The 144179-nt window shown below is 37.8% G+C and overlaps 1 protein-coding gene across 1 annotated transcript; it reads right to left on the bottom strand.

The window, feature by feature from the left end:
- Positions 1 to 30942: 30942 nt before the first annotated feature.
- Positions 30943 to 137608, bottom strand: HSD17B4 (hydroxysteroid 17-beta dehydrogenase 4). The gene is made up of 25 exons (XM_012519350.2): positions 137449 to 137608; positions 137286 to 137351; positions 132100 to 132153; positions 117924 to 118031; positions 111985 to 112044; positions 110311 to 110332; positions 110158 to 110204; positions 107654 to 107738; positions 105997 to 106184; positions 100230 to 100321; positions 96538 to 96562; positions 95281 to 95409; positions 92922 to 93025; positions 89038 to 89274; positions 86602 to 86653; positions 81870 to 81941; positions 78954 to 79057; positions 74901 to 74966; positions 59666 to 59735; positions 58640 to 58746; positions 57481 to 57567; positions 55031 to 55117; positions 53725 to 53863; positions 38692 to 38819; positions 30943 to 31643 (listed from the first exon to the last, which is right to left on the bottom strand). Exons 1-25 carry the CDS (start codon positions 137591 to 137593, stop codon positions 31554 to 31556), a joined length of 2364 nt encoding a protein of 787 aa, XP_012374804.1. The 5' UTR covers positions 137594 to 137608; the 3' UTR covers positions 30943 to 31553.
- Between the last annotated feature and the right edge of the window lie 6571 nt (positions 137609 to 144179).

The following is a 144179-nucleotide window of genomic DNA, read 5'->3' as shown; positions in this document are numbered from 1 at the left end:
TGGAAAGAGAAGGGATATGATATGTAAGAGCCACACGCCGTAGGAAAATAACTCCCCACAAACAGAGACTTGGGGCTTAGAGCCCCTCCAACCCCAGCGAGTGTATCCCAGGTTTCACACAGCCTAAGCCTGAGCACAGAGTGCTCCTCTCCTTTCCACTGCAGCCCACCTTCTGCCTCCCTGACTCCTCGGATGCCAAGGCCCTGGCCCATCACAGGGGGTCGTTCTGGTTGCCATAAGAGCTGGACAGCAGCCCAGGCCCCCTTGCTCACCTTGACGAGCTAGGAGGGTATAGGTGGCCTTTATCAGTGGCCTTCATTGGACCCCACGAGTACCCAGGGATTTTCCTAAATCAGAGCCATGTACTAAGCAAAATTGGAAAACACAGTGTTGGTCTCTTACCTCACACTGCCCTGTCCAGGAAGTTAGTGTGTTGGGGAAAAGAATACTGTCATTGAGGGCATCAAGAGCTATGGACAAGGCAGATCCCTGAGATGGCGGTGTGGGTGAAGCAGCCATGATTGTCGACCTTCCTGCAGTGACATAGTCAGAATCCTGCTACTTGGGGGACTGGCTCCAGTAGCTTTGCACCATAGCATGCCTATGTATGGGGGTTAACTTTTTATTGTAAAATGTTGAAATATGCACAAAAAGAGAAAAAATTAACTGTCGTATGACTACAAACTTCAGTGTGCATTTCTATAACATAAGGACATTTTATTGCATAACCAGAACACCATTAGTATACTTAATGAGATCCCTTGATACCAGCTAATATCATATTCAAATCCTGAAGTACAGAGGTTTTTATTTTGCATGAATATCAAGAAAACAGATAATACTGAAGAAATGACTACAGTAGCACTTAATACATATACTGTACAACAAAGAGGAACAAACCTATGGACATTTGGTTTACCTGTGTAAACATAATAATTAAAACAATTTATTCAATTGCTTACTATTCATCTTGAATGACCACAGATCACAATAACAATTATGCTTGCCATTAAAAAAATGCGCAAAAGATTAGAGCTGTTAATATAGCCTGTGCATAAATTCAAACTTATCTTATATCTAAATATGCCTAGAAAGCCAATTGAGAAGTATAAACTCTATAGGCTTTGGATACTCAGGAAGGATGCAAGCCAAATGTGTCAAGCTTACCTGGAATGTGGGGGATATGTGTTAAATCAAACTTACCTGGAGGAAATAACCTATTTAATACTCAGATAAAACACATGAAGAAACTAACAAAAAGTCCTTTTGCATACAAGCACCATTTGACTCCCCCTCTTATATCTTCTGTATAAAAGGGACCGAAAAATTCTATTCAGGGCTTGGTTTTTATCAGGACAAGAGTCCACTAAGTCCAGCCAGCCAAAATAAATCATCTTCCTTCTCAGAATTCTCACATCCTGGCCTTCAATACTGCATACACCCGACTTCTCTCTGCCACTGCATTTATGGGGGCTCTCCTGGGATTACGCTGAGAAGGCCAGAGGCAGTAATGGTTTTTTGCCCCTCCCAGACGTGTCCAAGGAGGCTGGGAGGGCCCAGGCAAAACCCAGCCTTGGGCGCCCCTGGACTCCCCATTTTAGTACAGAAAGAGGTTGTGGACTTCACCAGAGCCGTCCCAGAAGAACTGGGGCCACCAGAAGGTTTAAGAGACCCTGAGAACGAAGCAAGAAGCACCACACGTCAGAAGGGTAAGCCCCACAGGGGCATAGCACAGGAAAAGCCTAGTTCTAAAATTAGGAGGGAGCCTGATCAGCTCTCTAGAGGAGGAGACCCCAGCGTTCCTGAGAATATGGGAGGAAGCCGTCTCCTCTCTAGGTCCGAGAAAAGGAAAGGGGGGTGGTTGTGTGCGTATGATTGTGGAGACTAAGTGAGACGCAGAAAATCACTTCTGTGGGGTGAGTGAGGATTCCCGATCCATGGTTCCTTGGTGACCTCAAACGATTAAGGGTGATCTGGGGGACCTCCCTGCAAAGGCACCCTCTTCCGAGTTGGAGGTTTATACCAACCCACTAAGGTCAAGAGACGCCATAAGCTCCCGCGAGGGACATGGTGGGCAATAGAAGAAGCATGAGGCCTGAGTGAGTGTTGTGTAGTGTGGGCACAGGGTGGAAACATGGGAAACATACAAAAGTAGTAGAACCCTGATTGGTTGTATGCTGAAAAACTTCCCCCGTGCATCCATGGGGAAGTATACAGCACAAGGTTCCAGCCAGGAAGACTTAGAATGCTTTGTGAATTAAAATGGCCAACTTTCAGCATGGCCTGGCCCCAGGAGGGCATTTTAGATTCCCAGATCATCTGTAAAGTCCACAACATAGTAACTGGAAAACCAGGGCACCCAGACCAGTTCCCCTGCATCAATGCCTGGCAAAATGCTGTGAGTCAAAGTCCACCCTGGTTAGGGAAGTACATGACTAAAGAAGCCAGGATTTGCCTAAAACAAAAGCCACGGAGTGCTGTCCCAAGAACCAGACCAAACAAGCACCGTGCAGGAGCCCAGAGAAATTGTGCCCCAAATCCAGTGCTGACCCACCCGTTTTAGAAGGGCTAAACAAATGACCTCCCGCTGCCTTGTGCGATTGCTCCTACTATGGCAGTGCTAAGGAATGAGAATGACCAAATATCCCAAAGCAGAGCTCCGACATCGTCATCCACTAGGAGAAGTGCAACGCCCACACCATCCCCGTAACTGCCTTTATCACCATCTGCACCAGAGAGGGAGAAGGCACCTATGCCATCCCCACAGCTGCTTTTATCACCATCCACATCAGAGAGGGCACCTATACCATCCCACAGCAGTCACCTTCTACATCGAAAAATGCAGACCAGCTGCTTTCACAACCAGTTGTCCCTGACAACACAGCACCAATCATCAGACCGGAAGGAGATGCTGAAAAATGGCAACTCAGACCACAGGGAGCCCCGGAGGCAGAGGGAGCAGGGAGAAAGGGGGCCTTACACTTACCTCTCCATGAAGCCCGGGCCCCAATTTATTACAGTGCAGATGACCAGATTCAGGGGGGACCAGACATTTATCTACCGGCCCTTTACTACAACAGACCTTTTTAACTGTAAAAGCCACACCCCACCATTCTTGGAGAAGCATCAAGCCATGACTGACCTTTTCCAGTCCATCAGACCCACAAACCCACCTGGGCTGATGGTAAACAACTCGTAATGACTTTATTAAACTTTGAAGAAAGAATGCAAGTCACGCAGGGAGCTTTAACCTGGCTTAGAGAGCACCCACCTGAGGGAACTCTGGACAGTGACCAACATGCCCGCTTGCAATTCCCAGATGAAGATCCCCTATGGGATCCAAACAACGCAACCGGGCTCAACCCACTAGAAACCTTCCATAGGGCCTCAGTTGAAGGACTCAGGGCAGGGAGCCAGAAAGCAGTAAACATGGCAAAAACCTCCCAAATCCTACAGGCTCTCAATGAGCGTCCGGCTCAATTCTATGAGAGACGATGCGAAGCATTCCATGTATATATGCCCCTTTGACCTAGACGCTTCCGAAAGCCAAACAATGGTCAGTGCAGCGTTCATTGCCCAATCACAGGCTGACATCTGAAGAAAGCTGCAGAAGTTGGATGGGTTCACTGGTATGACTATCTCTCAGCACATGGAAATAGCCACTAAGGTTTATGTCAACTGCGATGTAGAGACAAGGAGGGAAGAAAATTGGAAGATGAAAAAGAAGGCAGATCTTCTGGCAGCAGCAATAGCTGAAAAATCCAATCCTGTGTCAAGGAAAGTAAACTGGGAAGCCCCTGCCCCAAGGAGGGGGAAGGGCCCACCCCTATGGCAAAATCAGTGCACGTAAAACAAGGAGGACAGGCATTGGAAGCGAGAGTGTCCCAGCGGGCCATTCAACCCCTTCACTGCAGCCAAAACATTAGCCAGGGAAACTAGTGGTATGTCACAAACCAAATCCTGGGTTCATAAAAATTCAAGGAAAAAAACCTGCAAATCAGATCATTGAACTGGCAGGAATAGAGGACTCTGATAGAGATTATTAGGACAAACCGGGCTCTATTCTCTCAGCCTGCGGAGCCTGTGGTTGGAGTCCAAATTGGGGACCGCACTATACATATGATGGTCGACACTGGGGCTCAACACTCTGTAATGACCAAGCCAGTCAGGCCTCTATCAAAAAGACAAGCCACTATCATAGGGACAACTGGCAAAAGTACCCAACGGCCCTTCCTCCAAGCCAGGACCTGCAACATTGGGGATAAGGAGGGCACATAAATTCCTTTATCTTTCAGAGTGCCCAGTCCCCCTCCTGGGTTGAGACCTGTTGTCTAAACTGCAGGTCCAAATTACCTTTAACACCACGGCCATCCACGCTGACACTGGGATCACAAGACCCTCCGAAAATAGCACTAACCCTCCCTCTACAGGAGGAATGGAGACTGTTTTGCCTCAGTGAAGCTGGCCAATCTATGGCCACACAGCTCCCCTTCAAAGATGTGCCCAAACTATGGGCAGAGGGCAACCCAACAGGGATGGCACATGACATTCCTCAAATTATTATTGAAATAAAGCCCACAGCCAGTCCAGTAAGCATAAAGCAATATCCAGTTCCACGCGAAATGCAAGAAAAAGTCCAGCTACATATTCAGAGATTCCTGAATGAGGACATATTAAAGCCATGCCAGTCTCCGTGGAATACACCACTCTTTCCAGTTAAAAAAAGCTGATGGGGATTACTGCCCAGTCCAGCACTTATAAGCAGTTAATTTGGCAGTAATAACTCTCCATTCTGCAGTTTCTAATCCATATACTCTTCTCCGCTTAATACACTCATCAGCCATCGGCTTTTCATGCTTAGATCTTAAGGATGCCTTCTTCTGCATTCAGGTAGTGCCCCAGAGCCAACCGATTTTCTATAAACTCTATAGGCCTATAAACTCTATAGGCTTTGGATATTCAGGGAGGATACAAGCCAAATGTGTCACGCTTACCTGGAATGTGGGGGGTTCATGCTAAAAGCTTACCTGGAATGTGGGGGATATGTGTTAACTCCAGCTTACCTGGAATGTGGAGGATATGTGTTGAATCAAGCTTCCCTGGAGGAAATAACCTATCTAATACTCAGATAAAAACTTGAAGAAACTAACAAAAAGTCCTTTTGCATACAAGCACCATTTGACTCCCCACTCTTATATCTTCCGTAAAAAAGGGACCCAAAAATTCTATTTGGGGCTCAGTTTTTATCAGGACAAGAGTCCACCAAGCCTGGTCGGTCAAAATAAATCATCTTCCTCCTCAGAATTCTTGTGTCGTGCCCTTCGATACGCGTACACCAACTTCTCTCTGCCACTACACTGGAATCAAATAAAATGTACACAGATAGTACAGAAATCTGCTTGCTACTTTAAGAACAAATTGTTTGCTTCCCAAGAAATAGAATTGCTCTAGATCATCTATGTTCAGATCTAGGAAAGCGTAGTTGATATCAAGAGTACAAAAAAATTTGGACTCCCTCAAACCCCCAGTTACCTTCTCTTATGACTTTTGCAATGATAGATGACGCTATTTGCTAGGTGAGAAAACGCTGACATGAAACTTCCCTGTTGATCACAGAAAAGGTCATTGTTCTGGGACCTCTGAGGAGGAGCTCTTTTCATATGAAAATGTTGCGGCCTGAAGTACCAGTTTGCACACTGTAGCTATTTAATAATTCATCCTCTCCTCCTTCTCCTGCTTCCTATACCCATGTCACTTTGTAGGACTGCACACAGGCAGGGCTTAGAAAACCAAGATTCTATTCCAATTTCAGCAGTTTTCTGTGTGACCTTGAGCAAATTGCATTTTGTGACTCAATTTGTCATTTGGGAAACACCGATGGTTATATCAGAAGGCTTTCTACATTATTGTACTAATCTCATAACAAATTTGCATAAATTCCTTCCTAAATTTAGAAGTTAAAAAGGATGTACTTGGGTCTACCATTCTGACAACCAGGTTTTTCCCAGTAAGGCATTCCCAGACCCTTATTCTTGTCTTCTTCAGGTCTTGGGCCTCTTAACCCTTTGGTCATAGAATCTGCTAAACTCAAGGACCCCTGCCCACCCTGCGGACCTGCCCCAGGGCCACTCAGACTGGCTAGAAAACTAACCTCGGACATGTTGACTGCACTGGTGACACACACCTTGGCAGCTTGAAGTTCACATGAAGTTCAGCCTACTGCAGATAAGGAGGAAGGAAGGAAAGCAGGGAGGGATGGAGGAAGAAAGAAGGAGGGAAAGGAGGAAGAGAGACAGAGCTGTGCTTGGAAATGGGCCCTGAAACCACAGCACTGGTGAGCGCCTTAAAGAGTTGAAGTCTGACAGCCCAAAGTCCCAAACCTTGGCCGCATAAGGGAATGAATTCTACTTAACCGAAACCACCTATATTTTGAAGCAGTCCTAAATTTAAAACTCTTGGGAAACTTAATTAAATTTAATGAAAACCATGGCTGCTAAACAAAAATGTATGGTAACTCCACTTAATTATTCCTGAGGATATTAAGTAGCAATCATAAAGACCTCCCTCAGCATTCGTATTTAACCCTCCAGACACTAACACACAAAGCCTGTAAATAAGGTTATTCTCTCTTCTTTTATTAGCTAATAACGTTGTCACACTATTCGCCTTTTCCTTTAGGATGAAAGAAAAACAGAACTGGAAATACAAGAGGAGAAAAGAAGCAAGCACAAGAAAGTTATGCTGAGTGCCGAAGACCGTATTATTCAGACTCCCTATCGCTTGAGACCTCCCCCCACCTCACCCGCCCCTCAGTGGCACTTCTTTGTTTTTAAAAGAGTATCATGTGAGTAGTCAATGCAGAATGAGTGACCAATAAATTCAGATGAGGCTGGATGCCTGTAAATAATAGCATCGGAGTTGGGGCTCACTGTGCCCCCAGTGGTAACCTTCTCAACCTTGATATGTGGAGACAGTGCTGATACTTTTGAGGGATTTTAGCAAAAGGGACTGGAAAAGCTGCAGTGAACACTGACACCTGGCAGAAATCCTTCCTAGGACTAGTATTGGGTGAAGGAGTGAATTGGCCTTAACTGCCTTCCCAGAGAATAATCAGACCCACAAAGACAGAGCTCTCACGCATTCCTGCACTTCAGAAAGCCCTGGAGGGCTGGTTAAAACACAGATTTCAGGGTCCTACTCTCAGAGTTTCTGATTCAGTAGGTCTGTATTTATAACAAGTTCCCAGGTTGGTGTAGACGTCTAGAGAGGTTCAATTATTTGCACATGAAAAGGCAAGGACTCAGTAATAATTTGGGGAAGAAAAAAGGAATTTATTTATGGCCAGCCAGACTCGGGAGCTTTCCGTTCAACACCCGAACCCCAAATAAGATTTTTGAGTTCTTTTTATACAGAAGAAGAGTTAAATGGTTCTTTGTTCCAGTGCTCAATAACATATCCCCCACATTCTAGGTAGGTTTTTAGCATGGACTTCATACATTCTAGGTAAGCTTTTAGCATGAACTTCATACATTCCATGTAAGCTTTTAACACATTTGGTTTGCATTTTCCCTGAATATTTAAAGTTTATAGAGTTTGCATTGCTAAACTGTTTTTCCAGGACTGGAGTTGTTGCCATGATTTACCAAGGGCAGGGCTGCAGCTCTCACTGTTCCACACACACAGCTCTGGGACACGAACAACTCAGGTTATCTATGAAGAGACAAACAGCCCCCCCCAGCCTACTTCCAGTGATGTTGATATTATTGGTCCAGGGACCACTACACCATTGGTCTAAGACATAGAGTGCCAAGAGGTTAGAAAACTCAGGCAGTATTTCAGAAATGGTTTGGCATTAGGTGAATCCAATCCAAGAAGCAGAGCATGGTGTTGAGAAAACTAAGGCACCAGTGATAGGAAGGGAGCAGATAATGGCCAGGTCCCAGAAATCTGCCCCATAAGTGCAGAGCCTTCATCGAAAGGGTGAAGGAGTAAAGTCTCACCCTGGAATAATTGGATGGAGCTGCTTAGGCAGGGTCCTCTCCCACCAGCCACCAGCTGGAATCAGACCAAGGCCAGTCGGTGAGGGAGCCAGGCAAGATAGAGATCAGAAAATAGTGTAGATTATTAAACAGCTTTTGAACATTTGGAAAATGGGCTGCCTAAGATTGCGATACCAAACAAACTTCATTTCTATTATTAACTGATTTTATTAGTCAATAAAATTGCCATAATTTATATTGATTTCAACAAAGCAAGGTGTGTCTGAAACAGGAATAAATGATAATATTATCAGGAGACTTTGCAGCTGCTCACACTCTTGGAATCTAATGACAGCTTCTGTACGTGTATATCATCAGCCCTGATGTCTCCAAAGAAACTCTATCTCAACTTTTCTACCATGGGAAAAAACACAAAAATCCTTATTCCAGTACCTCCTCAAAATTTCTACTTTTAACTTCATTTCTCTTGTTAGGATCACAGAATCTGTCATCTCCTCTGAGGCTCTAATCTAGACCTTCCTTGCCTTTCAATCAGCTGCCCATCCTGTTACTATCCCTGATAATTTTTCATTGTTTCTTTTAAATGCATCCTTTCTATTCCTGACTGTGGCCACCTCATCTCAGGCTCTTATCACCCACACCTAGAAAATGCCCTCCTTAAAGTTCCCTTGTTTCCAGGCCCTCTGAGCCACACTGTGATAAAAATGCAAATCTGTTGTGGACCACTTACTTTTGTAAAATTTAATAAAAAGGAATTTTTATGTCAATTGCCTAACCTTAACCATGCACTATGGGAAAGGGAGAGAGAAGGGCTTCGGATGTTGAGCAGAGATTCTTGGGCAACTCAGAGAGTATTTTGAGACTCTTTCTGTCATGGTTCTTAGTAGCCAACTTATTCTACTCTGAGCAGGGTTTGAAATGAGATTTCTTAATTTTTGCAAGAGTAATCTAGCCTGTAGCTTTCTAGAGCCACCTGAAGTAGTCATTTTTGACATGGAGCTGTCAGTCTTTTCAGACCAAGTGCGTTTCATGTAGGAGAATCTGCTACGGGCCCCAAAATGTGCTTAGCCAGGGGAGTGAAGGGTTCATGACTTCACGGCTGGGCTGGGCTGGCCTCTAGGCCACCATTCCAGCAGGGTCCTCTGTTCAAAAGGGAAAAATGGATGCAAAATAAATAAAAACAAGATGAAAAAAAACAAAGGCAAACATAAAAACAGCAAAGCAGAACTAAAATGAAAATCAGACCAGTCAGGAATCACTTCCATTTTTGGAGCCATTCAGTATTTTAAAATATAATTTCTTAAAAGGGTTACAAAAATTGTGGAATATTTTAAATGTTCACATATACCAAACTAAAACTTTCATTGAAAATATTTTATGCAATACAGTTTCCCTAGCCAAGATTTATAAACATTAGTTCATCATGCAATATAACAGTATGTTCCCAAATTTAAACTTCGGAAACATGTTTCAAATTGGATGAGGAGTATCTTTTAAATTGCCTTAATGTATCACTGAGCCTGGACTTTTCATCAGATTTTCAAATGAAGTAAAAAAATCTAAACCTGAAGCTTTTCATGGTGAAGCCCCAACCTAGTTGCTTCCCAGTTCCTTGCAATAGAATCTGCAGAAATACAAATCCCAACTAGGTAACACCACCAGGTCTTTTGTCTGAATTCCAAATAGGACCAGTTCTGAGTGGTAAGTCCAAGACCTAGAGCAGTACAGTGTCTTAAAGCAGAAATGGAGAAGGTCCCCAGAGGCTGGGGAATTAATCTGGGGCCTAGGACTTCAGGGCAGGAAAGCTGGGTGCATCTCCTAATTGCAAGATGTATCTAGCCCACCTGCACGTACACCAGAACTGTGTTCCTGCTCCAGCACAGGACCTTTGATAATCAGAACCCACCTGCCCATACAAACTAATGCTGTCAAGTGACAGTTCCTATGTAAGTTAGCAAAGTATCTGAAACAGTAAACTCTACACTCATCAGCCCATACGTAGAGAATCGTCTCAGCAATTTTGTCAACCAGAAAGCACATAACTATAAAGCAGTCTTAATGAAAACACTCTCATGTTCATTCTCATTTGACTCTTAACTCCATGGAAAGGGCCAAGAAGAATCCTAAGAATGGATACTCAGACATCACACAACTTGCCCTCAGACCCACAATTCTACATGTGAAGTCAAGGCTAGTCCCCTAATTCCAAAACTGGCTGCCTGATTCCAGGTTAATGTTCTTTCCTTTAGACCACATTCTCTTACTTTTAAAAAGGATTTAAACCAACACTGCAGAACAGGAACCAGAACCTGGTTCATTAAGCAAAAACCAAAATCAGCAGATTATACAAGAAAGCATATTTCATCACAGCACTGAATTTCCTAGCAATTAGGAAAACCCACAAATGCCTTCATGAGCCTTAGGGAAAACAGAGTTCTCCATCAGCAGAGGTCAAAAACCAAAGACTGTACAGCCACTTGCCAAGTACATTTTTTAAAAAAGGAGAATTCAAGCATCCAGTGGGGTAGACCCGATGCTACTGATTCTATTGTTTCAAAGTCCTCTTGATTTGTCTGTTGAACTATTCATTAAAAGGTGATCTAAATTTCCTAGTACATTTCCTGAAAAATTTTTTGCGTTTTTCAGAGAAGTTGTAGGTTTACAGAACAAACATGCATAAAATACAGGATACCTACATAGCACCCCATCACTAACACCTTGCATTGGTGTGGAACATTTGTAACAATTGATGATAGCTCATTTTTATAATTGTACAATTAATTAAAGTTCATGGCTTAACTTAGGGTTTCCTGTTCTTTTTCTTGCCTAATTGCTCTAGCAGGATGTTGAATAACAGGGGTGACACTGGGCATCCTTGTCTTGTTCCTGATCTTAGAGGGAAAGCTTTCTAAACTTTCACATTTAAGTAGGATGCTAACTGTGGGCTTTTCATATATGCCCCTTATCATGTTGAGGAAGTTTCCTTCTATTCCTAGCATTCTAAGTGTTTTTATCATGAAAGAGTTTGTATTCTGTCCCCCGCTCCCACCCTGCTTTTCGCTTCCTTAAACTTTACCCGCCTGTTCCTTGTAACCTCTCTGTATTATGGCCCTTCTCAGCAGCAGCTTATGCTGCTGCCTCCCTCCGCCCCTCCTCCCAGCCACTGTTATCTTCCCCCTCCCAGCCGTTGCTGTTCTCCCCGCCTCATTCCAATCGCCCTCATCCCGCATCCGCCCCGGCACAACCTCTGAAACAACCTCCTCTGCCATCAACTGCTTACGGCCTAAACCGCAGGTCCGCCCTTGCCTCTGCAGCCAATCCTCAGCTGCCCCGTGGACCTGCCCCTCCCACAACCTCCCCGCCTCCACGAGGCTATAAAACCCCATGTACTTCCTCAGTAAACCAGACCTGCGCATAGACCTCGTCTCCGTGGTTTTCTTCCACCAAACCGCGCGTCCCCACCAAGCCTTGAGCCGCCCGCTGCCGCCCCAGTCCGGCTGTGGGCTCGGCCCGACTCCTGGCAGCGACCCGCCCGCGCGGCAGCGACCCGCCCGCGGTACCGCAGCAGCGGCCACAGTATTTTATCAAATGCCTTTTTTGAATCAATTGAGATGATCATGTGTGCTTTTTTTTTAACCTTAGTTTTGTTAATGTGGTGTATTACATTAATTAATTTTCTTATATTGGACAAACCTTGCATATCAGGGGTAACACTAGATCATAGTGTATAATTCTTTCAATATGCCATTGGATTCAGTTTGCCAGTTTTTGTTGAGGATTTTAGCAACTATATTCATAAAAGATATTGGTCTGAAATTTTCTCTTCTTGTAGTAACTTTATCCAGCTTTGGTATAAGAGTGATGTTTGCCTCATAGAATGAATAAGGGAGTTTTCCCTCATCAATTATTTGGAAGAGTTTGATCAAAATTGGAGTTAAGTTTTCTTGGAATATTTGTTAGAATTCCCCTGTGAAGCATCTGGTCTGGGCTTTTCTTTGTCAGGAGGTTTCTGATGACTGAGTCAATCTCTTTACTACTCATTGGTTTGTTGAGATATTCTATTTCTTCTTCAGTCACTGTAGGTAGTTTGTGTGATTTTAAGAATGTGTCCAGTTCATCTGGGTTATCTAATTTGTTGGCACACAGTAGTTTATAGTATATTTTATAGTCCTTTTTATTTCAGTGGCTGTTTCCCTCCAGCACTTTAAGTATTTCAACCCACTGCCTTGTTCCCCCAAGGTTTCTGATGAGAAATTGACACTCAGTCTAATTGGGACTCCATTGTACATAACACATTGTTTTTCTCTTGCAGTTTTCAGAACTCTCTCCTTGTCCTTTGCATTTAATAGTTTAATCAGTCTATGATGGGGTGTATTTTTCTTCATGTTTATCCTGGTTGACATTCTCTGAACTTCTTGGATGTATGTATTCATGTTTTTTGCTAAATTTTGGAATTTCTCTTTCATATTTCTTTGTGTATTCTTTCTGCCCCTTTCTCTCTTTTCCTTCTAGGACTCCCATAACACCACAGTAGTGTGCTTGATGGTGTCCTATAGTGGTCTTGGGCTTTTTTCACTTTTAATATTTCTTTTTTCTTTTGTTCTTCAGCCTAACTCATTTCAAGTGTCTTATCTTCAAGTTCACTGATTCTGTCTTCTTCCAGCTCCAATCTATTCTTGAAACTCTCCTGGGCCTTTTTCATTTCAGTTATTTTGCTCTTCGTCTTCCACTAGGTCTGTTTTGTTCCTTTTTAAAAATATATCTCTTTACTTAGACTCTCATATTTTTCATTCATTGTCTTTCTGATTCCTTTATTTCTTTCCTTGTACTTTCATTAATCTCCTTCACCATTTTTAAGATTGTTTTTAGGAAGTACTAGGGATTGAATCCAGGACCTCACACATGCAAGGCAGGCACTCATCCACTGAGTTACACCCACTCTGCTTAAGATCATTTTAAAAGATTGTTTGGTATGTCCATATTCTTGCCTTCTTCATTCCAGTTTTTTGTTTGTTTTTTTTTTTATCCTCTTCCTTTGTATAGGCAACATTTCCTATTTCTTTGTTTATCTTGTGCTCTTTTGTTGCACACTATACAATTTAATATCTTAAGGTATTAACTCTGGGATTTATTCCTTGGGATTTTTGCTACCTGGTTTTGTAACCAGTTGGTAATAAGTCAGAGATTTTCTTAAGCTTCAGCCCTACTATCAGGAAGGTCTGCCTGAGATGCATGCAGGGTGCAGGGTTTCCCATCTTACTGTGACTCAGTCTTGTCCTGTGCTTTTACATTGTAGTTGTTTTGAAGTTCCCCTGTTTACAGGAATTTAGTTGTGCTCCCTGTTATCAAGTTGACATACCTCCCTCTCCCAGGTATTTGAAGAAAGCTTTTGCCTGTAGGACAAATTCTGAGAGGAAAGTCACCACATAAAGAACTTTACCAAGTCAGTCTTTCCCAGCCAAAACAGGCCAGGGATTCACAAAGGGGATGCAGACCATCTCCAAAATACCCTGTGGAAAGGATCAGGCAGGGCATGAAAATATTCTCCAATACCTCCCCCAAAACTGAGCTTTCCTGGTCTACCCTGCAAATGTAGCCCTTCAGCTAACTGTCCTCGCACAGCCCTGAGGAAGTGCTGCATCTTTAAATCTCCATCTCTGCTGCCCCTGTCAAGGGAGGGTTGAAGCAGTGGCTCTGTCCAGGACCAGTTGAAACAGTAGCTGCCTCAGAGCCAGGATCCAGCAATCCAGATTCACTAATCAAAGCCAGTGATCAGTGATTGGCCATGCCCACACCTGTTCTGGGGGAAGAGAATTTTTATGTCCCTTTCTGCCACCAGCAGCTAGCCAGGGGTTGTACCCTGCAGTGACCTACCATGAAAGTGGAGGATGGTGCCAGGAGCTTTGTTATGGGGAGAGAAATTTAAAGTTCTTTATTATAATTTATTAGCCTCTTCCTCCTGCTATTCCCTGGATGTTGTACAGTGTTCCTTTGGGATCTGGAGTTCCAAAATAGTTGTTTCAGACACAGTCTGTCTGTTTAATAGTTATTTGGGTGGAAGGACTGACTTTGGAACTCCCTACTACACCATATTCCCTGGAAGTTCGACCTATTCTATTTCTGCAATTTGTATGTGAAAAATGTTCCTGTGGGCACTGTAACTTCAAAAGACAATGAAAACTCAGTATTAATAAATTGCAATGTGTTTTTTAATATCTGCCAGTTAATTTATTTTCAACAAGTTGAAGCACATAGTAAGATGTTTCTTACCGGAATTCATGTGCTTCATATTCCAAAATTAGCACAATACTAGTACCTCACAACTCATTTCTTGCCCAATGGTATCTTTATTATCTAAAAGTATTTTCCGCAATTTTCTTCAAAGGACTCTTTTCTTTCTGATGCTCTAACTGCAAACTTTTAAAACAGATTGTCTTAAGAATTAACTCTGTGATGTTATAAAAATTTGCAAAATTTTAATAGAATCGTGATAAATTTGGCTTTTAAATTCAAGCATTAGCATGTTAAATGAAAATTCCATCAAGGTAACATGCCATACAGACTCAGGGTTGAATGAGCAGGGTTTGACTCCTGATGTCACCACTACGTATAATTCTGAGACTTTGGGAAAGTTTTCTTTTTGGAAAAAGTAATGAAAATTACACATACTTCACAGGAATAAAATGCAATAATGTATGTGGGGCATGAGCTTCATGGGTAAGACAGCATATTACAGTGATTAAGCATAAAGACAGTCTATACCCAAGTCCCAGATCTGCCACTTAACAGCAATGTGACTTTGAGTAAGTTATTTAACCTTATTAAACCTGTTTCTTCACTGTTACAATGAGGGTAATTGTATTATCTGCCTCATAGGCTTGTCATGTTGATTAACCTGGATAAAACTTACAAACACTTAGCAAATGGTACTGCAGGGGGTGGGCAACTCAATGAATGCTAGTTTCTTCTCCTGACTTCCTTGTTCCCAAGTCACCTCCATGATTTGGAGGTGACTTTGTTGATTCTCCCTTGCCCAGATGGAAAAAACAATATGCAGCCTAGAGGCAGAATTCCTCATAAGGAGATAAATGACTTTGTTTAAGCATATAAGTTGAAACGCTTTAGCAATGAAAATAAAAATTCCAATGGGCTGATTGGTACGGATTAATAAGAAACAAAGAGACATACGCTGTTATATATAATAAAATAGGAGGAGTTTGATTTTCTGGGGAAGAGGTGAGAGGAATTAGCCTGTTAGGAACTTCTCGGTGGTGGGACTGGCCAAGGTATATCTAAAAACTAGAGGTCTAGTATATTCCAAAAATAACCTGTTGAGCTAAATATTATGTGAACCCTCTTTTAATCCTAACATTAGATTAATGGTTCACTACACATAATTGTCTTGAGTGTGTGTAGTTAGTGGAAAGAGATCAATGAAAAGGAATTCTGTTCCACATTTAGATTCAATGCATAATGAAAGAAGGGAGTAGCTGAGCAAATTGAAATGAGAGTGATACTGATAATTCAATGAAATCAGAACATCATATCAGAAGGAATTTACAAAAGTCATTAAAACACCCAAGAACACTTGGAAATGTTGGTACTAAATTTCTTACTGCAATCAGGATGGGGTCTGAAGATTTTTTGTCTGTTTGTTTTACAATTTTTTTGTCTGTGGATTTACAGAACAATCATGCATAAAATATAGGATTCTCATATAGAACCCCATCACCAACAACTTGCATTGGTATGGAACATTTGTAACAACAGATGAAAGCACATTTTTATAATTACACAATTAATTAAAATCCATGGTTTAAATTAGGGTTCACTGTGTGTGTAGTGTAGTTTCATGGATTTTTTTTAAAATTTTTAATTCTGTTATCATATATACAGTATAAGACTTCCCTCTTTAATCAGATATGTATTTCTATGCATAATGGGTAAGGCAGCATATTACAGTGATTAAGCATAAAGACAGCATTTACAATGTTGTACTACCAGTGCCACCATCTATTATCAAAACATTTCCATAACTCCAAATAGGAACCCTGTATATTTCAAGCCTTAACCTTCCATTCCCTGGCCCCACCCCATTCCCTGATAACCTATATTCTAGACTCAGACACTATAAATTTGCTTATTCTAATTGTTTCTAATCAGTGAGATCATACAATATTTGCTTTTTGTGTCTGGCTTATTTCACTCCACATGATGACTTCAGGGTTCATCCATGTTGTCACATGCCTCAGGACTTCATTTATTTTTATGACTGAATAATATTCCATTGTATGTATACCACATTTTATTTATCTATGCATTGGTTGATGGACACTTGGGTTACTTCCATCTTTTGGCAATTGTGAATAATGCTGCTATGAACATCAGTATGAAAATATCTGTTCCACTCCCTGCTTTCAATTCTTTTGGGTATACACCTAGTAATGGTATTGCTGGATCATAGGGCACTTCTATACTTAACTTTCTGAAGAACTGCCAAGCTGTCTTCCACAGTGGCTGCATCATTTTACATTGCCACCAGAAATGAATGTGTTCCTATTTCTTTGCATACTCCCCAATACTTGTTATTTTCCATTTTTTAATAGCAGCCATTCTAATGGGTATGAAATGGTATCTCATTGTAGTTTAATTTTCATTTCCCTGATGGCTAATGATGTTGAACATCTTTTCGTGTGCTTTCTGGCCATTAATACATCATTTTGGAAAGATGTCTGTTCAAGTCTTTTGCCCATTTTCTGGTTAGGTAACTTGTCTTTTTATTGTTAATTTAAGTTGAAGGATTTCTTTATATATATTCTGGATATTACTCCTTTATTGTGTAGGTGGATTCCAAATATTTGGGACTGGGGGTTTTTTTTTAATTTAAATGTTAAATGAGACATGATGAAAAGGGCCATAAAACTTGGGCTCCCTGTGTGGTGATTCAGAGTGCCTGTGGTGAGCCAAGTGCCGGCGTGAGTACCCGTATGGCAAGCCAGTGCCTGCACAAGTGAGTCATGCAGCAAAATGATCACACAACAAAAGAGAGACAAAGGGGAGAGCCAAGGTGCAGCACAGCAGAAACCAGGAACTGAGGTGGCACAGCTGACAGGGAGCCTCTCTCCACATCAGAGATCCCCAGAATCAAATACCAGTGAATTCTAGAGGAGAAAAATGAGAAAAGAAGGCAAAAAGAGGCGGCAGACTTGGCCCAGTGGTTGGGGCGTCCGTCTACCACATGGGAGGTACGCGGTGCAAACCCCGGACCTCCTTGACCCATGTGGAGCTGGCCCATGCGCAGTGCTGATGCGTGCAAGGAGTGCCCTGCCACCCCCCGCGTAGGGGAGCCCCCCTTGCAAGGAGTGTGCCCCATGTGGAGAGCTGCCCAGTGCGAAAGAAAGTGCAGCCTGCCCAGGAATGGTGCTGCACACACGGAGAGCTGACACAACAAGATGACACAACAAAAAGAAACACAGATTCCCATGCCGCTGACAACAACAGGAGCAGACAAAGAAGATACAGAAAATAGACACAAAGAACAGACAATCGGGGTGGGGGAGTGGGAGGGGGTGAGGGGGAGAGAAATAAATAAATAAATCTTTAAAAAAAAAAGAAGGCAAAAAGAGAAACAGATACAGAAGATCACACAGTGAATGGACACAGACAGCAAAAACAGCAGGGCAAGGAGAGGGGGAGGGGAGAAATAAATAAATAAATCTTTAAAAAAACAAACTTGGGCTCCCCTTACCTTCACCCCATCAAGGCTGCTGACATCTAGATTACAGTATTTTCTTCCTTTTCACCATTTGCTTTACATTGGATATGCATGTACAGTATAATTCATACAGTATAAAATATGCAAACATTTGCTTTCATGTATCTTGAGCTGATCTTTGGGTGAGTTGAATTAAAATGAACACTATGTAGAAAATCTAAACCCTTTACTAAAAATAAGACTTTGAATAATTTATTTTTGTTATTGTGTAATTATTGGAATAAGTGATTAAATTAATCCTCACTGAATTTAGGAAATGAAAATCAACTAAACATTTTAACTAACCTAATTGGGAGTTTTGAAATGTGTAATGTTTTTAATGACTGAATAGTCACAGTTCTACAACAATTCAATATGTTTAAAATGGTGATGATTTCACTTTTAAGAAATACAAAGAAAATAAAGATGAGCTACAGTACAGAAATTGATGGTAATAGACCATGTCTTCAGCCTGTAGGTAACTACTCTTTTATGAATGGTATAGTTATAAACTTAAATTCAAGAGAGAATTTGTCTTTGTCAACTACTAGATTTTGTTTGTAAAAATCAAAAGACTTTGGTTTCCAAATGTGAGGGGAGAAAGAGTAATGGTCCAGAAGAGATGAGTCCTTGAGGTGTTGTAAAAAGGCACTTACTGATAGGAAGGAACCACAATACATACATAAGGGGCACATTTTCAATTCTGCAAGGACAGTCAGAAACAGAAGACATCAAAGATAAAAGGGTTTCTCTGGTCCAAGTAAAAACTATCCAGCTCTCTCTTATTTCTTCTTCAGTTACAGAATTTTCTACAATTCCAAAGTTAGAGTAAAAGAACTGCAAGTATTATAGAAACAGTCCCTTTCACATTAATTAAATCAACTTTAAGGCAACTCGTATCATCCTTAAAAGATAAGGATGGGAAAATACATTTAGAGGTACCACTTGAAATGCATAGTAAACAAAACTAGAGACCCATAACCTATTTTCTTGGCCTGATTCTGTTTCCTCTCCCAGTGTGACCTTGAACAATTTGCTTAACTTTTCTAGTTTCACAGGCGTCTGTCAAACGAGATTTTTAAAAATTATCAAATCTAAGGAATAGAAATTGACGATTCATGCTTAGGAAATACATATTTCTTAAACAACTCATGTGAAAATGTTTATTCTCTTAAATAATTTTTTAAAATGCAACTTAAATCAAATTGGAGAAACCATTGAATATCTGCCAAAGAATAAGTCTTTAAATTATAACAATCTTTAAAATGGGACTATAAAATTGAATTCACTCATTTATTGCAATCAGCTTAAAGTCAGCTATTCTGTCTTCCTTATTCACATCTAAATCCCCAGTGCCCCTTACACATTATGGATTCGATAAATTCTCATTGACCATTACTGGTGGTCTTGAAAATGGTTATTTGGCAATCAGTATAGTCATATGTAGCAAAAGCTGGAACAGCCCCAAAATTAAGCTGAAGGGTTAAGAGGTAAGGGAAATTATTTGTTCCAATCTGTCCTAATCCATCCACAGAGGCCAAAATGAGCACTCTTATCAGGCACAAGTGAAAGAAGAGGGGTCTATTTTACAGGGTACAGTGGCAAGAAGTAGTAGTACCAATCACCTTCTCTCCAATCTCCTGATCAGAAATCTAAGGTGGAATACTCTCATTGTCCAGGGGTCCTCCCTTGGGACAAGGGCAAATGTGGTGACTCACTTTGGACTGAGGCTTGGTTGCCATTGAGCCATCTTCTATCATACTGTATTGTATCTAAGAAGCCATTAAGTATAAGATGCAAACTGACTTCAGAGATGTTAGAATGTGAAAAAAATGGACACCTTAAAAAATGATACATGTAAATAGAAGAAACTGCCATTTCCTTTTTTTTTTTTTTTTTAATGAGTCAAATAGAAATGATATGGGAGGCTATTTGGGAAAACAGAAGGAGGAGCTGGCTAGAAAGAAGAAGCCAGCTACTGTTCTTGGAGGTGTAGCCTCTCCCCATTTCCACTCACCTTTTGAACATATTCCCTATGGACCATTATTTTTTTAATACTTTAAAAAAGTTTTAAATACTTTATATTATATAAAAGTTACATAAAAAAATTTAGGGGATTCCTATATGCCCCACTCCCTACCCCTCCCACAGTTTCTTACATTAACAGCATCCTTCATTAGTGTGGTACATTTATTACAATTGGTGAACACATATTGGAGCATTGCCATTAAGTGTGGATTGTAGTTTACATTATAGTTTACACTCTGTCCTGCACAATTTTTTAAGTTATTACAAAATCCATCATTGTGGCGGCGGACTTGGCCCAGTGGTTAGGGCATCTGTCTACCACATGGGAGGTCCGTGGTTCAAACCCCGGGCCTCCTTGACCCGTGTGCAGCCGGCCCATGTGCAGTGCTGATGCGTGCAAGGAGTGCCATGCCACACAGGGGTGTCCCCCGCATAGGGGAGCCCCACATGTAAGGAGTGCACCCCGTAAGGAGAGCCGCCCAGCATGAAAGAAAGCGCAGCCTGCCCAAGAATGGTGCCGCACACATAGAGAGCTGACACAAGATGACACAACAAAAAGAAACACAGATTGCCGTGCCGCTAACAACAACATAAGCGGACGAAGAAGACACAGCAAATAGACACAGAGAACAGACAACTAGGGTGGGGGGGGGGGGGGAGGGGAGGGAAATAAATAAATAAATCTTAAAAAAAAAAATCCATCATTGCAATGTCATTCAGGACAAGTCCAGTGTCCTGAAAACGTCCCCATATTACATGTTTTTCCCTCTCTCCCTTCAGAATCTCCAGTGACCACTGCCTCCACATCAATGATAAAAGTTCTTCCATTGTTTGAATAACAATAAATCTATAATAGAATAACTGTAAGTCTACTCTAGCCCATCATTTATTCCCCAATCCTGGGGATTATGAGATGGCAAGGCTCATTCCACCTCTAACTGAGAGGAGGCTTAGTTCCCATGGGGCTGATGGATGGGACTATCTTGCCTACGTTGCAGACTCTCTCTGTTCCTTGGGACATCTTTTTTTTTTTTTAAGATCTATTTTATTTATTTCTCTCCCCTTCCCCCATTGTCTGCTCTCTGTATCCATTCACTGTGTTTTTCTGTGTCCGCTTGCATTATCCAGAGGCACTGGGAAACTACATCTCTTTTTTGGTGCGTCATCTTGCTGCATTTCAGCTCTCTGTGTGTGCAGCACCACTCCTGGACAGGCTGTGCTTTTTTTCACACCCTGCTCCTTGCAGGGCATACACCTTACACGTGGGGCACCCCAACATGGGAGCGCCCCTGCGTGGCATGGCACTCCTTGTGCACAGCAGCACTGCGCGTGGGCCAGCTTACCACAAAGGTCAGAATGCCCTGGAGCTCAAACCCTGGACCCTCCACATGGTAGATGGATGCTCTATTAGTTCATCCATGTCTGCTTCCCAAAGGGAAATCTTCTTGATAGTTGTCCTGGGTGAGTCCAAAGAACTGGGGAATAGGTGTTGCAACTCTATTGAGATTCAGGGCCCAATTGGCATATAACCATGCAAAGATTTAAGTCTCTTGGACATATGAAGGTTCAAATAGAAGGGGCAGAAGGGCCATGTGTAGGGAATCTACAAATGAGTCTAACTCTGTCACTGGGAAGCATAAATTCCAAGGTTTAGGCCCATTGGCAGGGTGCCAAACTCCTAAGCTGTCAGCTCTGCCTATAGTGTCTGGATGTCTCTAGAACCCTCAGGATCCCCACTATTTGAGGCACTATTTACTATGGCAGTCAATTAGATCCTGCTGAGAAGTACATAAGCGTAACCTCTGTAATGACCTCCCAACTCACTTTGAAATCTCTTAGCCATAAAATCTCATTTGTATTCATCCTTTCCCCCTTTTGGTCAAGGTCTTTTTCCAGGTGCATTGCTAGTTGGTGCTTGGTAATAATCCTTTGGTGCCAGAAAGGCTCACCCCTGGGAATCATGTTCCATGCTGGGGGGGGGGGGGGGGATGAGGGTGAAGATAATGCATTTATATGCTGAGTTTGGCTTAGAAAGAGGCCACATTTGAGCAACAGAAGGTAACTCTGAGGCAACATATAATACTAGGCTCAGTTTCAATTTCTAAAAAAAGGTTATAAGTACAATCATCAATATCAAGGGCCTGTCGCAATGGCTCATCCTCACTAGTCACTGCCCCTGTACTTGGAGGATTCTTGCTTTCCCATTAGAGAATATGGCAGAGTTCCCCAGGATGGGAATTCAATAATCTTTTGGTTATTATGTGGATCTCCACCCACCATGATAATGCCCCATGAACACTTGAATACATTTGCATACCTTAGCAGTATGGCCCAGGTCAACCTCCTCCCATGCATTCCCCATCACTGACACCCCACACCAATGATCATCCCCTGCCACAGTTGTGACCCTTCTGTGATCAAAAACTTCTTAAAAAATGAAACCAAAAAAATAACCAATTAAAATTAATGAGGATGAAATAGTGATAGTTTTAAAAATAAATAAAATACAAAAATTGAAAAAATTTGAAATAAAAAGTATTTTTTACATTGTGTCTTTCATTGCTGTAAGTTTGGTTGTCTTGTATGTACAGTGACATTTTCTTCTGTATATTCCCCTAGTATCTCTTTTTTTTCATTTTTTCTTCAAAGAAGCTTTAGATTACAGAAAAGTCACCTACAGAATATAGGGGATTCCCATATACCCAACATACTACCCCTTTCCCCCTCTCCCCTATTAATAACAATTTACATGTGAATGTACATTTGTTACAATTGATGTACAAATATTGAAGCATTGCTACTAACCATGGCTGTGGACCATTATTAAGTTTATATATATTGAAGTGAGAATTTATCCAACTTAGATTAGACATAGCAGGATTAAGATTCTAAATGAAATGGGAATAAAGGCTTAGATGGGGAAAATAAAAAATGAAATTGAAGCAAAGATGTTAAACCAATGGACACATTTTAGATAAAGAAAATAAAATCTTACAGATACAATGAAGTTGTCTTCAGTACCTTCCATAGTCCAATGCCCCAGGGGCAACCACTCTCACGAAGTCAGTGTGAATTCTTTCCAGTTCATACTATGTACCAAAAAACAGTCTTGTTTTATGTATGTGCTAAGTCTGAACCATGTACCCCAATGAAAAATGTGTTCTTAATATTTAATCTGTGTTCCCGTAGGTGTGAATCCTTTTGTAAGGATGCTTGGAAGAGATATTATCAGTTAGGTTGTGGACTCATTTGTGAAAAACATCTTTGGAGACCCTATTTAGGTGTGACCAAACTGAATCAGGGTGGGCTTTACTCTATATTTCTTATAAAGAGAAGCCAGAGAAAGCCACAGGAAGAAGCAGGAAGTCAGTGGAAACTGGAAGAGCAGATGCAGGAGGAGATCAAGGACACTGCCATATGACAGAGGATGACCATCACCAGAATGCTACAGACTTCAGGGAGACAGCATGTTGAACTTCTAATTTCCTAAACTGAGAGCCAAGAAATTCTTTGTTAAGCCAACTAGTATGTGGTATTTGTTATGGCAGCTTGGAAAACTAAAACACATTTTTAATTTTTATATAAATTTTATCATACTGCAAATTTCAAGAGTGCTTTTCCCCCCCAGTTTTTGCCAACGGTAGGACTTTAGGTGGGCTACATATTTGGTAGGCAGAGGCCACAAATATACCTCCTACAAAATACAAATATTTATCATTTCATTAGAAAAGAGTATCATATTGTATCAGGATCAGAGTGTACACATAGGACAGGAGCAGATGCAATTGCTTGCCTTGGATTCTTCCCCAGTGTCTAGTTCCCTAAGGTAGGCACCATATCCAGGGACATAGGATGGGTCCTGATATCTGAGAAAACAGTCACGTTCTTGCCATGCTGCTGCTCTTTTAACAACTTCTAAGAGAATGTTTACAAACAAAGATCCCCTGGTTCTTGAAACTCTACCAGCAAGGACACATCCTCACTCAGCTGGAGAAATCCAACTCAGTGTCTTATGGTTCCTGAACCGTATCTCTGATTCCACCTTTCCAGCATGCTTATTTCTGCTTAGTCCAGGCCCTGACTCTGATGTTAATATACTTTTTTTAAAAATACACTTTTATGTATATATCTTGTGTTTCTCTTGCCCAAATGAATGAACTAGTGCTGCCAGAACAATGTTAAATAGTAATGGTGATAAATGGATTTATCTAGTTCTTGCCTGTAATGGGAATAATTCTTGTGTTTCATCATTAAGGGACAACAGAAAGAGAGAGCAATCACTCATCTTAGATTAAGGGAATATCAATTTATTATTTTTATTATTAAATATTTATCAAGAAAAGCTGAATTTTATCAAATGTCTTTTGAGACTCTATGGCATCAATAATATAAACTTTTCATCTTTAATCTATTAATCTTATATTCTGAGGTTATATTTTTAGATGCTCACTTGATCATGATTGTTATACCTTCTTGGTGAATGTTTCCTTTCACTATTACATCTTATAATAATGCTTTTTGCCTTAAATGCTTCTTGCACTAAGAGCTATCAAAACTGCTTACTAGATTTCTTTAGTCAGTATTAATATTTGCCTGGTATATTTTTCTTCATTTCTTTTCCTTTGATCTTTCTCTGCCATTGTGCTTTATATATTTATAGTTTTATGGTACATACCTGGATTTTCTTTACTTAAAACCAATTATTGTATTTTTTCCAGCATTTAATTATAAAAATGTTTTAAAATGCACTAAACTTGAAAGAATTTTACATTGAATACCTATGTACCCATACCCCTAGATTTCATATTTTATTATGTTACAGTATCATAGAGCTGTCTATCCCTTTGTCCATCCATCTTATTTTTTTAGGTGTTTCAAAGTAAGTTCCAGTTATCTTTTAACACTTCAGTATGCATATCATTCATTAGCATTTAATATTTGTTAACAGTTGTTTTGAGAAAAAAATTTACATACAATCATGTGTAGAATTCAATGAGTTTTGATAACTGTATATACCTGGGTAATTCAAAACCCTATAAAGATATAAAACTACCAGAAAATTCTCTCATGTGCCTTTCCAATCAATCCAAATTTCCTCTCCATAGTAACCACTGTTCAGAATTTTTCCACTATATATTAATTCACCTATTCTAGAATGTCATATACATTCAGCATAATGGGCATACATTCACATAATGATGACATTAGTCATCCATGTTACTAAGTGTATAAGTAGTTCATTTTTTCAAATTGCTAAGTAGTATTCCATTATACAATGAGCTGTTTATTCCTTAACTGATAAGACATTTGGGTAATATGAATAAATCTGCTATGAAAATTATTGTATAAGCCTTTTTGTGATATGTTTTCATTTTTCTTGGTAAATAGCTAGGAGTTGGACACTTATAAGGTATAGGTATATTAGTTTTATAAGAAATTGCTATCACTTTTTCTAAAGAGGTTCTACCATTTGACATTCCTACAACCACTGTGTAAGAGTTTCAGTTGATCCACATACTTAGTAACATTTGGTATTGTCAGTTCTAAATTTAGCCATTCTGGTTGGTGGATAGCAGTATCTTATTATGGCTTTAACTTGTATTTCCCTGATTACCAATGATGTTGAGCACTTTTCAAATGCTTATTGGCCATTAGCATATCTTCATTTGTGAAGTTTTTGTTCCAATCTTTTGCCCATTTAAAAAATTGAATTATTTTATTAATGAAAGCAACTTTTTTAATATTTGAAAAATAAATGTTTGGGGGGATGGGGTGAATTGTGTGTAAGCAAATTCCAACATCTTGGCAGGAATCTCAAATGGTTACATGCTAACCATTCTGTTTTATTCACATGCTTTATTTGATTTAAAGACTAATAGCTTTCTTTGGTTGAGGTTATGAGGTAGAAAGAATCTTAAAGGAGCAGAAAGCATATGAAAACATGAGTTAGATGATAATCAAATTAACTTAAAATAAATATTCTAAAACATTAAAATTTATATGCAGCCAATTTAAAAAAGAACAGCAAAAGATAAAGTGCCATTAAAACGCAAAATATACGGGGGGTGGGAGTAGGTTATATGGGAACCTCTTACGTTTTTTAACATAACATTTTGTGTGATCTATTTATCTTTATACAAAAAGACATTAAAAATTTACTTGCAAAAAAAAAGACAAAATATAAATAAGCAATTTCACAAGTATTTTTGTCTTTTGACCCTAGTTGTCCATTGCCATTCATTATTGACAGACATTTTACTTAAATGACATTCATACTTTCATAATTATTAAAGCAGAAAAAGATAACTTAACATTTTGTTTTCTAATGGGTGGTTCTCAACACCGATGCTCAGGTTCTACCCTCCAAAATTCTGATTTAAGCCAGGGGTCAGCAAACTACAACTTGCAGTCAATTCAGCCTGAAGCCTGCTTTTGTAGTCAGCAAGAATGTTTTTTACATTTTTACAGCTGTTTTTTGTTTGTTTTTGCTTTGTTTTTTTTTTTTTAAGAATATGCTACAGAGGTCATATGTGGTCTGCAAAGCTAAAAATACTTATTTTCTGGTCCTTTACTGAAAATGTTTGCTGACCCTGAATTAGCCTGTCGTTATTCCTTACTGACACACTTGTAACTTCCAACAGAGATTAAAGTTGATAGAGTTGTTCGATCTCACTTCAAATGACACGAGTCTTACTTTTTAGTCTGTGTTTTCCAGTTTAATTTTATGTCCTTCATAATGCTTTCGAAAACTTCTTCCAACTAATCCTCCTCCCAATACATGGTTCTCTCCTTTTCTCTATTTTGTAATTCTGGTCAGCTATGGGCTCAAAAATTATGTAAACAAGTTTCTTAAAAGATTGGTGCTGAATGAGGCTATAAAGACCTCTTATATGAGTTAAACTTTGAATTTTAATGCCTTAACGTTTTGTCAGCTCAAGTATCTTTTTATTTTTTAAATCTATGTTAGCTCTGGTATCTAGATGTCACTTACAGGCAACTTAAGCCAACACTTTGGATATATGTAATATAAATCTAGATTCATTTTTTAGTCAAGGCTTGCAGTTTTTCTATTTTGCCTATGTACAGATTTTAAAACAGATTTTCTCTCCTCTCCCACTTAAATAAATAGCGTACGTCACAACGACCTAAAATGTTCTGCGCTTTAGAAAATCACTGTCCATAATTTTCGGTTTTTGAGGCTTCCCAGCTTCATAATTCAGAGGAATTGGATTATCATTTACACTTTTGCTGCTTTTTTTTGTTGTTGTTGACCTAAAGAACAAAATGGAAATATTGGGTAATATTATTCAAATCTATTTCTCTTCAATATAAAAATCAGCATTCTCAGATTGCTTTAAAATGTACACACAAAACTTTGTGACAAGTCAGAGAATGTTCTACCAGTGTTCACTGAGAACAGCTTCACAGAGATTTGGGAAGCTTAAGGTTATATAGGAACTTACCAGGTGATGAGATTAAAAAAAACAATTTAGGAGAGCTAAAGGGCCTTTGGGGCAGATGTTTGTTAACTTGGGCCCCCAGGTTCCTCTTTTCCTGGGACCAGTACTCTATTTTGCCTGATTTACTCGTTTGGGTCCTATCAGCACAGAAGAGTTAACATAACAGGCCTAAGCATGCTATCCTTAGAAAGGCTTCTTTGCAGGGTTGGCCTTTGGCTGGCATCTGGGAACTTAGATTTCAGGAAGGTTCCCACCATTTCCTAATGAAAAGTAGCTCACTGTGCCTAATTTGTTTGTATAAACAATGTGGTTTATGGCATGTGTCCCTTCTGGGAGTCTGGAACTTTGGTACATAACAGGCAAAGGGTACTTAACATGAGTAGACCAACCCTGGGCACTGAGTCTCTAATATGACTAGTACACAACACTTCACATGTGCTATCACAATTCAATGTTGGAAGAATTAAAGCACATCTTTGTGAGAGAGAGCTTGTACCTGGTTTCCTCTGGACTTCATCCCATGCTGAGTTTTCCTTTTGCTGATTTTGCTTTGCATACTTTCACTATAATAAATCAGTCCTGAGTATTGTATTAGTTCCTAGAGATATTATAATAAATTACTATAAACTTGGTGGCTTAAAACAACAGAAATTTCTCTTTTGGAGGCCAGAAGTCCAAAATCAAGGTGTCAAGTGCCATGTGCCCTCTGATGGCTTCTGAGGGAGAATTTTTGCTTGCCTCTCTTGGGAAAATCCAGTGTTCTCTTCTGCCAGCTGACTTGGGATAATTCTGTGAGGCTGTAGCTGTTACTGTCTTCTTGTGACCACAACAGGAATAGCCTAGACCTGCAGGGTGTGTGTGTGTCAGGAGGGCAGGAATTCTTCTTTAAAACTGGCCATGACCCCTGGACCTCCCCTCCCCACTGCCCTCAGAGCCCATCCAGCACTCTCTCAGGCCAAGGTTTCGTGCTGCCCGGGCAGAGCTTCTAGACTGACGACCTCAGCCTTCACCTGCAAATCTCCTCTGGCCTCGCCCTCCCTCTCCCATTCCTGTGGCCCCCCCAAGGCCTGGCCCAAAGGTGCCATTCCGGGAATAGCAGGTCCCACTCCCCCCCACCAGGAGCAGGTGGGGTCCCTCCCCAGCTTCTCCCCTTCAATATGGCGAATACCAGGACGAGAGACTTCTACCAGGTTCTGACCTTGTGTTCCCAACTGGGCCCTGCCTTGGTGCCGGGACGACCCCACAGGTCCCCACGATCTGTGGAGCTGATCCACTGTCCTTTTGGGCAGTACCCCTTGAGTGTCTTGAGAACTTGTCACATAGGATGATGACAGGTTTATGTCCCCGCAAGGGTTGAAGTAGGCGTCCAGCTCCTTAGTTGTTGCCTTGTAGTCCACATTGCCCACGTAGATGCATCTGTGGCTGGCCGCCATGTTCTCAGGGGTCCAAGGGAAGAGGCAGCATGGCTGCGGAGAGTGCCGCCTTGGGGCCCTTCCTCTTCCTCATCTGAGCCTGTTCCATGACCCACCAGCTTCCACTTGAGAGCCTCCAGCTCCTGGTCAGACACAGCACCCTCGGCCAAGTTCTCTTTCTCCAAAAGAGAAAGGGAAGCCTGTGTCTTTCTCGTCTTCCTTTGCCTCCTCCTCCTCATCCCTACCCCTGGAAACTAGGAAGGGCACCCTTCCTGGAGCCTAAGGATGAAGCAGGCAGACAAATGCCAAGGAACTGGACCTGGGTGATATTGAATTGCTTGATCAATCCCCTTTTGAAGCCAGTACTACTCTTCCAAATGTTTTCAGTTATGCAGAAAAGTTTTGTTCAATTTGAACTGTGATTTTATGACTTGCAACTGAAAGAATCCCAAGCGATATAACCTTGAATCATGCTAAGAAGTCTGAAAGTAAGATGACCAAGTAGGAACTAACTTAGGTTTCTAAGTTGGGAAGTCACATGTTCAGAACTGTGTTTTAGTAAGGTCCTTTTGGGGGCTACAGGGAATTGGCTGGTGAGAAGGTGGAAAGGTGGATGGTGAGAGGTTACAGACCAGTTAGAAAGCTACTGAAATGACTTATCATGTATGAGGGCTCAAACTAGGATAGTGGTGACAGAGGAATATCCTTAAATATTTAGGAAGTAGAAGTGATGAGTTGGTCAAGGATTGACGTGGGGTACGAGAAAAAGTCAAAGATGACTCAGCAGAAGATGTTCTCAACTAAGACAAGAATCAGGATAAATGCAGATTTAGGGGTAAAGAGGATATCCAGTGTTTATTTTGGACTTTTGAGTTTGCAGTATCTGTATGACCTGTCTAGTAATAATCTGGAACTGTGGTGGAACTGTGGAATTATGGAGACGTCAGAGCTGAAGATACAGATTCAGAGTCACCAGCATAAAGATCTGAGAGATGATGAGATCATCCAGGAAGAAAAGGTCTACCAAAAAGAGGAGAGGGCTGAAACTTGGATCAAAAATCCTTAAAAGATAGGTAGACAGAGGAACCACAAGAGACAAGTAGAAGTCAGAGAGATTATAGGTTCATGAAGAAGTTTTGTAGTCTCATTAGAGGTTAAAAAGTAAAGAATTAAGGATAGTATAGTCAATAATATTAAGTATTACATAAAGGTTAAGGAACATAAGACTAATAAGATGCTATAAATCTGGTCACTAGTAGCTCCCTGACCTTTAAGAATTGACAGAGATGGGTTAGTGGAATAATTAAAACATCCCTTTATTAATATAAGTTTTAAGTATCTAAGTATATATTTAGCATTTTCATTCATCTATGGTGACATTTGGTTTATTTTAACATGCTATTTCTGTTTGGAAGGACACTAAGCTTTCCAAAGCTCAAGAGGAACAGTAGCTATTTAGTATAACCAAAAAAACATCAAAAGATTGCCTGTGTTTAAATTTAATCGACATAACAATAAATGACTGAGTTCAAGTAAATTTTATGACACCATACAATGTTCATGAGTCAAAGGCATTAACTGCCAAATATGTGACTTTTCTTCTATGTCTTCTCCTGCTCATCATTAAATCATCAATACCAAATTGAAGTCCTCTATTATATTCCATCACTGTGGTATTAGCATTCCAAAAAAGTCTGACATTATCCCCTTTCCTAAACTAATTCCTGCATAGTGCACTCTTGTTATCTGAAGTAAAGTAGGGATACTGTGCTGAGATGCCCGGAAGCTCTACTCAGGATTGAAGAACATATTCTCCAGCTGCTGATAAATTGCTGTTGTCAAGCAACTGAGCTCTAGGTCCGCTCCAGGAATTGCTCTACTGCTTCACTCAAGGTCACCTCCAATGACTAGTTGACAAAAGACAATTCTGAAGAGTTATCTCAGTTTCAGAGCTCCCCAAAGAATTGGCTGAGGTCCTGTGGTAACAGTACCATGGTGCAACTTCTCTCTCAGCCCAGCTTTCCCTCCTCTGCTTCTCCTGACAGGTGTTGATCATAAGAGCACTCCCTAATAAACACTCAGTACATGAATCTCTACATCAAATTTTGTTTACCAAGGAAACCCAGCCTGCAACATCCACCAGACTATGAAACTTACTCCTCCATCCATGACCTTGGCATACATTCCATTTGTTGCCAGCCACTTCTGCAGTTTACCTCATCAAAAGAGCATTTCCTCATCATGCTTATCTGAGATGAAGTGACGCTGAGAAAAACAGTGATATGACATTATGTGCAAATAACTATTTTTATTATTTAAAACTACTGATTAAGCAAGAAAGCTATACACTTTGCAGATTTATGAACATTATATGAAAGTAAAGAATTTCCAGCAAAGGGGAAGGGGAAAGAGAGAAAACTATTTGGGAGCATGAAGTTCTTTTTCTTGCCTTAAAGAAGAACATTATCTATCACAGTAAAGTATGAAAAATGAGTATATATTTGAATTTTCATGTTAAAACTGGGTATAAGTAAATTAGAGAACAGAAAATGAATTAAAGAACAAAAGGTATTAAAGCAGCTTTTATTCATTTAATTTTCCTTTCAACTTATAAATGTTACCATAAATTCTAAAGAGACTGGATTTGGGTGACAATTTTTCATTATGCAGATACAGATCTAAGAACAGAAGCATAATTACATGCTAGCTTACAGTTAATTATAAAAATAATACATGAAAATTAGTAGAAAATAAAAATCTGAAAAGTTATCTGAAATCTGAAAATGTTATACAATTCCTCCTATATTTTAGTTTCCATCACTTTTGCTGAATAACCAAGCATATTTTGGTGAAGAAAGTACTTAATTCTTCTATTTTTATTATTAATATAGTGTGCTCTTCAGAGTTTGGCATAGTCTTTAAGAATCATCTGAAGCTTCTGGCTCAGCATGATGTTCCCTCTGGCTTTCAGTCTGCCACTAAAGAATGCCTGGAAAGGAGAGAGGGAGAAAGACTACCGACATTTATCATGTTATATTGTATTTTTTTTTAAAAAGATCATTGTTCAGACTAAATGCAATTAAGTTAATAACTCTGGAAAACAAAGAAAACTTTAGTAATGACAATTTAATGATTATAGATAGCACCCACATTTTTAGTTAGCTAAGAAAAGAGAAATAGACATCTCCTTGTATACTTTAGAAAACCACAGAAAAATTTATCTGAACTGACAGCTCTAGGAGTTCTGCTTCAACCTACTCTTCTGGCTTTACTATTTATTCTCACACATGAACCTGAGGACATACGAATAAATAGTTTTAATGTGTTCCTAACTGAATAAAAGTATTCAATTCTGAACTTTTAAAGGCAGATTAAAAATATTTATTACATCTTAATGAAATAAGAAACCATATAATGATAAAATAAGACAGTATACATTGTGGTGAATAGATTATGGGCTCCACCAGAATGCCTGGGTTAAAATCTGGGTTCTGCCACTTACTAGCATTGAACTTGGGTAAATCACTTTGCCACTCTGAGTTCCAGTCTCCTCATCTAGAAAAGGGGAAGACAGCAGTACCTAATGACAGAGCTCTGTAGTGTGAGTTATATGAAATAATGTGTAAAGTGTTTGGTTTAAGGTTTGACACAGTAAGGGAATATTAAGCTCATCATTACTGCCAAGAAAATGGCTGGCATGTTAAAAGATTAAAAGCTCCTGTACCTCTGCTATACTTGACCCAATACTTGTTCAAGTTCCTTAAGTTCTCTTTCAGTGTTAATTTTAGTGAAATAAAAATAATAATCACAATTTTTATATATTATTGAGAAAATAACATACAGAATATGAAGTAAAAAAAAAAGGCCATGAATCTTTAGCTAGGTGGGAAAAACAGTAATATTCATATATACTGAAAATTATAAAGCAGCTCCACAAATATTACCTTACTTGAGAATCATAGCCATCAATTTCAAGTAGGTACACCAGCAATTCTTAACCCCACTGACAGATAAGAAAAATGACGTTCAGAGTTTAAATAAACTACTCAAGGACATAGAGCCAGCAAGGCGTGGGGCTTGGATTTGGACTCAAGCGTTCTTTGCCCTACTCTGTCTCTTGCTTGTCAGCCAGCAGTAACAATCTCAAAAGCAAATCCCCATCAATTGGAGGGAAAGCGAAAACTACCTGCTGCTTAATCCTCCTATCCCAGAAATAACAGGGGAGAACTTATTCACCCAGTATAAAATGTTAGGTATTCAAATAGAATACTAATTTCAAAACTACAACTGCTGTCACTGCACAGTTCCAAAATGATGGCCTGCAATCCCTGTAGAAAAGGAGTCTATACTTAGACCTGCCTGCCAGGTGGTAAGGTCTGAGAGGGACTTACAACCTAATACAAGAACACCTAATTATTTGAAGTAAATATGCCAGCATTTGGTGGGCATTATGACTGGAAGGATTTTATTCATAAATCTTTTTTCCTATCTGACCATTACTTTAGGAATAATTCCTAGAAGAATTATTGGATGTTAACATTTCTTAACCATGCTTCCATAGTGCCACAGTTAACAAGCTGTGTGCAGTTGTGTACCAGGGCATCACAGCAAATTCACAGGGGCACTTGGGAATATTTTAAATTTTTGAGGGAAATACAAGGATATGTGTCAAACACAACGTGAAAAACTACTCTTGTTTGGACCGAACTACTTAATCAATGACCCTGTTAGGTATTTCTTTTGATATAGGAGTGCCATGTAAAAAATACTGAGACAATTAAGGGTGCCACGAACAAAAAAGTCTGGGAACCTATGCCACAGTGCTTTCCAGAAAGACTATAAAAATTTCATATTCCCACCAACAGTATGTGAATTCTCTTACCCCGATCTTAAATCTCTGAAAGTCTGAGGCAAAAAAGACATGTTTAAATTTGTATTTTGGGGTACCAAGAAGAATAACTTTTCTTGTATATGTTAGTCATTTGTACTTTTTTCATTATTTATTGGTTCATATCTTTTGCCCACTTTTTCTATTGAGGACTCATGCTTTCCAGAATTTTTTTATTAGTGATACCAACACAGTGTTTATCATTTTATTTTTCCAAGGCTTAAGGGAACACTTTATAGAGTTGGTTATGTAGAAGTTTCATTTTCTACATAACCTAAATTATTGCTATTGTGTTTATGTTCCTTATTTTCTTCCTTGCTATCATCTACTCAACAAGTACTAATTGTCTCACATTTACTAGGCAATATTCTAGGCACTGGGAAGAGACATCTGTCCCTATTCTCAATTAATTAGCATTAAAGTAGGAGAATAAAAAATGTAAACAAATAACTAAAGCTGGTTATAAATGCTATGAGGGAGAAAAGAGAATACCATGAGAAACTATAATAGGAAGGAATTACATTATAAGAATTGGCTAGGAAAGGCCTTCTCAAAGGTGGCCTGAAGGATGAAATGAAGCCAGCCATGCAAAGAGGTAGGGAGAGAGAACATGACAGGGCGTTAGAAAGAGCAATTGCACAGCCACTAAAAGACTAAAAAGTTGATGGGAAATAACTGAGAGGAAGGACAGGTAGCTGTAATTAGCATTATAAGTGATGGGCATGTGGTATGGATTGAAGCTAGATGTGTAGGCAAGGGACACATCACATAGGACATGGTAATAAGTAGTTTGGATTTTATCTAAGTGCAAAAGGAAATATTGAGGCTTTCTTTTATTAGGTGGAATGACCTATAATCTGATCTACATTTTTAAAGTCTTACTCTTGCTAGTGTGTGGAGACAAGATTGTATGGAGAGGTACGGATCAGAAGCAATAAGACCTATCAGGAAGCTATTACAATAAACCAGGAAAGAAAAGATGGCAGCTTGGATCATGGTGATATCCCTAGAGATGAAAATGAATTTTAGATATGTTTGGGAGAAAGATCAGGCAGGACTTAAAGATGAAAAGGAATATGTATAGGAGGAATCTAAGACAATTCTTACATGCCTCTGTTTATTAATTTAGATAGAGAGATGATGGGGCCATTGACTGGGGAGGAAAAGACTGAAGGAGAAAAATAAAACAAGGGTTCTGTATTAGAGGACCAGATGTACTCAAGTGGTTGAACACCTGCTTCCCACGTAGGAGGTTCTGGCTTCGATCGCTGATACCTTCTTAAAAAAAAATGAAAAAACCAACTCTCATTGAAGAGCAGATGTAGCTCAGTGGTTGAGCACCTGCTTCCCATGTAGGAGGTCCTGGGGTTCAATCCCCACTACCTACTAAAAAAAAAAAAGAGTGCTATATTGGACATGGAAAGTTTGAGATGCCAGTGAGACACCCAATCAGAAGGATCAAGCAAGTAGAGAGTTGGTTATATCACTATGGAGCTCAGAGAAGAGTTGTTAACATAGAGATGGCTTTAAATACCATGGGATAAATGAACACATTTTTATAGAGAAAAGCCCTGAAATGAGCCTTGAGGAACACCAAAATTTAATGGTTGGAGGCAGAAGAAGATACCAGAGGAGACTGGGGATGGCCAGAGGTAGAGAGAATATATACTTGAGAATAAGGAGTCAAGAAAGCCAAGAAATGAAAATACTTCAAGAAGTTGGTAGTTAGCTGAATTAAATGCTACTGAAAGGTTGAAAAGAGAAATGTTCTTTGGATTTGGCAAAGTAGAAGTCATTAGTGCCTTTCACAAGAATGGTACAGTCAAGTGGTAGATGTAAAAGCCAGATAAGAGAAGGCAAAATAAGGAAACAAATATGAAGCAGTTATCTCAGACAACAGGAATGGAGACATACTGGAAAACCATAGTAAGACTGCTAGAGACTGCTTAAAAACTATTTGAAGCACTCAAATTTTTAATTAAAAAAATTTTTTTAAATCTAAAAGGGAGCCAGTTCGTCTTCTTGTAAGAAGACTCTTCTGCCATGTTCATCTCCTCAGGCGCAGATGCAAAGACGACAGAAGTGGGGTTAAAATAGGGTAGAGTTTTCCAGGCAAGTAAGATGAGAGAGAGACAAGGGAGTTGAGGATATTTTCAAGAGAAAGTTTATTAAGGATGGATCATGGATTCTAAGCTAAACAAGGACAAAAGAAAAAATAGAAGGGAGTTGGCAGATAGACAGTAGTGATGTCAGTGACCTGGAGGCCTCAATGAAGTTTAGCTATAGTAGGAATAACAAAAGTTAATAGAACTGTAGGTGATGGTGTTAGAAAATAGAGATGTTTTGAAATAGATACTGGAAGCTATATACTTTATGCTGCTAATAAGGACTAAAGTTGAGTAGGATGGAGTAAATAATTAGAAGTGAAACCAATGAAGTAAGTCTCCATTTTGTGAGGAAGTCATTTTTATGAATCTTGAAGGAAACCACTAAAGTTGTTGTCAAGAGCTAGAAGCAGAAAAAGAAAGACTGTATACCTGGAAATAAGGCCTTTGATAACTGAAGAATAATTAAGACAGATAACATTAAGTTGGAGGAGAAGTTAACAAAACCAAATGAGTTTAGACAAACGCTGATATTAATTAGAATTTTTTCTAAGGATCACCATTAAGAATCATATTCCCTTAATTTTCACTGAGTTTTTCCTTTTGTTTTTATTTTTTACATTTAATTCTACTCCATATGGTTTTGTCTTAGGTATATAGAATGAAGTAAAGCACTAACATTTCCTAAATAGTTATGCAACTGTCCCAATGCCATTTACTGCATGATCCACTCACCCCCAAAGGCCTGTTATTTCTAGAAATTATATACAGATATTTTCCTACTCCTACATTTAATCTTTATATATAGGCATCTCAAATATATCTAGAAAAGCACTCTTGATTACCCACTTTTTGCCCAAAGTCAATTTTCCATGCAGCAACAAGAATGACTTTTTAAAAAATCAGATGTCGTCATTCCACTGTTTAATGGTTTCCTATCATACTCAATAAAATCCAAACTCCTTTCAGAGATCTACAAGATTCAGTTGATCTCACTTCTGCCTCCCTCTCCCACCTCACCTCCAACCACTCTCCCTCCTGTTCATTTTAACCAGCCTTACTGACCTTCCCACTGTTGTAGTACTCCAATTACCCAAGATATTCCTGCTGCAGCCCTTTGCACTAGTTGTTTCCTTAGCCTCATGGCTCATCCCCTCACTTTTTTTTCAGATCTCTGTCAGGCCGTTATTGACAACTTTAAATAAATTAGTTCTCCCACCCATCACACTCCAACCCTGGGTTGACAAAGTAAAGCCCATGAGTTAAATCCAGTCTGCTGCCTGTTTTTGTAAATAAAGCTTTATTGGAACATAGCCACACCCATTTATTTATTTTCTATGGCTGCTTTAACACAACAATAGCAGAGCTGAACAGCTGCAACAGAGACCATCTGGCCTAGAATATTTACTATCTGACTCTTTCCTGAAAAAGTTTGTCAATACCTGCTCTGACCCATTACTCTGCCATACTTTTCCTCATACCTGGAATTATATTTCTTTTCCATCATCCCTTCTAGAACTAAGACCCAAAACAGAAGAGACACTGTCTATCCATAAAACACCTAGAACAAACCCTGATTCAGAGTAGGTATTAAGTAACTCCTGAGAAGAAATTAACTGTGAGTTCACTCTATGGCAAGAAGCAATATATAAAAAAATATATGTAATATATAATATATATACACACACACACACATATATATAAAATCAGATTTACTTCTCATAACAGTCCTTTTTGTCATTACTATTAGCATATTTTTCATTTTTGCAAATGATAAAATTGGGACTCAGAAATTATGTGGCAGAGCCAGGACTCAAACCAGCTATATCTGACGCCAAAGATCATATTTTTAACCACTATATTGCTTTGTTATTTGTTTTAAATTAGTCTTTCTAGCCAGGAAATTAATACATTTATTCAAATAGTTTCTATTCCTTATAAAGTTATATAGTTTTCTTCAATAAGCACTGTGTTTTTCTCATTATTTTGTAGTTTTGGTTGCTATTTATAAAGTGTATTTTTCCAATTGTGTCTTCTAGTTGGGTTTTTTTTCCTTTCTCCTGTTAATAGACATTTATTTCCAATATGTTAGCTACAATGAATAAAGCTTCTACAACCATTCATGAACAAGTCTTTGCGTGGATACATGTTTTCATTTTTCTTCGGAGAATTACACCTGGCAGTATGAGTGGGTCTTATGTTAAGTGAATATTTAACTTTATAAGAATCTGCCAAATTGTTTGTCATGACGATTTTACCATTTTATTTCCCCATCAGCAACATATGAGAGTTCTACTTCCTTACCAGTACTTGGAATTGTCTTTTTAGTCTTATAATTCAAATGGATGCATAGTGGTATCTCTAGTTGGTTTTGTTGTCATGTAAAAGCTATTTTTCAATAAATGTGCATTCCATCACTTGTTTTTGAATGCATTCATCCTAAAAATCCATCAGTTCATTCTCTTGGGATTTCCTGCTACATAATTATTACAATTTAAAAATAACAAATTTTTCTCTTCTCTTTATATTGTTACCACAGTTACTATTGTTGCATGTTTGCTGACTGGCCAAAAGTTCCAGAACAATATTAAGTAATAACAGTCAGACAAGACACTTTTGCATTATGATTTTCAATTGAAATGCTTCTAGATTTTTCACCATTAAAACACTGGCTGCTATATTAAAATATTCTTCTATTTCCAGTTTACAATGAGTTCTTAATCTTACCTAATAGGAATGCATGTCTAATTTCACTAGTATTTATTAATATCAGATGGATTTTCATCTTTAAACTAACGATACATTAAAAAGTCTTGATGTAGATTTTATATTGTTTTATTGTATGCCGAAGAAGAATCTCAACCAAAAATTCATTTTTAAGTGCCAGCTGAAAACTACATTTATAAAACATGATCTAAAAGCCAGAATATTGATATCCATTGAGTCTTCTTCAGAACAGTAAGAATTTGAAAGTTGGCTCCAAAACTGCAATTGTCAAATAGGAAGCAATAATGAAGAATAAATGAACCTTTTGAGAACATTACCTTCTGAGGATCAAGCTTCCCCAGGACTACCTCCATGAAATCTTCATCTGAAAGTATGATGGTTGTATCAGCAGAGCCTTTTGCAGGGCCTTTATATAACGTTCCAGAACCATTTTTCAGGTCAATAGCTAAGAAATATAGGAAGAAACCAATGAGTATAATTTTTTTCTTCACAATATGAGGATAAAATAAAAATGCAGACATTTTTACACTTTCCAGGTTCATATATGGTACTTTATCTATAAATTATATATTATACAATTTAGAATAAATTAGAAAATTCTATATTTTTCAAAATTTCCTTTTATAAATAAGTTCTTCAAAATAGTCAAATCAATAATGGTTTTTTTTCTCAATGAAGAAGTTTATACAACATAGATATTTTAAATGTGAATTAGGGGAAACATGTGGCTTAAGTAATTTGGCTCCCATCTACATATCCAGGGTTCGATACCCAGGGTCTCCTGATGAAGGCAAGCTGGCCTGTGTGGTAAACTGGCTCACACAGAGTGCTGCCCCACGTGGAAAGCTGGCACAGGAAGATAACGCAACAAAAAGAGGCACAGACAACAGACAATAAGAGACTTAGCAGACCAGGGAGCTGGGGTGGCGCAAAAGAATGATCACCTCTCTCTCACTCCAGAAGGTCCCAGGATCTGTTCTCAGAGCTGCTTAATGAGAATGCAAGCAGACACAGAAAAACACACAGTGAATGGACACAGAGAGCAGACAATGGAGGGAGGGGGGAGAAATAAATAAATAATAAAATCTTAAAAAAAAAAAATTAATGTAGAATTATATAAGAACACTGTTGGAGATTGTATGGATTAGGCCTACAGATGCAAATAAAGACTAAGTCAACAAAGGAGGAAAGTCATTTGCATGTTGGATAGATGGGGGAGGAAGAGGAAGAAATACACAATATCCTTTAGTCATATCTCCAATACCTGAATTCATCAAAGGTTCTGTCATATAGATAGAATAATCAAAATGGATTTGAAAAATATTCTAATTGGTTTCTTATATAGAAATTATGATTTGTTTATAAAATATTTACTGTCCTATTTCTTGTGAGTAAACATTAAAATTAACTTGTTTTCCCTTAAAACAGTTTTTAGAAGAAGGATTCAGTATCCCAAAAAAGGCTGAGTAGCTGTGAAAATATTAAAAATTTACCTTCTTTGCTCTCTAACATTTATAGAGCTTTATGCCAAAGTCACACTTTAGAAAGTTTTAACTGCTTCATTTATGACTAAGACCAATCATCCAAGAAGCCCAATTCCACTCATCCATCTTCAGCCTCATGAACATGCTTTCTCATGCTGCAGTAAGGGAGCAAGAGAAAAAGGTTCATAGAGAAGAAAAAGTCTAAAAGGTTCTTAGCAAGAACACAGAAATTTGTAGTAACGTTGTAAAACTTGCAATTCTGCAGTAGCTCAGGTCACGGCCCATAGCATGGTTCATGCTTCACTATGCATCATCACTCAACATTATCACTATCATTGAGTTTTAAAGAAGCCTGTTAGGTCATGGCTAATTTTATTGAAGGCATGAAGAAACAGATTGTATTCCATTTCTTTTAGTGGCAGAATTTATTTTAAAAGTTTTATGAACAATTTTATTATGTATGATGTCCTGGGTTCAATCCCTGGTACCTTAAGAAACAAAACACAAAGGCCTACTATAGAAGAAAGAAGAAGTTATTTTTATTAAGGCCTCCTTCCCCTAAGATTATAAGGTCCTTGCTGAAACAGACACGCCTTGTCTTTGTATCCCCTACATTTCCTTGAACAGAAAGTGCCCAATAACTATTTGTTAAAAGGATGAAAATAAACACATTTGAAACAAAGGTCTCTACAAAGAATAATTTTAACAAAAGAAAACCTTAAGGTTAAAAATTAAGATTTTAAAAATAATCACACTGAGAAGTACATATAACTTTTGTGTTATTCCTGCCAAAAATTAATAAACTCAATCTAATCATGAAGAAACATCAAATAAACACAAACTGAAGTACATGTGAGGAAACTAAAAGTAAATAATAGATGCTTTTTTTGACCTTTACAGCATCCCTCCCCAAGGTCCTTGGAAGCAAGTCTGCAACCCGTTACTGGGTCCATGGCCCAGACTTGGGCAACTAACAGGGACAGTCCTAAAGACCTAGAACAAGTTGAACCAAAAGTCAAAGAACAGCAGTAACACAGCCTCCTAACATTAAATTTATGAAAGAGAGAGAATTGAGCAGTAGCGTAAACTCACCATCATAATCTGATGCCTAAACAGCAACAAAAAATTATAAGCCATACTAAGAAAATGGAAGAAATGCCCTAAGCAAAGGAATATATCAAAGCTCCAGATGAGACACAGGATTTGAGAAAACTAATCAACAAGGATCATACAAATCTCTAAAATCAAATTAATGAGTTAAAGGACAATACGGCTAAAGAGATAAGGGGACATCAAGAAGACAGAGGGTAAGAACAAAGAAGAATTTGAAACCTGGATAAAAAATAACAGAGGTTATGGGAATGAAAGATACAATAGGTAAAATCAAAATCACATTAGAGGCATACAACAGCAGATTTGAAATTATAGAAGAAAGAATAAATGATGCAGAAGACAGAACATTTGAAATTGAAGAAAGAAAAGAAGGCAAAAAACTAAGCAAGGGCTTAGGAAGTTGAATGATAACATGAAACACAACAACCTATGTGCCATGGGAGTTTCAGAAGGAAAAGAGAAAAAGAGCAGAAAGAAGTATTTGAGGAAATAATGGCTGAAAATTCCCAACTCTCAAGAAAGAAATGTATTTACATGTCCAAGAAGCACAGCATACCACAATCAGAATCTGAATCAACATACTACAAGACACAAACTACTCAGAATGTCAAACATCAAAAGTAAAAAGAAGATTCTGAGAGCAGCAAGGGAGAAGCAAACCATCACATACAAGGGACATTCAGTAAGACTTGGTGTGGATTTCTCATCAGAACTGTGGAGGCAAGAAGACAAGGGTATGATATAATTAGGATACTGGAAGAGAAAAAATGCCAGCTGTGAATTCTTTATCCAACAAAATTGTCCTTAAAATATGAAAGTGAGTTTAAAATACTCACAAGTAAAAAGAAACTAAGAGGGTTTGCAAAAAAGAATCTGCCTTTGCAAGACGTATTAAGGGGAGTCTTTTACAGCCTGAAAGAAAAAGGAGAGAGAGGGTTGGAGAAGAGTGTAGAAGGCAAAACTAGCAAAATGGATAGCCAAAAGAGTAAAAGGACAATGAAAATAAGTTATGACATATGAAAGTCAAACAATAAAAATGGTAGAAGTAAATAATGCATTTACAGAAATATCACTGAATGCAAATGGTTTAAATTCCACAATCAAAAGATACAGGCTGGGAAGCAGCTGTGGCTCAATTGATTGGGTTCCCATCTACAATATGGGAGGCCCTGGGTTTGCATCCCAGTGCCTCCTTGTGAAGGCAAACTGGCCCACGTCTGTGGAGGGCTGGCACAGCAAGATGACATAACAAAAAGGGAGGCAAGGAGACACAGAATAATGCGCAGCGAATGGACACAGCAGACAGCAAGCAAGCAAGCTGCGGGGGTTGGGGGGGCGGTAAATAAATAAATAAAAGGTATAGTCTGAGAGAATAGATAAAAAAACATGAGCCATCCATATGCTGCCTACAAGAGACTTACCTTAGACCCAGGGATACAAACCAGCTGAAAGTGAAAAGTTAGAAAAAGATAATTCCAAGCAAACTAACCAAAAAAGAGTAAGGGTAGCTATACTAATATTGGACAAAAGAGATTTTAAATGCAAAAAGTTTATAAAAGATATCTAAGGCAATTATAAAAGGGATAATTCAACAGGAAGAAATAACAACCATAAATATCTATGCTTCTAACCAGGGTGCCCAAAATACATGAGGGAAACTCTGGCAAAACTGAAGGGATCAATAGACATCTCTACAATAATGATTGGCAACTTCAGCACATCACTCACATAATTATAACTACCAGAGAGAAGATCAATAAGGCAACAGAGAACATGAACAATATAATTAAGCTAAACTTAACAGACATGTAGAGAACACCGTATCCCAAGTGGTCATGGATCATGCAATAAAATCAGATAAAAGGGGAGAAGTTATGACTAAACCACAGAAATAAAAAGGATAAGAGAATATCATGAAAAACTGTATGCCAACAAACTAGACAACCTAGATGTAATAGGAAAATTCCTAGAAATGCACAACCTACTTTGACTCTACAAAAAATAAAAGAAACTCAACAGACCAATCATACTTAAGGAAATTCAACAAGCCACAAAAAATCATCCAAAAAAGTCCAGGACCAGATGGCTTTACAGGTGAATTCTACCAGACATTTTGAGGAGCATTAACACCAATACTGTTTAAACTCTTCCAAAAAATTGAAGAGAAGGGAAAACTACTCAACACATTTTATGAAGCCAACCCAACACATTTTATGAAGCTAACATCACCCTAATACCAAAGCCAAATAAAGATACCACAAGAAAAGAAAATTACAGACCAATCACTCCAATGAACATAGATGCAAGAACTCTCCACAAAATACCTGCAAATAGAATCCAATTCCAATCAAAATAATTATATACTATGACAAACTGGGATTTATTCCTGGTATGCAAGGGTGATTCAACATGAGAAAATCAAATTAACATAATACACCACATTAACAAATTGAAGGAAAATCAACGCGTGATCATCTTGATCAATGAAGGAAAGGCATTTGGTAAAACGCAACATCCTTTCTTGACAAAAACACTTTGAAAGATAGGAAAATTCCTCAATATGATAAAGTGCCCATATATAAAACCCACATCCAACATTGTATTCAATGGGGAAAGGTTGAAAGCTTTCCCTCTAAGATGGGGAAGAAGACAAGGATGCTCACTGTCACCAATGTGACAACGTTGTGCTATATATACGTTCTAGAACTCTCACTATCTGCAGGTGACATGATCCTAGATTTAGGAAATTCTGAAATGTCTACAACAAAGCTACTTGAGCTAATAAACAGTTCCGAAAGTGGCAAAAGACAAGATCAACATGCAAAAATCAGTAATGTTTCTATACACCAGTATTGCACAATCCGAGGAGGATATCAGGGAAAGAATTCCATTTACATTAGCAAAAAGACTCAAATGCCTAGAAATTAATTTAACCAAAGACATACAGGACCTAAAATCAGAAAACTACAAAACAATCCTAAATGAAATCAAAGAAGACCTAAATAAATGGTAAGACATTACTTGTTCATGGATTGGAAGACTAAATATTGTGAATATGCCAATCCTACCCAGACTGACTTACAGATTCAATGCAATACCAATCAAAATTCCAACAGCGTACTTCAGCTTACAGAAATAGAAAAGGCAATTATCAAATTTATTTGGGAAAGAAAGTACACCTAAATAGCCAAAAGCATCCTAAAAAAAAAGTGATGAATAACATAGTGAACCCAGAGGTGGATGAGAATTGTGGTTAATAATACAAATAAAATAATGTCCTTCTATGAACTATAACAAATGTACATCACTATTGCAAAGTGGTAAGAATGTGGAGAAACACAGGAAAAACACAATTAATGTAACCTATGGACTATTAACAGCAATACTGCAAAATTCTTCCATCAACACCAAAGATATACTGTGTTAATCATAGGGGTTATGGAAACAAATACCAAATGTATGCTATAAACCATAGTTAGTGGTAAAAGTCTGCAGGCAGCGGCGGGCCTCCGGGAGGGTCGGCGGTTGCCCGGGCGGGCTCTCTGGACAGGAATGCGGGCAGCGGCGGGCCTCCGGGAGGGTCAGCGGTTAGCCGGGTGGGCTCTCCGGACGGGGGCTGCCTCGCGGTCGAAGGAGAGGAGGGGGTTCGGCACGAAGCCGTTGGGCCCTCGCTCTCTCCGCTCAGGCACGGGGGACACGCGGTACAAGCAAGAACACCACGGAGACAAGGTCTGGGCACAAGTCTGCTTTATTGTTGAAGGGGACATGGTTTTATAGGGTCTAGGGATACGTAAAGGGACTTGATTGGTGCCGGCGGGTGCTGTTGCTTGCGTAGACGGTTACTGGACAGTAGGCGGTTACTGGACAGTAGGCGGTTACTGGACAGTAAGCTGGCTAAGAGGTTAGGAGCAAGGGAGGGGAAGGGGAAAGTGTGGGCTGTCTAGATAATGGCTAGGCGGAAGACGGAGAAGGGGAGAAGGAGGGGCAGCGCCGGCTGCCAATACTGGGCGGGAAGGAGACGGGGACAAAAGTCTGATGATATTATTTCATAATCTGTAACAAATGTTCCACAACAATGTAGTGTGTTGGTAGAGGGGTGCTGTATGGGAATTCCACACATGTGGAATGTTTGTGTTTCTCTGCTGGAGAGGTCCAACACTTGTTTTCTTGTTCTCTACTTTTTTTAATGATAGTCATTCTGTGCATTGTGGGGTGGTGTCTTGTTGTTTTGATTTGCATTTCCCTGGTGGCTACTGGTGCTGAACATTTTTTTGTTAAGTTCACAACTTTTCTAATAAAAATATATTTTAAAAAAGAGCACTGTCTTTTTTACTGCCTGACCTTGAAACATATTGCAAAGCTACAGTGGTCCAAACAGCTTGGTACTGGCATAAAGGTAGACACACTGATCAGTAAAACAGAATAGAGTCCAGAAATAAACCCTCACTTCATGGGTTTTTGGCAAACCTACCAAATCCATGTTACCAGGACAAAACAGTCTCTTCAACATATGGTGCTGGAAGAATTGGATATCCATAATCAAAAGAATGAAAAAAGACCCCTTTCTCACTCCCTATATAAGAATTAACTCAAAATGGATCAAAGACCTAAATATAGAAGCCAGGATAATAAAGGAACTAGAAGAAAAAGTAGGAAAACATCTTCAAGAATTTCTGAGAGGCAGTAGTTTTCTTAAACTTTATACCCAGAGTACAAGCAACAAAGGAGAAAAATAGATAAATGGGGCGTCCTCAAAATTCAACACTTTTGCACCTCAAAGTACTTTGTCAAAAAGGTGAAAAGGCAGCCTACTCAATGAGAAAAAACATTGGCAATCACATATCCGGTAATGGTTTAATATCCATGGTATACAAAGAGATCACACAAAACTCAACAATAAAGACTAAACTACTCAATTAAAAAATGGGCAAGACTTGAAAAGACAATTGTCCAAAGAAGAAATACAAATGGCGAAGAAGCACATGTATACTGTTCAACATCATAGCCATTAGGAAATGTAAATCAAAACTACAATGAGATACCATTTCATACTGATTAGACTAGATGCTACTAAAATGTCAGAAAACTGTAAAAGTTGGAGAGGATATGGAGAGATAGGAATGCTTATTCATTGTTGGTGAGAATGTGGAATGGTACAGCCACTGTGGAGGAATGTTTGGCAGTTCCTAAGGAAGGTGAATATAAATTTGCCATGTGACCCAGCAATACCTTTACTAGGTCTATACCCAGAAGAACTGAGAGCAGAGACACGAACAGACATCTGCACACTGATGTTCACAGCGGCATTGTTCATGACCACTGAAAGTTGGAAACAACCCAGGTGTCCATCCACTGATGAACAGATAAACAAATTGTAGCGTATACACATGATCAAATATTATGCAGAAGAAGTAATGAAGTCGTGAAGCATATGACAACAAGGATGAACCTGGAGGACATTATGTTGAGTGAAGCAAGCTAAAACCAAAAGGACAAATACTGTATGGTTGCGCTATTATGAACAAAATATATTATTATGTAAACTCATGGAGTTAATAACTAGAATATACATCACCAGAAAACAGAATGATGTTAGAGAATGGAAAGCTGAGTGTCAATGTGTGCAAAATTGGTAAAAAGATTGTTTGTTGAGAGCAGATGTAGCTCAGTGGTTGAGCTCCTGCCTCCCACGTATGAGTTACTAGGTTCAATCCTCAGTATCTCCTTAAAAAAATGTTGTCTGTTAATCTTTGGAAATGAATAGAAAAGGAGAAAGCACAGCATAGCATTTGTAACTAACAGTGCTATTATATAGGGATGACAGGGGTTTAAAGGGGAAAGTCCAAGGTAATGTATGTTACTAGTAGGAAAGCTTAAAAAGTTGTAACATGGGACAGTATAGCATATTGAAACCTCATGTGAAATACTGCATATGTAAGACCTTTTCTTTGAAACTAAACAAATGTATGTTAATGTTACAAGTTACTGATCAGGCAAAAAAAAAACCAAAACAACAAAACACCCCATTTTGCTAAGTGAAAGAAATTAGAAACAAAGTACTAGTCTATGATTCCATTTATATAAAATATAAGTATAAATCAATTTATAAGGATGAATTTAGATTAGAGGTTATGTATGGCTGAGGAAGGATACAGGGATTGAGAGGTGACTGCTAAGGGTAGAGTTTTTCTTTTTGGAGTAAGTAATGAAATTGTTCTAAATTTTTTTGTGGTGATGAATGCACAATGCTGCAATTATACTAAAATCCACTGATTGTACATATGGATGGAATGTATGGTATGTGAATATATCCAAATAAAACTGCTTTAATAGTAATAATAATAAAAAGATGAGTAACACTGCTTTTCCTGGGCAGGGAGATGGAGAAGCAGGAAATGAGACTGTGGTGTCAGGTGCACTAGGATTTCTTAGAAGAGATCTCTCTCGTCTTGCCTTGCTTTAGAACCTCTTGGGGATATTTAAAAGTTCTAATGCTCAGTCTATACTGTGGATTATTATATCAAAATTTCTGAATTGGGGCAAGTCCCAGTCACCAGCATTTTAAAAGTTCCCCAGAATATATGAAGTGAGGTCACCAAAATGGTGACGTAAGACAGCCTATGAAAAGGCCTCCCCAGAGATTCAGCACATAAAAGAAAAATCTTACTTGCTAAGAACTCTAAAGGAGGGCAGAAAATGGAGAAGAACTCCACAAATGCTGAATGGAAAAAGAAAAATAGCAGGTAGCAAATTTCCATACCAGACAATCAGTATGTTCCCCTGCCCCTCACTAGGACCTGTGCAGCATGGGAGTTGCTTAAAGGCAGTGGCCCAGGTCCTTCCCATGGCAGAGACCAGAGAGCCACTCACAACAACAAGTTGGAACCCCCAAGCATATCCAGGCACAGGAACCCAAGTCTTCAGAGACCCAGGACAGAAAACAAGCCACTGAAGAGTTCTGTATGCAAAAGGGCCCCTAGCGGGGAAGGGAAATAAAAAGAGAAAGACCATAATAAAACTACTGGCAAGAACTCTTGTGCCCTCCCTCAATCCAGTTTCTATTGGTTGGACCACCCAAACAGAAAATGGACTTTTCTTAAGTGACCCACCTTTTTGGATTGACCCCATCTGGATCCCCACGGTGGGATACCCTAATGGGAAGAAAACAAAGGCAGAAAAGCCTCACAGAAGGAATAAAAGGGGAAAGGGGGGAAGGGGAAGGGTTAAATAGTACTACTATAAAATAGGACTAGTCCCACAACTGAAAAGTGTAACGAAAATGGTGCACTGAGTTAGGGAGAGAATTCAAATAAATCATAGATGCGAGGACAAATTTCTGCATAAAAACAAAAAGAACAGATCAAGATTCCCAGAGAAGGAACAGAGGATAGGAAGCTTTCGCATGGAGGTGAAACAATTCCACAAAAAGTGCAATCTTAAAAATTGTTCTGCATATCCAGGACAAGAATCAGATGAAAAGTTAAACGTGGGCTATTCTAAAGATCTAGAATAAGCTGGAGCAAGCATCAAAGAAGAGCCTTAACACAGAGCCAATCAACAATAAAACACTGGACAAGAATGAGAAATGAACTTTCAGAATAGGCAAAATATTACAAGCCATGATAAGAAACAAGAAGATATGGCTCAGTCAAAGTAAAAAAATTAAAACTTCAGAGGAGACTCAGAAATGAGAACAGCTGATGAAACATGTTCAAATAAATCTCCTAAATAAATTCAAGGTGATAAAAACATAGATAAAAAACTAAATGATACTAAGAAGACAATGCATAAGCATAAATTTTTGAAAGTATAAAAAGAAACCAATTATGGGGATGAAAGGCACAGTATTAGAAATTAATATACATGAGGCATACAACAGGTATGAACAGATAGAAGAAAGAATCAGCAACCTAGAAGACAAGACAATCAAAGCCATGCAGTCAGAAGGACAGTGAAAAGAAGAGAAAAACTGAGCAGGGGTCTCAGGGATTTGAGTGACAGCACAAAGTACACAAACATATGTATCATGAGTATCCAGTAAGAAGAGAAGGGAAAAAAGGAGAAAAAATATTTTAGGAAATAATGGTAAAAAATTTCCTAACGGTTATGAAAATATAAATATACATGTCCAACAAGCACAGCGTACCCCAAATATAATACTAATATACCTACTCTGAGACACATACTAAGCAGGATATCAAATACCAAAGATGAAGAGAGAATTCTGAAAGCCCAACAAAAAAAGCGATTCATCACATATTAGGGATCCTTAATAAGACCAAATGGCAATTTCTCAACAGAAACCATGGCAATAAGAAGGCAGTGGTATGATATATTTATGGTGCTGAAAGAGAAAATCTATCAGCCAAAAACACTTTCAGTAAAAATACCCTTCACAAATGAGGACAGTTTTAAATATTCACAGATAAAAACTGAAAGAGTTCCTCAACAAGAGACTTGCCCTACAAGAATTTCTAACAGGAGTTCTGTGGTTTGAAAGGAATACACAAGATAGAGTGCTTGGAACAATGTGATGAAATGAAGGTCATCAGTAAGGGTAACTAAAAGGGCAAATGTGAAATCCAATAGTACTGTACCCTCAATATACAATTCTATTCTTTAATTCCTATAGGAATCAGAACATGATTGAACAAGAAAAAGGAATATTTCCTGGTAAAGGACATGTAAAATACAAAGTGGTAAAGTGGGAGAGAAACAAAAAAAGGGGAAATAAGAGGGATATGGATGCTATAAAGCTAAGATGCTATCTTTTCAAATTAGTAAATTATAGATATAAGTTGTATAATACAAATTCAGCAGAATCACAAAGAAAGTATTTTTAAAGCATACAGAAAGGAGAAAGGGAGGAGTCACATAACAAAAGAGCAACTATGCAGAAAAGGAGGTTGCAAAAAGGAAGAGACAGAAAAAGATATGACATGTAAAAAGCAAAGGACAAAATGGTTGAAGTACTGCCTTTACAGTAATAACACTGAATATTAATGGATTAAACTCCCCAGACAAAACAAACTGATTGGCAGAATGGATAAATTTAAAAAATAAAAATAAAACGCATGCTCCAACTATATACTGTTTAGAAGAAACTCACCTTAGAACCAAAGACGTAAGGTTGAAAATGAAAAAGGAAGGAAAAAGATACTTCATGCAAACAGTAACCAAAAAAGTTGAGGTAACTACACTAATATTGGACAAATTTGACTTTTAGTCAAAAGTTGTTGTAAGAGACAAAATGGGACATGTATATATTAATAAAAGGGGCAATCCACCTAGAAGAAATATCATAAATATTTGTGCACCTAACCACAGTGCCCAAAAATATATGAGGCAAAGAGGGGCAAAACAGAAGGGAAAAATAGACACCTCTCCCCCTAGCCTTTCAGGGGCCTCTTTCTGTACCTCTGTGCTCCGCTGATTCCAGGTGGCCTTCTTTCAGTGTCTCTGTCACTTTTTTCCTGTGTATCTCTGCTTTCAGTTGTCCATTTATAAAGGATTCTAGCAAGTGGACCATGACCTACCCTGGGTCATGCCTCACTGAAGCAATCCAATCAAAGGTCCCCCAACTGAATCCAATCCAATCAGAGGGTCCCAAACACAGAGAAATGGATTAGCTTCAAGAACATGTTCTTTTCTGGAATCCACAAAAAGCTTCAAATTGTCATACTGATACACAGTCTCTAATGGTTATCCCCTTGACAAAAAAAAGGCATCCTGTATTTTCCTATTTGTAATCTCCAACCAAGAAGAGAACTTGGCACTTATTGACTGTTGCTGGGAATGTAGAATGGTACAGCCTAGAGTATAAGGCAACCTCCAGGAGTACCACAGCATGCCAGCTACTCTTAGCCAACCTAAACTACATGGGACCTCATTGTGTCTCACAATTACGAAGAAAGAGAAGAATTGTTTGAGTTAAGAGCTTTCCTGGATGCTCCTTATCCCATAGTAGTAGGCAGATTCAGGAGACCACAGCTGCTTGGCTACAGGTAAAAGGAACCTATCATTTGGACCATCTAGGTAGGAAAATATGAAAAATCAAAGGATTTCAGGTAACATTCATTGGTACATTTTTTCCCAACTATTAAAGGTTAAAATATTCTATAATATAATGATAAAAGAAATCATGGCCAAAGGTTACTAACAGCATGTTTCACAATTCAGATAAGGAATTACTAATTTTCAAAAGCAGTGGTCATCAATTCATAATTAACATGATGAGAAAAGGGCGTGAGTGTGTATTCTCTTTGCTACCCTTAAGTATTGTGAAGCCTATTTGGAAACAGCACAACGAAATTTTTTATTTTAAATCTTATATTTTGAAAGTTCACACATTTTTCTGTCATGACCAACAGACACCAGATATTTCAAAACCTGCTAACAGATCTGACTGATTAGCAAAGTGAGCCAACAATAGTACCATATTATGCAGACAGAATAAAAAGAAAAGAATTCCCAAATCTAGAAGAAAATTTTTACTCAACTTGGCTAGTTTCATCTTACTTTTCCCAATTTTACTTTAATTTAATTAAAATTAGACACTGTCATCATGTAATAAACCACGATTAAAAAGGTTGTGCCATAATTAAGGATGTAAGTTATATAAGCATTTGCAAAATACCTGGTAGGGTTTTTTTTTTGCCTTTCTCTATCACCTAATTTCTCTTTCTTTAAAAAATGTACTAGAGTCCATTAGGACCTGCATATTAGTGAAAATGAATGTGACTACTTTCTTTCTGCAGCAACTTGGTTTAGATTGGACGTGTTGTCAATTTGCTACATGCAGCTGTAAAGCATCCCAGAAAAACACTGTCTTAAATCTAATCCTTCAAGTGGGTGTGAACCTACTGTAAGTAGGACTTTTTGATGAGGTTACTCTAGTTAAGGAGTGACCCTTCTCAATCAGGATGGATCTTAATCTTATTATTGGAGTCCTTTATAAGCACAATGAAACTCAGAGAGAGAGAGAAATCCACAGGAAGACAGAAGCGGAAATTCAACAGAACCCAGAAAAGAACCAAGGGGCCCGGAGAGGCCACCATGTGCCTGAACATGTGACAGAGATGCCCAGAATCAAGGATCACCAGCAGCCAGTCCCAGAATGCCAGCCTTCCAGAAGAAAGCATTGCCCTGATGAGGCCTTGATTTAGACTATTTTTAAGCCTCAAAACCATGAGCTAATAAATTCCTAGTGTTAAAACAACCCATTGCATGGTAAATGCTTAAGCAGCTAAGGAAATAAAACAGCACTCTAGCTTAATTTCCCTAGACTAGATATAATATACATGTCAAAAAATTTATAATTTTATACTCATAATTAAAATGATAATCCAAATTGTTAATGTTTCAGGATAAACAATTTAAATTGTTGAACTATAATGTCTTAAAAATATTTCACTTGACCTGATGAACTTCAATAATAGGAACTAAATATGCTTAGTAAACTCATGGAGCTAAACTTTACAGTATAGGTTAATAAGAGACAGAATGAGAGTTGAGAAGGGGGATCTGATGCTTAATGTATTTAGAATTATTAATAAGGTTGATTTTAAATGTATGGAAATGGATAGAGTTGATGGTAACACATTATAGTGAGTAAAACTATCACTGCAGATATATAAAGGTGACAGGGGCTTTACAGGGGTAGTCTAGGAACGTAAATATCAACTGAAAGAAAGCTAGAGAATAATCTAGGGACTGTATAGCATAATGAATTTGGTGGTATATGAAGATTGTGATTAATAGTACAAATACAAGAATGTTTTTATATGAACTAGAACAAATGTATGTCACTATTATAAGGTATAAGAATATGATGATACCAAGAAAAATACAATAGATATAACTTATGTTCTATAGTTAACAGTAATATTGTAATCTATTTGCAGCAGTGGCAAAGACGGTACATTATCAATGCAAAGGGACAGCAATGGGGAGTACAAAGGAGTATGGGATTTTTTCTCTTGGAGTAACATTGAGGTGATGACAATACAACTTTGTGGTAAATATAAGAGGCACTGAGTGTACACTTTGAATGGACTGTACAAAGGATGGAAGTGTATAACACACTGAATCCTGAGGTGGAAGAAAGACTGTGGTTAATAGTACAAATATGAGAACATTCTCACACAAACTGTAACAAATATACAATACTAAACATGGCATTAATAATAGAGTGGTTTGTGGGAAAAACACATCAAATGTAATTACAGACTATAGTTAGCAGTAATATTTTGTTGATGTTCTTTCATCACTTGTAAAAATGTTCCACACAACACAAGGTGTTGATGGTAGGTTGAATATGGGAATCTTATATATTATGCATGATTACTGTTCTGTAAACTCCCAACTTCTCTAAAAAAATAAATAAATAAAATATTGCTTTACCACTTAAAAAATAAATACTTCATTTGACTCGATGTACTTGCTTTATGTTTAAAAGTTGAAATTTGGTTAAAGGAAGCATACAGCTAATATGACTATTTTAAAAGTACTATTTTCAGTATTACAGTGAAATACTTAATACATATATTTTCATTTTAATTGATTCTCTACATCTCTAAAAAATCATATATGTCTTTAGTTGTCTTGAAACCTATTAGCTCCCATGAAGAACAACTTACCTAAGAAGGTAGGATTTACCTACCTTCAAAAGAGCAGGTTTTAATTATAATATGTACTTTATCTCCATTTTACTGAGTTACTTTAGAATATTATAAAACCAAAGATTTGACTTACTCCATTTAGCAACAGTATTTCCATCTTTAGTGATATGCCACTCAAATACAGCATTTACTTTCTTTACCATTTCATGCCCAACATTCTTAAGGCGTCTACCTATTTCCTCAAATACAAAGGTACTGTGAAGTCCTCCACCCTAGCAAAAAAAAGAAATTTTCACATTAAAAGTTCTGTAAAAGGAAAAATGATTACAAAATATATGTACAAGTGATTTTCAAAAGAATGACCTGCACATAAATAATGCAGTTCAATTACGGATTTTTTTCACACCAGTCTTCTTTTACACTTTTCTTATATTTAATTATGATCATCTAGAATATTAGCCCTTTCTAAAAGAGGACTTTACTTTCATCAGAATTCATAAATAATATCTGTAAAGTAAAACAGCACCTGGACAACCTATGTCCTAGTCTAACTTCAGCAAGAAGATACTAAATAAATCCAACTTCTCTAATTCTCATTTCTTTATTTATAAAATAGGACTAAATTAGATGAAGTCTGAATTTGTGTCTAGCTCTAAATCTGCATAAGTTTTTTACCTTGGATTCTTCTTAAGGGATTTTAATCTTCAGTCAGTTGTATAATAATATGGCTATGATAGACAATTAAAGATCATGGGCATGAGTCCTCAATGTAAGAGTGAAAGTTAATATTTCAAAAACAGAATGTAAACATTTATTTTATCAGGTGCCTCGGCATGTTAACAGATGTTTTAACACATACTACATGATATTGTTTTTATATTTGCAAACAAATATTTAAACAAACCTTTAAATCAAGAAAAAGAGTCAGGATATCTAAATTCTTTATCTTTCTCTAAAATACTGTTTGCTTAAGATTTCTCATTAAACAACTGATTTAGTTATTTTAATACTAGAAAATTAATTATTTTCCCTTGATTGACATCATAGTCATTTCCTCACTTCCTTAAAATCTAGCAGAATGCATAATATATGAATCCATCTAAGCTAGAGATTCTTAAAATGAATCTGTAGATGGGCTTCAAGGGGTCCATTAGCTCCCTGAAACTGCATAGAAAATTTTACGTGGCTGCGTGTATAAGTAGTTTTCTGAGGAAATGTTGCATTACTTTCATCATATTATTAAGTAAATCAATGACTGCCCAAAGAAGTTTTTAAAAAATTTATTGTTATCACAGTATTCCTTTCATTCCAAGCAGTTGTAAATTTATGTTCTTCAGCTCAAGAATTAAGAATCTTTCATGGTCTTAACTTCCCAAAGTAGCAGGAACTTTCTTAAAGTATCTAACTAAAATACTTGGATATCAGTTTTTATAACCTACCTCAGAGGGTGTCTTAGCTGAAATATCAGATGTGGGCACAAGATCCACATATGCATTTGCGATGACAATATCTCCAGTTCCTTGGATCTTGTAAAGAGTATAAGAGGGGGGGAAAAGAGTTCACTCGGTTGATACCACTGGATAACACAATTTCATCGTAAAATAGTAGAAAGTCATGAGGCAAAGGGTACTCAAAGTAAATGTGTTCTGTTAATGTAGAATAAAACTGGCTAGGAACAGACTATAGTAGTCTTTTTGAAGTAGTAATTTTGGTTCTTATTTCAAATAGGAAATGTACATAGCATAAACGAAATGCTTAAATTGTCATTTATCTAAATAGTAATTAAATGAACTCAAATTCTAATTACTAATCCTTTATGTACAATTATTCCAACATGTATTCATCCACAACTGTAACAAGATAAGTTTCTAAAAATTAAGGTAGCACTTATATTAAAACTTCAATTTTAACAATCAGGAAGGACATTCTCCCTTAACTACTTCCCATAATACTCTGGGAGGAAAAAAGATCTTTTAAATAATTTGCTCATTTTACTTCAAATTATATACAGAAGAAAGCTTGGAAAGAGATAATTTATGAACAAAATGCACTGCAGCAAATTACCTGCTTATAACTAAGCTTCTTTTTGAAACATTGGTTTAAAATGTTTCCTAAAATACAATGGAAAGAAGGGGGGTGAAGAGGGAGTCTTATATATAACTAAAAGAATAAAAGTACCTCTGATACTAGGGTAAAAATAGCAAACATATTGATAAGGTAAGAAGATATGCTTGCTTAGACTTTATCAAAATAACCAGAATGCATTATATTCAGATATCAAGTTATTTCTCAGCCCTTTTAGTTTGTATTCATAGAAATTATGTATATACTATGTTCTTTGCTGGTTTTGTTGGAAAATAAAGTCATGGTCCTTAAGCCTTTAGAACTCATAATATTTAAAAATAAAATGTATACTCATGAAACAATTAGAAAATGAAAGGGCTTCAGAATATGTGGCACAGACATTAATTGCAAGAGGATCTCAGAGAAAGCTAGTCTTTGTGTTTGTGTAGATGGGAAAAGGGGTTAGTAAGGGACTGCCTCAAGCACAAGGTAGCCCCTAAACTGAGGCCTGAAAGACAGAAGAAACTTCTGAGTGGCCTGCAAGGTATGCACGGAGTAAACAGGAAAATGATACTGCAGGCATCCGGAAGGAATCAGGAGTCTGTCAACTACATAAAATCATTTCTGTAAAGTTACCTATTTGTGAAAGAAAATATAATATAGTGAAAAGAGTTAGAGCCCTGGGACCCAAGCTCTGGAGCCTGGCACACCTGGGTTTCTATCCCAGTTTCACCATTTGCTGTGTGACCAGGAACAAGTTGTTTAGGAGATCCGAACCTAAATTTTCTTATCTTTAAATGCAGAATTGTTATGCACATAATCTGCTCATAGGCACTCAATAAACAGAAGCTATTATTACAGGGGTGGTGTTTAAAGTGCTCAACACAGACCATCTATGTAGTCCCAAAACGTATCAGCCTGGTCAACCGTGTTAACAAAACTTATCTTCAAAAACTTCGAAAATAAAAGGGTGATTGCATGCTCTGTCAGTATTTTGCTGGAATATTTCTAAAAGCCCCACCCAAAAATTATTTATTAATAACTCCATAAGGAGTTACACCTTTATTTGGCTTGTCACTTACTACTGATAGGGCCCAGACTCTGATGTTAATATAAGATGTTACATTGTAGATTTTTGTGTGATTCAGATGCAAATGATATCTGTCCAGAAAAGATATGTAGAAAAGATAAACCACGAAGTATATGTTTATTGTTCTGTAGGACGTTAACTAGTTTTGTCTCTAACTCAGCAAACATTTTAGAATGCCTTTCCTGTTAGACCATGTAAAACTGGTGTTATATTCTCTTTTGAGCCGTTTTACCTTCTTCAGAATTTTTCAGTAATGAGTTAAATAAATTTTTGTCATGTGTTCATTCTACATTTGTCTGAGAATTATGCTTTAACTTTTTGAAGATTGTACTTTGAAAAAGCCTTGGTTAAGCCAAAAAGTTATGGTCACTCAGGTTCTCAGAAGACCTGTGCAACTACTATGCAGATAGGTAGCAATTTAGTTGAGTAAATAAATATATAAAAAATAAGGTGCATTCAGAGCAATGCAAGGTATTCATAATAAGGTGGTATACAGTAACCCTGTATTTTATGCATGATTGTTCTGTAAACCCACAACTTCTCTAGTAAAGAAAACAAAAAGAGGTGCATTACATATCTTATTTTCAAAATTACCATTGATTAAAAATAAAACAAGTTTCTAGGTTTTGCTCATATCCATAGTACTAACCAAAGAAATGCAAAGAGAGAACAAATTATGGATTGCGGTGAAGAGGGCAACAAAACGAAAGTACCTCTTAACTCAATCATTCATACCTTGGTTTGAAAATGAATTCTGTTTCCTTCCTTCCACATCTCAGTTTGTAGAGTCTGTCCTGGATACACTGGTTTTGCAAAACGAGCCTTTAAAAAAAATGAGTATGAGGGTTAAAATGATTTAAAATAAAACTCTTCTACTTGTGGGAAAAAAAATTAGGAGGGAGGGAAGGACAGTATAAAAGAAAAAAATAGAGGTTTAAATATATTTATAGTCACAAAAGTACTAAAAATAATAATAAGGCAAAATGAGAGAAAAGATATAGCCAGGATAAGCAAGCTAGTTCTTTTGTCTAGTAGTATTTAATCTCAACAAATCAGGAAACAAAGGTAAAATCATATTAAGTAGGTACATAATTAACCACCAAAACCTTAAAGAAGCAGTTGAAAGTGGTGCTAATCAAAACTTTGGGGAATAAGGCCTGAAGTAGGTATTTAGGCAAAATAATTCCACTTTATATTTCATAACTTTCTATATTATTTTGTTTGGTCTGTGTGCATATTATTGAATAATAATAAAACAGTTGTAATGAAATTAAAAGCATGATAATAATCAGTGTTACCAAGGAAAGGCATCAGAAAATGTATTTTCACTGCTATGTGGAGCAATAACCGATAAGAGCTTTGAATCTATTTTACACTGTCTTAAACCTTTTTTTTAACTGTTTATCTTTTGACTTACATTATGCAAATGTATACAAATATTTTTCCTCATTATTTATTTGAAATCAACTTAAAAGTACAAAAATTAAAAACAATACCCAGCCATTATATTGATGTAGATGTATATTTATTAGAGTTCAAATACAACCACTTAACATTTTGAATTAAATTAAAGGAAATTACAAAACAGTAAAAAAAAAAAAAAGTAAATCTCAAATTTTTAAGGTATAAAACAATTTATCTGCTAAAAAACTGTAATTCTATATGATAGCCTTCATAATACCTGTGTAATACAGAGCCATCTAACTATAGCTACAAAAATAAAATGCATTGTATTTCCAATTAATTAAATAATAAAAATGTCTATTGCTTCAGTATAACATCTATTTTAATGAAATCACTACAACTACGTTTCTTCTCTAAAGATATAAAATTAAAAGGAAGTAATATTTAAATAAAATAATAATATATATATATATTTTTTTTATATATATACCTTAATTGCCTTGAATCTTGACACATCATTATCTGCAAACTGCTGTAAAACATGCCTGGCAGAATATCCAAATGTACATAATCCATGTAATATGGGCTTGTCAAAACCTAAAAAGAAGAGAGAAAATTTAGTTTGATACAGGTTTCTGTCATGTTTAAAAATAAAGCAGAGTAGAGAGAACCAGCAAGATGGCAGTGGAGTAAGGAGCTCCTAGAGTCGTTCCCACTGATATAAAGATAATAATAATAATAGGATTGGTTAGGGAAAAAATACTTTGTTTAGTAGTAATATTTTTACAATGCTGTTTAATCATTAGTTAAAAAGGTTTAAAAACAATGCAAGTTATTGGTGATAGGGTGAGATGTTATATATGTTTGTTTGATGTTACATATTTGTTTTGTAAGTTCACAACTATTAAACCTCCATTGTTTATGTATGAGTGATATATTTCAATAAAAAAAGTTAAAAAAATAAAGCAGAGTTAATTCAGGATTTTTTAAGTATAATTTTAAACTGTATTAGCATAAATTATACCACCTATTTCAAGAAACACGGAAAATAATACTTCATGGGAGAAAATTATGAAACAAAGAAAAACAACATGAAAGGAATGTGAGATATGTGAGAACACAAAGAGTAGTTTTGCTTAACTTTGGTTGTAACCACTCACCATCATCCACAGTGATTTCAATGTCCATGTATGTAGATGACCCATCCATAGCCTCCCACTTACTTGACCTCTTCTCCAAAGACTTTGTCCTCCATAACTCAGACACCACCCCCATGGTCCTATCCTAGACTTTGTAACCAGCAGGAGCTTCCCACCACCATAATCTGAATTTGAAGTACATCCATTTTCTGAACACTAATTCTGACCTCTGCATATCCTCCACATAAATGTAATTCATAAGGTTATTTTTTAAATGTTATTCAAACTACCAGTCATAAGTAGCAGTATCTTGAAATATATGAATTAAATAATTGAGCTAAAATTTGTTTCACAGGTACACGTGATTAGCAACTTACCAGCCAGGCTGGCAAAGTTAGGATCAATATGTAAGGGATTCCAGTCTCCACTGAGGCGGTATAAAGCAGCCTGTGGAAAAATAATAATAAAAGTAACTAGTATTCAGTTTTTTGTGTTTTTTTTTTTAGAATACTTTAATAGAAAAATAGGAAACATGATTGGTTATTGTACAAGAAAGGTATAATCTACTTTAATTGGGGCTCCAATTTAATAAAAAAACTATTTTTGACAAAAAATAACTAACTATAAATTATATTCTTTTTTAACACCTGTCACTGAAATCACTGGAAGGAAAAAAAAAACCTGTCAAATAATAAGAAAGAAAAACCACGAATTACTTCTGGGTATAACACTGCTACCACTGTTTAAGGAAAAAAAGGGATCAATCTATTCTCATTAAAACACAATGAGGGAAACGGATGTGGCTCAACCAATTGGGTTCCCATCTACCATATTGGAGGTCCAGGGTTCAATGCCCAGGGCCTCCTGGTGAGGGCAAGCTGGCCCACATGATGAGGTGGCCCCCGCAGAGTGCCACGTGGGAATGCCACCACACACAGGAATGCCACCCTGCGTGGGAATAACGCCCAGCCTGGGAAAGCCGCCCTGTGCAGGAGTGCCGGCTGACGCGGAGAGCTGGTGCAGCAAGATGATGCAACAAGAGACACAGAGGGCAAAAAAGAAGAAGACATAGCAGAACTCCCACTACGGAAGGTCCCAGGATTGGTTCCCAGAGACACCTAATGAGAACATGAGCAGACAAAGAACACAGAGCAAATGGACGCAGAGAGCAAAAAACAGGAGAATCAAGGGAATTGGGGGGGGCGGGGAATAAAAAAATAAATCTTTAAAAAAGAAACACAATGAGCAACAACAAAAATGATTAAAAAAAACACAATGAAGATAAGGTAAATGTTTATAGCGTCATCCAACCAAGCAAAATTTATGCCAGCTTTCTAAATGGAATGTTTTAAATTGAAGCCTGTAACCATTCTAGACAAATAATACAATAGTAACATAATACCAAATATATAAAGATGAGAGACCTCTTACAAACTTCCATTCTCCTTGTAGCCTAAACAGTGAGTATCAGGTCATCCAGAAAGAAAAATATGACAACTTGCCATTCAAATTAAATTTCTGCTTAGTACAAATTTTCACATCACGAGTTTACATAGATAAAGTAAGATTATCAGAAAGATATGGATTACAATAGAGAATAAGTCACCATCCTTTCCAGCATTTAAATTGTACATTGTTCAAAACTACAGACTGCTTTTCAGTATTCAGGAAGTGAAATTCACAAAATAGCTAAGTAATTTAATATATCTATTAACTAGGCCCTTTTGGGTCTGCCTCAAGAGTTTTTTGCTTCTTCATCAAAAACTTAAGTTTTCTAAGACTTTGGAATGTTATACAAAAACTAATCAATATATTTGATGTTTTTTAAATCACTGATTTTTCATTTCTTAAATTATTGACCCTTTTTGTAAATAAATTTTACTCATAGAAAAATAACATTTTCTATAATTAATGGGAAAACTTAAATTCCTTTTTAATATTCTTTGTACAATATTATTAATAAGCTCATTTCCTTCCTTTTCATCCCATACCTGTAAGTTACTCACTTTTTCAATCACTCAGTATTTTCTCCTTTACAATGTCTTCTAAATATAACTAAATCAAATCAACAAATAATTATTGGATACTGGTGATTTGCAAAATTCTGTGTAAGAAGCTGGAGGTTTACATGGTAATTTTTTAAAAACCATTCTTCAAACAATAGAACACTAAATATATATCATCATGATATATACAAATGAAAATAAAAATATCTTTCAGGATCTCAAGGGGCAACTGTCAAACACATGGCTACATAATGGGCTTTGGCACCAGAGAGACATGAGTTCAAATCAGCTCTGGCACTACTGGGCAAGTTTCTTAACCACTCTAAGTCCAAATGTCTTCATTCAAAAACTTGAGAGATTAATAGGACTCACTTTCATAGAATAGTTGGAAATATTAAATGGGATAAAGCCTACCAAGTATTATCTTTCATAAATATGAAGACATCAACACATGTTAGCTACTATTATTATTAAAGAAGATTTTAACAACAATATGAGAACCAAGATTTTATTATTGTATTAGCATTCTTTAAGAAATCATATTAAAGAGGTATGAACAACATTGCATTACTTCAGTGAAGGCAATGTTTCCCTAAATAACAATAGTTATTCAGGGAAAAAAAAGTCCACTCTGAGAAATGACAGAAGTTGTTTGATTGGTGTTCAACCAAATTCAATATGCAAAATAGCTGCTGTGACAGTTAAGCTGTTGGTTCTATTTGCCTAGAGAATCCCTACTAATACAGCCATTCCCCAATCAATAAGGAAACTGTCAAGGCTTATTTTCTAAATATCTTTGAAGGACTGACACATCTCAAAGGAAAACAAAAAGTTTCTGGTTTTATTTCGTTTTCACCTAGCTGTAAGAAAAGTTACAAACAACTACAACAAGAACAAAAACTATGAAAAGTAGCTATATATTAGCTTACTCGTATATTAGATATATATTAGTTTACTGAAATGGGGGGGTCATGGATATATGAGTAATTACTTCTCAATTATGATTTTATAAAATTGTACCATTAAGTTAAACTAAACACTAAATTAAAAATGCAGAGTGAGTGCTTTCCAAATATTTAAAAGGTTCTCTTCAGGATTATATACAGAATTACACAAAAGCAAAGGGAGTAAGTTAGCGGGTTGTAACTGATTACTTTTAGAATAAAACTCATGTAGAATATAGTAAAAAAGAAAAAGTTACTTAAGATTTTCAGACAGCCCAAAGTAACAGCAGCAGCCTAAAACCAAAACTTTCATAACAGCCTCCAAAACTGTATATAGATCAACAAGAACTAAAACTACATAAATCCCAAGGCTACACCGTAAGTAGAAGAGCAAGAACACCGCAAAGTTCAAATTCTCTCTAACTAAAAAATAAACACCAATTTTCAGCAGAGCTAACTTTGTACACTCACTGAAAGCTACTGTGGAGAGTGGTGGGGATGGGTACAGAAGCAGTGCACAGAAGAGAAGAACAAAGAAAAGCCACACCAGAAAGAGAAAGTCCACATTAAGAACAAAAATACTGAAAAAATCCTGACATTAGGAGCAATGATTACACGCAAAAGAATTAAAAGCATGTGGGCCTCAAAATGGCAGTCACAGGAAGGCATCATATTCGGGCAAAACCAGAATAAAACAAAAAAAAAGTCTTCTTTGGAGATTGCATGGTAAAGGAAAACAAAAAGTGACAGTAGGAACCGGTTTCTTTCACCCAGATGAGGCTGCAGCCCTGGCCTAGGTTTCAGTACCACCTCTGGCAGGGAGGAGGCTGGCTAGCTCAGCACCAGTCTATCCAGGTAATTGAGGGTACCTTTGGCTGGCACAAACTGAATAATTAAAAGTCTACTGGGGCAACTGCAGTCAAATTGGACCTGCACTGCATAGACTGCTGCCCACACCTGCACTCCATCCATGCCCCAGGCAGGGGAGAAAGGGGCGTGAAGCTTCATCAGTCTCTCTGGGCAACTACAGTCTAGGCCTGCACGACTTGAATTATTCCACACAACTGTGACTCTGTCTCTACCTCTGGGGCAATGAGGGAAGCTTGAGCCTCCACAGCTTATAGCACCAACTAAATCCTTGGCTCCTACTACATAACCAGCAAGGGAGAAAGGGCAGGAAGCCCTAAATTAAAAAGAAAAACTGCACTCTCATAAGCCAGATGCCTAGACACCAACAAAAAGTTATAATCCACACAAAGAAACAGGGAGATATGGCCCAGTTCAGGGAAAAAGATAAGCCTCCAGATGACATAAAGGAGTTGAGACAACTAATCTTAGATGTTCAAACAAATCTCCTTAATAAATTCAATGAGATGGCTAAAGAAATTAAGGATATTAAGACGACACTGGATAAGCCAGAAGAATTTGAAAGCATACATAGAAAAATAGCAGATCTTATGGGAATGAAAGGTGCAATAAATGAAATCTAAAAAAAACACTGGAATCATATAATAGCAGATTTGAAGAGGCAGAAGAAAAGATTGGTGAGCTTGAAGAAATGGCCCTTGAAAGTGAACATACAAATGAACAGATGAAGAAAAGAATAGGAAAAAATTGAACAAGGTCCCAGAGAACTAAATGATAGCAAAAGGCAAGCAAACACATGTGTCATGGGTGTCCAGAAGGAGAAGAGAAGGGAAAAGGGAAAAGGGGCAGAAGGAACATTTGAAGAAAAAATGGTAGAAAACTTCCCAACCCTATTGAAGGACATAAATATCCGTGTCCAAGATGTACGACGTACTCCCATCTGAAAAAAATCCGAATAGACCAACTTCGAGATACATACTCATAACAATGTCAAATGTCAAAGACAAAGAAAGAATTCTGAGAACAGCAAGAGAAAAGCAATGCATAACCTATCAGGGATACCCAATAAGATTAAGTGCTGATTTCTCATGAGAAACCATGGAGATAAGACAGTGGTCTGATATATTTAAGATACTACAAGAGAAAAACTTCTAGTCAAGAATCTTATATCCAACAAGACTGTCTTTCAAAAATCAGGGCGAGATTAGAACACTCACAGATAAACAGAAGCTAAAGGAATTTCTAAGCAAAAGACCAGATTTTCAGGAAATACTAAAGGGTGTGCTAGAGCCTGAAAAGATAGGAGAAAGAGTGTTGGAAGAGTCTAGAAATGAAGGTTATACCAATAAAAGTAACTAAAAGTGTCAAAAGAATGGTGAAAGTAAAATATGACAGACAAAACTCAAATAGTCAGGAATAAACTTAACCAACGATGGAAAGCACTCATATTCAGAAAACCGCAACTCAAAGTTAAAAGAAATCAAAAACAGTCTAAATAACTGGAAGAATATTCAATGCACATAGACTGGAAGCCTAAATATTATTAAGATGTCAATTCTACTCAAATTGATACAGATTCAATGCAATCCTGATAAAAATTCCACCAGTATTTTTTTTTTAATTGAAAATACAATCATCAAATTTATTTGGAAGTGTAAGGGGTCCTGAACAGCCAGAAACATCATAAAAGGAAAAGCAAACCCTCATCTCTGGACTTTACATCATACTACCAAGCTATGGTGGTAAAAACAGCATGGTACTGGCATAAAGACAGATGGACCAATGGAACCAAATTTATGGTTTAGAAGCAGACCCTCACATGTATGGTCAAGTGATTTTTGACTAGCCTGTCAAGCCCACACAGTTCAGGCAGAACAGTCCATTCAACAAATGGTGCTGAAAGAACTGGATATCCATAATCAAAAGAAGGAAAGAGGACCCCCTATCTCACACCTTATCAAAAAATTAACTCAAAATGTATCAAAAATCTAAAAATAAAAGCAAGAACCATAAAACTTCTAGAAGAACTTATTGGAAAATATCTTCAAGACCTGGTGGTAGGTGGTGGATTCTTAAAGGATTGATAAGAGGACTGATGGACTACTGATGTTTAATGTATGTAGGAGTTTTAATTAGCTTTACTATAAAATTGTGGAAATGTATAAAGTGGATGGTAACACACAGTGAGTAGCAGCCAGTTTATAAATGGGGATGTGGCTGAAAATGGTAGTCTAGGTATGTGAATGCCAACTGACAGAATTGTTGAAAATAATCCAGGAACTGAATACCACAGTAAACCAAGAGATGGATGAGAATTGTGGTTGATGGTACAGATGCAAGAGTGTCCTTAGTGAGCTAGAACAAATGTAAATCACTACTGCAGGGTGTTGGGAATGTGGAAAAGTGTGGGAAAAATACAACTGGGGTAACCTATGGACTGTGGTTAGCAGTAATGATATAATATTCTTGCATCTATGCCAAAGATGTACTGTGTTGATAATGGTGCAGTATGGAAAAGGTGAGCCAAAGTATACCATGGACGTGATAACAATCACATGATACTATTTTATCTGTAACAATGTTCGGGAAGCGGACCTGGTCCAATGCATAGGGCGTCCAACTACCACATGGGAGGTCCAAGTTTCCAACCCAGGGCCTCCTGATCCGTGGGATGAGCTGGCCCCACACGCAGTGCTGATGCGCGCAAGGAGTGCTGTGCCACGCAGGGGTGTCCCCCACGTAGGGAAGCCCCACGTGCAAGGAGTGCACCCCGTAAGGAGAGTCGCCTAGAGCAAAAGTGCAGCCTGCTCAAGAATGGCGCTGCACATGGAGAGCTGACACAACAAGATGATGCAACAAAAAGAAACACAGATTCCTGCGCCGCTGACAACAGAAGCAGACAAAGAAGAACACATAGCAAATAGACACAGAGAACAGACAACTGGGAGGGGGAGCGGAAAGGGGAGAGAAATTTTAAAAAAAATCTTTAAAAAAAATTTAAAAAAGAAACACAGATTCCGAATGCCGCTGATAAGGATAGAAGCAGTCACAGAAGAACACACAGAGAATGGAAACAAAGAGGAGACAACGGGGGGGGGGGGGGGGGTGGGCGGTGGACTTTGCCCAGTGGTTAGGGCATCTGTCTACCACATGGGAGGTCCATGGTTCAAACCCCAGGCCTCCTTGACCCATGTGGAGGTGGCCCATGCACAGTGCTAATGCACACAAGGAGTGCCGTGTCATGCAGGGGTGTCCCCCGCATAGGGGAGCCCCACGCGCAAGGAGTGCACCCCATAAGGAGAGCTGCCCAGCGCGAAAGAAAGTGCAGCCTGCCCAGGAATGGTGCCGCCCACATGGAGAAATGACACAAGATGATGCAGCAAAAAAGAGACACAGATTTCCCTGCCACTGACAACAACAGAAGCGGACAAAGAACACACAGCAAATAGACACAAAGAACAGACAACTGGGGTAGGGGGAATGGGAAATAAATAAATAAATAAATCTTTAAAAAAAAAAAAAAATGTTCCACCACAGTATGGTATGTTGATAGAGGGGTGTGGTTTGGGAATTCTGCACATGTGCATGATTGTTTTATAAATTTACAACTTCTGACATAAAAAATATATTTGAAAAATAATAATAGAGTGGTTTGGGTGAAAAAACACACCAAACGTAAGATAAGGACTATAATTAATAAAATTTTGATAATATTCTTCCATAATTTGTGACAAATGTCTCACAACAATGCAATACTACACACTTAATTGTTTATGTATGTTCATATATAAATGATATTAAAGATAATAATAGGGTGGTTGGGGGAAAAAGACTTTGGTTATAGTAATATTTTGACAATGCTCTATAATCATTAGTTAAAAAGGTTTAACAATAATGTAAGGCACAGATGGTAGGGTGAGTTATGAGAGTCCTGTATGATATTTTATGTTTGTTTTGTAAGTTCACAACTATTACTATACATTTATTGTTTATGTATGTTTATGTATTAGTGATACATTTTAATAGGTTAATTAAATATATATATATATACACACACACACACACACACATACACACACACACAGTAGAGTGGGGAGCAGATATGGCTCAAGCAGCTAGGCACTCACCTCCCACATGGGAGGTCCTGGTTTCAGTTCCCAGTGCCTCCTAAAGCAGACACAAGGAAGCAGACACAGCAAACAGAGACAATAAGGAGACACAACAAGCAAAAACAATGAGCACACACAGCAAGAAGACAGAAAAAGGAGCCATCGGGGAGGGGGAACAAAACAAAACAAAAAACACCAGAAATATATAAGAACAAATGTGTAAAGGCAGAAGAAAGAATCAGAGCTAGAAAGCAGAACAATCAAAATCATATAGTGAAAAAATAGATAAAGAAAAGAATTTTAAAAAGTCATCAGACCCGAAGGGACCTGTGGCACAACATGAAACATACCAATATATGTACTATGGTAGTCCCAGAAAGAGAAGTCCCAGAATGAGAAGGGAAGAGAAAACGAGCAGAAAGAATATTTTAGAAAATGATGAACAAAAATTTCTAAATCTTATGAAAGATATAAATGAACATGTCCAAGAAATGCAACATACTCCAAACAGGATATATCCGAATAGACTTACCCAGGACACATACTAATCAAAATATCAAATACTAAAGATAAAGAGGAATTCCAAAAACAGCAAGGAAAAAGCAATTCATCACATACAAGGGATCCTCAATAAAACTAGATGCTGATTTCTCACCAACAACCATAGGGTAAGAAGACAGTGGTATAACATATGTAAGGTACTAAAAGAGAAAAACTTCCAGGCAAAAATTTTTTACCCAGCAAAATTGTCCTTCAAAAATGTGAGAGAGTTCAAGTCATTCAAGGATAAATAAACACTGAGCAGCGGCGGACTTGGCCCAGTGGTTAGGGCATCCATCTACCACATGGGAGGTCCATGGTTCAAACCCCGGGCCTCCTTGACCCGTGTGCAGCTGAACCATGTGCAGTGCTGATACACGCAAGGAGTGCCATGCCACGCAGGGGTGTGCCCTACGTAGGGGAGCCCCGCGCGCAAGGAGTGTGCCCCATAAGAAGAGAGGCCCAGCACGAAAGAAATTGCAGCCTGCCCAAGAATGGCACCACACACATGAAGAGCTGACACAACAAGATGACACAACAAAAAGAAACACAGATTCCCGTGCCGCTGATAACAACAGATGCCGACAAAGAAGATGCAGCAAACAGACACAGAGAACAGACAACTGGGGTGGGGGGCAGGGGAGGGAAAATAAATAAATAAATAAATAAATAAATAAATATTTAAAAATAAAAACTGAGCAACTTCATCATAAAAACACATGCCCTACAAGAAATGCTAAAGGAAGTCTTTCAGGTTGAAATGAAAGCAAAGGAAGAGAGTACGTTGAAGTAATATGAAGAAGTGAAGATCTCCAGTAAAGGTAACTACTAGGTAAATGCAAAACCCAATTGTACTGTATCCTCTTTATATAATTCCACTCTTTATTTCCCATAAGAGAATAAAATTGAATTAGAAATAATCAAACCCATGTAATAGACATGCAAAATATAAAGAAGTAACTAAAATAATATAGAGAGGGAAAATGGAGGGATACAGGAGCAGAGATTGTGTATACTATTGAAGTAAAGTTGCTATCCTTTCAAACTAGTAGGTTGTAGACATAAGTTTTTTGATACAAACCGCAAGTTAATCATAAAGTATTTTAAATATACACAGAAAAGGAAATGAGAAAGAGACCAATCACAAAATAGCAACTAAAAACAAAAGAAAAAAAAATGTTTAAAGAATAAAAACAAAAGGAAGCTGCAATAATGGTAAGAGGAAAAAAAAAAATACAAGGACAGAATGGCTTACATAAGTCCTGCCTTATCAGTAATTATATTGAATGTAAATGGATTATACTCCCAATCAAAAGTCACAGTTTGACAGATTTTAAAAAAAGCATAGTCCAACTACATGTTGTATACAAGAGACATTGCCTAGAGTCAAACACACAAATAGGTTACATATGAAAGGATGGAAAAAGATATTTCATTCAAATATTAACCAAGAGATTAGAGGTAGATATACTAATATCAGACAAAAGAGACTGTAAGTCAAGAAATATCACAAAAGACAAAGAAGGACACTAGATATTAATAAAAGGGTAAATACACCAAGAAGTGCTCCATAATAGATGAGGCAAACGCTGACAAAACTGAAAGGAGAAACAGACACCTATGCAAAAATAGAGACTTTAATATAGCATTTTCATCAACAGAACATCTAAACAGAAGATCAGTAAAGAAACAGAGAACTTAAAGGATACTATAAATAAACTATACCTCAAAGACATATATACAACCCTACCCCCCTCCAAAATAAAACAAAACTGAATATATTTTTCTTAAGTGCACATGGATCATTCTCCAGGACAGACCACATGTTACTCCAATGAAAATTCCAACAGATTTCTTTGCAGAGTTGAAAAACCCAATCATCAAATTCATATGGCAGGGTAAGCAGTCCTAAATAGCTAAAACCATCTTGAAAAAGAAGAACATTTTCCCAACTAATATTCCATGATCTTTACTCATGGTTCTTCTGTCCCTTTTATTTGAACCTATAATTAGCACTATACTTGTTAAATATATGTCCCAGAGACTTAAATCTCTGGTCCATTCATGTGCCAGTTGAGCCCTGAATCCCAGCATAGTTGCAACACCTACTCTCCAGTTCACTGGAACTCACCCAGGACAACTAACAAGTAGATGATGATGGGCAATGCCCATCCCAAGGAACAGAGAGTATCTGCAACTGCAAGTAAGATATTTCCATCCATCTGCTCCATGGGACCTAGGCCCCCTGTCAAATAGAAACAGAGAGGGCAACATCATCCCAAAATCCTCAAGACTGGGGAATGAACAATGGACTAAAGTAGATATTATTATTCTATTACAGACTTATTGTCATTCTGGCAATGGAAGAACTTTCATCATTGATATAAAAGCAGTGGCCAGATCTGCCGTATAACCCAGCAATTCCACTGCTGAACCCAGAAGAACCGAAAGCAAGGATACGAACATATATATGCATGCCAATGTTCAGAGCAGCATTATTCACTATTGCAAAAAGTTGGAATCAACCCAAATGCTCATCAACAGATGAATGGATAAACAAAATGTGGTATATTTATGCAATGGATTGTTCAGCTGTGAGAAGGAACATAGTACTAACACACAGAAGAACAAGCTGCTTAAAATTAAACACTAGTTTTGTTCTCCCCCAAAATAGATAAAGTCTGAGGAATTTTTCCACATAAAGTTAAGAAAATAAGGCAAAATTACACTGTCTAACAAACAACAACCAAAATTTAGTTACAAAGATTAAACCCTGGAGCCTTTTAAAGGCAAGTCATGCTAAACACAGAAACACTTTGATCTGTACAAGAATAACCTGGAAGTCCTTGCATTCCAAAAGAAGAATCAGAATTAAGTTACAATAAATCCTCAGAAAAGAGGAAATTTCAATTAAGAAGTTACTGATGATTTTCCATTTTTATAGCTTTTTAATCATATCTAATTATTTTTCTTTAAATCTTGCTCTAGATTTTTTTTTCTCATTTCAATTTGTTTTAAAACAAGGTAGTTATTTATAAAATATAGACATGGAAAAAGAATCTCATCCTGCGACCCACAGAAAACATTGGTTAACATGTTGGCACTACTGCTTTCCAATTCTTTTTAGGGAATAGATATTGTTTTAGACAAAACTGTTATTATAATCTATACAAACTATGCTTCTTCTTCTGCAACATTTTATTCTTACCATTTCCTTTTTTTCACTTAACATATATGTCATAAAACATTTTTCTATACTACAATTTAGAAAATTTTTAATGGCCACTATGATAGTCTCCAAAGATGGCCAATAATTCTGACCCTCTCTACACATCTCTCTTTTCATTCCCTCTTTCTGAATCTGGGCCTCATGACCTGCCCTGACTGACAGAGGCAGCAGAATCAACACTGTGTCAGTTAAGGGTGAGCAGCTTCCATTTTCCCAGACACCATAATGTGACAAAGTCTGAGTTATTCAACCTAAAAGAGAGGCCGCAGAGAAAGGTCCTGTAAGGTGAGACACCACAAACAAAGAGAGATCATATGGAGAAGATTCAAGATGCGTCCAGCAGTTTGAGATTATTTTATGAATGCCAAAAAGAGAGAAAGATTATGTTTATAAACTATTCCTCTGGGTGTGACACCTTTTGATTACATTAAATTCAGTTGAGGAACCATTGATTAGATTACCTGGTAAGATTGCTGTAGGGCTTTTGATTGGACTATGTCAGTAAGGCGTGATTCAGGTTGACTCGGGCTGCCTGGCCTGATATAAAGGGACACTCACTCTGGCAGACACAGGAAGTGAGAGCGCTGCCATTTTTTATCTTGCCAGGTGATGAGACTCAAACAACTGAGGCCCTGGGAGATAAGCCATTTACCTGATAGATAACAGTTGAAATTGGGAAAAGAGCAGAACAGCTGAGACTGATACAGAAGGTTCAGAAAGAAACAAGCCCTATGCCAGGAGAGAGAGTACAACAGGGTCACTTAAGCATGCAGCCCCAAGAGGCTGGGTCCAAGGAGCAGCTCCAGAGGAAAAGGTGAGCCCAGAGAGGACAGCTGAAACCTTGGCAGAGATCAGTGGCCATCTTGCCTCACCACATGGCAACACGCCAGCACCAATAGTAGCTGACTTTGGTGAGAAAGCATCTCTGATGGTGCCTCAGTTTGAACTCTTTATAGCCTTGGAACTGTAAGCTTTTACCTCAAATCAATCACCTTTATAAAAGCCAACATATCTCTGATACATACTTTGCATCTGCAGCCTTCTGGCAAACTAAAACATGGGCACTTTTGAATAGCATTTTAGGTGCCTTAATGCCTCTGGGAGCAATATACCAGAAATGGGTTTTTATAGTGAGAATTTATTAAGTTAAAAGCTTACAGTTCTGAGTCCATGAAAGTGTCCAAATCAAGGCCTCTTTAAGAGATGCTGTCTCACCAAGCTGCAGACTTTCACAAGTCTAGGACCTTCGTGGTGGCTGTTGGTTGAGGCACTGTTTTGGTTTGCCAAAGGGCTGCCAATCCAAAGTATCAGAAATCTGTTGGCTTTTATAATGCTAATATATACTGGTTTGAAGATGAAGAAAGTCTCCTAAAGATATGATAAATAGAATATCCCAGAAGTACTATTGGTAGAGCTAAACATTTATTTTTATCAGTTTTCTTATTGATTTGAAAAGTGAACTAATTTAAATACCTAGCATAAAGTTTATGCGATAATGGCATAATTTTTCCCTTATTTCCACTTCTACTTAAAGAACTGCCTAGCCACATTCATCTCCCATTACTCTCCAACCAAATGCTCTAATTCTTATTTCTTATACACACACATCATGTTCTTCTCCTCCCTTATACTCTGCTATCACTACATCGCATGCCCTTCCCTGCCACACTGCAATCCCTACATCTCTGAAAATAGAGGACACCCAAAATAGGGGACACCCATACACCATCTGTGGTGGTTTGAAGCTGTACGTACCCCAGAAAAATATGTGTTTAAAATTAGTCCATTCCTGTGGATGTGGATCCATGATAAGTAGACTTTAATTAGGTTACTTCGGTTAAGGTGTGGCCCACCTCAATCAGGATGGGTCTTAATCCTATTACTGGAATCCTTTGTAAGTGGAGTGAAACTCGGACAGAGAAAACCACAGAAGCAAGGAAGCTGAAATTCAACTGAACTCAGAAAAGAAGCAAGAGACCAAGAGATGCCACCATGTGCCTTGTCATATGACAGAGGATCTAAAGGCCAATCTAAAGGCCAAAGTGCACCAGCAGCCAGTCCCAGAATGTCACAGTCTTCAGGAAGAAAGCATCACCTTGCTAACTCCTTGATTTGGACTTTTCCAGCCTCAAACTATTGAGTGAATAAATTCCCATTTTTTAACCCAACCCATCTCATGGTATTTGTTTGAGCAGCCTAGGAAACTAAAATACCATCTTAGCTCAGTGAAGTCACATCTTTCTTAAAAAAGTCTTTGCTACATGTATCAGTCCCTAATGAGAAGCCTTTCTCTGAATGTCTATAGCACTTACTCTACAATTCAAAACTTTATTATTTAATCACTCATTGCTTGGATTTGGTGATCTAGTTATTTAAGACACATATATCTTGAGTCTAAAGGTGTCTTTCCAGCTCTTTGAAACAGATCCAATGTATTCTATTTCATTTGTATCTACAGCACAGATACAATTTGACAGAGCCCATGAACTCCCTAAAATTTTATGCAAAGTTTTATGCAAAATGTATATAGCTTTCATCATATTTTCAAATGATCACATGATTCAAAATGATCAAGACCTTTGTCAAAATTATGGGTGCCCATTATTTATACAAAAAAAAAAATTGGTTGACTTAAAAAAATCTTTTTATTTAGCAACAAGATAAAACCTAATAAAAATTTCTATTCATCTGAAAGAGTGAAAATAATAAAATCCCTTTACTTACTGTGTACTGAAATTCAAACCTTAAAAACTATTCCATTTTTCTTATTTACAACAGATATATCTTATTATTTCAATGTAAGCAAAGGATAATAAACAAGTATGTGTTGGGTTTCCTGAACCACGAAACCATGAAGCCTTTTCTATTCTTTAGTATCCATTCCTGTGGGTGTGGAGCCATGATAAGTAGACCTTTTAATAAAATTAATTTATTTGTGAAGCTTTAGAAAGTCACAAATACAGGTGCATTTTTAAGAAATTGATTTAAAAAAAAAAATTAAGGAACAGGAAAAACATTTAAAGGGATAACCTAGTCTGAGGAATAAAGTAGTGTGTCTTCCACCACCCAATTATATATAGTGCAGAGAAAGAATACAATTAATATATACCATCCTTATTTCTTTCTGGCTCATGAAAAATTATATTTGTCAGAAAACACAGATCCTGCAGAAGAATCAAATATATCAAAATTAGCATAAAATGGACTGTATGAATAATTTACTGTCATTACATGTTCACTTAATTCCAGATGGCATATCCACGTGCATAGTTAATTTTCTGGCCACTTCAGAGGCAAATGCTTAGGTCTCTCAAAAACAAACTTGCTTTCCTCAACTTTATGGTTGCCTTTTCTTTCTTAAATCATAGCATGCTCACAGAATTTGTGGACAAGGCATTTTATCCCCTCTATAAGAAAACAAATTATTGATGCCAAACAAAAATGATTACATCACTTATACCTTCCAAGATGCTTTGTTTTGCCTGTCCACTAAAGTTAGCACAAAATAATCTGTTTCCAAGTAATGTGGCATAGCTTTCTTTCCTGAGAGAGAAACCAAGAGCTCTAACACTTGCTTTTTAACTCTTTTTTCATGCTTGACTCTCATGAAATTCTTCACTGTCAAGCTAGGCAGTCCCTGTAAGGCAAGCACTCCATTACCAAGTATAAGTAAGACTTTTTTTTTAATTAACTAAGGAAAATCCATTCCATATATTTTTTAATAGCTACTGAAGGAAAAAAATTGGTATGTAAAAATTTAGAAAGAATGAATTCCAAATATAGGAAGCATATCTTTATTTTTATGTTGAATAAAAAGCTACTACTTTTGTACTACCAAAATTATAGAGGATCAGTCATAAATGGAAAAATACCATAAGCCAGGGGAATATATTAATTCTCAAAAAATATAATCTTACCTGATTAAGTGAGGTGGTATCTGTAAGTACAGCATCAGGAGGTCTATTAGGTATGGCTACAGCTAACTGAAATAAAAAAATGCTATATGTTAAATGTTAAATACTAACAATGTAATTGTTATTCACTTAATCCAAAATATTTGACAATAAACCATCTTTCAACACCTTACAAATCAGATTTAAAAAATATATGTACCATACTTTCAGGAGATAATGACATTTAAAATTTCTTAACTGCTATATCATCTACATTATGGTTTTTCTAAAATTACTGTTTAATGTAAGGAATTATTTAACCAGATCCATTCACTAGGCCACAAAGGAGAAAAATTGAAGACATTTTTCCCTATGCAAAGGATGATGATAGCTATAATTAGACATGCACAATTCATATCTAAATTGATTTAGTCTTTAAATTTTCTCTTACAAATTCTACTTATTTTAATTTACCATCTTAACAAAATAATACATTTTAAACTTAGTTACTAAAAATTATTATACCTTAATATCAATGCTTAAAACTATTTATTTGATGATGCAACCTGTAGTATCTACAAAGTAAGTATCTGAGTATAAATTTATGGTTGCATTAAACCAAAGAAAAGAAACATTCTCATCAGTTGAATTATATTCAAATAGCTAATGTCTACTTTTCAATAATTATGATATAGGCAAAATTATAGTATTATTCATTTTTTCTCTATTTAGTAAATTTTCTAAAAAAGCTTCCTTAGCTTTTATTCTTACAAAGACTTAAAGAATTAGACTAACCCTTAATAGCTAAAATCCCAAACTAAAATATACTTCTAAATTTATCTTCACAGTCCAAAAACAAATAAACATGATAATTAAAAGATTATGGGATAAAGTTGCTGCTTCTAAAAACAAACAAAATCATTTACTCCCTCTTTCTTTGAATGCTTTTTTCAAAGATTATTGTAGAAATTGCATCCCTTTCTTTCAGTTGCATCCAGGGAGTATTTGTAGCACATTTTTATAATTCTAGTAATAACGACATGTTATTACATGTTAGTATATGGTTTAACTTAGAGTTACAGTTCACTGTTTCGATAACATAATTCTATAGATTTTTTACAAATTATCCTGTGACCATATATACTATCCAACATTTCCCCTTGAAATGAAATTCAGATATGTATGCCAGTGCTATTAATTACGTACACAATGTTATACTACCATCACCACCACCCATTACCAAAACATTTCCATCATCCCAAACAGGAAACCTGTACATTTTAAGGCTTAATTTCTCATTCCCTAAACAGAGGAATTTTTTGGGATATATTTTTCTTGAGCAGAATTGGAGTTGTCTTCTTTGGATAATTTGTAGAATTCTCCTGGGCTTTTAATTGTTGGGAGTTTTTTGACTACTGATTCAATCATTTACTAATAACTGGTTCACTGAGGTCTTCTATATCTTATAGTACTGTTTTATTTCAGTGGGGTTGATAGTTATGTCCCTCTTTTCATTTCTGATTTTCATTGGTTATCTATTTTAATGTTCTTTCATGGAACCAACTTTTGGTTTTGTGTTTTTTTTTGTTGTTGCTGTTTTCTATATCTCTTATCTTCACTCTATGTTAATTCCTTCCTTCTGCTCATTCTAGGTTTAATCTTTGTTCCTTTTCTAGTTCTTTCAATTGTGAGGTTGTCTGATTCTAAGTCTCTTTTTTTAATGTATTTAGACTTATACATTTCCATCTAAGCAATGCCTTTGCTGCATCACATAAGTTTTGATATGTTGTATTTTCATTTTCATTCACCTCAAGATATTTCCTAATTTGGGTGATTTCCTCTTTACCTCATTGATTTTCTAGACCATGTTGTTTAATTCCCACATATTTGTGAATTTCCCCGTTCTCTCTCTGCTACTAATTTCTAGCTTCATTCTGCTATGGTTGGAGGATCTATTGTATGATTTCAATGATTCTGAATGTATTGTGAATTGTTCTGTAACTTAACATAGGATCTATCCTGGAGAATTATCCATGTGCACTCTAGAAGAAAGTGTATTCTATTGTTATATGAAGTGTTCCATATATGCCTGTTAGGTCTACTTGATTTAGAGTATGATTTAGTCTTATATTTCCCTACTGATCTTCTGACTAGATGTTCTATTCATTACTGTAAGTGGTGCATTAAAACCTTGTACTACTAATGAAAAACAGTCAATTTCTCCCTTCAAACCTGTCCATATTTGTTTCATATACTTGGGGGCTCTGCTGTTAGGTGCATATGTAATTATAATTGTTACATCTTGAATTGTGTCCTTAACCAGAACAAAAAGACCATCTTTGTCCCTTGTAATTGTTTTTGACTTAAAATCAAATAGAGCTATCCCACCACTCCTTTGGTTATTTGGTATATTTTTTCCCACCCTTTCACTTTCAACATACTATATCTTTGAATTTAGTGCAAGTCTCTTGCATACAGCATAGAGTCGGGCTGTGTTTTTTAATGCATCCTGCCACTTTCTGTCTTTTGACTGGAGAGCTTACTTTTTTTTTTTTTTTTGAGGTACTGGGGCCTGGTATTGAATCCAAGACCTCATATGTGGGAAGCCAGCACTCACTGAGCCACATCGGCTCCCCTGAGTTCATTTTTTCATTTGTTCGCTTCTTTTTTTGTTTTTAGAAGGCTCTGAGAACTGAACCGGGGACCACCATATGAGAAGCAGGCATTCAACCACTTGAGCCACATCTGCTCCCCTAATATACTTTTTTTTCCTTCTTGTTTTTGTTTTTCTGATTTACTTTTAAAATGACTACTGATAATGCAGGACTTTCTCTGCCATTTTGCTATTTAGCCTTTCTATGTCTTATACCTTTTTGTCCTTTAATTTTTATATTAATGCCTATTTTTGTATTTATTTTTTTGTGGTGTACCATATTGAGTGTCTTCTCTATTACATCAGGATATATTTTTCTTCTGTTTTCCTTTTGGTTACAATGGGATTAAAATTTAGCATCCTAAATATATAACAATCATATCTGGTTGTTTTTTGTTTTCTTTTGTTTAAAGATTGATTTATTTTTATTTTTATTTTTTTATTTATTTCTCTTCCCTCCCTGCCCCACCCTGGTTGTCTGTTCTCTGTATTTATTTGCTGCGTCTTGTTTCTTTGTCCGCTTTGGTTGTTGTCAGCGGCATGGGAATCTGTGTCTCTTTTCTTGCTGCATCATCTTGTTGTGTCAGCTCTCCGTGAGGGTGGCGCCATTCTTAGGCAGGCTGCACTTTCTTTCGTGCTGGGTGGCTCTCCTCATGGGCACACTCCTTGCACGTGGGCCTCCCCTACACGGGGGACACCCCTGCGTGGTAGGGCACTCCTTGCGCGCATCAGCACTGGGCATGGGCCAGCTCCACACGGGTCAAGGAGGCCCGGGGTTTGAACCACGGACCTCCCATGTGGCAGACGGATGCCCTAACCACTGGGCCAAGTGCGCCGCCACAGGGTTCTTAATAACATTGGATTCCTTATCTATAGATAGAATCACAGCCCCACATAAATAACAATCATCTAATAGCTGACAAGGTAATTTTTCCACAAACAGGCAATAAATTATCACAAACTGAAAAAAGAAAACTTTTTAGCAAATATGGTTGCCGGTGTGAAAGTCCTCTCTCAGTGTTGCTCTGAATAAAGCTTTATGTACTACAGAAGAATATTTAAAACAGTAAAATCATATTACCTCAAATAAATTAGAGGTAAAGGTCAGATTAAATTAGTATAAGTTCCAAATTATAAAATATTTTTTAAGGAAAATATTTTTTTAGGATTTTAAAACTAAAGAGTAATTAGAAGTGACTTACAAAAGAGAAATACTTAGATCATTTAATGAATGAAGATTTTTAACCTATACAAGGATCACTTGTGATAGATTTTTCTAAAAACCTTTGGGTGCTGCAAAATTTGTATAAGAAAGTAACATTTTCTCATAATTATCTCAGTTACATTATACTTAGCAAGAATTTTCTATATATAAAGTATGTTATATGATACATACACTGCTTATAAGTAAAGCCATGACCTACTTTGACTTTGTCTGATGTCCGTTTTCCACCAAATCCTCCGGAGCCAACAATGAAGACAGAGAACTGATTGTAACATATAAGTTCCTTTCCAGAATAAGAATAGACTAGAAAATAAATAAAAGGCAAAATAAAAAGACATTATTAAAGGATATAAATATTTAACCAAGATATGTTCAACAATTTCTATAGATGTTTCAAAATTAAATATAATTGTACTGAAAGGATTTTATAATTTAAAGATGCTTAAATTTGAGTTAGAGCGCATTCATTTCAATGTATCCACAACCGTTTTCTTCCAAATGACTACTTCTACAACCAGACTCTTTGTGGTTGGAAGAAAGAAAAAAGGATCTTCATAAATCCTTTCTAGATTATGAAATAGCAGTTTCCCTCACTTCTTATACCTCTCCAGCTGCCTTTTCGTATTTCAATTCTCTCCATCTCAATCATTTCAAACAATCCTACAAGTAATCAAACATTCTGCTAAGGCACTTAAAAAGATCCTGGAACGTAAAAGAAATAAGTAGGAAAGAAGACATAAGCTTCCTGAGGGCAGAATCATGGTAATTTTGCTCACCATTATTTTTTTTTTAAGATTTATTTTTTATTTATTTCTCTCCTCTTCCCTGCCCCCCCCCCCACACACACAGTTGTCTGCTTTCTGTAACCATTTGCTGTATGTTCTTCTGTGTCCACTTGGATTCTTATCAGCGGCACCCAGGCATTGTGTCTCTTTTCTTGTTGTGTCATCTTTCTGCATCAGCTCTCCATGTGTGTGGTGCCATTGCTGGGCAGGCTGCACTTTTTTCCCATTGGGCGGCTCTCCCTGCAGAGCGCACTCCTTGCGCATGGGGCTCCCCTACACAGGGGACACCCCTGTGTGGCAGGGCACTCCTTGCACACATCAGCACTGCGCATGGGCCAGCTCACTACATGGGTCAGGAGGCCCTGGGTTTGAACCTTGGACCTCCCATGTGGTAGGCAGACACCCTATCCGTTGGGCCAAATCCACTTCCCTTGCTCACCGATATATGCCCAGGAATTAGAATAGTGCCTGTTACAGAAAAGTCACCAAATAAACATTTATTAAATTAATTAGGGAATCAATGCATAAATGATATGAGTGAGCAAATTAGCAATTAAGGAACCTAGTAATGAATGAAAACATGCCAGCTGTCCCTCTTTTTACTTACTAATTCACTAGTGAGTTTGAGGGTTACCTGTTTCATATACTCAAATATGATTTTTATTTTTTTATTTTTTTTAAGGAGGTACTAGGGATTTAACCTGGGACCTTGTACATTGGAAGCAGGCATTCAAACCACTGAGCCACACCTGCACCCTTCAGAATATGATTTTAAATTGCACACTAAACAATCTAATTATAACAAAAAATAAGGAAAATTGTAGCAATTTGTATTTAAAATAAGATACCTAACTTCATCTATACTTTGTTTACAAATGTTAATATACTATGACTCATTCCTAATTTTACTTGAATGAATGGAGTAGCTCAATAAAGAAAAATAGAAATCAAAGCTAAGGTTACTGCAGGTCCTTTGTTTTGTGTTTCATATGGTAGAGTGCTGAGAAGACAAGAAAACTGGCAGAACTGCAGTCAGATATTGACCAACATCTGCTATGACAAGAAAATATGAAAACATAAACAGGAGGGAAGACAAGAAGGAAGGGAAGAAAGAGAACATACACAGGATGAAATACTGCACAGTCAACAAAATTAACACAGTAGAATATTTAGGAGTACCAAAAATGGTCTCAATATAGTCTTAAGTAAAAACAAGGTATGTTTCAAAACAACGCATGCAGCATAACTTCCTACATATTTAGAACAAAGATGATAAAGTCAATACTACAAATATTGGACAATACTAAATTTTCTGTTTCTCTTTCCAGTATTTTAAAAAATAATTATTTCTTTGTTCTCAAATTTTAAAATAAAGTTTAATCAATGTATCATTAGCTTATATTTAATTACTAGTATTTCAACATTTTAAAAACTATTCTGGGAAGCAGATGTGGCTTAAGTGATTGAATTCCCGCCTACCACATGGGAGGTCTGGGTTCAGTTTCCGGTGCCTCCTAAATAAGACAAATAAGACAGCGAGCTGACACAACTGGCTGGCACAGCAAGCTGATGCAACAAGATGATACAACGAGACACAAGGAGGAAAACATAATGAGAGACACAACAAGCAGGGAGAGGAGGTGGTCGAGCAATTAGGCACCTCTCTCCCACATGGGAGGTCCCAGGTTCAGTTCCTGGTGCCTCCTAAAAGGAAAACAAGCACACAACAAACATACACAGCAAATACAAACAACAAAGGTGTGAGGAGACATAAATAAATAATCTTTAAAAACAAACCATTCTACTCTTCTCTTTTTTCCCACCACAAATAAAATGTGACTACGGTGTTTAAACCACATTATGAGCAAAATAGACAAGGCAGGAACCTAACCACCATATATGAGAGTGATTCCGTGGTCACAATTGTTCCAAGTGCCAAAGAGCCAACAAAGAAATGAATATCTACAATAAAGCCTATTTATCAATCGAGGGTTGCTTGTATTTTCCTTCCAGATAAAACATTCCATTAAGCATAATTCTCCTCTGTTCTCTCCATACAAGTCATACACTCACCTTTGTATTTTGGTTATATTGTTTCAAATCTCCCGAAATGCCATTTTTCAACACCCACCCTAGTCTATTTACTTCTCCCTCTCCACCTTTACTTTTCTAAAAGAGCTTCGGAATTATTAGAATGCTTATCATGCTTCTATACAAACTAGAAGATAAATACAAACTTTTTAATCAACTTTCAAGATTATTAAAGTATTATGTTATATACAAAGCCTGTAGATCTAACAATGTTATTAGGAGAACTGTAAACAAGTTACCATCCAAAAGAATTAGTAAACCAGATCCTTTATCTAGAATATCAGCAACAACTGCTTCACTTCGTAATTTTTCTGCAATGAAAAGTACAAGAAAAAATAAATAAAGCAATCAGAATACCTGCATTACTAAAATAATTCACATAAATAATCTAATTCACATAATTTGGATCAATAATTCACATAAATTAGATTTAAAAATAACAATTTTCAATTTCAATGATCTCCTAGTATCTTTTAACTCTGTCACTCAAGAAACATTTGTTGAGCATACAACCAATACATTTACCCCATTCCTCCTCAACTCTCAACTCTCCTGGCTTCAGTGAGATTTTGTTTCTTTTAATCACTCTCTTCTTTTATGGATTCATTCTCTTTTTCCTATCATTAACTCATGGTATCTTAATAGACTATTACCTGGGGGTGAACTCATCATCTTACTCTCAAAACCCCCCTTTTCTCTTTTGTCCCCTATACAATCCACCCAGCTGCCCAAGCCAGAAACTCTAGCATCATCCCTGACTCATAAAATTGAGAATAACCAAGTGGCAAGACTTGAGGATGGGGAAAGGTAGAAGTTGGAATATATTAAAACCTTTCACCTCTATCCAGAAGTCTATGGATTTGGGATTTTAAATAGGGGAGCGACAAACACATTCACATTTTAGATTCACATTTAGTGATATGAATGGACCCTGAGGTAGCAAGAATGGAGAGAATAGAAGCATAGAGGGTGAGAGATAATGGTGGCCTAGAAAAAGAAGTGGAAGTAAGAGTGAATGGAAACAGTATTCTAGAAACATTTAAGGGAGAGAATCAAAGAACTTAGTAACTCTCTGCATGTGAAAGATGGTAAAAAAGAAGCCATCACCTTCGCCTCCTAAATATCTCTCTGATTCACCTAATTTTCTCAATCTCCTCCACCTTAGTTCAAGTTACCATCACTTCACTTGACTACCACAACAAACTCTAATTGGGTACCTGGACACCCACTCTGGCCAACTTTAAAATATTCTCAAGTGATTTATGTCTCAAGTGATTTTTAACCCAAACCCAAATCATGTGCAACTGACTGCTCTTCCAATACCGCTTCCCAAGGTTCTTAGGATAAAACTCAAATCCCGACATGGTCTACATGATATCATTTCCTGCCATAGTCAGGTTTTCTAGCCACCCTGGACTTCTGTTCCTCCTTAGTCATACTCCTTACCTCAAGGGTCTGACCTCAGGCTGTTGGCTTTTCCAGGAACACTCTTTCCTTCCCTCTTGTCTAATGTCTTATCTAGCTGAAATCTTTTCAAATATTTACTCATGTCAGTTTCTCAAAAAACATTTTACTGACTAATCTGTTTATGCCAAATCCAGCTATTTTAAGTTCTAATGGCATCATGTATGTTTCAACTGTAACACTTACATGTAGTTGCAATTTTGCATTTATTGCTGTAGTTATTTGATTATTGCCTGCCTCTCCAAATAGGTTATATGCTCCATGGGGGCAAGTCCAGATCTGTTTCTGCTCTGCATTTATTTACAGCCCCAAGTAGAATGCCCAGAATTTAGCAAACATTCAATAAATGACTGATGAGTTGGTGATGAATGAGTGCCACATCTCCCACATCCAAACACCAAGGCCTACTTCCCTAAATATCTCTAAGGTTCCTTCACTTGTATCCATCCCCATAGCCACCATCATGGTTGAAGCAGCATGGCCTCTTACTTAGATTATTTCAACATTCTCTTGCAAAGTCTCCTTTCCTCTGTTCCATTCCCTCATAAAGCAAGCATAACAAACATAGACCAGAGTTATCCTTTCTAAAATCCCAATCTGTTCATATAACTCTCTCCTGCTTAAAGCCCTTCAGTGGCCAACCATTGCCTTTGGAACAAAATTCAAATTCCTTAACCTGACTTTCAAGGCCTTTCATGACCCTGCTTTCCTTCTCTGTTCTCATGCCTTGCTACCCTACCCAATTTACCTTTAAGCAAGCCTGAACTATTTCCAGTTCCTCTAATAGCCAATCATCTTTCTCAATTCCAAACTTTTACACACAGTGTTTTCTTTGCCTAAAACATTTTTCATCCTCCTCTTTATGTGGTTAACTCCTAATTCATCCTTAATGTTTCAGTTTAGATTTCATTTCCATCAGGAAGCATTCACCAACCACTCAAGTTCAATTCCAAGTTAGGGACTCTTCCTATGTGCTCTTCTGACAAACCTATATCTCTCCCACTGTTACGTATTATATAGTGCTTATCATTGTCCACTATCTCTATTCTTCATTACACAGACTAAACTCTGTGCAAGCAAAGATGTCTTTTTCCTGGTTATATTACCAACCCTTAGCAAAATGCCTACCACAGAACAGGTTCCATAAATACTAAATGAGTGAAAAAATATTACAGACCTTTGTTTTCTTGCTATATTTTTCTGTGGTTTCAAATTTTCTATAATGAGCACATAACGTATCATAAGTTTATTTAAAATCTACTCCAATATGAGTATTTAAGGAGAAAAGAGTTATAAATCTACCCTGACAAGCCACAGCTCTGAGATTCTATTTTGAGAATTTGGCATAATAATTACATTTGCATAATGCTTAATTATTCCAAAAGTACTTTTACATATACTAAAAGTTGATGGCCACACATACCCTGTGAGAGAATCAAGGTTGGTGATATTACCACTCACTTTCCAGATGAAATAAAGTATTGTTTTGCTCTTATAATAGAAATTATCTCAATAAACAAGCAAGTCTAATAATTAAAGACATCAGATAGAAATATAATAAAGATCAACCTCTTGAACCCAGAAAATTTAGAGACCAGCACATCCAGGATTAGAACATGTACTGTCGTTTTTGGAGGAAAAGAAGGTGCTGCACTTAGATTTCTTTTACTCCATCTAGTGGTTATTTTTTTAATCAGGATGAACAGTAAATCAGTAGTAATTATAAAATGATATCTATAATGGTACCACTGTAGCTAGCAAATGATGCATGATGACATCAGTCTCTTGATACTTCAGGCTAGTAGAAAGTTAAACACTCTTAACTACTGTCCAAAGTACCATCAAGTGTTGTGTTTTAAAGAAATATACACATTAATCATCCTTCTTTTCCACAGTTTATAAAAGTTTCAAGCCACAAGGACCTGAATTTTGAAGGTTCATATTTGCCAGAGATTTAACTTTAATACCACTTAAAGAAAATGCTTAGGAGCTATTGAAGAAAAAATAATTCAGAAAAAACATAACTTGAGCTTAGGAGGAAAAGGAAATTAAGAAAAATATTATCTACAACTTCTTGCTTACATCGCTTTTCAGTGGTAATCATTTCAGTGTATCTGTCTCATCTCTCTCTTCATATTTTAAAATCCTTAAATGCAGAAACCTATCTTATACATTTCTACTTCCTTTATAACAATGGTTCCCAAATAAACCTGTGTTTGGAGGGCTGCATATGAAATAAAGGGGTGCTTCCTACTCTCCCTTTACCATAAACACACAGACACAAACATACATACACATACATATGATCTCCAGAGTTAGGATCTAGAATACATAGTTTATTAAAATTAACAGGCAATGCAACAACTTAGGCAATTTTAATATGAAACCAGGTTCAGAAATAATCTAATATCTAATACAGTACCTTGAACATGTTAGGTATCCAGCAGGAATCTACAAATGCTTAGTCACCACAACTTTGTGAAAACTTATGCTATAATGCTAATACTGAAATAAAGCTATTGAGCCTTAAACAATAAAAATCTCATAAATTTTTTAGTAAAATAAAAAGCGGTAGGAAAAATTAACATTGGATTCTAAGTACTTTGTTGACCTCTACATTATTTATAATGCGGATTGAAAAAAAAAAAAACACTCCTTTTTTGTATTTTTCCACTTTATGTGACCAGTATATAATTAGACAAAATCTAATATCAGAGTATAGAAACAAAATAAATATACCAAAATAGAGTGAAAGAATAAAAGGCAATTACTGAGAGAAATAAAAATGATTATTAACACTGACTTGATTTTCTCTAAAAAAAAAAAGGAAAAAAATGATTACAAGAAATTCCGTATTTTAATATTTCTTGCTTTATAAAAATCAGTACCAAGATAAAAACCTAGAAAAGAATGAAAACCCACAATCATAGGAATCATAGCTTACTATACATAATGACTAAATTTAGAACACATACAGAAATGCTTCTTTCAGTTGTTGTATTATTAAAGATAGAATGTTAGCATTTTGAAGTAATTCATTATAAAACTATTAAAGGGCAAAGTCATAAAGTTACCAAAACCAACACTAGTTAACATAAACCTACTGTAATAGCTGATACACACATAAATAATTGGGATGTTTTACTAGGTCACTCTATGCCAGTTAACACGGCGATCCAGTTTGGAAAGTTAATTAGAAAATAAAACAACTTAAAACCAGCAGTGCTGCTATCAGATAAGTAGATGTCACTGTATACTTATAAGAAAAAAAAACTTAAAAATTATAATGTATTTGTTAATTCAGCCTTTTTCTATTTCCAAATCAGACTTTCTTACATTTCAGGAATTATTTGCTACACCAAGGATAATAATGGTAAAATGTTTGCTTTGATTACTGTGGGGAAAAAATTAAATATTCAATTCTATTAAAATGGACCAACTTATTTTTTAAAAAAAAAGAAAAGAAAATTATAGAATGATTACGGAATTAGTATATCAAGAACTCACCTCTTCTCGGAAGTGGTTTATATAACTCCAAGTATTGTTCCCCATGAAGAACCTATGTTAGGATAGGCAAAATTTTCTTAGCAGTGTTTTTTTTTCTCACAGGTTCTGCCTATGAATATTTCTAACCACAAGTAAAAACATTTCAGTGTCCACATGTTCACATCACTACTTCCCCTAAATTATGTCTCTTCTTGGCTTCTACTTCTTAATCACATGAATCAGAAATAACCAGTTCCCCAATCTTAAAGACTCTTTTAGAGCAGAGAAGACATCTTACATTTGTGTTTATCACAGTGCCTGGAGCATAACAGGAATCTAATATTTGTATCTAATAAAAGTGAACCAAAGGTACCAGTGCTAGTAAAGTAATTTCAGGTCACACATGCCAAATACAAATGACCCAATGAAAACACAAAGATAACTCTTATAACCATGTTCAAAACAAAGCACTATCAATGTTAACATTCCCTCCACAAAATGTCTTATCAATTACTTACAAAGAAACCTAAGGACACTGGATAAGTTCATAGCCACTTAACCTCAATGTGTCAATAAAGAATATACAAGCATATGGAGGAAAAACAATAGAACAGGAAAATCAAAACATGAACCACAAACCCAAATGACCACTCCATGGAGTCAGACAGCTTAATTCCCAGGCTTCCTTAAAACCCAGAAGGGAAAAGAGGGGAGAGTGATAATGGTAGGACATACGAAGCGCTGCCTCAATGTTTGGGAGTTTGGACTGCCAAACTCAAGGTTGGGAAGACTGGGATTCAAATTCCAAGATGACTATCTCTCCTAGCCACAGAATTTGAACACCACTTATGATTTCCAGCACCTTGCAACTGAAGGGGAATTTCAAAACATATGTTTTAATTTTTTATACTTACATTATCCAAAGAGAAGTATGGTATACAGCAAATACCATTGGAGAGTGACTGACATAGCATACTGACCAGCACATTTCTTGCCTTACTCTCAACTTTATTGAATACTCTAATAAAGTAAGTTCCCAAAAATCAGAGCAAGAATGGACTAATAAGCCTCCAATAAATGGATTCTCCAGTCAGTCACAGAGATTAGCACATAGCTCTATGAATCAACAGTTATCACTAGGCTCATAATCTGAATTTTACTCCAAGGAGTAAAATATATCTCACCTCAAAATCTTTTGTACAGTTATTCATTCCTTCCTTCTTGAAACACTTGAAGGAAGTGGCTTCTCAAATACCACATACTCTTGGTGTTCCTCCTACTTCACAGACCATTCTTCCTCAGTCTCTTTTGTTGGCTCCCTCTCATCTCTTCAACCTCTAAACACTGCAGGGCCCTTAAACTCAAGCCTCTTCACTACCTATACCCACTTCTTAGGTGATTTCATCTAGTCTCATGGTTTTAAATACCACCTAACATGCTAAGAATCCCTATTAGGCCTTTCCCCCAAACTCCAGACTCATATATTCAACTACAGATAACAGTCATCTCAAAAATGTCCAAGCCAAACTCCTGCTCACCCCATTTCAAAATATGTGTGTGTGTGTGTGTGTGTATATATACATATATATATATACACACACACACATATATATATACACACACACATACATATATATAATTACTATATATACCAAATAAATTATATTTAATTAATAATACATAACATGTATATACACATATAGATAGATCATTCCAGCTTTGCAGGCCAAAAATCTTTATCCTTGACTCCTCTTCCCCTCACTCTCATATCCAGCTGTTTTGCTTGGATTACTACAATAGATGCCTAACTGGTTTCCATGTTCCAAAACTTGTTTCCTACAACTATTCTCCACACAGCAGCAACAGTGAGAACATATTGGTCCTTTGCTCAAAGAGCTACAATGGTTTCTTATAGTCATCAGAGTATAACCAGAAATCCTTATAATTACCTACTAAGCCTTCGTCTCCCACCACTGCCCCCATGCTCACTCTGCAGCTCTACTGGTCCCTTGCTATTCCAAGAACAAGCCATGCATGGACCTACCTCAGGACCTTTTTACACTTGTTCTCTCTACCTCAAATACTTTTCTCCCAGATAATTATCTGGCTTGCTTCCTCACCAATACCATGAAGTTCTTTTATCATATCTACTTTACAGATAAGGAAATTCAAGCTTAGAGCAGTTATTTACCCTTGGATAAATAGCAAATAAATTGCAGAGAAAGGATTATAGCATTATGTAAGAGTTGTGAGACCATATATAATTGCCATTTTCTTCATTTTTCTTGCCTTATAAACTAACTCTCATCTCTTTTATCCTTAAAAAAAAACACAAAAGATATGCTAAACCATTGTTCTGCAACTATATTAACTATTTTATAATTATACACACACACATTATCAATCATATTGAAACACGTGGAAGAAAAGCAAAATAAAGGTTTTTATTATGCATACCTTTGCCAAGTTTACTGAAATTCCAGGAATCTCTGACAGTCCTCCATCAAATAAAATTTTCTGAGCTAAAATCACTCCAAAGGTAGGCAAACAGGAGAAATCAGAACTTCCTTCATAAATGAATTTCAAATCTTTTGGATCCTTGACTGATGCTCCCACTCCAAGGGCATACATGATAGCTTCTAGTTCAGTATAAGCAGAAGAGATCGGAGGAAATCTATGGCCAACAGCTCCAGCCTAGGGGACAGGTGTAAAAAATTATTTTTCACTGACACAATTTTGTTGACTATTTGAAATTTTAACTTTCCAAAACTATTAATTACTTACATACCTACTTTTGTTTTTGAAAAGATGTGAATAGATTGTCATTTTAGTGAATTCAGTGGAGCATAACTGTTTAATTATATTTGATTTTTTTAAAAATAGAAACCAACCAGATATTGTGTAGAAAAGGACACCATTTACAATAAGTTATTTTTTAATTGTTTGCTTCTTGCTAAAAGGTAGTATATCTCATTTTCACCTTTCTTGCCTCTGCTGTTAGAAAGCTCCATTAATTTAGCAACTATTAGCTACCCAAAAATCCAAAAAATAATTTGTTGTAAATAGTGATAGTGACTTGGTCTATAAGATCTATTATATAAAATTCACTCTAAACAGATGAGCAAAATACTACTTAATGCTTGCAAATTAGAATGCCTCATAATAGTTTCAATTAAATTGATATTTTACCTTAAGTTCCTTCCTGAGAAGTTCCTTCATATAATTATAAGTTGTATTTTTCTGTTTAGTGATGATAAACCTTGCCAATTTGTAAACCACATATTAGGTTATAAAAAATTGATTTTAATTTTTCAATCATTTTTATTCTAAAGCAGGGGCTGGCAAACTCTGGCTATGAGCTAAAAGTAACTTTTAAAGGGAAGTTAAAAAAAAAAGAACAAAAAGAATATGTGATCGCAATACAATGTGGCCTACAAAGTCTAAAATGTTTACTATCCAGTCCTTTACTAAAAAAGTTAGCCAATCTCAATCATACAGTAAAATCACATTTAGAAATTAACCATATTCTCAGGTTTAAAATTCGATTCTTTATTTTTTTTTTATCACTATGCCTGTATTTTGGGTCACGAAATACAGATTTTAAAAGTGGCAAATGATTTACTTCTTACTCTTTATGCACTACAATAAGAAAAAAAAAGCAAAAGTATCAGAGACAGCAATCAGCAAGTTTCACAGGAACTACAACCACAAATCTATTAGAATTACTAACACAGGCGGCGGACTTGGCCCAGTGGTTAGGGCGTCCATCTACCACATGGGAGGTCCACAGTTCAAACCCCAGGCCTCCTTGACCCATGTGGAGCTGGCCCATGCACAGTGCTGATGCACACAAGGAGTGCCATGCCACACAGGGGTGTCCCCCACGCAGGGGAGCCCCACGCATAAGGAGTGTGCCCCGTAAGAAGAGCCACCCAGCACAAAAGAAAGTGCAGCCTGCCCCGGAATGGTGCTGCACACACAGAGAGCTGACACAACAAGATGACACAACAAAAAGAAACACAAGATTCCCATGCTGCTGACAACAGAAGCGGCAAAGACGACGCAGCCAAGAGACACAGAGAACAGACAACCAAGGTGGGGGGGGTGAGGGCAGAGAAATAAATAAATAAATCTTTAAAAAAAAAAAGAATTACTAACACAATGGGAGGCTTTTTACTTGAAGCCTATTGGAGAAAAACAGCACTCGCTGGGACATGGAGACTGATATGACTGCAGGCAGAAAATTTATTGAGAAGCTCTCCCAACACAGGGGGTCTGAAGAACAGATTTCAGCCCCTCCACCAGCACGGTGGGACTCTGAAGAGAGACTTCAGCCCACTCCTGAAAGGGGGGATTTGAATGTATACAAAATGTTCCTAAGCGGGAAAATGACAGTCAGTGGGAGGGGGCGGAGGGTCCAAGTGAGGTGCAGGAGCTAGAAGAAAGCCCTAGAGGTGAAAATCTTCCCTTGTATGGCTAGAGAGTAGTGGGTTAGGAAGTTAGGTTTTCTTGGAATGTTGGAGGAGTAGGTGTTTCTTTGATCTGCAGGAAGTAAAGAGTTTCTTTATCTCCCTTTGATATGCAGGTACTGAAGGTTTTCATCTCCCTCTGATATGCAAATAGTGAAGGTCTCCATCTCCTGTTAGTCCAATCTCTATGTCTCTACATGGTTTCTTTGTTTAACCTTTGGGGGAAGTGCCATGCCCTTAGACACATAGGCTAATGGGGGAGGGGGTTAGCTTTTCCCCAGTGCATATCAGTGGGAACTGAGCTACAGCTTGTTAATTATTGCAAACCTCTAATAAAGCCATTGTGAAATATTTATAAAATATGATCTATCAATGCTTTCCTTTAAGACAAATGACCTAGAAAAACCATTAAAATAAAGTCTTTTCTAAAAAGTTAGAAAAAATAGTGACGAGACTAGGATTATCAATGCTGTTCTTTAAAAAAAAAAAACACTTGTCTAAAAATTTTTGGCTTATGTTCATTCAGATTCTGTCAATATTTAGTATATATTTCATTAAGTTTTGTGATCACTTCCTATTTAACAATAAATTAACTTGTAAAATAATTTTTTGTATGTGAAAAAATGTTTCAGAATTGTTCACATTTCAAGCCAAGTTTTGCTAATTATAGGCATTTTCAATATAGAGGCATAAAGGCTGTATGTGGTAGATAATGGGAGGAAAGATACAGCAAGACATAGGAAAGCACCTATAGCATATAATCCTCTAGCATTGTATTATGTGACCAACCCTTCCCCACAAATTTTTACACAACTGAAATCTACTTAAAATTCATTTAAAGCTAGATTTTAAGAGAAAAAGACCTATTAATGGGCACAATGAGGACTGTACATGGAAAGTGAATAGGCAAAGAAATGTAGCTACCAGGCCTAGATAGCAGTTTAGCCTCAAATCCTTTTTATCAACAGCTGTGATAACTCCTTTTTTTCCTTTTCTACCCAGTGGCTCCCTGAATTAATTCCCAAATATCATTGCAGGGCGGGGGGAAGAGTTGACCAACGTACCAGTCAGGCAACTAACTTTATTTGCCAAGACCCAAAAGGGAAACTTCTCTGCAAGTAAAAAGTATCCCCCTCAAAAGTTCACATTAACCCAGACTTCATTTTCAGCACCTGTTACCAATTATCTAGGATAGGTAGGAAAAGGAAGAAGCTAAATGGGCTACCCCATTCTTCTACCCCTCTCAGACACAGAAAAAGCCTTGGAAACTGACATCCAATTGCGCAGATCTTTCAGTTGCCCAGATCTCCTCTCAAGAAAGTCTATCCTTTAGGGGAAAGAAGAGCATTGTATAGTCCAGCAAAACCTAAGACAAAAGAAAGAGGGGGAGGTTGGAAAGAAGAATGAAGAGATCTGGACAGCTTCAGACTTCATCCCAAGCAACCTTTTCGTGTGGTTCAACTGTTGCAAATATGAGAATCAGCTTTGTTCTAAAGTCAATCATAAATGATTTCTGAATAAATCCTGTTTTAAATAATCTCTACTACTGCTTCCTTCCATTATTAGAGAACGAAAAAGAATGACTGCATCTTTAAAAAGAGAAAAGAGGGAAGTGGGGAGTGGCTCATGCTTACCATATAGGAGGGTTCAGGGTTGAATACCCAGGGCCTCCTGACCTGTGTGGTAAGCCGGCCCATGAACAGAGCTGCCACGCACAAGGAGTGCTGTGCCACGCAGGGGCAACCCACGTGGGGGTGCCCCATGCGCAAGAAGTGCGCCCTGCAAGGAGAGCTGCCCCGTGTGAAAAAAAAAGAGAGAGAAAAGAAAAAAATCTCCAAAGAAAGCAAAATGTTAGGATTTTTTCCTACTCACCAATCCTGATGTGGTTGTTGGTGCTGCATGACTGGTATGATTGGCTGAAACTCCTCCTTCTGAATTTATTTTACTTATAACTTTAAATATACTCCTAGTTGATTCTAAAATTTAAAAAATAATAATGTTTTTATTAAAGATATTCCTAGGAAAAGCAACAAGGTGATATATAATTATTCCTGTAACATTCTGCAAGCCTACTCTAGAACTTTGACTGGACTTACAAACTGAGTGTGTGATGTCAGGATATTGTAGGAAAAAATTGTGGAAGACTTTGAAATAAACCTTTTCCAGGTTATCTGATTCTTTAAGGGGGCTCTGAGCCTTTCTATGTCTTTAAGTTATTTTACAATTCTGTAAAGACAGACACTTGTCCACAGACATGCAAATTCTGTCTGGTGAAAGGACAATTAATTTCCCTCCACCTTCCCCCATCCTCACCCCTCTCCCCGGATGAAACAATATCAAGATTACTCCCAGGTCCTAAACAAATAATAGCTCTGAAGAAATTACTAATAATTCTTCCATATAAAACCATCATCATGACCACTGACTACAAACAGGGATCTGAAACTGTTCTTCTGGGGACTAAAGGTTAATAAAGGAGGTGCTGGAGAATCCATATATGTCATAGGATTCTCAAGGCTCTGGAATCTTTTCAACAAACCAAAGAGGCGTGGGCCTCCTTCTAAACTCAGACAAAAACCATAACCAAACTATAGAGCCTGAGATAACCAGGGACATCTGCCATTCCTGGTGACACTGGTGAAGAGGTTTTTGCCTACTAATCCTCCTCTTACCATCCAATTCAGGATGCTGCTTAGAAGGGAAGCTATTTAACCAAAAAGCTCATATAGGCTCGTATAGGTATTGCACTCAGAGATAGACAACCGGAGATAATTCCTGGCTTGAAAAACTGACTGAATGGGATAGCTTAGGCCAGTTATTAACTTTTTCTGGGATTTAGTGCCTTTATCTGTAAAATGAGAAGACTGGAAATAGGTGCTCTGGAAAGTCTCAACTCTATAGAAAAGTTTTTTTTTTATTTTTTTAACTGCACTTCCATACTGGAGGTATAGTTACATTTTTAATTACATAATTTAATTGGCTTTTTCATATAGTAGTCTAAGACTTTTGAGGCAGTAAAGTGGAACTCGCGTCAAAAGAAAGTTTTAAATATATTTCCTCCTTTTATCTTTCATTACTTTTCACTGACAGGGAGCCTACTCATCGACTAATTTTATCTCAAAAATCAAAATACAGAATGCAGAAAATGCATTTATGATACAGCAATCATGTTATCATCTCACTGAGAAAAAGCACAATGAAAATTTCAATGAGCTTTTTCCCCTTAGAGGGGAAATAAATAATAAGTCATTTTTCAGTTCTATTCTTCTACCAAACTTTGAACATAAAATTAGTAAGAGGAAAAAAAGTTTTTTCTATAAAATGACCTTGATTCATTATCATTCCCAGAAGGGTGTTTTAAATTTCATATACCATATGCATATGTGAATTATACTAGAAAAAAATAATACAGCTTTTATTTGGTTATCTGTTACCGAGGCATATCACAGATGATTCTATAATTCAATTCAACGAGCATTTACTAATCCTTTCTATAATTCAGCACTGTGCTTGTACCAGATAAAAAAGAAGTTTATGAAAGATACAGACTCTGCCTCCAAAGGAAGTTATAATACATTTAAGAAATCACACATTCATGAAATAAAGATAGTAGAAGTAGTTATGATTAGATGTTCAGCTAAGAGAAAGACCAGGAGAGCCGAGACTATCTGAGGAAGTTTTGTCAAGCATCTGGGGCTATAGTTTTTCTAGAGCCATTGGAGATTAGCAGAAGTGATAAAAGAAGGAAAGGGTGTATTAGGAAGACAGAAATAGTAGCAAAGACATAGTACTAAAACAAAGCAAAATCTATTCACTGGACAGAAAAGAGCTGAGCCTAAATAAAATAAGCTTAAATAAACTTTTTGGGGGAAAAGAGAGAAATCATGTCAGGGAAGGAGGGTATGATTCCATAATGGAAGACTTTAAAATTATTCTTCAGATAGGGTAGGTGCAATCAATACGGATCGGTAAACATCGCAAGCCACACCCCCGAAAGTACATATTCCAAAAAATAGGATTATTTAAAAAATGGAAAAACTGGACAGTGAAAGTGATACAAATATCTTAAATTTTAAGAATTTTAAAACTTACCAGAGCAGAAAATATGCTACGGCTAATTCAAGTGTCTAAATTACCATAGTGAAAATAGTAGGTAATACCACAGCAGAAGAGAATGCTTCTTGCCTCTGATTCCCTAACCACGGCTGAACGGAGTTGGGACTCTTTATACCTTGTATATGCTCAGGTTTGCTGGCATTATCAAAGTCACAGATCTTCATCCAATTAGCCTTCACTGCCTCAGGAGTCATTGGCTGATTCCTCTGTCTTACAATGGCTCCAAGGGACCGCTCCCAGCGTACTGGTTACAGAAACAAAACTAAGACAATGAGCACATAGTTTAAGAAGACAGAAAGTAAGACATGTAAGAGCCCCCTGAATCTTTAAGTAAAAGGAAATTTTTAAAAAGAGAAGATCCTAAATTCTAAACAGTTTTATTATAAGACTTAAAATGCATTTTTCCTAAAATAATTTCCCCATTAGAATGTCAAAATTTTTAAAAATATTTGAAGATGAAGGGGAAAAAAATCTGCTCTAAGCCAGATACTATGAATAGTAGAATGATTGCTGAATCAGAAAAACTTAAATTATATACAATCACACCAAAACACAGACTTCATAACCACAGATCACTTAGTTATACTTTAACTCACTCTCCTAAAGAAGACAGCAGAATGGAGCACTGTTAGATAGAAAACTGAGGACTAGTAATGATAAAGCGCCAAAGACTTCAGTTAATAAAAAATTGGATTAGTAGATAGCCCCTAAGAATTCTCCTTCCCCCTCCATTCACTCTTCGTCCAATTCCACAGGAAGTCAACTAGAATGCACAGATTCACAGAAATCATTACAACTATATTAAATCCCAGGAGAATTTTTAACATTGTTTTCTTTTTAAAAAGTCAGAGAAATAAATAACCTACTAGTATTATTTAAACATAGAAATCATATTTTTATAGTGAAGATTTGTCTGGGGAATAACAGAAATACCTGCCTCTAGAACTTTCCTAATGATAAAATACCAGATACAGCTTTTATTACAATATTGATCTTCCCTTCTTAAATGGATGTCATAAGACACTCAAAATTGCTTGAGGAATTTAAGTTACTTTAATAACTGGGGTAAATGGTCATTAATGCTAAAAATACTGATACTATACAACAGCGATGTGGCAATGTCCTCCTTGATGGCAACTTTTTAAATAATTCAATTAATCACCTAATTAATTTTCACAGCAGCAGCCAATTGAAAATTTGAATTGGAATAAGAGTGGAATTTTCACAAATTTAAAAAAAAAAATTCCCTTTATCAAATTTGGAACTCACAAGGTTTAAGAGAGAGGATGGAAAGGGTTGATACCAACTGAATTTACTTTGTGGACAAAAGGTAATCACTTCTATATAGTAAATCAAAACCTGAGAGACTTACATTTTCCAATCCATCCTGCTCCAACCTATCAAAAAGAGGGAAAAGAATACATCATCTAATGTGAAACTACTAATAGAATTTTTAAATTAAAAAAGGCAATTATCTTACTTGGAGTATTAGAATGCTAGATGACAATGGATGAAAATAACACAGCTGTACAAAAGTTCATTGGCCCCCATGACCTCACACTGTTCATGTTATCAGAGCAGACATATAAAGCAGTATAGTGTAGTAGAAATACTAGTAGAAAAGCATGACTCTGACATCAGAGACCATGGTTTGACACCAGTCCTTCCACTTACAAGCTGTGTGTCCCTGGTCAAATTATTTGACCCAAGTTTTCTCATATATAAAATAAGGTTAATATGGGAAGCGGACTTGGCCCAGTGGTTAGGGCGTCCGTCTACCATATGGGAGGTCCGCGGTTCAAGGCCTGGGCCTCCTTGACCCATGTGGAGCTGGCCCATGCACAGTGCTGATGCGCGCAAGGAGTGCTGTGCCACGCAGGGGTGTCCCCACGTAGGGGAGCCCCACGCGCAAGGAGTGCACCCTGTAAGGAGAGCCGCTCAGCATGAAAGAAAGTTCAACCTGCCCAGGAACCGCGCAGCTCAAACGGAGAGCTGACGCAGCAAGATGACGCAACAACGACAACAAAAAAAAAAGGTTAATAATGCAAACTTCATGAGATTACAATGATGGTTAAACAATATAAATAGTAAAACTATCTAGCTCAACACAGCCTGAAAGTTAAAGTCTCTCTAGAAAGACATAATGGACAAAAAAGGCATCAAAGCCAAATAAAACCGGGATTTGACTTAATGAGCTACAAATAGTCATTTTAATGAAATATTTTTAGAGATAAGGCAAATGCCTAAATACAACAACTTCCACCCAGAAAGATAAACTGCTCATTCTCTACAATTTTCTCTAGCAGACATTCACAGAAATTCTCAGAAGTGTCTGATGGAAAGAAAATGTGTTTGTCAGACAGACACCACAACTTCAGTATGCCAAAACTTAACCCTGAAATTCCACCAGTATGACAGAACAAAATGTCTACTGATAAAAGACAATACACATCTTAGGGCTCTAGACTCAAAAATGTGGCTTTATATTGTCCTTTGCTTTTACATTAATATGTTCATACTCTTTATAATATAGCCAATCAGGCCGAAGCAGTCAGAATAAATAAAATCATCAGTGTACAGACAAAAGAGAAATCACCTTTTACCATATTTTGGGAGTGAAGTAACAAGCTAAAAGTTCCTCTCAGGTAATAGAAGCAACCATTCCAGGTGAACCAAAGAATCTGTATCTGCTAATCTAGATATCTAATAGAACTTCACAATATGGCCATTTACTTTCAGGTTCAAGTTAAGATATTTCGCACATCTTTTGCTACATTTTATCAATCTGGCATGCCAAATGAGTCTTCATTAAAACTATTTATAATATAGTAAAAAAAAAGAAAAGAAAAGAAAAAAAAGGCAACATAAAAAAACATTCACATTCACAGCAGCAAGATCCTAACTCTGTGTGTGTAAAATGTACAATAAAAGACTAGAAGGACATAAAAATATTCATAGTGGTTATCTCTGGATGGTGGTAATGTGGGTTATTTTTATATTCTATATGTTTTCCTGTATTTTTGACATTTTCGACAAAATTATTTTTGTCCGCAGAATTAATTATAAACGATAAATTCTTTAAATATATATACACATATATATATATTCCTTAGTGAGATAAAGGAGGCCAAATTTTGAGCTCCAAATGCCTTGATATTAATAATTTCTCCTCTTCTGTAAAATCAGAGGTATAAAGTCCTTTCCACCTCTAAAATTCCACAGTTCATATTCAGTCAGTGAAATTAAGAGACAGAGGCATATATTCTGGACTTCATTTACTCACCAGTTTTTTATTCAAATGAAAGAGGCTAATGTGTCACTCATTTCAAACTGAGCCAGGTGTTTGCTACCAAAATATTTTAGGATGTCATCGTATTCCTCATATAACAGGTTCCTTATTCCCACAGAGAATAAAAAAAAAAAAAAGAAAGAAAGAAAAAAAGGAAGTAGGATAAAAAATATTTAACAGTTTAGGCTATTAAAAAAAAGAGAGAGAGATCAAACTCAAGGAATCAAAACTGTGGCTTCACACCAAATCTTGGTGTATATTTCCATCTTTCTCTCCCAGTTCTCAGCAAGCTCCATTCTTTCCCTGATTTCCCAAATAAATTATTTTTACTATCCTAAAAAAAAAAATTTGACTTACAAAGGTCTAAAAGGACTTTCATCATGTATTGGCCAATGGATTATGAGTGGTTTTATTTTTACAATAAACATTTAAAGCTTCTATAGTAAGGGGAAAACCTGAAAGTTTATTTTTAAAGTTAAAATCAATAAATTGTGTTTATTCACACTTATTATGCCCAGACTCAATTCTTGCTATTTTGACAAAATAATAAAAATAGAGGACAGGAGATGTAGCTCAGTGGTCCCGGGGTCAATCCTTAGCAACTCCTTTAAAAAAAAAAAATTGAAAGGGGGGGAGTGTCTGTTAAGAACTAGGCCCGAGGTTAGGGATTTTGTTTAAAATGTGATTTCTAGTTGTCACAACAACCCTCAAGGAAATTAAAGCTCACAGAGGTTAATCTGTACAATATCCAGAAAGCTAGCAATTTTCAGAACAAGAATTTAAAACCTAGCCTTAAAAAAAAACAAAACACCTAGTCTGATTGACACTAACCCTTATATTTTACCTTTCCACTTTACCATTCAGCTTCTCAAACCAAGGAAGACTTTCTACCTTAGACTAAAAACATCAAACCATCCACCTTTTCATTATGTAAGAATACTAGAAATGGAAATAAGGAAAAACAGAATTTATAAAGTTGCTATTACTTTCTTAAAAAAAGGAAATAAGTCAACACTTTTTCCTTAATTATAACATACAAAAAAATATTAAAAAATATACTGGACAACTCACATCCAAAAAAGTGAAGAATATCTACAAAGGCAAACAAAGCAGTTCCTTCCATTTGTACCATGAGATTAAGACCCTTCCCAATCTGAAGCAGAGTGGGCATCATCATCCCAAAAGTCTCAAAATTGAGAAATGAACAAACATAAAGGGGGGAAGGAATCACAGACCAAAGCAGACTTATTAGTATTGTAGGAATGGAAAATCTTGCAACACTGATATAAAGATAGTAGGTACCAGAAGTTCTGGGGGGTGGAACATAGGGCATTTAGGGCACTGGAATTCTTCTGCATGATATAGACCATTACGCATTTTGTCAAAACCTATAAAACAGTACAGTACAAAGGGTAAACCTTGGCTAGTACTAATGTTTCAATATTGATGCATCAAATGTAACACACTAATATAAGATGTTATTAATAGGGGAAAATGTGGGAGGGGGAAGAGGCAGGTTTTATGGGATTGCCCTATATTTTCAATGTAACTTTTCTATACTCTGAAAACCTCTAAAAAAGTTTATATTTATATAGATATAAATATACAGATATAGATATAGATAGATATGAATATAGATATACACAACACAGTGATATCAACTGGCATAAATTTTTACAAACTTAAACAACTGAAAAATATTAGTTTTTTAATCATTTTTTAATATTTAATTACATAAATACCGCTTTGGGAGAATGGAAAAAGGCAGAAAGTACCTCAAACAAACCACCATTTTCCTCACAACTGTCATGGCAAAGCCAAAGGACCAGGGGTGCCACATAATCAGGCTTCAGAGATTCTAGAATATCTGAAATAAATACAAAAATGAGGGGGATAGCAGTTATATAAAGACTATACACACTTTTAATCTATCGTTTTATTTTCCCAAAATTTCTTTTATTTCTATATATTATTATGGATAATGACTTTTGGAAGAACTTTTTCATCCCAATGGAAACATTCCTGAAACTCTCTCAAACTTCTAAAATCAGAGGCATCAGACATACTTTTCCAAGATGGATAACGTACCATCCAGGAGAAGAAAAGTTAGCACTGCCTAGGCAAAGACTGGTGAGTAAAGCTGTATATAACATAAGAAACTTAAAAACCATTAATTCTGAAAAAATTTACTTACGCAGCTATTAAATATTTAACCAGTACCTAGAAAACTACAAAACAGTCTTGACGAATGCAATGACAACAAGATAATAATGTGAATGGTTCTTGCAACTATCACTGACCAGTAAAAGAGTATAGGAAATACCTTCTCATTGCATACTTTCTGTGAGTAGTTTAGTAGAACAGAGAAGTGCTACACAGGGAGTATAAAAACCTGGATTTTCACACTGGTCCTGCCAAGTAGGCAACTTAGGACCTTGAGACATCACTCAACTCTGGACCTGTGTCTTCATCAGCAAAATGGTGACAGTTTGAGATTATTTTATGAATTCTAAAAAGAGAAAGATTAGGTTTATAAGCTAATCTATTTCTCTGGATGTGATACCCTTTGATTGGATTACAGCAGTAGGGAGTAATTCATGTTGAGTCTCAGCCCTCTTCATAGGTCTGACATAAACGGACACTCATACAGACAGAGGGACACAGTAAAAATAAAAGGAACCTTCATACTTGATTCTGCAACATGAAAGAGAGGATTGATTAATCACAAAGCCCCTGAGACTGGGCCCACGAAGCACCTCAAGAGAAGACCAGCCCTATTATATACCTGATAACTTACAGCTGAACTTGGGAAGAGAGCAGAACAGCCAAGACTGATAGAGGAGGCCCAGAAAGAGACAAGCCCCATGCCGGCTTGCAGCTGAAATCAGGAAGAAAGCAGAGCATCTGAACCTGAGAGAGGAAGCCCAAAGGGGAGGGCAGAGAGCAGGTAGAGACTGCCTACCATCTTACTTCAACACATGGCAGCTGACTTTGGTGAGAAAGCACCTGTTAAGGTGCCTTGAGTTGGACTTTTCACGGCCTTGAAACTTAAGCTTTTATCCCAAGTAAATACCCTTTATAAAAGCCAACACATTTCTGGTACCTCGCATCAGCAACCTTTGGCAAACTAAACCAGAGAGTGAAAAAATGCTCTCCCTGCCTACCCCACCAAGTTGTCCCAAGGTTAAAGAGATACAATTAATGAATATAATTTACAATCTCTAAAAGACCAAAACAATGCATAATTTGATTGTTAAATGACAGAATATAATTTCATGTCAATATGCTAAGTAACAAAGATGGCATTGATCATCCCTGTAAATTAAAGAGCAACTCCAGGGAAGCAGAAATGGCTCAACTAATAGCGCATCCATCTACCATATGGAGGGTCCAGGGATCAATCCCCAGGGCCTCCTGACCCGTGTGGTGAGCTGGCCCACACGCAGTACTGCTGCCACACTCAAGGAGTGCCATGCCACACAGGAGCATCCCAGCATAGGGGTCCTCCATGTCCAAGGGTTATGCCCCACAAGGAGAGCTGTCCTGTATGAAAAAAGCACAGCCCACCCAGGAGTGGCACTGCACACACAGAGAGCTGATGCAACAAAAAAAAAGAGACGCAGTTTCCCAGTGCCACAGGATAATGCAAGTGGACACAGAAGAACACATAGCAAATGGACACAGCAGACGACAGGGAGGAAAGGGGAGAAATAAATAAAATAAATCTTTAAAAAAAAGAAAAATAAATATTTTTTAATGTTCTTTTTTTAAAAAAAAAGAAAAAGAGCAACTCCAAAACCCTTCACCTTAAAGTCTCTGGCAGCTCTCAAGTACACAAGCAATCCAACAGAACACTGCTCTCTAATCACTACTACACACAAGAGGAGAAAACCAAAGGCAGACTCCAACCATCTCAAATGATATAATAAAACATATTCTTAACCTATTGTCCTGGTTTGAGTCTTTTGTGGACCCCAGAAAATTATGTCCTTAGCTAACCCATTCCTGTGTATGGAAGCCTACTGTGTGGGAGGCCTTTTGGTTGGACTCAATTAAAGACTTTGAGTAGAACACTTGATTAGATCACTTTTGATTGGACTATGTCAGTGAAGAATGACCTTGGTCAGGTCTCTGCCCTCTTGCTAGGGTCTTATATAAACTGAGAACTGAGTACAGAGAGACACAGAGAAAAGAAGCCACCATTTGGATCCTGCCAGGTGAGAGAAAGGAGAAAACAGGGACAAAGAGGACTCCAAGTTCAACTACAGCTACAGAACACAAGAGATGCCTGAGAGGCTCAAGGAGGGAAACCAAGGGAAAGATGCCTGATCACCCACAGCTGAGAGCTCAAGGAGAAATTAGGGAAAGACTGGCAGACCCGCCATCTTGCCTTGCCACATGGAGGACGCCAGGATCACCAGTAGCTGACTATGACGAGAAAGTATCTCTGATGGTACCCCGATTTGGACATTTCACAGCCTCCGAACTGTAAGATTTCCCCCTGATAAAATTCACTTCATAAAAGCCAACCCATTTCTGATACTTTGCATCGACAGTCCTTTGGCAAACTAAGATACCTATATACCATTTATCTCAATATATACTATTCTTCAAGTGTCCAATATGACAAAGTGGAATGTTAATGGGCATTTATGATACAGGGATTCAGATATTTGAATTAAATGATTCTACACTGAATGCAATAATAAATACATTCATAAAATCCAACCGAGCATCTATTACTTGGACAAGAAAAAAGAAGAAAAGACATTTCTGTCTTACACCTTATTTTAAATATTATCACTAATAGTTTAAGCATGTATTTATGCTTTCTGGTTTTCAAAGCATACTCTCAAATTCCTAGGTTAGCGTATTATTAAATTCAGTTTTATAAACAAGAAAACCAAGGTTCAAGACGTAAATGAATTGTCTGAGAAGTCCTATAGCTAGTAAGCTATAAAATTATGTCAAATCAAAAATGGAACTTAAATTTACTCAATCCAGTGTCTTTTTTTTCCCCCCACAATACTATACATGGCAGGATTTTTAGCATTATAGTGAGCTGAGGTACTCTGAAGAACACTTTTGCTGCCAGAAAGTAGTTTTTGAGAACTGCTGAGGTAAGAGATCCTGCCTCCCCTACCGCCAGAAAGTGATAGAAAAAGAGTCCTTAGCTCTGCACTTCAGGGAGAGCAGAGGTGCAAGGAAGACAGATGCCAATTAAAGCACTGATATTTGCTACCAGTGGTAGGCCAGCATCAAGAGAAGGGACCTGAGTCTGAACTGTCCCACACTGAACCTGAACTGTCAAGGAAGAATGAAACGGTTCAAGGCTGGTTGTGCCTCCCAGCTACCAGCAGTAGTAAAGACAAATCTTTTCTGAAGAAAATATTGTCAATTTAAAACATAAAACTTCCATAGATTAAAATCAGGCAAAGAGCTTATGATTAAAAATAACCCAAGCACAAATGCAAAGAAGTCACCAAAAGTAAAAGTCAAAAAGGAAACTGACCCCAAAAAGATGGTTAAAGATACAAAAAGGCAAGTGAGTTAAAAAAATATAAACATGTATGTAAATCCAAACATTTAATGTAATAATTACAATGATGATATTTAATTTGTAGGTATTTTTAAAAAAAGAACTATAATAATGGAGTGCAGTAACACACAAGTCAAAAGCGGGATTCACAGGACAAACATGTTCTTAGATTCTTATACTCCTCAGTTCAGGAGTTAAAATGATATTTAAGGTAATCATAGAAAGAACATAAATAGGATATACACATTTTAACAGTCAAGAGCAAATAAATGATCAAAAAACAAAAATTGCAAATACAAAAAAAAGAAACAAAAGACAGAGAAAAAATAGTATTAATCAACATCAAAATGCAAACAGTAAATGAAATCAAAATATATCAGTGATAAAATAAATGTAAATAAGCTAAACTCACAAGTTAAAAAGAGAAACGTTAGATTTGATTTTTTTAAAATACCCAGATAGGTGGTTTACAAAAGAAACACCTACAACATAAGCACATGAATGTAAAAAGATGAAAAAGAAAAAGGAGAAAAATACTAGGAAAATAGCAAGCCACAGAAAACCACCTAATTTAACATCAGACAAAACAGACTTTAAAAAATTAGGGATAGTAAAGGGCAAAGCTGTTCAATTAAGAAGAAAATATTGTTAAACACATATCTTTTAAAGAACCTGTATCCAAAATACACAAAATTTCTTAAGACTCAACAATAAGGAAACAAACAACCCAATTAAAAGTGGGCAAAAATCTGAAGATACATCTCACCAAGATATACAGATGGCAAATAAGCATATGAAAAGATCCTCAAAATCACATGTAATTCGGCATTTGAAAATTAAAACAATAATGAGATACCACTACACACCTATTAGACTAGCTGAAATCAAAAGGCTGACAATACAAATGCTAGTGAGAGGATATGAAGCAACAGGAACTCTCATTCATTGCTGGTAGGAGTAAAAACTGGTACAGTCACTTCAGAAGACAGTTTGGTAGTTTCTTACAAAGCCAAACACAGTCTTACCATATAATCCAATAATCAGTCGCCTAGGTATTTACCCAAATGAGTTGAAAATGTATGTCCACATACACACAAAACGTTGCATACAAATGTTTACAGTAGCTTTAGTCATAACTGCCCAAAATGGAAACAATTAAGATTCCTTCAACAGGTGAATGGATAAACAAACTGTGGTGTATCCACACAAAGGAAAATTACTTAGCAATAAAAAGAAATAAGCTATCAAGCCATGGAAGAACCTTAAATGCATACTGCTAAGTTAAAGAAGCCAGTCTGAAAAGGGTACATATGTATGGATTCCAATTATATGAAATTCTGAAAAAGGTAAAACTATAGAAACAGTAAAAAGGTCAGTGGTTGCCAGGCACTAGAGGGAGGGGGTGAGATGAGATGACTAGGCAGGGCACATATGGATTTTTAGGGCAGTGAAACTATTCTAGATAAAACTGTAATGGTGGATGTATGGCATGTGTTTGTCAAAATCCATGGAATTCTGCAACACAGACGGTAAACCCTAATGTAAACTATGAACTTTAGTTAAAAATTATGTATCGGTAATGGTTCACCAATTATAACAAATGTCCCATGCTAATACAAGATGTTAATAACATGGGAATCTGAGGGGAGGAAGGAAGGGGGTAGGTATGTGGGAACTTTCTGTAATATTATCTGCTCAAACTTTTTGTAAACCTAAACCTGTTTTAAAAAATAAAAGTTGATTAAAAGTTATTATTATAAAACAATAAAAATGCTATTACCCCATTCTGTAAAAAAAAAAAGTATATATATGTATCCATACAGAGGACGAAAATTTGCTTTTTTTGTGCTTTTCTGAAATTGCCTAAGTATTATGCATATTGCTTTTGAAACTGGAGAGAAAATAATTTCTTTTTTAGGTGTTCAGAAAATTAAATACTGATACAAAGCTCACTCCACACAGATGTACAGGTAACAGCACTGAAAAAAATCTAAGGTACTTACCTTCTGGGAAAATACCCTGAGTCAACCGTGACATGGCGGTAGGAGCAATAGTGTTACAATGAATGTTGTTTTTCCTTCCTTCAATTGCAAGAGTATTTGAAAGGCCCAGAAGACCCAGCTTTGCAGAACTATAATTTGCCTGGCCAAAGTTGCCATATATTCCTGAGGCTGATGAAGTCATAATGATCCTAAAAGGAAAATCAGTATCTCAACATCTTCTTTTCTATGTCTTGATAAGTTGCAACTCAAAGCCTTTTCGGGGGGGTATAGGGAGGAGTACTATGACACCTGTCAAAAACAACTCTGTGTACTGCCACTAGCTTCCTACAGACAAGATTCACATATCTAAAAATAATATTAATACAAAAGTAGTCTCTCAAAATTCAACTGCTAGATTTAACTGCTTTAAAAAGAATGCTTGGACAGGACCAAATGAACTTAAGTGTAAGAATGTATATTTATTTCCATTTAAAAAGCAATAAATATTTATAAACATAAAATTAATGGGCAGTACAAAAGTTAAAATTTTAGCAAGAAAGATGATGAAGCAGTTCTAATCACTTTAGGTCTTCTCACTTTATCCCTTTCCCTTTCTGAAAAAGTATAAAATGACTCATATTAAAACAATGCCATCTCACAACCTGATTCAACCTCACCTATTCTACTTAGACCAAATAAAACATTTCATATTAAATAACTTTTAGAAACTGTCATGGTCAGGATAAGCTAAGAAATCTCCAGTAAGAAAAGGTATTACAAATGATTTACTTCTGGGGAAAGTGTGAACTACAGGGTAAATTATTACCCATGTGGTACAGCAGTGCTCCAAAATGTGTTCGCCTAATGCAACGAGTGTGCCTCAATGATGGTGGATGTTTGTTGGTGTAGGAGGAGTGGGGTGGGGGAGTAGGGGGTATACAGGAACTTCTTATGTTTTTTATAATGTAACCTTTTTTTGCAATGTATGTATTTCAGAAAAATACAATTTACAAAAATGATGGGAGTGGGGGGGTGGGGAATGGGTTATATGGGAAACACTTTTTTTTTAATGTAACATTCTATGTGATCTATTAACTTTAATTTTTTAAAAATGTTTAAAAAATAAAAATTAACTTTGGGAAAAAAAAAAGATTTACTTTAAGTGGACATGTGTGAACCCTCTGTTACAAGGAATGACCTTGACCCTAGAGTACATGGAATCCCTTACCAGCACTGTCACATTCTGAGTCACTCACGTAAAAGCAATCACAAGAAGCCCTACGGTTTCTAAACAGTTAGCAGACTAAATGATGTCTGACCAGTACAAACTAACAGGAAACAGTCCTCTCCCCAGTTGGTCACTAAAGATAAAAACCAACATTTTGGTTAAAGAATAAAGTACAGCTGAAGCAATGTTTGTATTGCTTTGTTAAATGTTACAGAACAGCAGAAAAGTTAGGAGGTGAAAAGAAACATAAAGCTTCCAGGTAAACTGTGACTATAAATAATACCAATTTATTGAGAGGGCATGTCCAAGACTACATTTTAAAAGCCTACTCATATCTGAGTAATGTCCAGTAATCATTACATAGGACTTTGTAGAATATTATCTTTCCTTGCACATCAGAACCACAAACAGCCATATTTAATCCCCCTTGACAGCCATATGCAACTCTACCTTCCATAATTCTGTTTCTTCATGTGTTCCCATGCTGCTCGCGTCACTTGGAATGATCCCCGCAAATGAACTCTATGGATTATATCTAAAACAAGAAACTGTGTTTTTTTATTATATACTTTGTCAAAAATTAGATGGGCATGCCTCAAATTCAGCCTAAGCAATGGTTTACTTACACGAAAGTATTTGGTTTTTTTTTAAAAGATTTATTTATTTATTTCTCTCCCCTTCCCTCCCCACCAGTTGTCTGTTCTCTGGGTCTATTTGCTGTGTCTTCTTCTTTGTCCACTTCTGTTGTTGTCAGCAGCATGGGAATCTGTGTTTCTCTTTGTTGTGTCATCTTGCTGTGTCAGCTCTCCGTGTGTGCGGTGCCATTCCTGGGCAGGCTGCACTTTCTTTCGCGCTGGGCGGCTCTCCTTACAGGGTGCACTCCTTGCGCATGGGGTTCCCCTATGCTGGGGACACCCCTGCACAGCACGGCACTCCTTGCGCGCATCAGCAGTGCACATGGGCCAGCTCCACACGGGTCAAGGAGGCCCAGGGTTTGAACTGTGGACCTCCCATGTGGTAGACGGATGCCCTAACCACTGGGCCAAGTCCACCGCCTCCAAAGTATTCATTTTTTATCTCACATTCAAAATCGCCAATTGCCTCGCTGCTCTCTGAGAATACTTACAGCCATTTTGGGTTTTGTTCCAATTATGCTAACAACCAATGCTTCAAACTCAGAATTAAAAATTTTCCCTATAACTTATGATAGAATAATTACAATTATTATTCTAAATGCAATTCTATCTTTAATTCATGCCCTCTTTATAAAAATGACTAGGCAAAAATTTTGCATATAAAATTGGCACTCATTACTAATATTAGTTAAAACAATCATAAACTACACAGTTCGTCATCAAGAAATATTTACAAAGTACTCAGTGTAACCTGTTTTTACCAAGGCTTGTAAATTAATTTAAAGAGAAAGAGAAAGAAGCCTATCAGTTCTCAGATATTTCAATTTAATTAAGAGACAATTTATGGAATGGTACAGAGACAACTCTAGATTTTAAATTTTTTTTTAATTATCAAGCTTTGAACCCTTCTTATTTTTGTTTCAGTCTGGAGTTTCAACAAATGTTTTCTTGTACATATTAGAAGAAGGAGGTTAGAGTGAAAAGAGCAACTTAAAGAAAAAAGAAAGAGAAAGAGAAGGAGGGAGGGAAGGAAAGAAGGAGGAAAGTATAGTCAGGAGTAGTGAGCTTAGGGTGAAACTAGACAGAACATCTCTGTCCCAAAAGATCTCCAAGGAAAAGCCCAGCATAAATGACCCCTTTGCCAACAAATCTTATCCTTCTCAGCTTCTCTTTTATCCCACTTGTTACAAGGGAATAAGAAGCTGAAAGGTCTTGTTTGCTTTAGTTTTTCATCACACAAGTATTTTTTTCTTCCAAAAGAACTTCTGACAATATTCCCCCAGAAGCACACTCTATAAAGACCAATACAATTCACCTAGGTTGCCATGGCTGCCATTGTCTAGCCACAATTGTTTGTAGGTTGTATGTTTTGGTTCTGAGAGCCAATGAAATTAAGAACAAGGAAGAACAAAAAAAAACAAAAACAGATTTTATAACTGTGATTTGTTCATTACCTAAACCCAACCTTTCCTACACAGCATCCCTAATGGAAGGAAATCTTTCCTGTTTACTAGAAGTTTCAAAATTACATCCTGATTTTGTCCCACCCTGTTCTCTGACTGCCATCGTTGTTAGTGTCCTAGCTCCCCTCCATACCCTGCTCCTGAAAAAAGAATCACACAGCTAAAGGCTGCTAGAAACAGTTAATACTACTAGAAAATGCTGATACCCTCTTAAGGAAAGAAAGGGGAAAACAAATTGAAAGAGGCACAAAATCCTTTGGGGGAAGCGGATATGGCTCAAGTGACTGAGCTCCCGCCTACCGCAATGGGAGATCCCAGGTTCGGTTCCCAGTGCCTCCTGGAGAAAAGGAGCAAGACAGGCAGCTGATGCAATGGGCTGGCATGATGGCCTGACACAACAAGATGATGCAACAAGGAGACAGAAAGAGGAAACACAATGAGAAAGACAACAAAGCAGGGAGCAGAGGTGGCTCAAGTAACTGAGCGCCTCTCTCCTACATGGGAGGTTACAGGTTCAGTTCCTAAAGAGATGAGCAGACAGAGAGAGAACACAGTGAATGGACACAGAGAGCAGACAGCAAGAGCAAACAATAGTCAGGGGGTATTAAATAAAATAAATCTTAAAAACAAATCCTTTGGATAGTTCCTGTCAAATGATGTGACCTCTTTTTAATTTACCAAATAAAAAAAACCTATGTCCAACTGTTTTCAGTAGCAAAGCTTGTTTATTATCTATATTAGAGCAGCAAACGTAGGCAGAAGCAAATTTTTTCTTAAATGTATAAATTTATCAAACTATTAAGGAAGGTTAAATAGATAGGCATGCTCCACAGAGACATACATAAAAACAACTTACCCCAGTCTTCATCACTTATCCTAGCAAAGGAACGGTCCCTCAGAATTCTAAAAATTAATATTATATAGCGTAAGGAAAGGGGAAAAGAAAATATACACATAAACAAATACTTCTGCATGCATATTTCTTTACTAATAATGAAATAATACTCACCCAGCATTGTTGACCACAACATCTGCAATAAAAAGATCCAGGTCACAAACATAAAAGTAAGCATATTAATTTGCATTTGCTTACAACTCAAATTTCTTTCAAACTCGTTATGTTATAGAAAAGTAAATAAAATAAAAGAGCACTATAAAAATGAAATTTTATGCGTATGACCAAAAAAATTGATCCATAAAGCCACCACGAGTATCATATTACATTAGCACCTTCCTCTCAAACTTACGGATCTAACTTACAGAAGTTGCTGTTGCACAAACCTTAGGTTTTTTTTTTTTAAGATTTATTTATTTATTTCTCTCCCCCCCCCCCCCCCGCCCACCCCAGTTGTCTGTGTCTATTTGCTGAGTCTTCTTTGTCCGCTTCTGTTGTTGTCAGTGGCACGGGAATCTGTGTCTCCTTTTGTTGCGTCATCTTGTCGTGTCAGCTCTCCATGTGGCACCATTCCTGAACAGGCTGCACTTTTTTCCTGCTGGGCCTCTCTCCTTACGGGGCGCACTCCTTGCGCGTGGGGCTCCCCTACGCTGGGCACACCCCTGCGTGGCAGGGCACTCCTTGCACGCATCAGCACTGCGCATGGGCCAGCTCCACACAGGTCAAGGAGGCCCGGGGTTTGAACTGCAGACCTCCCATGTGGTAGACAGACACCCTAACCACTGGGCCAAGTCTGCCACCAAACCTTAGGTTCTTAGAATTCAGTGGTAACCATAAGCCATCTCACATTTAACCTCAAAATCCACGCACAAAGTTAAAAGTTTAAAAGATTTTTCCATGCCACTCAAAAGTCATAAGCTTAGCAAGGAAGACATTAGAGTTGGAAACTGATAACCTATCTTAATATATAATTATATTCTCACTATGTAATGAAAGGAATTCTTTTTTAAGATTCAATCACCATCTTGTGACATATTTACCCTCTGGCTTTCAACAATTGTGATCTCCTCTACCCCTTTCGTAAGATGATATATGAACATATCTAGCATACAAGCTCAACCAAAAATAAAAGAAAAATAAATCACGCTAGATCAAAAGGAGGGGGGGGGCACATTCAAATTTTTAAAATTAATGCTTTTCAGATTATAAGCATGGTGGACTTATCTGTAATGTTTTCTTCCATTAAATCATAATCTTTTTATTAAGTTTGTGTGGGACTAAAGCAGGAAGACTGCATAGAGAAGGATGGACTAAACAATATATTTTAAATGCTACTTTAAAATGACTTTTTATTATACACAATTCACCTTAATTAATTTACAAGGCATTGAATCATTTTAATCTGAATCATTACTCAAAAAGAACCCACTAGGTTCTCTAATTCCAAAATATTGATTTTTACTTCATAAACATATTTAGGATTTAACTGAGTAACTACAAAAAGGTTACTGACAGAATGCTAACAAATTTTTAAAGCACTTAAATGAAGAGTGCATAAAACCATATAAGAAAACAAATTCAACGTATAGCCATATATGTTGCATAAGAATTATTACCTCAAATCTTTGTAGAATAAGGTTGGTGTGTAAAATAATTAATTCATTAAACAAATCTAAAAATGTATTAATAAGAGGAATTGATTCATAAACAAAAGTAAAATAAAAAATATTTTATTAGGAAGGTAGAAGAAGGTGCTCTATTAGCACTATAAACTCAAAGAAACATCACCTATTTTTCCAAAAGCATCCAGTGCTGTCTTCACAATCTTCTCTCCTGCTTCCACTGAATCTGAGAAGGGATATTAGGACAAAACCTCAGCAACTTTTCTGACAAATGCCTTCCCAATTCTATAGATCAGAGCACATGACAGAGACTATTCACCCAACAGCACTCATTCCCAAGAAAGACATATTTATATAGTAGAAACATAACAAATCGAAATATAGATTATATTTTGTGTAGATGAAAATATTACGTTTTAAAAGAAATTTAGCCCCTAAGACAACTCTTTAACAAAAAAAGAAAGGGGAAGGTGAATAAGGAATATTTGACGTAACTTTGTGATGAATGTAATATTCTATTTCTGCACCATCCACAATGGTAGCCACTAGCCACATGTGGATACTGAGTATTTGAAATGAGGCTAGTGTAACAGACAAACTGAGTATTTAATTTTACTTAATTTATATTTAATTTTAAATAGCCACATAGGCAATTTCCCCTAGGGGAGCAAAACAGAATTTTGGGGCAGGGGAAAGTGGGAAGACTAGAGAATGAGGCATGTGCATAATTTAAAAAGAATGTTCAGTGTTATATAGCTACATGTGGGGGGAGAGACACCAACTTTTTTGTAATAGTAACTACAAAAAGTAAAGCTCAACAAAATGTTATAGATTATAGTTTGCACTAGTCAGCCAAAGGGGTGCTGATGTAAAATACCAGAAATCTGTTGGCTTTTATAAAGGGTATTTATTTGGGGTAGAAGCTTACAGTTACCAGGCCATAAAGCATAAAAGTTACTTCCTTCAGCAAAGTCTGTTGCCACATTTTGGAATAAGATGTCTGCCAACGTCAGCAAAGATTCAGGTTTCCTGGGTTCCTCTCTTCTCAGGGCTCTTTTCTCTCCGGGCTTGGCTGCTCTGCTCTCTCCACAAGGTCAGCTATGCACTATCAGGCAAACAGCTTGTCTACCTTTCCAGGGCCTCTGCCATATCTGCTTCTCTGTGTGTTTACTTCCTAGGCTCCAGCTCAAAACTCCAACCTCCCTTCTCTGCAGTGTGGTTTCTCTGTGAGTCCCCACCCACCAAGGGGGCAGGGACTCAACTTCCTAGTGATGTGGCCCATTCAAAGCCCTAATCATTATTTAATCAAGTAAAAGTGAAACCTCTGAATCCAATATAAACTAATATGCCCAGAGTTCAAAAATAATGCCAAACTGCTATACTTCACCCTCTGAATTTCAAAAAGACATTACAATTTTCAAAAAAACCTTAAATCAGTAGCAATGCAAGTACAAAATCATATCACAATCAATTTAAAGAAATATAGTTTGTCTTGAGGCACACAGAGAAGCAGAAGCATGAAAGAGAGAAGTCTCCATCAAACACAGGCAAAGCCTTGGGAAGAGAGATGAGCTATTCACCTCATAGTCTACACCTGGCCTTGCGGAGAAAGCAGAGCAGCTGAGCATGAAGAGAAACAAGCCAGGAAAGAGAGAACCCCAGCAAGCCTGAACTCTTGCAGACATTAGCAACCATCTTGTGCCAACATGTGGCAATAGACTTTGGTGAGGGAAGTAACTTATACTTTATGGTCTGGTAACTATAAACTTCTACCCCAAATAAATACTGTAGCAGTTTGATATGGTTATGAATTCCAAAAATAATACTGGATTATGTTTGTAATCTAGTCTGTACCTGGGCGTGATTATGTTATGATTAGAGCTTGGATTGGGCCACGTCATTAGGGCATTGAGTCCCCACTCCTTGGGCATGGCAAAGGACAGCGTTGAGGGCTTTTGATGTTGGAGTTTGATGCTGAGGCCTTAAACTGGAGCCCTGGGAAATAAACTCGCAGAGGAAATAAAAGCAAGGCCCAGGAAGAGAGGAACCCTGAGCCCAGGAAGGAGCAAGCTCTGGGAAGAGAGGAACCCTGAACCCAGAGACAAACAAGACCCTGGAAGAGAGGAACCCAGGAAGCCTGAACTCTTGCAGCCATAGGCAGCCATTTTGCTCTAACACGTGAAAATAGACTTTAGTGAGGGAATGCTTTATGGCCTAGTATCTGTAAGCTCCTACCCTAAATAAATACCCTTTATAAAAACCAACCAATTTCTGGTATTTTGCATCAGCACCCCTTTGGCTGACTAATACAGAATTTGGTACTGAGGAGTAGGGAAATGCTTTTCCAATTACTGAAATGCTGGAACAGTTGTATAAATAGGTAAGGGGTATTTTTTAGAGAAATTGTGAGATGCTTGATGGAAAAGGCCTAGATCACTTTGAAGAGACTGTTGATAGCAATATGGATGCTAAACAGACTTTTTATGATGCCTTAGAAGTAAATGATGAAACTATTATTGGAAACTGGAGGAAAGGCAATCCATGTTTTAGAGTTAAAGAGAACTTAGCAAGATTAATTCCTGGTGTTTTATGGCAGGCAGAATTTGAAAATGGCGAGTCTGGGCATTTTAGCTAAAGAAATTTCCAAAGTAAACCTGGGGAATGCAGCTTGGCTTCTGCTTGCAGCTTATAGCAAAATGCCAGACAAGAGAGATGTGCTGAGGACTGAACTGTCAGGTACAAAGAAAACAGAAACTGATTCTGGAAAATCCAAGCCTCTGGAAATTAAGCTCCCAGATGAAAGTGCCCCATTGGAGGACTTAACTAAACTTGGAACTGATAAATCAAGATTGAAGATGCAGTTATCCAGGAAAGATTTGTGGAAAATCTTACTGTCTGATGGCTTGGACCCTTGCTTCCTGCATGCTAAACCAACAAGGTTTTTGAGAGAGCTGTATGAACAAAACCACTGTCAGCCTGGAATAAAAAGGACATGGAAAGGAAAGACTGAAGGAAAAACAGCTTTAAGAGGACAACCATGGAAGCTGAAATCTGGAATTAGGACATCACCTTGGCCCAAGAGAGGAACCCCACCCATGTGTAGAGAGAGGGTGAGTCTGTCCCAGTCGTTAAGAGGATGGTTGTTCCTCTCTGATGTACTGGTAGACTTTTGCTGCCCCAGGGTACAGAGAGGGTGGAACACTTTCCCCAAGGATTAGAGCAGCTAAGGTCAGCACCCCACAGGTCTGAGAGGGGCGGACCTGTCCCCCAAAGGTTAGGGAAGGCTAGGTGGTTAACTCATTGCTCTGAGAGGATTGAGCCTGTATGCCAAACGTTAGGAGGAATGTTGTCTTCACACCCCTGTGCTAGAGGTGTTAAGACTCTAACCCAAAGATTGGGTAAGGTGTGGCAATCACCCCAACACTCTTGGAGGGAGAGGTCTGGAGCTTGTCGACACCCAGATACTTGATGAGGGTAGAACCAAGAAAATGGCCATTGGGCAAGCCAGTGGAAAGGGTAGGTTCCCATAAGGCACAAAGAAGAAACCATCATCTTAAGAATGACTCTCAGACTGAAATCGAATGGAGGATGCCCTGCAGGCTTACTAAACTGTAGAGGACCTGTGACTGATGTTTCCCTCCCAATTTCTTCTTACTGTAATGAAAATGTTTATCCTTTGCCCACTTATGTATTGGAAACAAATTGTTTTGTAAGTTTCAGAGGTCTGTAGCAGACAGGACTTCACCCCAAGACAAACTGTATTTCTTTAAATTGGTTGTGATATGATTTTGTACTTGCACTGTTACTGATTTAAGGTTTTTTCAAATATTGTTAATGTCTTTTTGAAATTCAGAGGATGGAGTATAGCAGTTTGATATGGTTATGAATTCCAAAAATAGATACTGGAGTATGTTTGTAACCTGGTCTGTACCTTGGCGTGATTAAGTTATGATTAGGGCTTTGATTGGATCACATCATTAGGGTGTTGAGTCCACCAAGGGGTGGGGACTCACAGATAAAAGGCATGGCAAAGGACAGAGTTGAGGGTTTTTTTTGTTTTGTTTTGTTTTTTCAATTCCCCCCTCTCTTTGCAGCTTGCTTGCTGTCTGCTCTCTGTGTCCATTCGCTGCACGTTCTTCTGTGTCTGTCTCCCTTTGTTGGGTCATCTTGATGTGCCAGCTCTCTGCAGGCGCGAGGGCCATCAGCTCTCTGTGGGCGCAGGCCAGTTTGCCTTCACAAGTAGGCCCTGGGATGTGAACCCAGGGCCTCCCATATGGTAGACGGGAGCCCAATGGATCAAGCTACAGCCACTTCCCTGATGTTGGAGTTTTGCTGTTGGAATGTGATGCTGAAGCCTTAAGCTGGAGCCCTGGGAAGTAAACTCACAGAGGAAACAGAAGCAAGGCCTAGGAAGAAAGGAACCCTGAACCCAGGAAGAAGCAAGTTCTGGGAAGAGAGGAACCCTGAACCCAGAGACAAGAAAGACCCTGGAAAAGAGGAACCCAGGAAGCCTGAACCCTCACAGCCATCAGCAGCCATCTTGCTCCAACATGTGAAAATAGACTTTGGTGAGGGAAGTAACTCATGCTGTATGGCCTGGTATCTGCAAGCTCCTACCCCAAATAAATACCCTTTATAAAAACCAACCAATTTCTGGTATTTTGCATCAGCACCCCTTTGGCTGACTAATACAGATACCTTTTATAAAAACCAACTTTTTCTGGTATTTTGTATCAACACCCTTCTGGCTGACTAGTACACAGTTATTTTCTGCTAATCAGCAATTTCCAGAGAAAAGGGCTCACATCTCCACATTTGTGTGCCAAACAGTCTACTATCAACTCAACATCACCACTGTCTCTTGTATTTTCTACAATCACAGGGGAGGAACCAGGAAATCAAGTCCCTCCCCTGAAACCCAGATAATACTGAGTCAGATCTGCCATAAGAAATACTCACCTACAAGGTGCAAAAGTAGAAGACTGCAGAAGCAGGCAATCTTGTGAACAGATTGCAGACATGAGACTGACAACACATCCAGATGAGCTTTTGAGAACCACCTGCAAGCCGAGAAGGGTCGGCACAGGTTCCCTGTCCTGGGCTCACCCAGCCCTACAGGTGGTTGTCTAAGCTTCTAATCCCTTATATTAAAATATTTCACACTTGGAAAATCTGTTTTCCTGACTGTACCCTGATTAATACAGGTTGCATGTTAGAACTGTATGAGTGGGAGGGAAAAGGAATGATATTTTTTTTCTTTATCTTTATCTTTAAATCCCAGGTGTGGGTTTTTATAAAAATTGTTAAAAACATTTCTCTCTGTCTCCTATATGGAAGGCAGATACTAAAATGTCTGTCTTATTATTAACTCTAACAATCAAAAGAAATCATACCCTTATTCCTTTCCCCTACAATTTCAAAATGAAGTTACTGGCAATCTAATTTTATCGCCGATCAAAAAAACAATTCGGGATTGCAGCAAAACTAGTAATCACTAGCTTTTTAAAGTATGTCTGTTCAACTGGCTCCCTACACATACTATTGAGATCAACACAACAAATGTAAAGGTTCTAGCTGCTGTTTTTCTCGTGGCTTATTTTAATACATAACTACAATGACTCTTAAATTTTAAAAAAGATTAGAAGATTATATATAACAATGATTGCTTATGGATAATGGAATATGAAGGCTGGGAACATAAGGGGATTTTACTTCTTATACTGTATTATTTTAATATTTTTTTTGTTTAATTTTTAAAAGGAGAATTCAATCTTATTCTGTAGAAACATATAAGATCTTTTATCTAAAGCAATCTTTTTTAGAACAAGAACATATCCATATCAATATCCACAAGAGTGCTGATTATATAATGTGCTCATTAATAGAAAAACTAAACAATAGAAAAAAAGGTTAGAAGCATGTGAAAAAACCTCTATCAAAAGTATAAAAATTCTGATATATTATATTAAATGGATAGCCAAATATTTTTGAACTATAGATAAAATCTAATTTCATAATTACACTGGAATGCTGAGATATTTGCTCAACTATTATTTTCGTTAAAGGAAAATAAAATTCATAATACAGTTCCTTCAAATACCGTACCATAGTTGGCCACAGCTTTTCCACCTTTCCTTCTTATTTCTTCAACAACCTTATCAGCAGCTAGGGAGCTTTTACCACCTCCCCTGGCGTCCCCACCTAAATCATTCACTGCAATGCAAAAAACAAACAACAATGTTTTCAAAAACTTTAAAATACTTGGACAATTCTTTTTTACTTTTTTTAAAAATTTAATTGTGATAAAATATAGGTAACATAACATATGCCACTTTAGCCATTTTTAAATGCACAATTGAGCAGCATTAATTACATTCACAATATTGTGCAACCATCACCAGTATCTACTTCCAACACTTTTTTCAACACTCCAAACACAATGTACCCGGTAGGCAATAACTCCCCATTCTCTATTACCCCTGGCCTCTGGTAATCTCTAATCTACTTTCTATCTCCATGAATTTGGCTATTCTGGGTATTTCATATTAGTGGACTCATACAATATTAATCCTTTTGGTGGGTCTGGCTTATTTCACTTAGGATAATGTTTTCAAGGTTCATCCACATTGTAATACATATCAGTACTTCATTCCTTTTCATGGCTGAATAATATTTCACTGTATGTATGTACCTCATTTTCTTTATCTTCTCATCTGCCAATGGACATGTGGGTTGTTTCTACCTTTGAATACTATGAATAATGCTGCCATGAATACCAGTATACAAGTATCTATTTGAGTCCTTGCTTTCAGTTCTTTGTGGTAAATAGCTATGAGTGGGTTTCTTAGGTCTTATGGCTATTTTATGTTTAACGTTTTTTAGAAACAACCAAATATGTCAATTATTTCTTAATTACACCAAAAGGTCTAAACCTTCAAAATATGAGTTAAGAAATAAAATTCTAATTTCTTCAATCATCTGCTGAATTCCCTTCTATTCTAACCCCACCTTACTAAACTATCATAAGAAACATACTGAAAAACAGGGCCCTTTGTTTTTGAATACAGATAAGAAGAAACAGCAAAAACACGTAAGAAAAATATTCATGTCATGAACTTTCTAATTTTCCAATACTTTTCCTTTTTGAAAAGAAAACAAAACGATCCAACCCACTCTTTCAGAAAGGAAGGGAAAAGAAAGGAGAAAGAAAGAGAAAGAAAGAAAAACTTGAAAATCATTCTAAGATTAAACACATAATATGAATTTTCTTCTCCATAGCAAATAAAGGCTTTTATTTACAAGAATGGTGATAAAGAATCACCATGATCTTAAACTATTAGACAGAGAAGTGCACTTGTAAATTTTCACAAAATATACTGTGTAATGGTCTAAGACAAAAGAAATAAGTCATTCATTAAGAGATAAAAAATTAGACAGAAATAATATGTGTTCAGTCACTAATTTATACCATGACTCCAATTTTAAACAAATGACCACAATTACAATGTAACATCTCCCTATATCTAATCAAATAATTATAAAATGTCTCCTAAATGATATCATAAGAAACATTAATTCAGCATTCACTATTTGCAAAGAAATCTACAAAGGGATAGAGATATATAAGAATGGTGCCCCTCCCTCAAAAAGTTCATAATCTATTGATAGTTGAATACGTGATGACCACAGTAATGTGCAGATTTTAGCATAAAGTATATATAGGCTAGCATAACTAAATAATAGAGATAAATAAAAATCAAAATTAATTTATATAATAATTAAGACAAAATTTACAAAATAGGCAGAAATAATGAAAAGGTAGCCAGATCTATTTCAAACAACCTGAAAAAAAAAAAAACAGGACTTAAGAAAAATACTTGGGAAAAGAATTAACATTTTGCATTGAAAAATAATCTTTGTGTAGGGTTTTTGCATAAATCAATTTTGAAGAATATAACAAAAAATTTTTAGTAGTAAATGGCAGGGTGGTATAATGGTATATTACCATACTGATGATTACTACAGTAATATTTTCTTCTTTTTCTGAAGAATAGCCTTTTTTGGATTAGGGTAGGGGTTAGTGAATGACATAGAAAAATGATACAGAGAAAAAGCCAATGCCTACCCACAGTTCTAATCAGCTACGTCAAATGTGTTTTTACTTAACTTAAAAAAAAAATGTTTTTCAAAATGTGGACTGCAACATATTTTTTCCCAACTATATAGTTTTATCACTCTTACTACAAATAAAAGACTCTTCAAAAAACATGAAATAATGAAAAGAAGCTTATATTATCCCTTGAGAAGAAAAAAGTGGTAAGATTCTCAAAAGGCCAAATTCCTATTAATTGTTCACTTCCATGCAATTATTCAAATGACAGGAAACAACCAGCAAAAAAAAAAAATCAAGATTTTTATATATGCTGTTGCAGACTTTTATGACCCTTTTCACGTGAGCACAGGAAAGTTCAAAAGCAATATTATATTTAAGGAAGAACTATTCAATTGTGCAATGAAACACTGCCCCCAAGTGGAAATTGTACAAAGTGCACCCAAACAGGTAAGCATTGAAGGATAGTTAAGATCAATGACATGCATGAAACAATATCAGAACAAATTTATTCAAAACAAGTATCTACATTAGAGAGCATTAAAATAACACTGACCCCATACAGTCATTCACTGTTAGCAGAGGTACATAACACTGGTAACAGGGCTGAAGGACTTGGATAGCAACAATATTAAAAGATATTTTGAAATTGTATACAGGGAGAAAGGTCACTGCACTATGTACCAATGTTATGCTTAAAATGAATGACTAAATTTTTTTTTAAATAATAAAATATTAAGAAGACCTCCTTATACTGATAGTGTACTTTGCATTTTCAAAGAATCTTTATATACATTGTTGCATTTAACCCCATACAGCCTTTTAGAAGGTTGGCAGGAACAGAGATTCCTACTCTCACATATGAGAAAACAGTTTGGGAAAGATTACCTAAAGTGCCCCAGGTTCCAAGACTATAAGATATGGCAAAATCTAGACCAGAATCTGTATCTACTACCATGCCATTCTGCTCCTCTAATGCTGTAAGCAACTTTCTTATATTTAAAAAAAAAAATTATTTTCACCAAACAAAAAATTTTAAAATCAACATTTGTTTGTGTAGAAAATATAGGAAAAGATCAAAGAAAACCTACCTAAACAGGTAGATTTAAGTTGTGATAAAAACGGCAATATTATAATAGTTAAGGATAGAGGTTTTTTGGCTGAAACCATTAAAATATCCCACAATTTGACATATTTATAAATCGTCCATACAAAATCCAGTTCATAACCCTGAAAGTTTTTTGTTTTTTTTTTAAGAAACAACTTTTGGCCTATTTCTGTCATTCTAAATAAATCAGGGGCTTAGGATAGGCTATTAAAGATGAAAGAAGGTTTTTTCCCTAAAAACTGACCCTCAAGAATTTACAAATACCTGCTATATGCCAAGCACTAAAATTCTAAAACATATTTAGAGCCTATAAAAGTACTCTACAAATAGGTAGATACGTAAACACGCAGTACCTAGTTATCAACTACAGAAAGCCTAAAAAGAGGACCAGGTGTTCTGTAAGAAAGCCTACTTCCCCACATTCTCACAACACTGGATATTATTATTCTTTTTAGTTTGCCAATTTAATGATTACAAATTGTAGCTTATTGTTTTAATTTACATATCTTTGAGCACTAACAAAGTACCATTTTATTTTCAGAGGCTTACTGGCCATTTATACTCTCATTGTTTTGCCTATTTAAATTCTTTCTTCACATTTTATTTGGGTTGTTTGTCTTCCTTACAGATTTATAAGTGTCCTTTATTTATAAAAGATTTAATCCTTTGTCATATGTGTTGAAAATCATACATTTCTTTACTGAAATGTTGACAAAAACAAAGGTGACACCTGAGCATTAATATCACTTGATGAGTATCATGAACACTGTCTTTCAGGTGTTTTGTTATGTAAACCAGATTTTAATATCTGAATTTGTCTTTAATAATCTATTTGCTGTACAGATCTTTGCTCTCAGAGGTCAGTTACCTTATTATTTCTCTCTGTGCTTCATGCCACCCTTTCCTGACTACTGGTTCCAAGAGAATATATATAGAAAGATTCTTTAGATCCTCTATTATCAGGGCTTCTAAGCCAGTTGTGATATTTCCCATGTTTACTTTGTACCAAAAGAAGGAAATCTAACTAGTCATTCTCTTCCTCAAACTGTCCTGCCTTCTCAGTGTCATATCTCTGTTGGATTTCTCCCAGGCATTCTTTCCCTTCTCCCATTTAGGGCCGCACATGTCACTGAGATTTTGATAATTCTGCTGTTACTGTGTCCTTACTCAGTATCTAGCGTTGTTCTAGGTGCTTTAGGTTGTTAAGGTAAACACAGTTTGTATACTGCAGAGTTTCCAGTTCATGTAAGGAACTGTGAATGTCCATTTCTTTCCTATCCCATCATTTCATGTCTAGATTACTGGCCTCCCAGCGTTCTCTGCCTCCAATCTTAACCTCTCCTAGCTATCAGCAAACTGTTGCTGGATTATCCTTCCTAAAGAGTCTTTAAACCATGTCATACTTTTGCTCAAAATTTGCAGTTCTTCCCTATCATTCAATGTGTTAAACACAAACACTGCCTTACATTCAAGAGCCCTTGTAGTCTGACCTCACTCTTCTGATTCAATACACCATAGGTAGTTCCTTCTTTTTGCTGTAGATTAGTTCTGTAGATCAGAAAATTGCCTATATAGCAGTTTCTAATGTCCATTTACAAGAATAATATTGTTATAAGGCTTTACATTTGAAGACTGCTTTATATTTAAACTTACACATATTCATGTTGATACACATGTCCAATCTAAGGATTTGTCACCAACCAAGTCATATCCATTATCAATGTCATATCTACACACTATGTTTATTTCCAAAAATAAAATTATGCATCAAATTCTACAGACTTGGAATAACTGTTATATGTAATGATTATGTAAGTAATGTCATTTATACTGAGTAATCAAAAAATGTATATAAGGATAATAAGACCACTATTATAAATATACTTATTTTTAGAGGGGTTAACTTTTTTTTTAAGATTTATTTTTTCTTTATTTATTTATTCCCCTCCCCCTTGCAGCTTGCTTGCTGTCTGCATATAGCTGTGCATTCTTCTTTTTGCTTCTCTCCCTTTGTTGTGCCATCTTGCTGCGTCAGCTCTCCACAGATGCAGACCATCAGCTCTCCGTGGGCATGGGTCGTCAGCTCTATGCAGGCACAGGCCAGCTTGCCTTCACAAGGAGGCCCTGGGATGCAAATCCAGCACCTCCCACATGGTATGCAGGAGCCACTTCAAGGGGTTGTTAACTTTTACTGCTTAAAAAAAAAATTGTTTTTAAGATACTCAAATGATGCTGACACAAAAAAGTCCTTTTAAGCCTTGCCCCCTCCTAGAGGTAACTGCTGTTAACCATTTCTTGGATGTCTTTCTAGGCATCAATGTTCTACACTCAATGCCTTTTTCCCCCATTTTGATAAAGTTTCCCATAGAAAACAATAGCATTAAGAATCATTTCAGGAAAGGGGATGTGGCAAGCAGTTGGGCACCCACCTACCACATGGGAGGTCCTAGGTTCAGTTCGCAGTGCCTCCTAAAAAAGAAGACAGACACAGAGAGCAGAAAGCAAGCATGAAAACAACAAGTGGGGGCAGGGACAAATAAATAAATCTTTAAAAAGAAAAAAGAATCATTTCATTGATTTGTCTGCTCTCTGTGTCTGCTCACTGTATGCTCTTCCGTGACCGCTTCTATTCTTATCAGCGGCACCGGGAATCTGTGTTTCTTTTATTGCGTCATCTTGCTGTGTCAGCTCTCCGTGTGTGCAGCGCCATTCTTAGGCAGGCTGTACTTTCTTCCGCACTGGGCGGCTCTCTTTACGGGGCACACTCCTTGCACGTGGGGCTCCCCTATGTGGGGGACACCCCTGTGTGGCAGGGCACTCCTTGCGCGCATCAGCACTGCGCATGGGCCAGCTGCACATGGGTCAAGGAGGCCCGGGTTTGAACCGTGGACCTCCCATGTAGTAGACGGACGCCCTATCCATTGGGCCAAGTCCACTTCCCCAGAATGAGGTTAGCTAGAATCAGCTGCTCTGGTCTCAGCCACCGGGCTGTGTGATTTTGGATAATCTATTTAAACTCTCTGAACCTGTTTTCTCACATAAAACCCAGGGATAGTATTTACATTATAGGGTTGTTGTGTGGTAAACCAGAAATGCTCCTCTCGTATTTTCCAAAGTGCAAAAGGTACCTTGTAAGTGGTAGACTTTATTGGGTTGGCATCAGCACTGTGCATGGGCCAGCTCCACACGGTCAAGGAAGCCTGGGGTTTGAACTGTGGACCTCCCATGTGGTAGGCGGACGCCCTATCCATTGGGCCAAGTCCACTTCCCCCTGTATTATATTTATATACTGACTACTACCAAAGAGCCTCTGCGGTGACTTAAATATAAAACACATGACCAGCTAGACTATTAAGAATGGAGGAAAAAAACAAAATATTACATCCAAGAAAAACTAGCATACTAGAAGCATAGGCTAATGGTAGTTACTCTAGATAAGGGCAGTATTAGGTTTATTGATAAGCTTCTTGGAAAGAAGTCAAGGGAAAGGAGAAAACACAGGGTTGACATACAGTTCTCACTGTTTGACAGACAAATAAAATCACCCTAGTTCATCAGGAATCTTTCCCAGAACGGCCATAATTATATCTAGATATTTGAAGGACTCTAAAATGTGGCAGTAAGTTTGGAGAGCATTGCTTTGAATTAGGTCATGTTAATTGATTTTCTTTGGTATCCTTAAAGGGAGAAGAAAACTGAAAATGAAAGAGAGGGCTATCCAGAGTTCAGTCCTTGGATCTCTTTAGTTTATCTGTACTTGCTGCCTAAGTAATCTCTCATCTAGGCTCCTGACTTTAACCTGAGAATATTTTCAGATTTATATAGCCAGCTTTAACCTGTCCCCTAACTCCAGAGGCCCATATCCATTGGCCTACTTAATATCTCCATCTCGAAGTCTAATAGGCATGTCAACTCCCTGCCAAATCTTCTCTTCCTTCAGTCCAACCACTCTAACCTTGCAGATGTTCAACTTGAAAATCTTGAAGTCATCTCCAACTCTACTTTCTCTCACAACCCACAAACAAACCATCAGCAAATCCTGCCATATTTACCTTCAAAACATATTTAGAATTTAACCTCTTTACACCACTTCTATTTCTACCACCTACCACCTTCATCTGTTATGTGGATTATTACAGGAGCTCCTAACTAGTCTCTCTGCTTTTTTTTTAATTATGGAAAAATCACAGCCAATATAATGTATTGCATTTAATTGTCTTTACTCTTTTTTTTTTATTGTGGAAATGTATATACAACATTACATTTTCTCATCCCAACCCTCCCAAGCGTACCATTCAATGGGCTTAATCAAATTCATAATGTTGTAGTATCCTCACCATCATCCATTGCTAGAACTTTCCCTTTACCCTATACAGAAACCCTATACTCATTTTGCATTAACTCCCTGTTATCCCTGTCTTCCCAGTAATCAGTTCTTTACTTTCTCTATGAGTTTGCATCTTCTCTGATATTTTCCTTTTGTTTACTATAGTACTTAAATTTAACATCCTAAATCTTTAACAATCTTGTTGGTTGTGATATCACCTTAAAACTTCCGTAGCATATATAAACTGTGTTCCTATTCCTCTCTGCCCCCTGCCTTGTCATAAATTATATATTTATGGGTTTTGAAATTTATCGTTGTATTTTAGGCATTTGCCATTTAGATCCTGTAGGAAGTAAAAAGTGGAGTTACAAAAAAAAAATACAGTAGAACTGTTATTTATATTTAACTGTGTTATGTTCTTTACCACAGATCTTTATTTCATTTGACTTTAGTCAGTTGAAGTGTCCTTTCAACCTGCAGAGATCCTTTTAGCATTTCCTGTAAGGCCAGTCTAGTGATGATGAAGTCCCTTGGCTTTTATTTATCTGGGAACATCTTAGTCCCTACCTATTCCCCTCCCATCATTTTCTGAAAGATGATTTTGTTGGATGCAGATTTCTTCATGGGCAGTTTCTTGCTTTTAACACTTAAAATACGTCACCCCACTGTCTTCTTGTCTTCATAGTTTCCAAAGAGAAATTGGTATTTAATTTTATGAGGCTCTCCTGATGTGACATGTTGTTCTGTCTCACAGCTTTTAGAATTCTCTTTGATATTTGACAGTTTGATTATAACATGTTGTGGTGTGGGTCTATTTGGATTTATCCTGTTTGGAGTCTGTTGAGAATCTTGGACTTTTATATTCATGACTTTTGTTGAATTTGGTAAATTTTCAGCCATTATTTCTTTTTGGCTGGGATCTAAGAATAGAGGAAAAAGGGCTCAAAAGGACATACTGGGACATAAGAAAATTGGAACATGGAATGTCAATGGAACCCAGAGAAAGGAGACATTACCATGTGACACAAGGCAGAGATACAAGCCAAGGAACCCCAAGGAAACTCCAACACAAGAATGTTACAGGTTTTGGGGAGAAAGTATCAACTTGCTGATGCCTCAATGTTGGATTTCTCCCAACCTCAAAGCCATGAGCCAATAAATTCCCATTGTGGTATTTGTCATAGCAGCCTGGTAAACTAAGAACGTTATTCATGGAAGACACCTGGGATGGATAAGGGCATTATATATATGGTTCATTCATTATAAGCTGGCATGTATGTCTTGACTGATTACTACACAAAGCATTATGGCTACTCTTGTCGCAAATACACTCGTGCCTAAGGCAGACCCTTTTCTTTAAGCAGCCAAAGGGAATAAACAATGTTCTATAAGAAAGACATGTTTTATAAAAAGGGAGTAGCATACCCCCTGAGCAAAAAGACCTCAGATTTCACTCTGATATAACCGGGGTTTATTTAGGCTTTTTTTTTTTTTTAAGATTTCTTTTACTTATTTATTTCTCCCCATTCCCTCGTTGTTTGCACTTGTATATCTGTTCCTCTTCCTTGTTTTTCTAGGAGGCACTGGGAACCAAACCCAAGGTCTCCGATGTAGGAGGGAGGCACCTAATCACGAGCCACCTCTACTCCCTGCTTTGTTGAGTCTCTCATTATGTTTTCCTCCTTGTATCTCTTGTTGTGTCATTTTGCTGCATCAGCTCACTGCACCTCGCTGTCTTGCTCATCTTCTTTAGGAAGCACCAGAAACCGAACCCTAGACTTCCCATGTGGTGGGCAGGAGCTCAATCACTTAAGCCACATCCGCTTCCCAATATAAACAGTTCTTAAGCACAGTACCTAGTATACAGAAGGCAATTACCAGTAGCTTTCTCTTCCCTTTCCAAAGGGCTCTAACTTTTTTGTGATGGTAAAATATATAAACATAAAATTTCCCATTTTAACTATTGTTAAGTATAAAATTCAATGGCATTAATTACATATACAGTGTTGTGCAACCAACACCACTATCCACTTCCAAAATTTTTTCACCACTCCAAATAGAAACTCTGTCCCCATTAAGCAATAACCACCCTTGCCCTTCTCTTCCCAGTCCCTGGTAACTTCTAATCTATTTTCTGTTTCCAAGAATTTCCTTTTCTAAATATTTACTATAAATGAAATCACACAATATTTGTCCTTTTTGTCTGGTTTATTTTACTTAGCATGTTTACAGAGTTCATCCATGTTATATCATGTATCAGAACTTCATTCCTTTTTATGGATGAATAATATTTCATTGTACGGATATATGACATTTTGTATATCCTTTCATCCATCTGTCAGTGGACCATGGGTTGTTTCCACCTTTTGGCTACTGTGTATAATGCTGCTATGAACACTGGTGTACAAGTATCTGAGTCCCTGTTTTCAATTATTTGGGGTATACACCTAGGAGCAGAACTGCTGAGTCATGTGGTTATTTCTATGTTTCATTTTGCAAGGAACACATACTGCTTTAATTTTTTATGTCATTTAATTCTCCCCATAATCCTGAAAGTTAGGTAAGGCAGCTACAAACATTCAAAGAGGTCTCAGAATTAAGCAGTAGAGCCAGAATTTGAAGACTGACCTCATTATAAATGCAAAGGACTTTCCTCACTAAAACTCATTTTCTGGCTCGAAGTATCACATGTTGGTTAAAAGCACAGGCTACGGCACCAGATGGCAGGATTTGAAACTCAGCTTTGGGAAGGAGATGTGGCTTAAACAATTGGGTACCTGCCTACCACATGGGAGGTACCAGGTTCGGTTCCTGGTGCCTCCCAAAGAAGACCCCATCTGCCATGACCATAGAACCCATGGGTCTCTTTAGCCCTCAAAAGAACCAATACCTGGGGTTGTATCTACTTTATCTGTCTCTGAGACTCTGCTCAGGTGTGCATAAGGGCAATCCTTCTGACAACCTCCAGACTCTTTTTTAGAGACTCATAGCCATACAAATTCATTTCTCCTTTCCATTTCCCCCTTACTTTAGGTCAAACAGCATTTTAAACTACTGTTATTATACGTAGACAGGGATATTCTGCTGGTCCGCGTTGAACCTTTAATTCAAGGTCATTTTCTAGTTGCATCATCAGCTGGTATTTGGTAGTGAGCCCTCGGTGCCAGGGAGGCTCATCCCCAGGTGTCATGTCCCACGCTGGGGGGAATGCATTGCATTTACATGCTGAGTTTGACTTCAAGACTGGCCACATTTGAGTAACATGAAGGCTGTCAGGAGGAAACTCCCAGGCATAGTGCTGCTCTAGGCCTTGTTCTTATTTCAGGCATATAGGCTCACAAGCATAGTCATTAGTATCAGGGGCTCACTGTTAGACCCTCATTCCTTCCTGGTCCTTACCGTTGCACCTGGGGGACTGCCGCTGCTCCCCTAGGGACCATGACAGTGATTTGCTTTGGCCAATGACATGTGAGTGGAAGAAGCAAGCCACTTCTGAATAGAAGCTTTAATCTAACAAGGGGTTCCATCACTGATATTTTCCCTTTGCCCCAAGAATAGCAATGTCCTAGAAAAGAGCTGCTCTTTCAGCTGGGATCCTGAAATTAAGAAGACAGGAGGGAAGTGGACTTGACCCAGTGATCAGGGAGTCCATCTACCACATGGGAGGTCCACGGTTCAAACTCCGGGCATCCTTGACCAGGCGCAGTGCTGATGTGCGCAAGGAGTGCCCTGCCACACAGGGGTGTCCGCCACATAGGTGAGCCCCATGCGCAAGGACTGCGCCCAGTAAAGAGAGCCGCCCAGCGCAAAAGAAAGTTCAGCCTGCCCAAGAATGGCACTGCACACACGGAGAGCTGACACAAGATGACGCAACAAAAAGAAACACCGATTCCCAAGCCACTGACAGCAACAGAAGTGGACAAAGAAGAACACGCAGAGAATAGACACAGAGAACAGACAACTGGGGCGGGGTGGGGGGGTGTGGGAAAAACAAATTAAAAAAAAAAAAAGAAGAAGACATGAAACAGAATCACAGATGACCAGAAGCAGAAAGGTCATGAAAGCATTAAATAGTCCTTTATTAAAAGATTTGGAAGTTGTTTGTTACCCCAGCATAACCTAACAAAAGCTGAATTATATGAGAAACAAGTTTATGTTAAAAAGCTAAAGTAGAAGATAGTTGGGGACAGGGAAGAAAGAACCCACTGGTGGCTTAAAAAGTTCACAGGTAGATTATAGACTGAAAGGGGATGGAAAAATTCAGCCCAAAGGTCTTCAAGTTCATGTAGATTGAATTCTCGCCTTTAACACTGAACTAAGCCTGGCTCTTCAGACAAGTTTGGTAAACATTTTTCCAACATACAAATCTATCTTTCACTGGCACCTACTGCAATACCATCTGTTGCTGAGCGGGGAGGTCTCAGTCTCGCTCAGGCCCAAGAGTTGGGGGGGTCAGCTCCTACCGAACTGCCGGCGGGGGGTGCTCCAGGGAGAGAGCACCGGGGCTCTCCAGGCGTGGGGGACGCGCGGTTAGGAAAGAACCACGGAGACCGCCTGAGCGCAGGAACAGGTCTGCTTTATTGCGGAAGTACACTCAGTTATATAGGGTTGGGTCGAGGGAGGAGTGTGATGAAGGGAGGGCAGGCTATGGGGCGGTTGTAGATAGGCTGAGGCAGGCAGGCAGATCTGTGGTGGTCTGCCGTAAGCAGTTACTGGGGAAGAGGGCAGATTGTAGGTTGGCAATAAGGGCGGGACTGGCGGGAAGGACGGCGGGGGCTGAAAGGGGAGGAGGGGTAGAGAAAGGCGGTAACAACCATCTATATCATTACAAGGTAATGAACCAATTAGTAGACACACCAGTCCCTTATCTGTTGATTTTATCTTTTGCTTGCTAGGCTCAAACACTCCTGACCTGAATTGTAAAAGCACAAGATAACAAATAAATAAAGGAAAACAAACTAAGTTTATCTTAGTGTACCAATCCCAAAGTCATACCAACACCACTACCCCAGCTCCACAAAACAAGGATTTGTCAACAACAAAGAACTAATAAGTACCTTCTTTGAAAAAGGCAATATTCCAGTGCCTTCAGGATAAACAAAAGATTATGGAATTGGGTAGAAAATAAGCAAAAACTTGTAATGTAAAAATAGTAAAAACTAAATAGCAATATTTTAAAAAAGAAAGAAACAGTAACAATGTCTTTAGACCCTGATAAGAAATACTACTGGAAAAATCTGGAAAACAACATGAAATGCAACCCCTACCCAAATAGTACAATGTCAAATTCTGTCCTTGCTGTAAGAAACAAATGGGATTACCAGTGGGTATAATCTTAAACATGGTACGTCCAAGATCTCTGTGTCTCTTGCATAAGGACAAGCTACACATTCACACTAAGGGAGAAGAGTACAGTGTATTAAGTGCCATACTTAGCTCTTCTTTGTTTAGAAAGCCTGGGTGCATGCATATTCTTTTGTTACACATGTCTTTTTTTTTTAAGATTTATTTATTTATTTATTTCTCTCCCTTTCCCCCCGCCCTGCCCCAATTGTCTGTTCTCTGTGTCTATTTGCTGCATGTTTTTCTTTGTCCACTTCTGTTGTCAGCTGCATGGGAATCTGTGTTTCTTTTTGTTGCATCATCTTGTTGTATCAGCTCTCCCTGTGTGTGGCGCCATTCCTGGGCAGGCTGAACTTTCTTTCATGCTGGGCAGCTCTCCTTACGGGGTGCACTCCTTTGCCCATGGGGCTCCCCTACGCGGGGACACCCCTGTGTGGAACGGCACTCCTTGCGCGCATCAGCACTGCATGTGGGCCAGCTCCACACAAGTCAAGGAGGCCCCAGGTTTGAACCACGGACCTCCCATGTGGTAGATGGACACCCTAACCACTGGGCGAAGTCCGCTTCCCTGTTACATATGTCTTTATAAACAAACTGGAGAGACTTCTGTCAGTGTTCCAAGATGAAGAAAAGCTGGAATTAGGGGGTCATTGTGAACCAATGATTTTATCCCAGGAAAGACAAAAATAAATACTGAATCATAGTATCTGCCCCACCCATCTACCTTGCACTAAGTACTCATTTTAGTTATTCCCACAAAGGTTTGTCTGTGAACAAATCTGCTCCTGTGTTCACCCCATCTGCCAAACCATTTAAGACTACTACAAACTACAAACTTTCACCTTTGGGATTCTTCAACACAGTATCCTCAAAATCCCCACAATGAAACTAAAATTCATCTATCTGCCCCCTCAATTAAAAAAAAAAAAGAAAAGCTTCCAAATGAAAAAATTATAAAGAAAAGAGATAAGAAACCTCAGACACCCTGACCCTAAAATTCTAGTTCTTAAAATTCATTTTATTTCTTACACTTAATCAATGCATTTACACTCCAAGGGACTCTCATCTTACACCAATAGATGAGTTTTCTATCCCAAATTATTACAGCATGCAATACACTAAATTCAAAAATTCCCCTTTAAACAATGAATGTCTGCCCAACTTTATCAAGTCTGTCGTCAAAAATTCTGTGAAATTAGTTTACTTAAAACTAACTCGCAGAAAAAGAAAAAAAATCAACTAACTCACAGCGCAAATACATGTTGTTGGCAGAAAAAAAATTAGGGATGAAATTTGAGGTTGACAAATTATTAGATGGAAAAGCAAAGATAGCTTGTGAAGACTATTTTAGTTACCAGCTATTGATTTAAAAAAAAACAAAATATCAACTTACCAACAACTGATGCACCTCTTTCTGCAAAAGCCAGGGCATAGGTTCGGCCAAGTCCTAATCAACAAAATAAACAGAAAGTTTAGCAAACGTAATTTTTTTATTCACTCAACTCAATACCCATTTAAAAATAACTGTTGAGCAATTAATTATATTACAATGGCAGAGTCTTCATTGGTATTCACCATATCTATTTCACTCCCTTCTACTTATAGAGATTGGAAAACTTCAAACTACATTGTCCAGACTCCTAGCTGCTAAAATGCTAGTTTATGAACTGGGTTCCACAATTAGCTGCATTCACATGGAATTTGGAAAGGAGAAGTGAGACAGAGGTCACCAGACTATCACTGGTGACATTGCTGCTTAAGATGCTGATTTTCTTGCAGCTTCCTGGATGTTAAGAAACGGTGTAGCAGCCACTTTCTTGATCTGACTCTAATCCATGCATGGCAGCGCCCATTCTCCAGATCCCTAGCGTCCAGTGCCACTGGGCTGTGGCAGAGGCATGTCAGTCCTTGTCCAGTAGAGTTCCAAGGGCAATGTCAGAGATTTGGCTCCCCTAATGGATCCAGTTCCATATTGTTCCAGGAGCCAGGCCACAGAAAGCACCTGCCTAAAACCCAAGCACCTGTGTTAAATCCTTTCCAACTTAAAATATCTAGTCATTTCTGTATCCTGCACTGAACCTTAACAATACAATTATCAACTACAAAAAAGTATTTAATTTTGACTCAAAGGAATGAGTTATATGTTTATATACCCAAAAAGGGATATATATCTACAAGCTTCATAGGTATAAAATATTTTGGGAAGACTATAAAGAGGCTGAAAATTAGTCTTTGGGAAGTGGAACTGGGCAGTGAAAAACCAGGAGTGGAAGACTTACTTCTATATTGTTTGAATTTTTTTAATCTGTACACAATCTTAAAAATTTAAGTTAATTCAAAATTAATAAATGTAATAATTTAAATTGCTTGATTTGAAAAAATGTAAACAACAAACTGAAATGGATAAATTACCGAGCTCTTCTAAAAAGAACACAAAATATAAAGTTTTCTACATCTAAAAGTATTACCAGGGAAGTGAACGTGGCTCAGTTGATACAGCATCGTCTACCATATGGGAGGTCCAGGGTTCGAACCCAGGGCCTCTGGACCCGTGTGGTAAGCTGACCCACGTGCAGTGCTGCCATGCGCATAGGGTGCCATGCCACACAGGGGTATCCCCCACGTAGGGGGACCCCACGCACAAGGAGTACGCCCCTCATTGAGCCTTCCTGTACGAAAAAGAAAAAAAGCGCAGCCCGCCCGGAGTGGCACTGCACACATGGAGAGCTGACACAGCAAGATGATGCAACAAAAAGAGACACAGATTCCCGGTGCTGCCAAGAATGTAAGAAGACACAGAACACATAGCAAATGGACACAAGAGAGCAGACAACCAGAGGGGGAGGAGAAATAAATAATATAAAATAAAACAAGTATTACCAAATAAATTGCTTAATTTAATTCACTCTGAATGGGTCAGAAAGAACTCAGCCACACAGAAACTACATTATTCTAATATTTTATCAGATGAAGGTTGAGACACTTGCTTTAAACACAAGATTTTTAGATAAATTAAATACTCATGACTAAAATGCAAAAAGTTAAGGTTAAGGTAACACAGTAGAAAACAATCAGATGAAAGGAATGGGGTAGGTCTCTAGCAAAGACTAACCTAAGCTAAGCAGAGAACTGTCTCAACTTAAAACCAAGCTAAACAATTCTCTTAAAAGATATGTAAGTGATTACCTTTATCTTAAAAGATCAATGCAACCTGTACACAAATCTGTATATAAAGTGAAAAATGGCAACCTCCTGTCTTTCTCCACCACCACTAGCCTATTAACAGTTAGGTAAGGGTCCTTCCATGCTCTTTTATCTGTGCTTATACAAACATTATTTAAATACTTTATGTGTATCAGTCTGCCTCCCCAATTAGACAAGGTCTTTGAGGAATAGAATCAAAAATGGCACTCTTTTGCATTCCCAGTGCCCAGCACAGCTCTGTAATCAAAACACACACAAAAATTAAACCAAGACCTCCCAATTAGACAAGGTCTTTGAGGAATAGAATCAAAAATGGCACTCTTTTGCATTCCCAGTGCCCAGCACAGCTCTGTAATCAAAACACACACAAAAATTAAACCAAGACCCTCCATTTTGTTTCAAGCCTCTAACTCTCTCCTACACCTAATGTCATTGTCAATCACCCTCTCTCTTCCTTCACTTCCTTTTTTGACCTTAACTTCTTTAGTACTATCTCAGGTGTCTGTTCTCTCAAACACTGCTTGTCCAGTGTTTCTTCAGTGGCTTAGACTTCTCTCTACATCAAGTTAACACAGAGCTCTTAGGAATAGCTCCCTAGACTATTTTACTCTCTAGCTTTACTCATCAGAGGAATTCAGATGCCTTCAAAATTGCTCTCAAAATGCCCAGGCTCCCTTCCTCCATTGCCCAACTCCACCCCTTTCACACAGCTACATCCCCAATATGGCAGTTTGAAATTATTTTATGAATCCCAAAAAGAGAAATATTATGTTTGTAAACTAATCTATTCCTCTGAATGTGATAGCCTTTGACGGCATTAAATTAGTTGAAAGGCTTTTGATTAGATTACTTAATAAGATCACTTTAGGGCTTCAGATTGGACAACTGCAGTGAGGCATGAATCAGGTCAAGTGTCTGACTCCTTGCTATGTCTGACATAAACGGGAAACACAGAGACTCAGACAGACACAGGAAAAGGAAGCTGCCATGTTTGAACCAACTGTTTAAAGAGAGAGGATTGCACAAATCCAAGAGACTGGGCCCACGGAGCAGCTCAGGAGGAGACAGTGAGCCAGGAGGGAAGGCTGAGGATCAGCAACTATCTTGCTTTACCATGTGACAACCCATTTCTGGTACTTTGCATCGGCACCGCTTTGGCAAACTAAAACACCCATTAACCACTACAGTCAGCTAAAAAATACATATTCCCGTTATACAACCGATCGTGGCAAAACTGTTTACCTGAAGCCTGTACAAGTCTAAACTCTGGGTCTCCCATACAACCATTCTATAGTTTAAGCTAAACAATAGCCCCAGCACAATTGCCGGACATTGTATATCCTTCCATGGCCCACTGGATGGAACGTGGGAGAGTGTGGACTATGGTGTGGAACACGGGACATGGAGTGCAGTGATGCCCAGAGATGTACTCACCAGATGCAATGGATGTGTCATGATGATGGGGGAGAGTGTTGCTGTGGGGGGAGTGGTGGGGTGGGGGCAGTGGGGGTGAATGGGGACCTCATATTTTTTTAATGTAATAGTTTTTAAAAAATGAATAAAATAAAATTTAAAAAAAAAAAAAAAATAGCCCCAGCAAAGTGTGGAGATACATCTATTCATCTCCAAAATGTGAGTGGGGTAGTCAGACTAATTCCCATACACAGGCCCAACAGGCATTCACAGACACCCTACAAAATGATAAGCACTGACTCAATTTTATGGGTACAGATGCCTAAAATGAAAGCCCTAAGACCTCAAGGATAATGGTCTCCATGATAAGGTGGATTAGATCTCTATCCCCCTTCCTGAATGATGAGTCAATATGAAACTTACTGACCTTCTCAAATTCACTACAAAATTATATCCCTTTCTCAGATCACTATTCAAATCTATTGACTAGCGACTGTATCATAATGTAAGCAATGTAAAGTCTGAAGGGGATTTTAACACATGGACCAGTTATAAACAGCAGTTGCTAAATTCAAATCATAACTCATTTTTTCTTCCCAAACCAATTTAATGGGTTGCAATCAGCATTTGGTCAATGAAATGGAATAGAAAACAGAATATTTCAGAGTACACTGCAAGTATTAAGTACCAGGTCATGTACTTATTTAAAATATAGATGGGTGTGTGTGAATGTGTATGTGTACCAGATCCTGGTATAAAATGTATTTCATACTGTGAGTTACTGACAAAGAGATTTAAAGCATGAAATGCAACGCTTATTTATTTCCATCAAAAGGAGAGAGTAAACAAAATGTTCTCTCAAAAACGTGGTCATTTCTGAATGGCTATAGCTATGGGTCTAAAATATTTGGCCACCAATTAATACTAAATGCATTTTCTGAAAGGCAACATTACCGTCCACTTCACCAATGAAGACCTGAAAGTACATAAGAATTAACAGAATTTCATTGTTTGTGACTTTTAATATATAATTCAAATTATTAGTGCATTAGCTACATTGTAGGTATAAGGTGTTGCTAGTAGGGATTTGAAAGTGCATAAGGGGATTTCAGAGGTCACCCACTTGTGTCAAGTATCACTACAGAGCATTTGTATGGGTGTGAGTGGATTATTTCACATAAATCTTCATTTTGCTTCTCCTGAAACAGGAAAATCTGGCAACTTTCCCACAGGCTGGCCCACTTGAGAGGTCTCTGCCCTCCCAGTTTGCCCTCTGCACTTTATTCCTCCATTATCTTCCTGGCCCCGGAGGGCATGTGAGTTTACAAGCATTGCCAAACCTCCAGGGGACTTCGAGCTTTGCTGATTAAACATACAAACTCCACTCTTAACTGATGCCCTCTTTAAAGAAGGCCTCTCAAGAACTTACAATCCTCCGATAGAAAGAAACAAGGGGAGGAAATCTCAACTCGGGGAATTCTAGTCTCGGGCGTTTTCTGGAAACTTTAAAAAATGTGACAGGCTTAGGGGAGACTCAATGAAACAACAGTCGCAATCGATGAGCACCAATGAACATCAGGAAGAACTTTCACCCACTCTGCAGCCCGCAGGCCGGGCCCGGTCTCGTGCCTTTCCGCCCACATAGGACTTGAAGTCTTGTTAAGTCCCCACAGGGAGGCTGGGGGGAAGCGGAATGCCTGTGACTGTACGACCAAGATTTTGTAAGTCCCCACCCAAGCCTGGCCACCATATTCCCGAAAAATAGTCGTCGTTCCCCGCCCTCCGCCCCGTTCCCCCTCCCGCCTCGGCCTAGCAGTTCGCGACCCACCGCCGCGCCACCGCTGCCCGCAGCCGCGTCTCTAGTACCGCAGCAGCGGCTGCGCGCGCATCCCCAACTCGAGCTGGAAGACTCAGGGCTCCAGAACGAGGCGCGCACCCTTCGTTCGATCTTTGCGTGCTCACCTGCCCCCGCGCCGGTTACCAGTACCACTTTCCCGTCGAACCTCAGCTGTGAGCCCATGATCCGACCTGCAGGGACACACAAACAAAAACAAGGACAGCTCCTAGCCCGCAGACTGCTGGACCAGGAGGGGAGGGACAGTGGTAGGGACGGGTTGAAAATAACCTGCCAGTTTCTTCGAAGAGCCGAGGTTTTCCAAGTGCGCCTGCGCCAGCCTCCCTTGGAGTTCTGGGAAATGTAGTCCAGTGTTGAATGCACACGCAGGGAGAACCGGCCAAATAAGCTTGCCTTGAAAGCGCCATTCCTGCATTTAGCCCCTATAGGAATTCCTGGGACCGCTGTGGTAAAAGGCTGACTCAGCGTCCTCCGATCATCCATTCACCCACCATCATTCATTCAGCAAACATTTCCAGGGTTTAAGCACTGACCTAGGGAAATAGGATACGGTTCCCATTCTTGAGCAGCTTTCAAATAAAGCCCCGACAAAAGTCATCCTTAGACTTGGGAAAGGTTTCTCAGAACGTGATCCCTGGCCCTCTTGGATGAAAATCATCCAGGGATAGTAAACAATGCAAAGAAAGTCCTGGACCCGCACCACTGACCTCCTTAAACAGAATCTCAGGGAACAAGAAAATGTTAACATTGCTCCCAAATGATTTTACACTTGTACATAGGGTGCAATTCATTCATTCATTCAACAGACATTTATTATCTATTGGGTGCTATGCACAAGTCCACGGATGAGCCATAAGATCCTTGGGAGCTACTCAAAGTCAGATGGTAAACCTTCAGTAACAGTGCAGCGTTATAAAACCTGAGACAAACGCCTGCAAGTCGGCTACTGGTGCCAAGTGGACACTAACCCCGCCAGGGAGGAGGAGAGAACAATTTCCAAAGAAAGTGAAGCATGACGGGCCTATGGTAGTGAGCCTAGCAAAGAAGAGAAAGACATTACAGGCAGTGAAAAAAATAGCTAGGTTTGGGGAAGAAGAGGGTGAGGGCCCAGAAGTAGGCAGAGCCAAGTAGATCACGTTTAGATACTTGGGTTATGTGCAGAAAGCAGTTTTAAACAGGATTACTCCAGAAAGTAATTGGAACAGATTTACGTAGTGGAACGATCACTTTGTGCCTGTTGTAGAAGACTGATTCACGGTAAACAAGGAGAACAGATAGGAAAACGTATAGAGGTCAGAAGTAAGGCATGAGAAATGTTGAAGAGGGAAACTTGTGAGATGTTTGGAAATGTGATTAATTAGATCTGGGTGATTAATTGGATCTGGGTGTGAGGTAGGAAGGACTGAAACAATACCCATATTTCTGGCTTAAGCATCTAGGTATTCGTGGGCAGTTCATCAAAATTAGGAATAGAAAAGCAGTTTTTGGAAGGAATAGGACTTTGATTTTAGACGAACTGAATTTGGGAATGGGAGAGTTGAGGGGAGTGAACCCATGGCTAGAGATGTCTACCAGACAGCTATGGTTCCAGAGCTCTGGAAATTTGGTTTCAAGGTGCAAGCCGAGCAAGAAAATTCTCTCTATAGCTTAACTCTTTATCTCCAAAGAGCAGGTCCTTTCACTGACAGCTCATCCCTTAACCAGCACCTTTCTCTCTCAGCCATTTGTCCACATCAGACTAATGATGTCTGACTTAGAATTTATAGTGCTCACAAAAACCCCCGGAGACAAGCCCCGAGGCGCTGCACCAAGCAAAGACTCTAGTAGTCCCTGTGATAAAGAAGAGGTACATTCCGCCTAGGCGCTCCCGGGATCCAGGGCCAGAACCCTGCACAGCCTGGAGCCTGCAAGCAGAAAGCCTGCCGGTGAAGCCCTGCCACTCCACCAGATCCTCATTGTTAAAGCGGTGTGCCCCTGGCTCCGACCAACGGCTCCTACTCTTTTTATTGGTCACCGAGAAGGTCGGGAGGCCAGGCCGCAGGCATTTACGGAGCAGGCTTGAATGGAGATGTTAAGTTGAACCTTGGAATGGCCATTTGGGGATCTATTATAAGTTCGTGTGCAAACCTTGGTGACAACTTTCATTTTCATGCCTCTACCCGGGCAAGAAAAGCTGGCTTAGCTAGGGTGACTGAGCGGAGCCAAATTTCCAGGAGGTAGTCAATCGAGTTGTTCCACTGTGGTGCAAATTCCCAAATCACCTCTGCGGAGTATCTGTTTAGATCTTGCGCTGTATCTTTCTTGTATAATTCAAAGAACCCCTCTTCTACTGTTTAAAAAGGGAAGAATGGGATGTTGGGCATATTATTCCCACTTTCAGAAATTTAAATTGCCAAATCAACCCAGTTATAACTTAGGAGGAGGTGCATACAGCCACAGACCTCACTCCTGATGCAAGGATTAAGCCTCTCTCAGCTTTGCTGGGGAGACAATACTCCACTTTTCAGCCAAACTGACTGGAAGTGGGCACTAGCCAGACCCTGACCAGAGCCAATGACAGGTAAATGCAGTCTCTAGTATCGCTCATATAGTGCTGCCCAATAAATACTTTTTGAATATGTATTAGAGGTGATACAGATTTAGGAATTTCCCTCATGGAAGTAGAGTGGGATATAACTTAACACACTATAAAATAGTGTTAAAAAAAATGTGTTGCAGGAGCAGATGTGGCTCGAGCAGCTGAGCTCCCACCTCCCACATGGGAGGTTCAGATTAGGTTCTGGTGCCTCCTGATTTAACAAAATAAATAAATAAGCAACAAGCAAAACAAACGAATAAACCAACTCAGGGAAGCCGATGTGGCTCGGTGGTTGAGCTCCAGCTTCCCACATACAAGGTCCGGGGTTCAACCCCTGGCCCCCTTTACCACCACATTCTCCCTAACCTCCAAAAAAAAAGGTGTTGCTACATACATCTGGATTATTTTCTCCAATGATCTCATCTTGCTCTCAGGTCTCCTTTCTTGAGGAAGAGCAGACAGAAAACGGGATTTTAACTTTCCAGTTAAACATAATTCGGTGTCTGGGTAAATGCCATCTTTCAGGATTTCTTCCTCTTTTCCTCTTCTCCTAGCCTAAAGGTCACCGTAAGGGAAGGTTTGGCAGGGATAGGGGACCTCAGATCTGTGTGGTGGTCTTTAAGGCCATGCTGGCCTCAGCTTCTCCCTCTGGCTACTGACAGTCTATGGCAGATGAAACTTATGGTTTATTCTTTCAACACAATTGAGGGGTCTCAGTGGCCCTCACCCCACTCATACTTGGCCCCAACTCAAACCTGTCTAGATTTGAATCAGTACATGGGCTCAGACATTCCTGGAATCTCCAGGGCATTATCTCTTACTCTCTGTACTGTTTTAATAACTTCTATGTGAGTCTAAAATTATTTCAGATAAAAAATTTATTGAAAAAAATGTTTATATATTCTTTCCATGCCCGAGAGGAGCCAAGAGTAGGATCTTCAACTCACTCACTACCTAAACAAACAACAAGCCATTGCCATTCTGCTGCAGTCATCTGCAAGGCAGGGTCTGCCCCATCTCTTTAGATCAAGTTCCAAGAGGCGAGTAATGGGTGCTGAAGGCCCCTGAAGAACCCAGGCAGACCACCTAATCTTTCTTCATCTCCTTTCCATCTCCTTATCCTTCCTGCTGGTCAGAATTCCTCTGTTTTTTCTCATTGCTCTGACATTGTGGATGTCTCTCTTCTAAGGGTTACTCTCCCAAGGAAGAACTAAACCTTATGTCTTAACCCTAATGATATATGGAGAGCTGGGAGAGCTTGAGGGAAGATACTTGGCGGGTCATTATGACAAAACAGTATTCCTTCCTTTTTTGCTGCTTAGTCCCCGAACCCCTTTCCTATTGTTGAATATCCTACTTATTTCCTCCCACAGAGGTAGAAAATACCAGATATTTGCCTTTCCAGGCTCCTTTGCAACCAGGCACAGCATGTGACCTAGGTTCTGCCAATCAGATGTTTCTTCCCAAAGCTTTGAATTGGAAGCTAATGAGTAATGGGAAGAAAGAGAAACTATGCAGAATCCCTTCTGTGATGGGTGGAGGAAGCAGAAGTGGCATCAGTTCTAGAGGGAGTGGGCAGGATTCAACCATGGTGGTGTAAGAGTGGCAGCATCTAGTGTCAGGCTGAAAGGATAATGTTATCTACATCAGACCAATTCTGTGGAATGACTTGGGCATGGTTGCTGGCTGCAGAGTCACCAATTCTAGCACCCAGGAAGTTAAACAATTGCTTCTAATTGTCTTTGAAATATACCCCTGGGGAAAAGTCTTTGCACTGAAAAGTTGTACAAGTAAGGTCTCAACTTTTCTGAGAATGAGGCCATTTTAAAAAAATATTTATTCATTTATTTATCCCCCCTCCCTCCATTGTCTGCTCTCTGTGTCCATTCACTGTGTGTTCCTCTGTGTCTGCTCGTATTTTCATTAGGTGGCTCTGGGAAGTGATCTTGGGACCTTCCAGAGTGAAAGAGAGGTGATCATTCTCTTGTGCCACCTCAGCTCCCTGGTGGTGATGCATCTCTTATTATCTCTCCTCTGTGTCCCCTCTTGTCACGTCATCTCACTGCGCCAGCTCTCCATGTGGGCCAACACTCTTGCGCAGGGCAGTGCTCCACATGGGCCAGCACTCTGCGTGGGCCAGCTTGCCCTCACCAGGAGGCCCTGGGCATTGAACCCTGGACTGCCCATACGGTAGATGGGAGCCCAATTGCTTGAGGCACATCCACTTCCCTCTGAGAATGAGGCTTTGAAGGAATTCCAGAGCTGTTGTACTGGCCTCTAGTAGCTTCTAGGCTGCTGTGATTGTGAGTTGTTCATTTTCAAAGTTATCAAGAGCTTAGAGGTGAGGGGGTGGGAATAGAGCAAGTTACAAATGCCAAAAATCTTGTTATTCTAATGGGATTCACCAATTTTTCTTGAATCAATGCTCCCTGAATTGCTGCAAGTCATTGATTAATTTTTAGAGTTCTGAAAAAGTTAATTCTGATGATTTTTGCCAGTTTTTTTTTTCATTGATTTTATGGAGGAGAGAAGTTTCTGCCATTTTTTTTTCTGACAGAACTGTGGTAAAGTTTAAAGTGTAATAATTGACATTTTCCTGACTATTCTTAATATTAATTATGAAGTATTTCTTCCAGAAATTATTTGACTATACATTTTGACATTCTGAATTAGCCTTTGAAAAATGTGACTAATTCAATACCAAGATAATAAAGAGAATATTTATCTAACAAAGTCCTCGTAAATTGTTTAATTTAACATCAAAATTGCCTATAATTTTAAAATACCAACTTTGTGAACATATCCCTTTAATCAGCTAGATTTACATTTGGACCCATAGGAATGAAAAGCTAAGGGAAAATGTCAGGCAACAAAACCTGGTTATTAAAATGCTTGAAGCGAAGTAAGAGGAAAGAAAAGAAGAACTTGGAGTTTATATACAAGTAACTGAACTGCCTGTGGTTATCATTCCATCATCACTGTTGATGAACATTTCTGGATGCCTGATATGTAAAAAGACAAGGCACTGGAGATGGACTTGTTTATTAAAATGTGCATAATATTTACTGTTGTGAGAAAAATGCCACAGGCTCAGAATTTTGAAATGTGTCTCTATCATTTACTACAATCGGTATGCAGAAAGAAAAGACGCAAGTGCCCATAATTCAGAATTCTGGCATACATCAACTTTACAGTCTCTTTCCACAGGAGTGCAAGTCATGAGCCTGCACCCATCCCTTTGAGGAATGGCTGTGACCCACAGGGGAGGCAGGCCTTTTACAGACTTCAAAAGATGATTTGAAATAGAAAACTGAAAATATTTGTTTAAAAATAAGACAAATATGCATATAAAAGCAAAAGGACAATATAATATTCAAGGTTCCCCAATGGGGTAACAATGACTGTTTAAGGTTTTTTTTCCCAGTTGACTTGTTAATTGAACACATGCGTGGAAGGGCCGATTTATTCATCATTCTGTGCTAGACACTGTTCTATGTACTGCTCAAATATTTACTCATTGAATTCTCAGAACAACCTTTTGAGGTAGTACTATTATTTAACTTAATTTTACAGTTGAGAAAACTGAGGTACACATAAGGCCGATTAGTATAGGGAAAGGGGGAAGACAGGGAAGATGGGAGAAGAAGTCCTGTCACAGCTGAGACCTGGGAGAGAACACGGCCGTGAGACCTAAGGGAAGTCTGCTACTAAGAACAAAGCCAAAAAGACCCCACTGAGACCCTGGGACCTTCTAGGCTCAAGAGGAAGCCCCTGGATAACTCTAAACAGAAAGGTTTCCCTATTGGCCTCCTGAGAGGTAGCAGGTAAGGGTCAAAAGGCAACCAACCAAACACTACAGCAACAGCTGGGGCCCCTCCCCGACATTAGGAAAGGAGAGGAGGAAAGAAAGGCTTTCATAAAGGCAACCCCCCAACTCCAGGTGTGCCTCTTTGCCTGGAGCTCACCCACATCCATGTTTTGGGTGTGTACTTTTTTCTCTCACTTCTCAATAAACACTTTCAATGGGCCTAATTAAACTGGCACGTTCTTAAATTCTTTTATGCAACATAACCAAGAACCTAGAGGATCCAGTGTATTCTGCCAACATCTGGTGAGCCAGCCAGTAGATCTAAAGGCAGGTAACACCTCCCTGACACCTGGCGAGGACTGGTGAGTCTAAGCGTTTTAATGATGGCCTGTCTGTGCCCTTTTGGTTGTCCACCATCCTCTTCTGCCATTTAAAATGGGTTCCTGGAGAGGTTCCCATGGAACATAATCTCAGTCTACCCAGACTTCGGGCTATCTCTTTGGAGGTGGCAGGGACAAGCCCTCATGCCATGTAGACCCAAGGAAGGTCTGGGTGGCGGGTGAAACTGTCCTTGAGACCTGACTAGGCATGTGGCCTAAGTCATGCAGGAGTCCA

This window comes from Dasypus novemcinctus, chromosome 2 (assembly GCF_030445035.2).
Source record: "Dasypus novemcinctus isolate mDasNov1 chromosome 2, mDasNov1.1.hap2, whole genome shotgun sequence".
Taxonomy (NCBI): Eukaryota; Metazoa; Chordata; class Mammalia; order Cingulata; family Dasypodidae; genus Dasypus; species Dasypus novemcinctus.
The sequence above is the reverse complement of the archived record's forward strand: the minus strand, read 5'-3'. Positions and strand labels throughout refer to the sequence as shown.

Bases quoted from the DNA above. Each gene is read 5' to 3' on its own strand.
- HSD17B4 (XM_012519350.2), bottom strand. From the start codon at position 137,593: ATGCAGGAATGGCGCTTTCAAGGCAAGCTTATTTGGCCGGTTCTCCCT. The intron at 110,205-110,310 runs GTGAGTATTATT...ATTAATTTTTAG, and splicing joins GTTGTGGTCAACAATGCTGG to AATTCTGAGGGACCGTTCCT. The intron at 53,864-55,030 runs GTAGGTTATAAA...TTTTTTTGCTAG, and splicing joins CAGCTAAGACACCCTCTGAG to GGTGGAGGACTTCACAGTAC.